At 41.5% G+C, this 125,835-nt stretch overlaps 9 protein-coding genes across 15 annotated transcripts; 3 read left to right on the top strand and 6 right to left on the bottom strand.

Annotated features, from left to right (window-relative positions):
- Nucleotides 1-11,402: 11,402 nt before the first annotated feature.
- Nucleotides 11,403-20,012, top strand: LOC103053992 (sulfotransferase 1A1-like). Of its 2 annotated transcripts, none has more exons than XM_088142779.1 (8): nt 11,403-11,555; nt 13,729-13,854; nt 14,150-14,247; nt 14,409-14,535; nt 14,998-15,092; nt 16,961-17,141; nt 18,487-18,621; nt 19,517-20,012. In XM_088142779.1, the coding sequence occupies exons 1-7, from the start codon at nt 11,408-11,410 to the stop codon at nt 18,597-18,599; spliced, it is 888 nt and encodes a 295-aa protein (XP_087998905.1). In that variant the 5' UTR covers nt 11,403-11,407; the 3' UTR covers nt 18,600-18,621; nt 19,517-20,012. The 2 variants fall into 2 exon arrangements, with proteins under 2 accessions (XP_087998905.1, XP_087998904.1); XM_088142778.1 differs by having other exon boundaries at nt 19,050-20,012.
- Nucleotides 20,013-23,721: 3,709 nt separating this feature from the next.
- Nucleotides 23,722-37,734, top strand: LOC103053758 (sulfotransferase 1A1-like). Of its 3 annotated transcripts, none has more exons than XM_088142781.1 (9): nt 23,722-23,871; nt 24,364-24,623; nt 28,475-28,600; nt 28,896-28,993; nt 29,155-29,281; nt 29,731-29,825; nt 31,715-31,895; nt 33,716-33,850; nt 37,198-37,734. In XM_088142781.1, the coding sequence occupies exons 2-8, from the start codon at nt 24,476-24,478 to the stop codon at nt 33,826-33,828; spliced, it is 888 nt and encodes a 295-aa protein (XP_087998907.1). In that variant the 5' UTR covers nt 23,722-23,871; nt 24,364-24,475; the 3' UTR covers nt 33,829-33,850; nt 37,198-37,734. The 3 variants fall into 3 exon arrangements, with proteins under 3 accessions (XP_087998907.1, XP_087998906.1, XP_087998908.1); XM_088142780.1 differs by having other exon boundaries at nt 23,736-23,871; nt 24,471-24,623; XM_088142782.1 differs by lacking the exon at nt 37,198-37,734 and adding an exon at nt 35,978-36,717 and having other exon boundaries at nt 23,736-23,871; nt 24,471-24,623.
- A 5,302-nt stretch (nt 37,735-43,036) lies between these two features.
- On the bottom strand, nt 43,037-55,007 carry SGF29 (SAGA complex associated factor 29). Of its 2 annotated transcripts, none has more exons than XM_007423992.4 (10): nt 53,759-55,007; nt 52,583-52,661; nt 52,068-52,143; nt 50,734-50,806; nt 50,583-50,647; nt 48,375-48,504; nt 48,139-48,285; nt 46,190-46,225; nt 45,662-45,824; nt 43,037-45,186 (listed from the first exon to the last, which is right to left on the bottom strand). In XM_007423992.4, exons 2-10 carry the CDS (start codon nt 52,655-52,657, stop codon nt 45,070-45,072), a joined length of 882 nt encoding a protein of 293 aa, XP_007424054.1. In that variant the 5' UTR covers nt 52,658-52,661; nt 53,759-55,007; the 3' UTR covers nt 43,037-45,069. The 2 variants fall into 2 exon arrangements, with proteins under 2 accessions (XP_007424054.1, XP_007424055.1); XM_007423993.4 differs by having other exon boundaries at nt 53,775-55,007.
- A 7,147-nt stretch (nt 55,008-62,154) lies between these two features.
- NUPR1 (nuclear protein 1, transcriptional regulator) lies at nt 62,155-65,998 on the top strand. The gene is made up of 3 exons (XM_007423991.4): nt 62,155-62,651; nt 64,883-65,035; nt 65,328-65,998. The coding sequence occupies exons 1-2, from the start codon at nt 62,549-62,551 to the stop codon at nt 65,023-65,025; spliced, it is 246 nt and encodes an 81-aa protein (XP_007424053.1). The 5' UTR covers nt 62,155-62,548; the 3' UTR covers nt 65,026-65,035; nt 65,328-65,998.
- A 147-nt stretch (nt 65,999-66,145) lies between these two features.
- Nucleotides 66,146-73,940, bottom strand: LOC103049227 (uncharacterized). Of its 3 annotated transcripts, XM_007423990.4 has the most exons (12): nt 73,768-73,937; nt 73,556-73,667; nt 72,637-72,730; nt 71,579-71,633; nt 71,085-71,225; nt 70,562-70,722; nt 70,325-70,423; nt 69,985-70,130; nt 69,173-69,347; nt 68,246-68,358; nt 68,071-68,155; nt 66,146-67,891 (listed from the first exon to the last, which is right to left on the bottom strand). In XM_007423990.4, exons 1-12 carry the CDS (start codon nt 73,889-73,891, stop codon nt 67,835-67,837), a joined length of 1,362 nt encoding a protein of 453 aa, XP_007424052.1. In that variant the 5' UTR covers nt 73,892-73,937; the 3' UTR covers nt 66,146-67,834. The 3 variants fall into 3 exon arrangements, with proteins under 3 accessions (XP_007424052.1, XP_025019731.1, XP_007424051.1); XM_025163963.2 differs by having other exon boundaries at nt 66,146-68,155; nt 68,246-68,355; nt 73,768-73,940; XM_007423989.4 differs by having other exon boundaries at nt 66,146-68,155; nt 73,768-73,938.
- Nucleotides 73,941-80,619: 6,679 nt separating this feature from the next.
- Nucleotides 80,620-87,675, bottom strand: LOC103048987 (sulfotransferase 1C2-like). Its single transcript, XM_007423988.4, has 8 exons — nt 87,572-87,675; nt 87,167-87,341; nt 86,909-87,037; nt 86,730-86,827; nt 85,203-85,329; nt 84,437-84,531; nt 81,652-81,832; nt 80,620-80,836 (listed from the first exon to the last, which is right to left on the bottom strand). Exons 2-8 carry the CDS (start codon nt 87,339-87,341, stop codon nt 80,724-80,726), a joined length of 918 nt encoding a protein of 305 aa, XP_007424050.1. The 5' UTR covers nt 87,572-87,675; the 3' UTR covers nt 80,620-80,723.
- Nucleotides 87,676-89,237: 1,562 nt separating this feature from the next.
- On the bottom strand, nt 89,238-95,845 carry LOC103065633 (sulfotransferase 1C2-like). Its single transcript, XM_088142777.1, has 7 exons — nt 95,561-95,845; nt 95,306-95,434; nt 95,126-95,223; nt 93,786-93,912; nt 93,348-93,442; nt 91,028-91,208; nt 89,238-90,672 (listed from the first exon to the last, which is right to left on the bottom strand). Exons 1-7 carry the CDS (start codon nt 95,712-95,714, stop codon nt 90,560-90,562), a joined length of 897 nt encoding a protein of 298 aa, XP_087998903.1. The 5' UTR covers nt 95,715-95,845; the 3' UTR covers nt 89,238-90,559.
- Nucleotides 95,846-105,441: 9,596 nt separating this feature from the next.
- On the bottom strand, nt 105,442-110,030 carry LOC103055970 (sulfotransferase 1C1-like). Its single transcript, XM_088142542.1, has 9 exons — nt 109,963-110,030; nt 109,370-109,497; nt 109,094-109,272; nt 108,233-108,361; nt 108,063-108,160; nt 107,563-107,689; nt 106,722-106,816; nt 106,010-106,190; nt 105,442-105,693 (listed from the first exon to the last, which is right to left on the bottom strand). The coding sequence occupies exons 3-9, from the start codon at nt 109,263-109,265 to the stop codon at nt 105,581-105,583; spliced, it is 915 nt and encodes a 304-aa protein (XP_087998668.1). The 5' UTR covers nt 109,266-109,272; nt 109,370-109,497; nt 109,963-110,030; the 3' UTR covers nt 105,442-105,580.
- Nucleotides 110,031-117,454: 7,424 nt separating this feature from the next.
- Nucleotides 117,455-122,297, bottom strand: LOC103049384 (sulfotransferase 1C2-like). Its single transcript, XM_007421425.4, has 7 exons — nt 121,929-122,297; nt 121,666-121,794; nt 121,475-121,572; nt 120,691-120,817; nt 120,172-120,266; nt 119,170-119,350; nt 117,455-117,648 (listed from the first exon to the last, which is right to left on the bottom strand). The coding sequence occupies exons 1-7, from the start codon at nt 122,098-122,100 to the stop codon at nt 117,536-117,538; spliced, it is 915 nt and encodes a 304-aa protein (XP_007421487.2). The 5' UTR covers nt 122,101-122,297; the 3' UTR covers nt 117,455-117,535.
- Between the last annotated feature and the right edge of the window lie 3,538 nt (nt 122,298-125,835).

The following is a 125,835-nucleotide window of genomic DNA, read 5'->3' as shown; positions in this document are numbered from 1 at the left end:
AGAGATTCTCCCACTGGGCCTTTTTAGATGGGGATATGTGAGTGGCTGGGGAAACTTTATATTTTGCAAACAGAAAATAACAGCATCCTTGCTGCAACTGTCAATAAAATAAGCTAAAAAGAAAAAGGAAAATTGGAGTGAAATCATCAAATGCCCTGAAAATAAGATAGCAAAATAAAATGGGGTGGGGGTGAGGGCTTGCTAAGGTATTTCATTGCAGAGTTTGCACGCAATTATCTGATGGTATTTCCCGTTCCTTTTCTGAATGATGCACACGCCCATCTAAAGCATTTGCAATTGTTTAAAATATTTAACATATAATAATTGATAAAAGTAATAATACAAAACAGATTCCACTTTGGTCGTCATCAAAGCCTCAAGCTGGTTCATCATATGTAAACCATGATGTAGTGAAGAAAGGTATTGTATTGGCATAAGTCGATAAAAGCAGAGTGAAAATCACTGCTTTAAAGATGTGAGAGAATAATATTATCCAGTGTAAGAACAGATTTAGCAAATTTCTAAGAGGAAGGTATCACCAGAAAGAGGCCCTGGTACCCTTAGTCAGTGTTTCTGATTTGCAGAGGGGCAGGCTCTAAGTCAGAACAAAAATACATGCTGGGAAGAGGAAAATTAACACCAGCTCTCTGGATGGAATTCAGAATAAGTTAACCTAATTTAAAAACAGTACAAACTTAAAATATAAAGCCTATACAAAAGAAGGCCATCGAGGTCTGGAAGACTAAACTGGGATATACCAGATACTGTATCTTTTCCACAAATTCCTATTTATTGGCAGTGGATAAAAATAGATGATCCCCACAAGGAGGATTTTAGCTTCATTTTAGGAAAAGTGTACAGTGGTAGTAAGAGAATTCTGATAGCATTTTTTTCTCCTGTCCATGTCGGCCCTGCTTTTCCTCATAACAACTCTAGGGAGAAGATAGATTGAGAGAAGAATGGCTCGTGGAAGTTCATGAAGATTTCATGACAGAATGAGGTGGTTTCCACCTTGGTCCTCATCAAACACTTAAGCTGGGTCGCCATACAAAACCATGGTTCAGTGAACATACCAAAGTGGCCTGATTTATACAAATACTTACAAAAAATCATCACTGTGTTCCTAAATCACTAACAACTTTTATTAAAGGCTATTCATGTCTCTTAATAAAATTTGTTACTTGGAAAACAGACCACAAGACTCCTGATTTTGGCTACTAGAGATTAACATGGCCTTCTTCCTACAATGTCAGTAAATCACTCTAAGCCAAATCAGATCACTAGTGAAATATGTGATCCTAGCTGTATTTATGGGCCCAAGATGGCCAAATAAAATTTGGGGGAATGTGAATTTGATGCTTTCTTTACTTGTCAGACCACACCAGTTCAGGACACCAGGGAGAATGTGTCTATATGCTGGGTCATAGGATAATAAAAGTCCCCCAATCATTTCAGTGCAACAGTCACTTGTATGGCGTGATATAACTTTAAGGTTTTTCTCAAACCATGCACATCTGTCATAATAGAACTGCTGGAACAGATCCCCAAAAGGAGATCAGCAAACTCTCGTCATCTTGTAATTTATTGGTTTATAAAACACTTCCGTGGTCCTGCATTCATCCAACATGTTTAACAAGGTCAGTTACACGTCCAGCACCTGCATTTCTATAACATGCTAAGCTTGGCTATTTTTAATTTGGATTAGGATTTTGTGTTTGGGTGTGTGTGGTTTAGCATGTTGTGGGAACACAACTAAAGCAGTAAACAATCTAAAAGAAAATAATGACAATCACATGGCATACACTTCCAGAGAAGTCACTGGGTTTGTCTACTCCAACAAAAACAACCTAGAATTTTGTAGACAAAAAGTGGGGAAAAAAGAGTAACAATGCTAGAACAAGGATCTTTGGCTTTGGCCACATGGTGCAAAGATTCCCAAAAGGCTGCTTGAAAGCGGCTGTTAAGAACAAGAAGTTCAGCCTTTTGGTGAGGAGAAAAATCATTTGAAACCTTGAGGGAGAAAGGAGTCAAGATGGAATTATGCCAAAAGTAACCAAGATAATCAGCTACATTGAAAGTCAGAATACCAAAAGAGCTTAGTTTTAGTGTGCAAAGTACAATGTTCCCATCCCCATAGCTTACTCGTAAGTAAGCATTGGGAGGGGAATGATAAATCTATATTGGGCTAGAATAGACCATAGAATCAGAATTGGAAGGGCTCTCAGTGCAGGGTCTGATAAAGCATTTTGGATGGATGGCAATCCAGCTGCTGCTTGAAGATCTCTGGTAAAGGGGAACAGACCATTTTGTGAAACCACATATTCTACTGCTTGACAGCTCTTGCTATCAGAAAAGTCCTCATATCTAACCTGAATCCATTTTCCTGTAGTTTCAGCCTGGTTCTGGTCCTGTCCTCTAGGGCAATCTCAGAGAAGTTCATTCTCTCCTCTGTATGACAATCCTTTGGATACCAGACGTTTGCTATTGTATCTTCACTCAGTTACCTCTTCTTTAGACTAAAAGTACACAGTTCCTATGCCATTCCTCACAGGACTTGGTTTCCAGTCACCTCACCATCTTGGCAGACATCCTCTGAATTCACTCATTTATTGATGTCCCTTTTAGACTGTAGTGCCCAGAATTAGATGCAATATTCTGCATGGGGCTTGACCAAGGCAGAGTAAAAGGCCCACACAGCTTTTGGTCATTTTATATCATAACATTCTCAACCATCTCCTTTGAGGCTAGTACTCTAATCCCAAATTATTATTATTATTTTTTTTTTTTTTAACAATCCTGTTTGTTTCAATAGAGTTGTTTCAATGTAAGGATGCTTGGAATGGTTATATATACAGAAGATTCTCTGACCTAGTGTCTCCCCGAAGTTCTGGACTGGAACACCCATAATTTGCAAAAAAAAGGCCACCCTAGGTGGAAATTATGGGATCACAACTTAACATTTCTGGAGGGCGCTAAGTTAACAAACAATCTAAGAAACATATTTATCTTATACAATAGTTGTCAAAAACTGCCATTAGGGGGAGCTCAAGATTTTCAAAAATCTGTAAAATTGCTTTATCCACACAATTTTAAATCTTTTTCAACTCAAAGAGGAAAACATAGTTTAATATATTACTTTTTAAATTATTCCCTGCTCTTCCTTTCAGCAGAGTGACTTTTACAACAGTGATGAGTTACAGCTGAACTTCAGGTGAAATGCTAGAAATTATATCAAGAAACATTCCATTACTATATAGCATTAAAATTACTCTGGATGCAAAGAGTTATTATGGTCCATTGAGGCAACCTGGTTCCTGGTGACTACAGGAACAAGTCCCTGCGGTTTTCTTGTTAACAGTTTTGGAAGTGGCTTCCCATTGCCTTCTTCCTAGGGCTGAGAGAGAATGACTGGCCCAAGGTCACCCAGCTGGCAGGACTAGCACTCAAGATCTCCAGGCTTCTGATGCAGCAATTTCAGCCACTACATCATACTGACTCAGGCACCATATCTAAATCCCTAGCCTAAAAAATACTGGTCTAAAAAGATATTTTACTTTAAAATACATTTTAATTGTAATAAATTAAAATTTACTTTGAATTGAATTGTAATTAAATGTTAATAAAATAGGTTTTAGTTTTAATTCTTTGGTGGGCCCAAAAGTCAGAAGATTCTGCCTCCTAGCCATATATGTTAAGCCATACAGAATAAGAACGTCCTGAAGTTGACTGAATACCAGCCAAGCCATTTCTATCATTAGTATATAGTAACTAGATTCACACATCGTGATAAATCATTTAAATCTTGGTTTATTGACTGTGCCAAAATTGGTTGGGTTTACATGTTACATTTAGCTCTGAGCCATAGTTTGTATACTGCCATAACTGGGTTCACAAAGCCTGCTCACGCAACATCTAAGAAACCACACAGCTTCATGTATGTGTCATAACAAAGATGCAAGTCCTAAGGCATCATAATATTGGTGAATGTTGATGACCCTGAAATACAATTTATTTTACAATCTTCCCAACCTGGTCCCTGTGCAAACCAGACTTCACTGCATCCTGACTGAGAATGATGGGCTTTATAATCATATATACCTCGACGTGCTGAGTTGGAGAAGGCTGTGTTATTTCATAGGACGTTGCCTGTTTTCTGGTATGTATCTCTGGTAAGTCATTGTGCATTAAATGCTGCTAAACATATTCTAAATGTACCCAATCTATAATAAAATCCAGCCAGCATCTAAGGTAACTTGAAACAGATTAGCAAAGGCTACTGATAGTCAATTGTCTACAATAACCCTAACTAAAAATCTGTCTCTCTGAGTGCTGGAATGAAAACTTGGAATAGAGAGGAGAAATCGGGGTAGGGTTCTTGTGTGGAGAGATTAATAACATACTTGGCAGCTCATGGGTATTCTTTGGTCTTCGTTAATTATAAATTATGTCAGCCACCCTGAGTCATTATATAAAGACCTGGTTTCAATTGCTAAATCTCAAGGTATTTATTCAAGCCAGAATGAATTGAGAAGACTACAGTCCTGAGTTAAAGCATGACAAGATCATGTGGCCGAAAGCTGTGAGCCTCTAGGTACTCTACACCCACCCTTCCTCCTCCTCTCACCTTCTGTACAGAAGCCAAAAACAATAATGCAACCACATCATTTTTGACCTGATTTAACAGCTTTTTCAAGCAAAGAAAGGCAAAGTGCAGGAAAAGATGGCGGGAACGGAAAGGAGGAGGGAAGAACGGCAAGCACATAATGTAGTAGCTGTTGCTCTGTGCAGCTTGGTGGGAGCAGGACGAAACAGGATGGAGAAGCAGAGGGAGGAAGGTGTGGACAAGCGAGGGGAGGTGGAGATGTTGCATCAGCCTCATGGTCTGCCATTGAAATTTGGCAAAATCTTAGTTTTGGAAACATACTTCCTGTTTAGCTGAGTTCAGTAATAACTTGGCTTTGAGGGAGGGTGGGATTTGTAGCAGATTCTCTTTTCTTTAGTTTGCATTTTGACAGAATTTTCTTCTGCAGGACTTTTTGCATCACTCAACATTTTAATCCAATTTTTTTTCTCACGATTGCTCAAATGTTGCAGTTTATCAATCAATGCGTGATTGAGGAAGCACTCAAGGCACATCGCAATCTGACTTCTGCAAGCAATATGATACCACTTTAAGTTCAAGGATTTTTCTAAAAAAAAGTGTGGGCAAAAAACAAAGCAAAGATCTGCCTGGCGGGGAATACCACATACCTCTACAATTACTGCAGAATTCAGTTAATTACTGATTTATATTTAGTAGCAATGAATTACTGAAAGTGATGATTTAACAGCTAAACAAGATGCAATGTGACATGTTCAACTAGCTTCTAACAATTTCTTCAGGGAATTTTGTTTTTTACTATCCCATGAAGCATAACTAGATAGAGGAATGTGGTACAAACACATGTGGTTGTTGAAGAAGAGTAAAGAATTTTCAACAAGATATATGGTTTTTACAGACATCAACTATTAAATTCAACCTGTGGTTGTAACAGCAAGCATAGGTAGTTTGCAGCTCATTCAATTAATGCAAAAATCTAAAACCATCTGCTTATGATATTTAATAATTCATATTCAACTGAATGCGTTGCCAAGTAAACAGTTTTAGACTGAATTCTTTTGGGATCATGGTTTGTAAGTAGTTACAAGAGTTCAAGAAAACTGATCTTGTGGTCAGTCGTGTCCTAACTTTTTCAGTGTCCATAATGAGCAACTTTTTGTTCAGAGTTCAGTGTAAGAATTTTTGCCAGAGGAGCCATGTAATTTTTTCTTTTTCTTTTCTAAGCTCCTTCGAAATATGCATAATGACTTGGGTTATATAACGTATTGCCCAACTGGGCACACATATCTTGGGCAATAGGTGAGCACTTGATGGTCCCATTGGATCCTTTTCCTAATCTCAATCATCCTTGCAAACATCATCCTTGCTAGTATTGCGTAATACCCCTGAACAAATGCTAGTTTGCTGGACTGTGATTTCAGAACTTAATAACCACCGCTCCCTGTGAAGGAGAGGTCCACAATTTGGGGGGCTCAGGCCCCTCATTAGGACTTACCCAGCTGGCATCCAGTTCCAAAAGGATCTGACTGATCTTATATATTTATTTATTTAATTAGCTTGTTTGATGCCTCAATTACAGAAGTCACTCTATGTGGCTTACAAACTTTAATTAAAAAATAAAATAATAAATGAACACAACAACAAGAACCCCAATAATAATCTTATCTACCAAATACCTAGAAATTTCCACACAACAGCTCAACAAATATTCTGTCAGATCCTTACTTAATCGCATCAGGGTCACTTTAAAAGGGGAAATATTTACATTTTGCAACTCTTATTGACACAATGCAGGTTTGAACATGAAGTCCAGGGTACACCCAGAATTTGCAGCCCATATATGGTAACCCAACACCCAGAACTGCCAGCCAGAATGGCAACCAAGCTGGCTGAGAATTCCAGAATTCCTTGATCTAACACGTTTGGAGATCACCATTGCCGAAGGCTAATTATGGTTGTGCTTTGCAGGTATAATTCCTCACAGGATCCAGCAGCCCTGCAGGCCACATCTCCCACCTGTTTAGGAAAGCTGGGATGGGGAACTTTACCTTCTCTTCAGAACAAACACTGCTGCAACCATTTTTGCCCCTTAATTTCCAGCTCAAGTATCCATTTACTCTCCCCAGCAAGGACATTTTTCACAAAATAGTTTCCGTTTATAAGCTTAGGCATCTACTAGTTGATGTTTTAAAGGTAAAACCAGGATACAACACTGTTTTTGGCCTTCTAGGATATATAGATCATCTGTGGACACCGAAGCCAAGAATCTTATCTCCAGGATCTTTATCTTTCTATCTCCAACTCCCAGTGATTCCCTCTCAGACACAGATTGGGTCAATCTGCTGCTCCAAGAAGAGAGATGAAAGCTTTGAATATGACTGAGAAGAAATACTTCACATCTTGCAGATGCTCAAGCGCAGAATCTCTTTACTGTTTATTAAAGTAGTTCATGCAACTCTTAAAGAAGCCAGGAGAAAGAGGTTGCTTTAATGCAGAACAGATGCTGTGCTGGTGTGGTCAGAAGCCCTCTTTTCAAATCATTTTTGAAGGAAACATGGCAATACACATCACGTGGTGTGAAACTCAGAGCAAAGGAAGTTTTCTGCTAATCAAAGCAATTCTTCATTTGTTTTTTCCTACTGCTAATATAAACAGAGTAAATACAGCCATAATGTTTACCATAGGTAAAAGTTTAGCCATATTATGCTGTCACTGCAAAATAAAATCCCACTAAAATCTTCAAGCATGATTTGTTTTTGCATATTTGACATCAGAAGTGCTTAAAGGGACATGCTCAGAATTACTCTCACCTTTCCTTACAACAGTTCATGTTTCCATGGTTGGGACAGAAACTGAAACAACTTATGACAGTGAACTTTGGCTCAGATTATGAACTTTTGCCTACTCAATAACTTTAGAGTAAGAGGTGAATGCATTGTATATTTGTACCTGTACCAAAGAAAGTCAGAAGTTACCTTTCTTCTTTTTTTCTTTTTTCTTTTCTGCACCTAAAATTTCATTCTTTTTCTGATCTTTCCTTTCTTCAATCCTTTTTTTCTGTTTCCTTATATTTTATCTTTTGCTGAAATTTAATAAAGTTCTTATTAAAAAAAACAACCTCACCCCAGTCACCCAAACCTTGCAATTCTCTTCCAGGGAGGAAAGTGATGAGCTAATTGGGATGTGAGATTATGGAGAGGGCGTGTGCCTCTGCCAACCCCGGAAGTGCTTTGACCCTCCTCTAGTCTTTGGGACTATTTCAATGAAATATTCAGTGAAAATTTCAATGAAAGCTACCTGTGGGCCACTATCAAGCTCATGTACCTGCTCTGCAATAAGGGTAGATCAGAAAGACTAACCTTTCTGGCTATAGAAGCATGCATAGGTAAGGTCCAACAGAGAATCCTATTCTTTCACAATCAGATCCAAGCTGATGGACGGAGGATCCACACCTTGTAGCAAAAACTTCGTTTACATTGTACTATTACAGAACCAGGGAGATCCTTGGGGAGGTCAAAAACATCCTGATGGTGGCCATCACTGTGTGATCAAAGTCCTGCCCCATTTGTATCTCTGATGTGCGTGTGATGCATGTAAAAAAGGGGCAGGGTTTCCATCATGCAGTTGTGCCTGCTGTTTTGATTTTTTTCACCTCCCATGTGGATACCATAGAGGAAAGACAAAGAGTAAACAACAATCTCTCCTTTTTCACCTTTCGCAGCAGTGAAAACAGGAGTGTATCTTCCTCTGTCTAAGTTCTTCCACTTTGGGGTAGCCAGGACAGGAAATATACAATCAGAAGAAGTTGGCATCTACTGCTTCTTGCTCATCCTCTATTTCTCTATTTTTATGCAGCGTTTATCCTATATGGTGTTTTCAGTTACCATGTCCACCAAGAGGTAGTACCTGACGGGTGTCGTCACAACTGGAACATTTCAGATGTATGTAGCCAAATGATATTCTCTAAAGTTCACACTTTCTACTGGGAATTGAACATCTGTACATCTCTTTCTCTGAGAGTTTAAGGGAAAGTGGAGTATATATGCCTTTCTGATAGATTCTAGATATCCTTCCTGCAACACCACTGAGCACCAGGACCTGGATAGTTCCTAAAGCTATATAGTTATCTAAAGTGCAATGGTCCATGAGTTTAATTCCTAGTAGAGGGTATGAGTCCCATAGAATAAGATTGTCTTCTGTATGTCTAAAGAGCCCCAAATATGTTGAAACTGATCATGTATTGCATCCTGGTGGTCAGTATAACTGGTTTTTATGTTATTTCTCATTCTTTCCCTGCTTTTTTCCTTTCCAAATGACTGCTATTTTGTCACTGTGCTGTATTTATCATTGAGATAAGATAATGTTTGTAAACTCATCTCTCTCTTAGGCATTTGCCAGTTAAGCTAATTAAATATTACCTCCAATAAAATTGCTTTTTTTTAAGTTTTAAAGTTTTATTGATGCCTCCATATACAAAAAACAAGTTAGTTCCAATCTTATATTGTGCGTTCCAGGATATAGTGAATTCAGTTGATAGTCTTGTTCCAAATCTTTTGAGAATTGTATATGTTACTTTTTTCCATTACAGTTATATCAGATACAGTAATCAGATGTATTGATTACTCGTCCTATTATCTAAGGGAAAATAGATATTTCCAAATTATTAATTTGCATTATTTTGTCTTCCAACAACAAATTAATGGTAAGACATATTACTTATGCAGCACATTTTCTTTTAAGAAAAATTGCCAATTCAGAATAGTTCTTAAAGTATTCAAGTATGAAATTGGTGATCTTCTAATGTATGGATTTTTAATATGGATTTAGGTATGGACTCCATCCCTAAGGCCTTGAAGAGGTATCTATGTAACATCAATTCTTTGAAAGTGCTCAAGATGGTATCTAGAAAATGAAAGGCCAGTTTGCTTAATGTCTGTTCCAAGGAAATTGGTAGAAAGCTGTTTTCAATGTAAAATTCTCAATCAAGTATAAAATATCCTGCTGAAAAAAGCTGGGATTTTTGCCAAACAAGATGTTAATTATACTTAATAAAATTTTAAAGTTTTTCGGACTGTTAATAAGCTTGTAGACAAACATGATTCACTGGATGGACATTATTTATTTATTAAATATATATTCTATCTTTCTTTCAGCTTGAGACAGCATACATAGTGATCCCTTCTCTATTCTTTCTGTACAACAATCCTATGAGGAAAATCGGGCTAAGAGAGAATGAATGGCCTAAAGTCCCCCAGTGGGTTTCCATAGCTAAGGGTAGACTAGAAGCTGGGTCCCCCCACACCCAGTGGCCCAATGCCTTAACCGTTACATCACACTGACTCTCAAAAAGAGTTAGGACTAAGGTGAGGATAGCACCCAACGATCCATCTCAAATCCATCACCAGGAATAACTGAATAAATTGAACATTGATGAAGTTAGACAGCTATTCTGATCCATCGAGTTAGACAACAGAAGGCGGCACATCAGAATGAATGGAGAAATATATTTATTTATTAGATATAAGGTCCCACAACATATGCATCAGAACCTTTGAACTTGTTCCTATATTACTTCAAATTAAGGTATTTACCCTCAGTGTTGCATGTAAGTGTGTTTGTGATAAGCTCAATGTGGGCTGTGTATGTTCCACTCTGAGTCACATGACCAGGAGGGAGGAGGCTTAGAATGGAGCGTTCGGCAGCATTCTGAGCCCCACCCCAATGCCCCTCCCACAGGGATTTTCTAGGGTTCTTTTCTCTGCAGCCCCCAGTCAGATCCAGCCTTTCAACTCAATCTTCATTTTTTCTGGCTTCTCTCATCACACCAAATTCTGCCCTATTTTCAGACAGACAGATGACTGGACAGACAAAGTCCTGAGCCCCCTTACATTTCTTTCCTAACATTCCTTTGGTTTCAAGAGGGTGAAACCATCTCCTCCAGCTGACAGTTCAGTCCCATGTCTAGGGGGGTAGAGTTCTGGCCAGCCCAAGCATTACAAAACATGTGTTTCAAAAGGCAAGGCCCTCCCTCCTTAGCTGAATCAGGAGGGGCTGGATTCAATTCCTCTTAAATACTCTAGGTTCCTCCCATTCCAAGCCAAAGATTCTCTGCTGCTCCACTTATTCTAATGCACTGGCTCTGCCTCTGCTCCAGTTCCCAAGCCGGAACCCACCAGCAGGCCAGCCAAATGCACCCAAGCCAAGGTAAATACTTCCAGACAGCTGAGAAGCTTCCTGCTTTGCTGCATTCTTCAAAATGAAGGAGGAATATGGGTCATATGAAACAGAGGTTGTGAGCCAGGACTTGTGGGTTCTCTGAGAAGGGGATGTTTTAAGACCCCAAAATATCTGAGGGTAGAAATTGATGAATACTGTTGTTTTCTCTGAAGGAGGGACCAAGCACTTAAAAAGTAAAGTTGCTTTGATTATCCCTTGAGCAATTTTTTTCACGTCTGCCATGGAATGAAAAATAGAGGCCAAACTAGCAGCTTCTTAGTAAAACCTCTGAAAATGGAGCAAAGTTGGACAATGAGATTAGAGGCATCTTCCATTTTTATGTTCCTTCTTCATTTCTTCCTTACTATCCATCTCCTCCGCTGACAGTTCAGTCCCATGTCTTGGGTGATAAGACTATCTCTAGATGTCAGATGTTCCCAAATGTTTGCTGGTGCTACTATGAGCTGTCACTCCTGCAGGCTCTGAATCCCGGATAGCTGCTGGGTTGGGCAGCAACCCTCTTGACTCTGGGTGAAGGGAGTTCCGTTTCCTCAGAACGCCATCCTCCCCTTTCATCGTTTCTCAGCCAGGATGAAGCCCGACCAAGAAGTGGCACGCCCTCCATTGATCTCTGTTAAGGGGGTCCCCCTGATAAAGTATTTCGCGGAAATCTATGACGAAGTGGAGGCATTCCAAGCACATCCAGATGACCTGCTGATCTCCACATACCCCAAGTGTGGTGAGTGATGCCTCTGATTGCATTTTTATAAACAGAGAGTAGAAGTTCTGGGCATTCGTGTGTGGATGATTTCCAAGTCTCTATTTCTCCTTTTTTTCTATCAACACATGAAACAATACATTCCAGGCAGCTTGAAATCGAACAATGAAAACCTTATCTGCAAATATTCATAGATTAGCGTCCAGTTTTCTTGTTAATGTTTTTCCTTTAAATTCTTACACTATAAATCTCCTTGACATTATTTACTCTTGGTCAGATCTAACTGCATTCAGCATAGGTGACCTGCAATTTAATATAAAAGTAGTATACGAATAAAACTAACATATTTTATGATATATTATGAAGGTAAGTTCATCTGTCACTTAAAACACACTGAGCAACAATTTTTGCAAAAGTGTAGCCTGAATACACATGCAAAAAAGAGGAATAACATATTTTAACATATCTTCCTGCAAAGACATGGTATATTGTGAAGGAAAGGGCATCAAAATTTTGCTCCCATTGTGCAGTTCCTTTGGAGACTCAACACCCAAATCTGGTGATGGGAAAACTCACAGGCAGAGTTTGGTACGCCAGCTTCCCTTGACTGCTAGAGTTACCGGATCTAGTACTAAAACTCTGGATGACCACTATGTGTCAGCAAAGGTTTAGAGCTTTCTGAATCTCTTTGCTGACATCTGATGGTGGCCCAGATCCAGTAACTTTAATCAGCAGAAAAGAATTCACAGCACGACTGCTGAACAACTGCCAAACTTTTGTTAACAGAACCCTCATTTGATAAGCAAACCAGGTTAAAGGCCACTGGAGGCTGCCCTTTTAAGTGTGTGTGAGGAAGGGAGGAACAGGGCGTATGCATTTCCACCCTGCCTACTTGTTCCCCTCCCTTCCAAGTTTCTTTCCTCTGCATGGCGCACGAAACACATTTCTACGAGGAGGAGAACTGCTTTTGTGCATGACTTGCACAGAAAAACAGACCGCCCTAGTCAGATGAACACTCCTCCTGTTCTCTTCCCCATCCTCAATTCCTCCACTGAAAACTGGATTTTCCAAAGGCATTTTTCATTTTGCAAACATACTCCTGTCACAGTTGGCACTTTTATGGGTCACTTTGTTTACAGCTCAGGAAACTCATCAGAAGAATATTTCCCCAGCCTTATCGGCGTTACCCCTTCTTCACCCCAAGGAAAATCTTGGTTTTTAGACTTTTCTTCTGTTCATGCATACGGCCAGAAAATTGGTAGAGCAAGCAGCCAAGGTTACGCTAGGGCAGTGTTTCTCAACCTTGGCAGCTTTCCGATGTGTGCACTCCAACTCCCAGAATTCCCTAGGCTGGCTGAGGAATTCTGGGAGTTCGAGTCCGCACATCTGAAAGATGCCAAGGTTGAGAAACACTGCCCTGGGCTGTAGTAAGGACAGATGCAAGGCGGAACAGCCAGATCTAAACACAATTGTCTAATTCGTTTAAACTACAACAGCCTCCCTAATAAGTTAAACAGGATGTTTAAAGCCATAAAACCTTTCCTCGAACATTAAATGGGGTGCACCGGTTATCTTAATGTCCTTGTCATGAGATGGAAAGTGGACACATGTTTTCTCCTTATTTAAGCTAATGGAATCTGAATATTTTCTCTTCCAGCCTCACAAAGCTGGAATATGGCAAGCTCTAGTTTTGAAGATCATAATAAGCTTTTTTTCCCCTCTGCTGACTTGAAGGGCTGTCTGCCATCCTTGACTTGAAAGAAAACTGAATCATATGAAGTTTGCTATGCCTGTTACTGATCTCTATCCTCCTCTATTCCTTTGTTTCAACTCATTTGCCTCCATGGTGGATACTGTAGGAAGAGAGCCGTGTTTGTCTGTGGTACCAAAAAAATCTATTTTGCTTCACCACTGGAAGTGAAGCCAGGTGATCACTAAAGGGTGGGATCACAGAGGCACTTATTGGCCATTTTAGGTTGATAAAAATATCCTCCTACTGCTTATTAGGCCCTAGAGCAAAATAATTTCACTCCAATATAGTTTTCTGACAATACAAGAATGAAGTGTTGAGCAGGGAAAAGACCCTCAGTAAGTACACTTATGTAGCCAAAACCCTGTTTCGTTTTAGGCAATGAGTTTTCTTCTTGTAATATGGTCTTGGTTCAACACACCCAACCTTATTATGCGCTTTCAGGAACCACTTGGGTCAGTGAGATTTTAGACATGATCTACAAAGAAGGCAATCTGGAAAAATGCAGCGTTGAACCCATCTACATGAGAGTTCCTTTCTTGGAATTTGCTGTACCTGATGTCCCTACAGGTAAAACATCATAGAGTCCTCCCCTCTAGATAACTATTTGGGAGGTGGGGGAGGGGTGGAGGAGCAAGTCTAGTTGTATTAGGTGGAATGGAAATGCCAGCTGTGGAGATGGGGGGAATGCAAACCATATAATATGGGAGATTTGCCTGCAGACATCTCTGGTAGCTTTTCCTAATGCTCGTTGAGGATTAGGGGATCTGCAGGCTAATTCATCCAGAATACATCTGGCTTGGATAGGCTAACGATGGAGGGAGAATGGGAAACTTCTCTTCAGTGATTCTTTTTCCCCTTCCAGGCATTGAACTGCTCAAGAAAGCACCCCGTCCATGTCTAATTAAAACCCACCTCCCTGTCCAAATGCTCCCCAAATCCTTTTGGGAAAAGAACTGCAAGGTGAGAAAAAAGAGAGATGTGACCAATAATGCATGAAGAAGAATTGAATGCGTGAACGTAATGGGGAAAGGCCGTCTATATGTCCTTTCACACTTTGTCTTCAGAAATGAAATAGATTATACAGATCAGCTTAATTAGCATTCTTGTTTGCCACTCAACAGATTATCTATGTGGCCAGAAATGCCAAAGATGTGGCTGTCTCATTTTATTATTTCTACAAAATGGCAAAAGTGCACCCAGAGCCTGGAACATGGGAGGAATTTCTGGAGAAGTTTATGGATGGAAATGGTAAGTGGATAGTAAACCCTTCCAAGGCATTGAGCCTGGATATTAGCCCTCCTCAGTATGATAACGTCAAGATGGGTGCACTTGATCCTGTTACCTGCAGCCAGCAGAGCAAATCATGGGGGTGGATGGGTTAAGACTTCTCAGGGCACCATTTAGGGGAAGATGCTTGAAGTCTTGTAGAAACTCTTGGAACTAGTGACATGTTTCCCAGCTTGAAGTTCTGTGAATGGGAGGGTCAGATCTGGGCCTTCTTCCTCTTGTTACCCATTCCTTTTGATGGACAGATAGATTCATGTAACATATGGCTCTTTGTATAAGGTTTGACTACCACGTTCTGCTAGAGTCTCTAGCCCTGATACATACTCCTGATGACTGAACCAAAGTAAGTAGTAAAGAAACTGTAGCTTTCTCCGTGTTGTTGCACTAAAATTCCCATCATTCACAACCATTCTGTCTCCTCAGTGTCTTTTGGATCCTGGTATGATCACGTCAAAGGCTGGTGGGACATAAGGAAGAAATACAGGATTCTGTACCTCTTCTATGAAGATATGAAAGAGGCAAGAGTCTTTCTGCTCCCTTCTTACTAATGTTGTTATTTTGTGATACACGACTGTTCACTTCTCCTCTTCAGATTAAGAATTAGATACAGGATGTAGACCTCCTCCTGTTCTGCCAATCTAAGTCTTAACCACCTAAAGTTCCATTAACCCCCAAATGGCCAACTGTCAGCTAAGAATAGGAGGGGACTTTTGTAGCATCTCCAGGACCAAAAATTCCCAGCTGCTTCAACAGATTCCTTAGTCCAGCTTTCTAATTTTACCAGGCCTGAATCAGGTGCTTCTGAAAGCCTATGAGTAGGAGATGAAGTTGACAGTAGAAAACATATATTTTCAACATTCAGTAATCAAAGATACAAGTGCAGGGTGATCACAAAATGTTGCAAACTATACCCCAGCACCTATGGCAGCCTTCCTCATGCTGATGCCTTCTAGGTATTTGGACAACAATTCCAATTATGCTCAGCTAGTTTGGAAAAAGAGCCTTGTAGGGAGAGGATTATATGAGGAAGAAAACAATACTGAATCCTTACCCCCATTTCTTCTCTTCTGGAAGAGGAGTCAGGCTTGAGTTGATTGCCATCCCCAAACCTGGGTACTTTATTGCTGAACTGTAGATCATGTCTCATTGTGGAGAATGAGAAGGGAAAAAGGCATTCCTTCTACCAGTCTCCTTCTGGGGAGAGATAGTCTGGAGCTTTGAGAACCTTTTGTGGGTGCTCGCATAAACAGATGATATGGGGGAACTTTTCCATTCACTAAGTGGCTGTTGTGGGGTGGGATAACCTAGAACTCCATCTGTCCCCTCCAGATGCCCCCACAGCTGTCCCTCCCATATCTTTGAAGATCCCAACTGTAACTATTTCCTTAATAAATTGGAGAGAAGGGTTTTTGAACCTCCTGGTATACATCCTTTTCTTCTACCCAAAGGTGGGAAAGAAAAAATACTCCTTTCCCTCAAGGATGCAAAACTGCTGTCATCCATTCAATCTCATTTTCTTTTATTTCCACTTATTTATTTTACTTAGTGTTTGTCCAGAATGGCATTTCTCAGGTCCTCTTCCTAATTACATATCTGTAGAAAGATAGGCCTGGAAGTGGATCTAGATTTAGAGATATCTCAGAGTAGACCCATGGAAATGAAGAACCATGGCTTGTTTCACTAATTTCAATAGGCCTGCTTTACCAAAATCAAAGCCATCCCAGAATTTATGTTTGTCTCTTTTCTCACTTCCTCTGTGCAAATTATCTCCTTCAAGACAATTACTTTAAGATCTTAGAGGTCCTGTCAGATTCCCCTCTCTTTCTTTCTGTGTCTCCGACTTCTCTCAGTTGATTCGTCAGAATTCTGTAGTTCCTGGAAGCTCATGGGTTCTTGTCAGGGAAGTTATGTGTGTATGTATATATTTTTTAAAATCTATATTTATATTTATATAGCCGCACAGAGTCACCCATCAAGGGAGATGGCTGGCATACAAATTTAATAATTAATTAATTAATTAATTAATTAATTAATTCTGTAAATCCAGGAAGTCAGTTGAATATGCAGAAGCCACTCCTTTATTTTGGGATAGCTCTGTTTTGTTTTCAGATTGAAATTTGGCCAGCTACATGTGGCATTAAATCATTCAGGCTCATCATGGAGATTCATGGCTAAAAATTATGTGCACATATGTGTACCTGCAAACATCATAAGGAAATAAGATGCATTCTGGACTGGATTACAGCTAGACACCAGATAGGTAATAGCCTTCAAATTGCTACAGGACAGCATATTTTAATTCATTTAAAATAACTCAATAGACCACACTGCTCTTCCTAATCCAAAATTCCTGGCTTTCAGTAGTTGATTGTTGCTTTGTACATAGGATCCACAACGGGAGATTCGGAAGATAATGGAATTCCTAGAGAGGCCAGCTGATGACAACCTTGTCCAGAAGATTGCACACCATACCTCCTTCAAAGCGATGAGTGAGAACCAGATGGCTAATTACAGAAGCATTCCCACTTCAGTTATGGATCACACCATCTCTCCTTTCATGAGAAAAGGTGAGCCTGTCAAATAATCAAACTGGAGCTGGACGAAGGGTGAGTTGTATCTCTAATGCTCACAAGAAGATAAAATACTAGTGCTGCCTTCCCCAACCTGACATGCTCAGGAACTGTTAGATTTGAATTCCCAGCCATCAGGACTATTGGCTGTGCTGTCAGGGATTATGGAATTTGAAGTGAAGCTTTCTGCTCTTAATACCACCTTGAACTACTTGAGGAAGGTGGGATAGAGGTCAACAATAATTGTAGCATGGAGATGTAATATTATTGTTGTAGGCCAGGGGTTCCCAACCTGGGGCGTCCATACCCCCAGAAGGTGCAAGATGGAATTTCAGGTGGTACGACAATTTTATGCACTGAGTTCTAAGCTTATTTTTTAAAGTTCTTTTATTCCTACAATAGTCACCACTTCATAAGGAGCTTACTCCACATCCTATTCAACTCTACTTGACTTGAATCTACTACTATTCATATAGTATAGTAGTATACTACTATACTAGTAGTAGTATACTACTGAGTCTACTACTCAGGTTAGAGGCAAAAAAGAAAGGACTGGATTGGAGAAACAGGCCTTACCGCACCTCCAGCTATGTGTAAGACAGTGGCCTTGACTGCAAAGGAGACAGAAAGAATAAATCAGAGAAAGAAGAGGGACTCCCATCGCTGTTCCAGCCATCATATTTCACAAGTTTTAGGCAGTTGTTAAGCTCAGAAATTATCAGCTTTTCCTGGTAATATGTCATTATATAATCACATAATTCCCCAGGCATACATACTATAAATACATATACACATCTGCAAAAATCTCACAAGGGTTCAACAAAAATCCCATGCAAACTTACTAAAATCCCACAAAAGCTCATGAGAGACAACCAAGAGATTTTGGTGATGCCTTGAGTAACATTTCAATCTTTTAAAATTCAGTTATTTTATTTGGGGAGGGGGGGCTTTTCAAGGTCCAGCAGATGCTTTGATATGTATGGATGCCATGTTGCTGACCCAACTCTACCTTATCCGGTTTTAAATACGTTGCAATAGAAGCGAATATCTGTAGCTCAGGGTTGAGCTGTGGAGTCCTTGGTGCTTTCTGAGTTTGGCTGTTTGCTTGCAGATGTTTCATTAGCCAACTAGGTGATATACAGTAGTTGGGTAATAAAACATCTGCAAGCAAGCAAGGACTCCGCAGTTCAACCCTGAGCTACAGATATTCTCTTCTATTGCAACATAACGATATTTAAAATGTGCCCTAGTTGGGTAACGAAATGTCTGCAAGCAAACAACCAAGGTCAGAGAGCACCAAGCACTCCATAGTTATGTTGGCTATTATTTTCCCTCAATTTAGGAGTTGCTGGTGACTGGAAGAACCATTTCACAGTGGCACAAAATGAGCGTTTCGACGAGAATTACAAGATGCAAATGAAAGGAACTACACTGCAGTTTCGAACGGAGATATGATTGCTCTTTTTCCCCTCCTTAGGTATGCATTCTTTCACTCACATTAAAATAGCCTATTTATTATATAAATGTACCATGAATATAAGTCAGTACGCTGCATATACCTCCTAGTTGATAAGATGTGTCCGACAGTGGGTGGACTGGCAAGGTAGTCTCTAGATCAGTGTTCCTCAACCTTGGCAGCGTTCAGATGTGTGGACTTCAACTCCCAGAATTCCCCAGCCAGCATGGGGAATAGTATAGTAGGGACGTGCAGTGCTTTGGATCCAAACAGAAAACATGATCTCCAAAAATGTGGTTGAGGGAGAGACACTGACAGGGTGGGGCAACTGCTTTGGAGCAGGCCACACCTATCAGCAGCTCCTAAAGAAATTGTGTCTTTAGTTGCACTATCCCAGGAAAATGCATATCTCAGATAGAGCTCCAACAGCATGTCTGTTCCTTCTCCAGAGCAATTGATCTACCCTGTCCGTGTCTCCTTTCCTCAGTCTCATTTTCTGGGGATCAGACAGCTCTGTTGCGAGCCCAAGAAATGACACTGTTTCTTTAAGGAGGCACTGACAGATACTCCTGTCTGGAAGCATGCCGGAGAAATATGGAGGGGACGTGGACCAGTTGAGAACCTTCCTTGCACGGTGCGGGTTATTCATGGACGGCAGACCTGCAGAGTTCCATACAGACCCCACAAAGGTGTCCTTTGTGTTAAGCTTGCTGAAGGGATTGGCTGCAAAATAGGCTACCCCCATGATAGAAGCCAATGACCCGGTGCTCAACAACTATCAGAATTTTGTCAGGGCCTTTAGAGGGCATTTTGGAGCTCCTATCCAGAGAGTCACAGGCAGTTGGGAGAGTCGGAAACTCAAACAGGGCAAGAGGAGAGGAAGATTATCCATGGCGGATTCTAAGCTGTTTTGCAGGAGGAGTCGCCTGAGCTGGAAGACTTGCCAGGTGCTCGGAGGGAAGCAGCACACCTGTGCTTTCATCGTTACCACTTCTACCCAGTTCCCCTGAGATCTCTGAGGGGGAGCCTGACTTTGGGGGGGGTTATAATGGAAGGCATGTGCGAGGAGGATACTGGAATGGAAGATCAAGGCTATCAGAGGGAAGGAGTGCATTCCAGGAGAGGGTACAGGGAGAGCCCGTTCTCAGCCTGCAGCAGGACCGTGAGAAGAAGAAGAAGAAGAAGAAGAAGAAGAAGAAGAAGAAGAAGAAGAAGAAGAAGAAGAAGAAGAAGAAGAAGAAGAAGAAGAAGAAGAAGAAGAAGAAGAAGAAGAAGAAGAAGAAGAAGAAGAAGAAGAAGAAGCTGGAGCTAGCCCCTCCGTAGAGGTTCGCGGGGTATATCCACTAGCTGTTTTGGCATAGGCTTAGTCTGGTGAGATTTAGGGCATAAGCTAATAAAGGAACTATACTGGACTGGACTGCCTCATCGTTCTTGGGTTGGGCCTGACACAACTCCATTGCCAGGACAACTGAATAAATTGAGCAATGATGAAGTTAGAGAGCTATTCTGATCCATCGAGTTAGACAACAGAAGGCAGCACATCAGAATGAATGGAGGAATATATTTATATATTAGATATAAGGTCTCACAACATATGCATCAGAACTTTTGAACTTGTTCCTATATTACTTCAATTTAAGGTATTTACAGCCATGATTGTGAATGGCACCCAGTGATTTATACTGGCAGTTCCAGTTTCTGGAACTCCTTTACCATCAGCAGCTATAACAGGCCTTTGCTTTTTCTTGTGTGGGGTGTGTGTGTATGTATTTTTCTTCCAGCTCTGCCTCAGTGTTGCATGTAAGTGTGTTTGTGATAAGCTCAGTGTGGGCTGTGTATGTTCCACTCTGAGTCACATGACCAGGAGGGAGGAGGCTTAGAATGGAGCGTTTGGCAGCATTCTGAGCCCCACCCCAATGCCCCTCCCATAGGGATTTTCTAGGGTTCTTTTCTCTGCAGCCCCCAGTCAGATCCAGCCTTTCAACTCAATCTTCATTTTTTCTGGCTTCTCTCATCACACCAAATTCTGCCCTATTTTCAGACAGACAGATGACTGGACAGACAAAGTCCTGAGCCCCCTTACATTTCTTTCCTAACATTCCTTTGGTTTCAAAAGAATGAAAATGAGAAGGAAGGAAGGAAGGAAGGAAGGAAGGAAGGAAGGAAGGAAGGAAGGAAGGAAGGAAGGAAGGAAGGAAGGAAGGAAGGAAGGAAAGAGAAAGAAAGAAAGAAAGAAAGAAAGAAAGAAAGAAAGAAAGAAAGAAAGAAAGAAAGAAAGAAAGAAAGAAAGAAAGAAAGAAAGAAAGAAATTCTCTATTCTTTCCATTTGGATCTCTCTGAATTGAGACGATAAGCAAACAGACGGGAAATAGGGTTGATTGTTAGGAACTACAAAGTGACACCCACTGAAGCAAACTATCTTAAATTTACATATACACAGATGAGGTTCAATCTAGTGGTGAGACCAGAAAAAGCATCTTGGTGTTACAGCAGGTAGATGGATGAATAGCCTGACATAAGAGGAAAAGGCAAATTCCATTTTGGGTTCTATAACAAGCTGGGGAAAAAGAAAAAAACCTTACACGGTATAGCACTCAAAGGATAAAAGTTGCTAATTGGGATGGGAAGTGTCCTTAATTACTCTCTCGCTTCCTGCCACATGCTTAGCAATAAAACGGGAGAATTTGGATCGTAAAAGAATTTCTACCTAGTTAATCCTGATTTGGAAGATTTTAAAACCATCTACAGACTTCAAGGAGAGGGAAAAAAAGATTTTATTAAAAAATCTTTACTCTTCAATCTGCAAGGGGAGACCCAAATTACCTTGTGAAAGGGATTATATAGGTCAGGAGTTCTCCCAAGAGTTCATGAGTGAGTCTCCCCACCTCTCTCACAGGGCTGTTGTTATGGGGGAAAATGAGAGGAGGAAGCACGAGGTGTGCCACTTTGAGTTCCTGAAGGAAAGGGGTATGTAGATCTAATAAATGAAATTACCTCCAGTATCAGGTAATACTAGGAGACGTTACATATGGTACAGTATAGTGGGAGAATGTCTCACTCTTGCTTCCCATTTGTGGGCTCCCCCCACACTTTGCTGGCCTTTGTGAGAAACAGGAGTCCGACCTGGTAGGGCTGCTGAGCTCTGGAGAAGAGGTACCATCAACAGCCCTCATATCATCCTGCTAGATGGAAGATAACTCACCTGGGTCTTTCAAAGGCTTCAGAAGGCCAGGGGTAGAAGGTTTGTGTGAGGTTTTTTCCCCTCCCCCTTTTTTTGATCAATGTCAAACTTAAAGTATAATAAATACATTCATATATAACCAAAGGCCACCTTGCTTCTAGTTTGGGGAGAAATTCCTGGAAGAAACTCATTACAGCCAGAATGCAGAGCTACAGCCTGGTCAAGGCAAAGACTTTTCAGACCTTTCTGTCTCCTTCAGCAATTTGGAAATATTTTTCTCCTTCCTACCAGTTAGCTCTGGCAAATGACAAGATTGTTTACCCATCTTTGCTCCAGGTGGGTAATCTGGGATTGTTAAGCCAAATATGAGCACGTGCCACAGAATTGTGCCACCACTCAAGAGGATTTTGAAGTGCTCATAACAACAATGCCTTCCAATCCTAGTGTGTTCTTACTTTTTTAGAAGAATGAAATTTCAGTTTAACAAACCAGTGGGCAGGAAGGGGACATCTGTGATTCTTGGTTGTTAAACTGGATGGTACATCCTTGTGGTACTTTGTGTTATGTGAGTGATGACATCATTATGCACTTATCACAAATTTCATCATCATGGTGATTTATACCATTTGCATGATGACATCATTACACATGTGATATAAATGGATGCAAATGACATCACTTCCATCATTTACATAATCATGTCCCTAAACAAATGATACAAATAACTATGGAAATGTTCCATTGCATGTATCGTCTGTTGTGTAGAGGTTCCACAGCGTGTAAAATTCTGTGTCTGAGCAACTGATGGGGAACAGAAGGGTTCAGGGCTTATATGTTCCTTAATCCATACTCCTTTTGTATGTAATTTATATGTAATGATAACCCGCCAAGTCTGACTTGATTGAAAAGATGCCTGATTCCCCCAGGGCACTTGTTCCTTGGGGACAACTCAAAGCAAAGCAACTCAAAGCAAAGAGTTGAGAAAGACCATTCAGCCCTCAAGTCCACCCTACCGCCACCTAGTACCAAATTAAAGCATGCCTTGCAGATGGCTCTGAAACCTCTACCTGAACACATTTAAATGAAGACGACCCGACAATCTCTCTAGTGAATTGGTTGTACTGTCAAATGCCTCTTAAGACATTTTAAACAGATTAATTTCCAGGATGATTTTCCACTCAGGAGTACACAAGTCCCTATGAGTCTTCTTGGAACACCTAGTTGTTCATTAATATACAAGTTGAACAGGTCTATTCAATATATCTATTAAAGAAAGACAAAAGTTAATGTTTTGCTCAGATTGACTTGTCTTTGAGTGTCTGGCAATGCCCAACAGGATCAAGTCCAAGTACCTGCCTTCACTTCTCTGAGTCCTTTCTTTGAAATATAGAAAAATTATGAAGGGAAATAAACTATATACAGGACCAAGAACCAAATCTTTATCTGAGTCCAAATTCAGCAAAGAAACTGTTCCATTTTAGTGCTAGATCTCTGCCCTCCAATGTGGTAATATGCAGTGCTTGAGCTGCTGAGCACGTGCTGTGCTTTTTCTATGCAAAGTTGCAAGTCCAAAGCTACGAAATCATAATGATGACATTCAGGTTCTGTGCAAGTTACTTAAACAAATTGCTTTATTAATCAAGGTCCCAGAGAACAGGACTTGAACACAGAACTGCAGGAGGAATGTTTTCTTCCTAGGCAAAAGGAAAGAGAGGGGTTTAGAAGACTGAGCTGGGCTTATAACTTAAAGCATTAGAAACAAAGCTGATATTAATGACAAATGTTTGAGGGAAAAAGAACTGTTGTTCAGAAAAGTTTGAATGCCAGCAACTTTTTTTTTTTTTTTTAAAGAAAGAGATTGAGTTCTGGCCAGCCCAAGCATTACAAAATGTGTTTCAAAAGGCAAGGCCCTCCCTCTGTAGCTGAATCAGGAGGGGCTGGATTCAATTCCTCTTAAATACTCTAGGTTCCTCCCATTCCAAGCCAAAGATTCTCTGCTGCTCCACTTATTCTAACGCACCGGCTCTGCCTCTGCTCCAGTTCCCAAGCCAGAACCCGCCAGCAGGCCAGCCAGATACATCCGAGCCAAGGTAAATACTTCCAGACAGCTGAGAAGCTTCCTGTTTTGCTGCATTCTTCACAATGAAGGAGGAATATGGGTCATATGAAACAGAGGTTGTGAGCCAGGTCTTGTGGGTTCTCTGGGAAGGGGATGTCTTAAGACCCCAAAATATCTGAGGGTAGAAATTGTTGGGTACTGTTGTTTTCTCTGAAGGAGGGACCAAGCATTTAAAAAGTAAAGTTGCTTTGATTATCCCTTGAGCAATTTTTTTCACGTCTGCCATGGAGTGAAAAATAGAGGCCAAACTAGCAGCTTCTTAGTAAAACATCTGAAAATGGAGCAAAGTTGGACAATGAGATTAGAGGCATCTTCCATTTTTCTGTTCCTTCTTCATTTCTTCCTTACTATCCATCTCCTCCAGCTGACAGTTCAGTCCCATGTCTTGGGTGATAAGACTATCTCTAGATGTCAGATGTTCCCAAATGTTTGCTGGTGCTACTATGAGCTGTCACTCCTGCAGGCTCTGAATCCCGGATAGCTGCTGGGTTGGGCAGCAACCCTCTTGACTCTGGGTGAAGGGAGTTCCGTTTCCTCAAAACGCCATCCTCCCCTTTCATCGTTTCTCAGCCAGGATGAAGCCCGACCAAGAAGTGGCACGCCCTCCATTGATCTCTGTTAAGGGGGTCCCCCTGATAAAGTATTTCGCGGAAATCTATGACGAAGTGGAGGCATTCCAAGCACATCCAGATGACCTGCTGATCTCCACATACCCCAAGTGTGGTGAGTGATGCCTCTGATTGCATTTTTATAAACAGAGAGTATAAGTTCTGGGCATTCATGTGTGGATGATTTCCAAGTCTCTATTTCTCCTTTTTTTCTATCAACACATGAAACAATAAATTCCAGGCAGCTTGAAAGCAATCTCTTCTTTGAGAAGCTGGCCGTATGTCTGGGAACAGACGTATCTTCTTATATTACATCTGAACTGCATCCCAATAATTTATTGCCCTTAGTTTTCCATCATCCATATATACTGATGAAGGTATTTTTCTTCCTACTATTTTTTTTTTTGCAAAAGCTTATTATATCTTGTGTCCTGAATTACAGTATATTAGTAACAGTTTGCTAAGCATTAGATTGTACGAGAAGAAATATCAATGTTCTTTGGAAGGATTCATAACTGCAGTATGGTGTAATAGATGGGTGTTATTCCAGCTTTCTGTCTTTCCTGGTTTTACTTTCGAAAGAAAAATGACAGAAAGAATGTTGAAATAATCTAAGAGGCCAACCAAAGGAGCACATTCTCAGTGAAAGTTCAGAAATCGAACAATGAAAACCTTATCTGCAAATATGCATAGATTAGCATCCAGTTTTCTTGTTAATGTTTTTTCTTTAAATTCTTACACTATAAATCTCCTTGACATTATTTACTCTTGGTCAGATCTAACTGCATTCAGCATAGGTGACCTGCAATTTAATATAAAAGTAGTATACGAATAAAACTAACATATTTTATGATATATTATGAAGGTAAGTTCATCTGTCACTTAAAACACACTGAGCAACAATTTTTGCAAAAGTGTAGCCTGAATACACATGCAAAAAAGAGGAATAACATATTTTAACATATCTTCCTGCAAAGACATGATATATTGTGAAGGAAAGGGCATCAAAATTTTGCTCCCATTGTGCAGTTCCTTTGGAGACTCAACACCCAAGTCTGCTGATGGGAAAACTCACAGGCAGAGTTTGGTACGCCAGCTTCCCTTGACTGCTAGAGTTACCGGATCTAGTACTAAAACTCTGGATGACCACTATGTGTCAGCAAAGGTTTAGAGCTTTCTGAATCTCTTTGCTGACATCTGATGGTGGCCCAGATCCAGTAACTTTAATCAGCAGAAAAGAATTCACAGCACGACTGCTGAACAACTGCCAAACTTTTGTTAACAGAACCCTCATTTGATAAGCAAACCAGGTTAAAGGCCACTGGAGGCTGCCCTTTTAAGTGTGTGTGAGGAAGGGAGGAACAGGGCGTATGCATTTCCACCCTGCCTACTTGTTCCCCTCCCTTCCAAGTTTCTTTCCTCTGCATGGCGCACGAAACACATTTCTACGAGGAGGAGAACTGCTTTTGTGCATGACTTGCACAGAAAAACAGACCGCCCTAGTCAGATGAACACTCCTCCTGTTCTCTTCCCCATCCTCAATTCCTCCACTGAAAACTGGATTTTCCAAAGGCATTTTTCATTTTGCAAACATACTCCTGTCACGGTTGGCACTTTTATGGGTCACTTTGTTTACAGCTCAGGAAACTCATCAGAAGAATATTTCCCCAGCCTTATCGGTGTTACCCCTTCTTCACCCCAAGGAAAATCTTGGTTTTTAGACTTTTCTTCTGTTCATGCATACGGCCAGAAAATTGGTAGCACAAGTTGGTATTCACAAAGCTGGAATATGGCAAGCTCTAGTTTTGAAGATCATAATAACCTTTTTTCCCCCTCTGCTGACTTGAAGGGCTGTCTGCCATCCTTGACTTGAAAGAAAACTGAATCATATGAAGTTTGCTGTGCCTGTTACTGATCTCTATCCTCCTCTATTCCTTTGTTTCAACTCATTTGCCTCCACGGTGGATATTTTAGGAGCAGAGCCATGTTTGTCTATAGTAGCAAAAACATCTATTTTGCTTCACCACTGGAAGTGAAGTCAGTGATCACTAAAGGGTGGGATCAGAGAGGCACTTATTGGTCATTTTAGGTTGATAAGAATATCCTCCTACTCCTTATTGGGACCTGGAGCAAAAAAAAATCATTCCAATATAGTTTTCTGACAATACAAGAATGAAGTGTTGAAGAATGTGGTCTCACAGCCATACATTGCTACTGGAAAAACCATAGCCTTGATTATGCGGATCTTTGTCGGCAAGGTGATGTCTCTGCTTTTCAATATGCTATCTAGGTTTGCCGTAGCTTTCCTCCCAAGGAGCAAACATCTTTTAATTTCATGGCTGCAGTCTCCATCTGCGGTGATCTTGGAGCCCAAATAAATGAAGTCTGTTACTGCTTCCATTTCTACCCCTTCTATTTGCCAGGAATTGATGGGTCCAGATGCCATGATCTTAGTTTTTTTAATGTTGAGTTTCAAGCCACAGTTTGCCACAGTTTGTTGTGATCCACACAATCGAAGGCTTTTGCATAGTCAATGAAGCAGAAGTAGATGTTTTTCTGGAACTCTCGTGCTTTCTCCATGATCCAGCAAATGTTGGCAATTTGATCTCTAGTTCCTTTGAAACCCAACTTGTACATCCGGTAGTTCTTGGTTCACATACTGCTGAAGCCTAGCTTGTAGGATTTTGAGCGTAACCTTGCTAGCATGTGAAATTCTGCGATAGTTTGAGCATTCTTTGGCATTGCCCTTCTTTGGAATTGGAACGTAAACTGACCTTTTCCAATCCGGTGGCCACTGTTGCGTTTTCCAAACTTGCTGGCATATTGAGTGCAGCACTTTAACAGCATCATCTTTTAGTATTTTAAATAACTCAGCTGGAATACTGTCATCTCCTCTAGCTTTGTTGTTAGTAATGCTTCCTAAGGCCCACTTGACTTCGCTCTCTAGGATGTCTGGCTCAAGGTTAGTGATCACACCAGCATGGACATCAGGGACATTAAGATCTTTCTTGTATAGTTCTTCTGTGTATTCTTGCCACCTCTTCTTAATCTCTTCTGCTTCTGTTAGATCCTTGCCTTTTTTGTCCTTTATCATGCCCATCTTTGCACTAAACGGTCCTTTGATATCTCCAACTTTCTTGAAGAGATCTCTAGTCTTCCCCATTCTATTGTTTTCCTCAATTTCTTTGCATTGTTCATTTAAGAAGGCCTTCTTATCCCTCCTTGCTATTCTCTCAAAATCTGCATTCAGTTGCTTATATCTTTCCCTTTCACCCTTGCTTTTCGCATTCCTTCTTTCCACAGCTATTTGTAAAGCCTCATCATACAGCCACTTTGCTTTCTTGTATTTCTTTTTCTTTGGGATGGTTTTAGTTGCTGCCTCCTGTACAATGTTACGGACCTCCGTCCATAGTTCTTCAGGCACTCTGTCTACCAAATCTAATCCTCTAAATCTATTCATCACCTTCACTGTGTACTCACAAGGAATATGATCTAAGTCATACCTGAGTGGTCTAGTGGTTTTCCCTACATTCTTCAATTTAAGCCTAAATTTTGCAGTAAGAAGCTCATGATCTGAGCCACAGTCAGCTCCTAGTCTTGTTTTTGCTGTCTGTATAGAGCTTCTCCATCTTTGGCTGCAAAGTATATAATCAATCTGGTTTCAGTATTGACCATCTGGTGATGTCCATGTGTAGAATTGTCTCTTGTGTTGTTGGAAAAGAGTGTTTGCTATGACCAGCTTGTTCTCTTGACAGAACTCTATTAGCCTTTGCCCTGCTTCATTTTGTACTCCAAGGCCAAACTTGCCGGTTACTCCAATTATTCCTTGACTTCCTACTGTAGCTTATGTATGCTTATGTATGCTTATGGTAGCCAAAATCCTATTTCGTTTTAGGCAATAACTTGAGTTTTCTTCTTGTAATATGGTCTTGGTTCAGCACACCCAACCTTATTATGCGCTTTCAGGAACCACCTGGGTCAGTGAGATTGTAGACATGATCTACAAAGAAGGCAGTCTGGAAAAATGCAGCGTTGAACCCATCTACATGAGAGTTCCTTTCTTGGAATTTGCTGTACCTGATGTCCCTACAGGTAAAACATCATAGAGTCCTCCCCTCTAGATAACTATTTGGGAGGTGGGGGAGGGGTGGAGGAGCAAGTCTAGTTGTATTAGGTGGAATGGAAATGCCAACTGTGGAGATGGGGGAAATGCAAACCATATAATATGGGAGATTTGCCTGCAGACATCTCTGGTAGCTTTTCCTAATGCTCGTTGAGGATTAGGGGATCTGCAGGCTAATTCATCCAGAATACATCTGGCTTGGATAGGCTAACGATGGAGGGAGAATGGGAAACTTCTCTTCAGTGATTCTTTTTCCCCTTCCAGGCATTGAACTGCTCAAGAAAGCACCCCGTCCATGTCTAATTAAAACCCACCTCCCTGTCCAAATGCTCCCCAAATCCTTTTGGGAAAAGAACTGCAAGGTGAGAAAAAAGAGAGATGTGACCAATAATGCATGAAGAAGAATTGAATGCGTGAACGTAATGGGGAAAGGCCGTCTATATGTCCTTTCACACTTTGTCTTCAGAAATGAAATAGATTATACAGATCAGCTTAATTAGCGTTCTTGTTTGCCACTCAACAGATTATCTATGTGGCCAGAAATGCCAAAGATGTGGCTGTCTCATATTATTATTTCTACAAAATGGCAAAAGTGCACCCAGAGCCTGGAACATGGGAGGAATTTCTGGAGAAGTTTATGGATGGAAATGGTAAGTGGATAGTAAACCCTTCCAAGGCATTGAGCCTCCTCAGTATGATAATGTCAAGATGGGTGCACTTGATCCTGTTACCTGCAGCCAGCAGAGCAAATCATGGGGGTGGATGGGTTAAGACTTCTCAGGGCACCATTTAGGGGAAGATGCTTGAAGTCTTGTAGAAACTCTTGGAACTAGTGACATGTTTCCCAGCTTGAAGTTCTGTGAATGGGAGGGTCAGATCTGGGCCTTCTTCCTCTTGTTACCCATTCCTTTTGATGGACAGATAGATTCATGTAACATATGGCTCTTTGTATAAGGTTTGACTACCACGTTCTGCTAGAGTCTCTAGCCCTGATACATACTCCTGATGACTGAACCAAAGTAAGTAGTAAAGAAACTGTAGCTTTCTCCGTGTTGTTGCACTAAAATTCCCATCATTCACAACCATTCTGTCTCCTCAGTGTCTTTTGGATCCTGGTATGATCACGTCAAAGGCTGGTGGGACATAAGGAAGAAATACAGGATTCTGTACCTCTTCTATGAAGATATGAAAGAGGCAAGAGTCTTTCTGCTCCCTTCTTACTAACGTTGTTATTTTGTGATACAAGACTGTTCACTTCTCCTCCTCAGATTAAGAATTAGATACAGGATGTAGACCTCCTCCTGTTCTGCCAATCTAAGTCTTAACCACCTAAAGTTCCATTAACCCCCAAATGGCCAACAGTCAGGTAAGAATAGGAGGGGACTTTTGTAGCATCTCCAGGGCCAAAAATTCCAAGTTGCTTGAACAGATTCCTTAGTCCAGCATTCTCATTTTACCAGGCCTGAATCAGGTGCTTCTGAAAGCCTATGAGTAGGAGATGAAGTTGACAGTAGAAAACATATATTTTCAACATTCAGTAATCAAAGATACAAGTGCAGGGTGATCACAAAATGTTGCAAACTATACCCCAGCACCTATGGCAACCTTTCTCATGCTGATGCCTTCTAGGTATTTGGACAACAGTTCCAATTATGCTCAGCTAGTTTGGAAAAAGAGCCTTGTAGGGAGAGGGTTATGTGAGGAAGAAAACAATACAGATTCCTTACCCCCATTTCTTCTCTTCTGGAAGAGGAGTCAGGCTTGAGTTGATTGCCATCCCCAAACCTGGTACTTTATTGCTGAACTGTAGATCATGTCTCATTGTGGAGAATGAGAATGGAAAAAGGCATTCCTTCTACCAGTCTCCTTCTGGGTGAGAGATAGTTTGGAGCTTTGAGAACCTGTTGTGGGTGCTCTCATAAACAGATGATATGGGGGAATTTTTCCATTCATTAAGTGGTTGCTGTGGGGTGGGAAACCTAGAACTCCGCCTGTCCCCTCCAGATGCCCCCACAGCTGTCCCTCCCATATCTTTGAAGATCCCAACTGTAACTATTTTCTTAATGGATTGGAGAGAAGGGTTTTTGAACCTCCTAGTATACACCCTTTTCTTCTTCCCAAAGGTGGGAAAGAAAAAATACAATACTCCTTTCCCTCAAGGATGCAAAACTGCTGTCATCCATTCAATCTCATTTTCTTTTATTTCCACTTATTTATTTTACTTAGTGTTTGTCCAGAATGGCATTTCTCAGATCCTCTTCCTAATTACATATCTGTAGAAAGATAGGCCTGGAAGTGGATCTAGATTTAGAGATATCTCAGAGTAGACCCATGGAAATGAAGAACCATGGCATGTTTCACTAATTTCAGTAGGCCTGCTTTACCAAAATCAAAGCCATCCCAGAATTTATGTTTGTCTCTTTTCTCACTTCCTCCGTGCAAATTATCTCCTTCAAGACAATTACTTTAAGATCTTAGAGGTCCTGTCAGATTCCCCTCTCTTTCTTTCTGTGTCTCCGACTTCTCTCAGTTGATTCGTCAGAATTCTGTAGTTCCTGGAAGCTCATGGGTTCTTGTCAGGGAAGTTATGTGTGTATGTATATATTTTTTAAAATCTATATTTATATTTATATAGCCGCACAGAGTCACCCATCAAGGGAGATGGGTGGCATACAAATTTAATAATTAATTAATTATTAAATTAATTATTAATTAATGGATTTAATTAATTCTGTAAATCCAGGAAGTCAGTTGAATATGCAGAAGCCACTCCTTTATTTTGGGATAGCTCTGTTTTGTTTTCAGATTGAAATTTGGCCAGCCACATGTGGCATTAAATCATTCAGGCTCATCATGGAGATTCATGGCTAAAAATTATGTGCACATATGTGTACCTGCAAAGCATCATAAGGAAATAAGATGCATTCTGGACTGGATTACAGCTAGACACCAGATAGGTAATAGCCTTCAAATTGCTACAGGACAGCATATTTTAATTCATTTAAAATAACTCAATAGACCACACTGCTCTTCCTAATCCAAAATTCCTGGCTTTCAGTAGTTGATTGTTGCTTTGTACATAGGATCCACAACGGGAGATTCGGAAGATAATGGAATTCCTAGAGAGGCCAGCTGATGACAACCTTGTCCAGAAGATTGCACACCATACCTCCTTCAAAGCGATGAGTGAGAACCAGATGGCTAATTACAGAAGCATTCCCACTTCAGTTATGGATCACACCATCTCTCCTTTCATGAGAAAAGGTGAGCCTGTCAAATAATCAAACTGGAGCTGGACGAAGGGTGAGTTGTATCTCTAATGCTCACAAGAAGATAAAATACTAGTGCTGCCTTCCCCAACCTGACATGCTCAGGAACTGTTAGATTTGAATTCCCAGCCATCAGGACTATTGGCTGTGCTGTCAGGGATTATGGAATTTGAAGTCAAGCTTTCTGCTCTTAATACCACCTTGAACTACTTGAGGAAGGTGGGATGGAGGTCAACAATAATTGTAGCACGGAGATGTAATATTATCGTTGTAGGCCAGGGGTTCCCAACCTGGGGCGTCCATACCCCCAGAAGGTGCAAGATGGAATTTCAGGGGGTGTGACAATTTTATGCACTGAGTTCTAAGCTTACTTTTTTAAGTTCAATTTGTTCACCCACATTAGAAATTAGACTTCTTCATCTTCAAATGTGATATTACTTTCATAGGAGGTGCAAACATTAATCAAACATTTCCTAGAGGTGTGGGACATGGAAAAGGTTGGGAACCACTGTTGTAGGCAAATAGGCTCCTCTTTGCAGAAGTGACATGTACAACAATCTTCACCAGTCTGGGCAGCCTGCAGATGTGTGGGCTTTAACTCCAAGACTGTCCAGCAAGAATGACCATGACTGACAATGCAATGCAATGGCCTGGGGTAGACTAACATGTATCATTATCAGAGAAGGCTGTGGCTGGGCTCTTGAGGGATTAATGGCTCTCTTACTTTTGATCCTCTTCCTTGAGATTTCAGTGCTTCTATGGGAATCCCAAAGTGGGAAACAGACAAGTCAGATCTTGAGGTCTGACAATCCTAATCAAGATGAAAAAAATATGGAGTGAGGAACTGAGATTGTGCCTGCCTTGTGCTTGCTTCCGTATTCTCCCAAATATACAGTATCTTGTTCATCAGCCTTCTATTTCCCTCTGCCCATTTTCCCCTAATTTTTCTGTCCAGAGAAAATATGTTATGAAAAAAAAACACAACAAGCACACCATGCTTTTTGAGAAGCATTTCTAGGAGCCTTCGGTCTGGAAGCACCTCAAGAAACAGAACTTCTTTGATTCCTACAATAGTCACCACGTCATAGGGAGCTTACTCCACATCTTATTCAAGACTTAGAGTTTACCACTCAGGTTGGAGGCAAAAGAGAAAGGACTGGCAGTTGTTAAGCTCAGAAATTATCAGCTTTTCCTGGTAATATGTCATTATATAATCACATAATTCCCCAGGCATACATACTATAAATACATATACAACTCTGCAAAAATCTCACAAGGGTTCAACAAAAATTCCATGCAAACTTACTAAAATCCCACAAAAGCTCGTGAGAGACCACCAACATTTCAAGAGATTTTGGTGATGCCTTGAGTGACATTTCAGTCTTTTAAAATTCAGTTATTTTATTTGGAGAGGGGGGGCTTTTCAAAGTCCAGCAGATGCTTTGATATGTATGGATGCCATGTTGCTGACCCAACTCTACCTTATCCGGTTTTAAATACGTTGCAATAGAAGCGAATATCTGTAGCTCAGGGTTGAGCTGTGGAGTCCTTGGTGCTCTCTGAGTTTGGCTGTTTGCTTGCAGATGTTTCATTAGCCAACTAGGTGATATACAGTAGTTGGGTAATAAAACATCTGCAAGCAAGCAAGGACTCCGCAGTTCAACCCTGAGCTACAGATATTCTCTTCTATTGCAACATAACGATATTTAAAATGTGGCCTAGTTGGGTAACGAAATGTCTGCAAGCAAACAACCAGGGTCAGAGAGCACCAAGCACTCCATAGTTATGTTGGCTATTATTTTTCCCTCAATTTAGGAGTTGCTGGTGACTGGAAGAACCATTTCACAGTGGCACAAAATGAGCGTTTCGACGAGAATTACAAGATGCAAATGAAAGGAACTACACTGCAGTTTCGAACGGAGATATGATTGCTCTTTTTCCCCTCCTTAGGTATGCATTCTTTCACTCACAGTAAAATAGCCTATTTATTATATAAATGTACCATGAATATAAGTCAGTACGCTGCATATACCTCCTAGTTGATAAGATGTGTCCAACAGTGGGTGGACTGGCAAGGTAGTCTCTAGATCAGGGTTCCTCAACCTTGGCAGCGTTCAGATGTGTGGACTTCAACTCCCAGAATTCCCCAGCCAGCCTGGCTGGCTGGGGAATTTTGGGAGTTGAAGTTCACACATCTGAACGCTGCCAAGGTTGAGGAACACTGCTCTAGATTGTAACTTGCATAAAATAGCATGCTTGGAGTAATTTTGGGTGCACATCAGGCATCCTGACCAACATGTGCCTAAACTGACCATTACTGTCCTTACCATTAGCAGGAAATGCTGCATGTGGTACAGGTACACCTGAGGCTGGTAACCCTAATATAGACTTTCTCTCTTAGTAAAAAACATTATGTGAAAGTCTTGATTGACCAAACCCATGATGGGTAGCAGAGATTAAAAAAAACTAGAGCAAGTAGATGAATTTGTGTACCTTAATAGAACGCTTACTAAAGATGGAAAACCAATGGAGAAATTTTAAGACAGATGCTGGTATAAAAGTGGTGGGTAGTTTGTGGTCTATTGTGAGCAAGGCATATTTGTTGAAAGAAGCCAAGATGGCTATGAATAAGAGGGGGCTTCTGCCTGGAAGTTAGAATTGGCAATGCAGTGGGAGTAGAGTATTTTCGAATGTGCATGGTAGAACAAGAAGTGATAGGGCCAAGAGTAATGGGTGTTGAATGAATTTGGACTGAATACAAAAGTGAATAACCAGCATGAAGGAAATACTGGACATTGAAGTATTTGGATCATATAGTATAAAGAGTAGGGGTGTGCAGTGCTTTGGATCCAGACAGAAAACATGATCTCCAAAAATATGGTTGAGGGAGAGACACTGACAGGGTGGAGCAACTGCTTTGGAGCAGGCCACACCTGTCAGCACCTCCTAAAGAAATTGTCTTTCACAATAGTTGCCCTATCCTAGGAAAATGCATATTTCAGATAGAGCTCCAGCAGCATGTCTGTTCCTTCTCCAAAGCAGTTGATCTACCATGTCCGTGTCTCCTTTCCTCAGTCTTGTGATTCCTCTTCCTCAGTGATTCCTCAGGGGATCACACAGCTCCATTGTGAGTCCAAGAAATGACACTGTTTCTTTAAGAAGGCACTAACAGATACTCTGTGTGCACACACACAAATACACACCTCACCCTCAAAGCTATACAGGTAGTTCTCATTTAATGACCACTCATTCAACTACCGTTTGAACTTATGATGGTGCTGAATGAATGGTAGTTACAACTGGACCTCATACTTATGGCCACTGCAGTGTCCCCACAGTCATGTAATTGCGATTTGTGACCTTCCCTGCCAGCTTCCTACAAGCAAAGACACCGGAGAAGCCAGCAGGAAGCTGGAAGTTGTGGTTACATGAGGTCCTCATTTAATGGCCCACGTGATCCTTGTTTAATGATGGCAACTGGGACTGCCGGAACTGCCATTGCTTAAGCGGCATGGTCATGTAATTTTTTGACTTACAACCATCTTGCTTAACAACGGAGTTTTCAGTCCCAATTAGTGCTGTTAAACGAAGACTACCGGTACTGGCCCTCTTGGTTATGGCCAAAAATGAACTCTTCCAGAGGGTGTTTTGTAATGATTTTTTAAACCATTGGTGAATTGTTTTAATTATGAATTTTATTTATTCATTGGATTGATATGGTTATTATGCTGATGGGTTTGGAGGTTAACGTTCTACCATTGATGTTTTATACCATGGTGGCCTTTGGGAATGATTTATCACTATTGGAGAACTGTTTTTATTAGCCTTATTTAGTTATTCATTTTGTGTTTTTATGATGTAGACGGAGTTTGACAATTATTTTTTCTCTTGTGAATGTTTTTTACCATATGTTGTTGTAGGCTGTCCTGAGTTGGAAGGAGTCAGCAGCATATACATTTAAATAAGAATAAGAATAACAACTACTAGTAGTACTAATACTAATACTTCTGTTTTATTAACATGTCAGTAACATAGGCTCAGCTTTTTAAAAGTGTATCTGCTTATGGGTTACTATAGGATGAACACACTATCAAGTAAGATATTGGTATGGAATTGAAAGTTCTGATTCCTGGATTCTCTTCCATGTGCAAAGCTGCTGAAAAAACTCCCTACTTTTCTTCCTTGCTGCAAAAGCTTGCTTGCTTGCATGCCCTCCTCCTTCTCTATTTTTTATAGAGCTCCTCTGCCAGAGTCAAGATATTTCTTTTTCAGTTCAAGTCCTCCCATTAAGCAAAATGCATCGATTGCTTCGGGCAACAGCTGCCGGAGAAGCTGTTCCTTTAAAGCCCTCAAAGCCGTTCTTTACTGTTGGAGGACAGAGCTCTGTAGGTCACATGGAAGGATTCTTAAACTAGCTTGTTGCTGGTAATGGACAGAATGATACTTTACCAGTATTGTCACAATTAGAACTGGTCAACTTCTGAATGGAGTCAAGATGCCATCTCTGCAAAATGGCTTGATATGAACCTGCTTCTCTGTTACTCTCAGTTGATTAAAGGTTTATTCGCTTACATGATTTCCTGCTGCCCTGTGCATAAGGAGCATATTGTCCATGCATATATGTCATGCTACCTTATCATGGCCAATGTTAAGGGCTGATATTGTTCACTTCTAGACGCTCAGCCTAGCAAAGTAGCAAGCTCTGTCCCTAAGTTACATCCTCCTCATTATTGCTATCTCTCATTTGTAAGAAGCCAGTAGCTGTATTAACACATTACCCTAAGCTGACTTTGAATGCCCAATGAGCTGAAAAACAGGATATAATTAAAATAATTATCATCACCCAAATGTGGTTTGGCTTTTTGTTTAGTTTGTTGAATAAATCCAGCTTTTGTGAATTATAAACAATGGTTTATGTCTTACAAGTAATGTTAACATTGTAGTTTATCAAACCAACCTTGGTTTCATGCAGTGTGCAGCTGAGCCAGTATCAAGAGAAGGAACAGTGGCCTTCACACATATTGCCCTTTCCCTCTAACACTAGTTGGTCCCAAGAAAGAGAACTAGCAAACTGGGAGGAATCAACTAGAATGAAATCCTGCGATTTCATTATAGTAGGAAGTTTCACTATGAGCATCTTGCCTGATGCCACCATTCCCCAAAATCTAGAGTGGTCACTTTTTCCTCTTCAGAACTCCTTCCTCGAAGTCCACCTTTGGACTTTGGTACAACCTCATAATCTTCATTCCTAAGTGTAACCTTCCACTCACTCTCTGTTTAACCTCTTTTTATTTCAGTGAGGGAAAGATCTTGTGTTGCCTGTGAGAACTTTTGAAGGTGCTGAGACGATATATAGGTGAAGCTCAAGACAAACTGCCACTGTGCCCCCATCAAAATACACCACAGCAAGAGAGACCTAGCTTCTTTCTAACATCAGATAGCACTGGGGCCAAATTTCCCAAAGTTGTTTTATCAGCTTGCATCAAGAACAAAGATGAACTCTAATCTGCAATGTTATTTATGAAATTGCCGCTTGTTAATCCTTGACCTCTTTCCCTGTGATGCAGACATTGGAAGAAGTTTAAGAACATCTAGTTGTATATTTTTTAAAGGAATGTTCCTTCCTTCCTTCCCCCCTCCCTCCCTCCTTCCTGACTAACCCCCACCCCAAAACAAGTGCAACTACTTCACTTTTAGTTTCTTGGTGGATTACTTGCAAACAAAAATGCTGGACAGTAGTGGGTAACAAGAAAAAGTTGACAACATCTGGATTTTGCATAATCATTTGTGTTCCAGGTAAACAAGTGCAGAATAAAAGTCTCATCTGAAACTGCCCTGTGACTCATTTTCTTTTGGTCTTATAGCATTTTAGTAAATAAGGCTTACAAAATAAGCTTTTAATTATAATCTTCTATTTCCACATGAAATCCGATCATGTTTCCTGAACTGTCAGGACTTTGGAACAGATAACCTTGCACATGCCTTCCTGCCTTATATTTTCTCCCTTTGTTAAATCAAATGAACTGCCCAGGATAATGCTGTAAACCATCTCAGTATGTGCCATTTCAAGGCAAATCAGGAAGGAGGAACTGCAATCTCTTCCAGAAATGTTTGCATCCTTGACCCCTAGTACTTCTGTTTTATTTGGATTAACTTCCAACTTGTTTATCTGCATCCACCCTAAATTTTGCCTCCTGGTGTAACTGTAGCATTTCATAGCCTCCTGAGACTAAGAGTTGGAGATGAAAGATTGGCTGTCACTCCCATATTTATAATGCTTCTGTGTAAACCTCTAGATCAGTGTTTCTGAACCATGACAATTTTAAGATGCATAGACTTCAACTCTCAGAATTCCCCAGTAAGCACGATGTGGAGAACAATGGTTATCAACATTGCTTTTATACTATTGTATTACCTTTCTCACAAAAGTGTACAAAGTGTTATCAAATAATCCCCTTTGGATTATTATGAACGTGGGTTTTGACAGGCAAAGGAAAGTAGATTTTGATGTTGCAACGTTTGCCTTCCCGGGTGTATGACCTTGAGTTTGCATTACACATAATCTCTCATATCTTTAGTTTAGCTGAAGCATATAATACCTACAGTGTCCCTATTTTCTTGGAAAAAATAAAGGACAAACCTGAAAAAGAGGCAAATCCAAAAGAGGTTCACAAGGATAAAAAAACATTGTTTATGATTATAACTTGGATTTACAAAGGAAACTTCAAGAGCAAACCCAAGAAAATAAATAAATAAATAAAATCTAAAGGACAGCTTTATGAAATGATGTATGGTCAATGTAATAATACCCCACAAAAATGGCAGGGGGTCTTAAAATCAGCAATTCAAAGATAATACAGGTAGTCCTTACTTAACAATGGTAGTTGGGATCAGAATTTCTGTCGCTAAGTGACACAGTTGTAAAGCATGACATCATGTGACGCCACTTAGCGATGGAAATTCCGGCACTCCCAGGTGCTGTTGTTAAGCAAATCAACATGGGTCATTAAGCAAGGATGTCATGTGGTCGCCATTTTCAACCTCCTGCTGGCTTTCCCATTGACTTTGCTTGTAGGAAGCTGGCAAAAACGGTCGCAGATGGAGATCACGTGACTGGGACGCTGCAACCTATATAAGTACAAGGATCAGTCATAATTACCACTTGTTCAGCATGGTCATAAATTCATACGGTTGCTCAGTGAGTGGTCATAAAGTGAGGACCACTTGTAGCACTGAAAGTAGCAAACCTTATAGAATTCAGAAAGATAGTTTGACTATTCAAAAGAAAAAGTGTTCACCTTAATATTATGGTGGAGCATTAAGGATCATATGAGAGCACATAACTTAGGAAAGTTCTCCTTCAATAACTTATTTCCATTTTTAAATCATGAGCCTGAAAGAATCCGGTACCTGACAGGAGGCCTTTATTCAAGTTTTAAGTTAGTCTGACTGAGGTTCAAACTGCATTATGATGCATTACTGACATTTTAAAAAATGTAATTAAAGAATCTATTTTTTTATTTTGAAGAAAAAGCACCTGGGACCCCACTCCTATCAAGAGTCTTCCACCCCACTTTTTATTTGTTCCTAAAAATGGGGCTTGCAATGAACAGCTCTGCCAAGGACCATATTGTTCTACAGTTGCTTTTCATTCCGTTTTCTTCTAAAATAGGCACTTTAAACATACTTTCAAGAAGTGGATCAGGAAATGCAGTTTGAGCCTTACAAAGACAAGTTGGAGCCTCTCAAAAGCTTGTGGCTTCATTTGGCTGGCTGCTCTTTCAATCTGCAGTTTGGATTTCTATTCCAATCTGGCTCTGGGCCATTTCTGTGGTTGGACCTCAGTGGGCAGATCTTCTCTTTTCCTTTGCTGTTACACAACTCCAGGCGATTGGCATTTGGGATCTAATGCTGTGTATTAGCTTGTCCTGTACCAAGAATGTGCTACGTGTGCCAGTTACTCCTTAGGGCCTGTGTGAGAAAAGGAAAGCTGCAAGCATCTTGCTGCAAGACTGAACATGGGACAAAGGAAAGAAAAGGGTGAGGCTGAAAGAACAAAATGGCCACATCAACTGAAGGGAAATAGGGCTGAAAACCTAGAGGGAAAGAAAATCTAGCAGTATCTAGTTTGGGGTCCACCATAGGCAATCTGACTTTCTTGCACACACACACAAAATCCAGGGAAGCAACTTTACAACCACATTGAGTAGCTGGAATTTTTAAATTATGGTTTGAAAAAGCCATGATGGTCCCATTTGCATGTAACAGTTGCCTTAATGAGCAGGTTCATACATAAATCAGAACAAGCCACATAATGGCTTTGCATAATCTGTGAATCCAGTTGAACAGCGGAAAGTCAGGGGAGCTAGGATATGTTGCAAGACCCAGATGGCTTGGTGAATCACAGATGTTCTAAGCTTATCCAAAAATAATATTAATAATGTCCCAAGAATTGAGCTTAAAGGTCTCCAGTGATATCTTCCTGAACCTGAGAATTCTAGTCCCTACCCTTAAAAAAAATGGGCCATTTTTCTGTGTTGGGTGCCATTATACCTGCCCACCCTCTCTTCAGTTATATCTAATTTATTGTGTAGGATATAAAATGGCAGAACTGCTAAGACAGGGACGATGTTGCATCTTCTGGCAGTATCATGGACAATACATTTTAAAGAAAAAACCCACTCCTGCTAGAAGAATCTCCCACCCTTCCATTTCAATGCCTGCAAATAGGAAGGAAAATTTGGCCGTTGCTTCTGCTACTCTTCAAAAATCAAAAACCTGAGATCCCACTTCCAACTACTTAAGTGTTGGGTAGTACTCATAAGCCATCAAGCCTGCTTTCTCAGCTTTAAGTGCTATAACATTCTAATTTTTTTTTTTTAAAGGTAACCATTCTCAGAATACTCAAAATTGACCTCTATCAAACTTTTGGACACTGCTATTGAAGTTGAGAATGCTATGGAGAACCAAGAAAAGAAACAAATGGATTATTGAACAAATCAATCCAGAGTTCTCACTCAAGGCACACATTGCCAAGTTTACATTATTGTATTTTGAATACATTATGCAAAGACCTAGTTCTCTAGAAAAGTCCATAATGCTGGGAAAGGTGGAAGGAAAGAGGAGGATGACCAGCAGCAGCGTAGATGGGCTTGATTACAGTGGTGATGGGTGCACTGTTGGAACAGATCATCCCGGAGAAAGTCTATTTATGTGGTTGCTAAGAGTTGATGCTGACTTGATGGCACGTAATCAATTGATCAGTTGGAGAACTGCTAACACGTTCTTGGAATGGCAAGTTATATGATACTGGGAAATATGGGAATTGTAGTCTCATCACCTCTGGAGGGCTCCAGATTAAGGAAAGGTGCTGCAGAGAGAATAAACAACCAACGTATGAAAAATATATGATCCATTTAATATATGATCCTGCTAGCTCAGTATTATCTACAGTACTCCAATTTCCTTCCTTTCCTTTCCTTTCCTTTCCTTTCCTTTCCTTTCCTTTCCTTTCCTTTCCTTTCCTTTCCTTTCCTTTCCTTTCCTTTCCTTTCCTTTCCTTTCCTTTCCTTTCCTTTCCTTTCCTTTCCTTTCCTTTCCTTTCCTTTCCTATCCTATCCTATCCTATCCTATCCTATCCATCCATCCATCCATTTATTTTCTGGGACTTCAGGCAGAAATTCTTCTCAGTTCTCCCTGGAAATAGCAGCTTTACATACAAAGGTCAAAGCTACAACATCTGATATTTAAAACACTTAAAACAAGAAAAGAAGTCACTATGAGTTTAACTGGTCTGTGGATGGGACCAATTGAATTTTAAAAAGGTCTTGGATGGAGCCTGCACAATACATATTCAACCATCTTCAGGAAAAGTCTAGTGAACCAGATGGTTGGTAACAGAAAAAGAATAGAATCATAAAATTTAGGAGTTGAGAGACTACAGACCATTTAGCCCACCCTTTGCAACATGCTGGAAAAGCAATTTAACCATCAAGGGGTGGCTATCCACCCTCTTCTTAAAAACCTCCAGAGATGAGATTCCACAACTTTCTTAAGTAGATTGTTGTACATATCTTAACATCAGGATGCTTTCCCTAATATTTAAGCAACATCTAAGTAGCTACAAATATACCCATTATTTCTGGCCCTAATTTTTGTTACAGTGGAATATAGTTCCTGACCATCTTCTCTGTGGCACCCTTTAATGTCCTCAAGTCTGTGTATCATTTTGTCACCCTCTTCTGGACCTAACCAGCCAATATACTTGTAGAAATATGGTGCCCAGAATTGTACACAATACTCCAAGTGTGGTCTCACCAGTGCAGAGTACAGGGGAATAAAGACTTCACACACATTTGATACGTTTCTTCTCATTTAGTTCAGAACTGCATTACAAGTAGTCCTTGACTTACGACCAGAATAAGGACCGGAAAAGTCATTAAGTGGTATGGTCATTAAGCAAGGCATCACATGATTGCACCCAATCTTACAACATTTTCGCAGCACTCATTAAATATATCACATGGTTGTTAAGTGAATCACGCAGTTTCCCATTGATTTTGCTTGTCAGAAGCTGGCTGAGGAGGTCACAAATGGCAATCACATGACCCCAAGATGCTGCAACCATCGTAAAAACATGCCAGTTGCCAAGCGCCCAAATTTTGATCATGCGGCTGCAGAGATGCTGCAAGGGTCTTAAGTGTGAAGACCGGTCTTAAGCCACTTTTTTCAGTACCGTCGTAACTTTGAAGGTTGCTAAACCAATGGTTGTAAGTCGAGGACTACCTGTAGTTTTAGTAGCAGCTGTTTCACACTGTCTCATCTTAATGTCAGTGACCACACTCAGGTATTTCTCTGAGATAATTCTTTCAAGCCATGAATCCCCTTTCTTGTATATTTGCTCTACATTTTTCCTCCCTAAATATAATACCTTACATTTCTCCTTGTTGAAGGATATCTTCCCCTCAGTCCAATCAAAATAACCACTGCATGTGAGACAAAATGATCAAAATGAGGGATAACATCTGATACTTAGTAAATGCTTTCTGCTCCTGTAGAAAAGTCCCTGCCCATATCTTGCTTATAACCCACTGAGTTAATCAGCAAACCACAGGAAATATTTATTGCATGGACTTTAATGAGCTTAAAAAGCCACTGGATAAAGTTCACTACCCAAAAGACAGACATGGAGCTGACATACATAACGAAAAATGAGAGAACATTCATTTCTCAATCAAGCAATGGGGATAACAAAATTAGGCTTTAAAGGAAAGCATATAAGGTTGTAGGTGTTAAATTGTTGCTAGACTATGCGGTACCAAGAGGAAAATCCCAAGGTCAGCAATAACAGCACTAGCCCTGCAAAGTGGTGGTCTGTTGATTAATTTTATTCAGGGCAACAACCTTGGGTCACTTCTTCCTTCCCAAGCATTCCTGTCCTCTCACAACCATCTGAAACAGAACGAGACTGACAGGTGGCAGCTGGCTCAAGGTTACCAGGTAAGATTGAAGAGTGTTAAATCAGTTTTATTTTTTGTGAATCCAAGCTTGATTTATTGAAGAGCATTGCACCATGCACTTTCTTTCAATTTCCTCAACCACCAATGTCACATAAAACATTTACATGACAGCTATTTATTATGTTCCTAAACAGAAAATCACTTCAGAAATTTGGTAGAAAAAAACCCATTCCTAGCCGACACCAACTAGAATTCATTTTTGAATGTTTGTATAAACACGTCTCTTTAAAAAGGAACAATATTGTCCTAACACATAAAAGCCATTTTCCCCTAAGTTTATAAATATTTTTATTAGGCCAAAACTTTTTATGAAATAGTTACAAGCTTTTCAGTTTCTAAGAACTCTTGATCAGGATAATTTCAAGTCAAATTTAAAAGAAGATTGGTGAAGTGAAAGGGAAAAAAATCTTCGACCTGAGTTAGGTGGCATTATCTGATGCAGTGAGAGAAAATCTTTGGGATGCAAGTTGAGTTTCATTAGATGGAGAGTGGTGTTGCACTGTCTAAGGTTCTCCCAAAACTGGCAGGGAAGAAGAAAGAAATCAAATATTTGTAATTTCCCCATTTCTGGAAATATAATTTCCAGCTCCATAATTCTTCCCAGTGAGAATTCTAGAGACTGAGGGCTACCACCATCTGGTTGTTGCACTTCCCAGTAACAGTTTTTTAAATGTTATAATAGATACACTCTGCTTTGACAAAGACTTCAATCAAAATTATATAATCATTACCAAATGCATTACTAACAAGTTTTTCTCATCATGTAAGTTTTTATTAGTTGTTACTTATTTACTACTTTGTTTTTGCATTTTTATTCTTGTATGGTTTAAATAAACTGTTACAATTTATGCAATAAATAAAATAAAATTATACAATCCACTGTTTTAAGAGTATTTCCAAATCATCGCCCCCAGTTTTCAAAACGTTCCAAGCCTTGAAATAAGATTCTCTTGGAATTCTAACCACACTGGAAGAGCAACACCCCTTTGATTTACAGTTTTTCTTGAAGTGGTGAAATAACTGAGTGAAGAATGCAAATGTGCAATAGAAACAATTACTAAAACTATCTTTCACAGCTGACCAGAAGGCCCAGCCATCTTTTTCACCCCACGCTAAAAAATAAAAAAATTCCCCACCCTCGTACTTTCCTTAAGAAATTCACAAATCCAGGCTGAGTCCTTGTGTTTTGATGGCTGGATTTAATTCCACATCTACTTTCCAAGGCGGGAGGTTTTGCAATCATCTTGACAAGGGGAAAAACTGGAAAAGAATCTAAAGTATACAGCACTTTATTAATTCGAAGCATGCCAATAAGGCAGCTTGAGTTGAAATAAAACAGCTGCAGGGGACAAGTTTAAAAATCCAAGTAACAGAAATCCCCAAAAGCCAAACAATGACCTCTTCTTTACTCACAGAGTTTTAGTTGACTGCTTCCAAAGGAACTATTGATTCCTGCAACGGTAGTTAACTTTGGGAAGTAATCATGTAATTATTTCCCACAAAGCAAACTGCCCGCATGCTTCTTAGGTCAATAAATGAAACTCCTCCCCTTGATGGATTTCTGTTCCTTCCTGCTTTATTCATTGTCCTGCTGTAGAAGTCCACTTGGATAGGTCTTGTTCCTCACCATGCTGCTGCTGGAGGGCAACGTCACTTCTTCTTCGTTTCCTTGCAAGCCACAACGTAGCGCTGAGCTACATTGAGGGGTGGAGAGTAGCCATCTGCATAGCTGGTATCTTCAAACAGCACTGAGTAGTCATCTTGGGGCTGAGGCCAAGAAAAAGAGTGGATTTGTTACCTCCTACAGAGGAATGGCCATTCACTCATGCTCTCCACCTATTAAGCAGCTTACTTCTCTGCTAATTCTTCTCCTTACGTCAGTGTTGTCCAAACTTGGCCACTTTAAGATGAGTGGACTTCAACTCCCAGAATTCCCCAGCCAGGAATTCTGGGAGTTGAAGTCCACTCATCTTAAAGTGGCCAAGTTTGGACAACACTGCCTTACGTCATCCTTTTCTGTCCCCCTTCTTCCTGTTCTTTCCTACACTTCTCTAACTGCTTCCCCACTTCAGTCCTGCAGTATCCTAAAAGTCCCTGGCCCAGGGCTCAATGGGCCTTTGGTCTGACTGAAGGATACAGCAGCTTTTACATCATGGACCTGCATGAGCCACTCTAACACCAGCTGGAGAAGACTACAGCTGAGACCATCTACTGAGGCAAACTCGTACAGGCTCTTCCTTACCCGCTGAGGTGGAGTGTGGATAAGGGCTCGGTAGAAGCAGGTAGTTTGGGGGTACAAGGCCAGGACCAACTGGTCTTTCTGGAACAAGGCCTCGGGGTCTGTTTCAGGATTGGCCTTCCACTGAGGCAGAGGGATGATGCGACGTCGGCTCAAGGTATGACGCCTGCGGAAAAGCAGAAGTTAAGATGGGTAGATGTAGTGTCCCAGGTTTCCCACACAAGCCCCTTAATTCAGGACCCAAACATTTGGGGGCTGAGGGACACAGCTGAATTTTGGGAAGCGGACTGGGGAACACTCCCCAAAGCAGGGATGGGTCCAAAATATAACATACATATGATTTCATTTAAATGTAAATATAATTAACATTAAATAAAGTGAATATGCATGCAGTACTGACATATATTTAATCCCCCCCCAACCACATTAGAAATTACGATAAAGATTTTGGAAATCTCTGGGAGCCTCATTCAAAGCTTCTGGGGCCTGACACGGTGCATCTCTGCCTTTAACAATCCCTTCATCACTTACTCTTTTCCTTCTTCATCAATGTCATCCACTTCATATCTGAAGAAGAGAAAATGCCACATGAGAATTTGAAGGAATCCGAATGAAATGCCCACAGAGAAAAAATAACAAGGATGAATTCTCCCATGGACCCCAAATTACATCCATGGGAAAATTAAAACCCACCTTCTTATTGTTCATTTATTTGTCCAGATTAGAGTGAGAAGTTAAGGCAGTAAACTAGTAAAACTTTGCAACCGGCCAGGAAAAATTTGGTTAGTGCAGATTAGAAAGATAACCAATAATAACAATTATCACCAAAGAATCATGTCTATTATATGTGTAAATTTTAGCATCTGTATCAGCAAAGCTCTACAGTAATTTCTAGTAATGTAGTGAAAGGAAGGAGACCTTACTTGAAGTAGATGTGACCTGCAGAATAGCTTAATACTGATTTCTTTAACATTGTAAAAATTTAGCATACAAGAACCTGCAACTTTTGTCAGCGTGGGGAGCTATGACCAATGGACCAAAAGCTATGACTAACCAGAATTAACTAGACACCCCTCCCCAAAAAACCCTGGAACCTCAATCCAGAACCTCAGTTTGCAACATTTAGATTAAGAAAATCTGGGTCCCTGACTAAAAAGGACCCCAGAAAATCAATAACTTTAACCAGTTGGCCTACTTATTGTCCGTTTTCTGCCCTCTCCCCTCTCGTCTTGTCTTAGGACCATTACATTTCAACTTCTGAAAGTGGTGGTAGTTGAAGGACAACATTGAAGGCTGCACAAGAAAAGCACTGGGATGATGTATGAACCTGTGCACTAGTAGATCTGTGATTACTTTTTTCCCGTTAAAAAAATCCTTCTGCTATGTTTTCAAAATCAATCCAACACACTACTGACTTCTCAGACAGGAAACACTTTTGGACCATATTCATGCAGCAGTTTAGGCTCAACAGACAAGAAGCACATGAATATTACATTTACATTACCTTACATTTCGGATTTATCTCTGCTCATCTCCCCCAATGGGGAACTTTGGGCAGCTCAAAAGTACACCTTAACCATTACAATTACAATTACACCTATTCTAATACAACTACAGTGCAACCCTATTCTATTGTGGCCGGCAGCGGTCGCAAGGGAGTCAGCTCATCTGGGCTTTCTTCCACCGACAATCTTTTCGCCTGTCGCATTAGTTGTGTCCAGCATTTCTTCTTTCAGCTGATCAGATCCAGCACCGGTTCCAGCTTCCCCGCACAGGTGCTGCCAGTTCCTCCCACCAAAATGGGAGTACCTATTTATCTACTCGCAGATGGGATTGCTTTTGAACTGCTAGGCTGGCAGAAGCTGGGGCGAGTGACGGGAGCTCACCCCATCATGCAGAGCAGGCTTGAACTGCTGGAGTGCTGACCATTTCTGGCCAGCAAGCTCCAGCATCGTTAAGCCCCTGTGCTACTGCGTCCCAATATACACCATGCAAATACACATTCACACAGAGTTTCGCCAGGTTTATTCTCTTTCAACTCTGGACAAGCCCTCTGGACTTTGCGTGGCACAATTTTTTTAGCTATGTTAAGTAGGACAGCCTGATTTTAAAAATTTTTACACACACACATTCAGATATGGCCTTCATATCAATCTAGACTCCAGGCGACTACACGGAAAAGTCCACTCAGTTTTCTAAGCCACATTTTTGGAAGTGGTTTGCCATTGCCTTCCTCCTAGGACAGAGAGACTGGCCCAAAGTCACTCAGTTGGCTTTTGTGCTAAGGCAGGACCAGAACTCCTGGTCCAGCACCTTAATCATTAGACCAAGCTGGCCCTCACCTACCGTATCTACATACTTCCAAATGATTGTTTTCAAGACAATCAACCGTTGTTCTTCATTAGCAAAACACTATCCATTAAAGTAAAAGGCAACCTGAAGACCCTCTATGTCGCTCTCATGGTCCCAAGTATACTCACTTGTTGGTGGCATGATTGTAGCTCACAGCCTCAGCCAAGATCCACTGCTCATCCCCGTCAACAGCCTTGACACGAGCTGCCACTTTATCCCCAGGTTTGGCCACATAATCACTAGAGGCGGGGATGGCACCACAAAGGGGAGGCGGCCTGCACGAGAAACCAGACAAAAGGGCCTAACCCATGGCTGAAGAATGACCTCACATTCTCAGAACCCACCACACCTTCCTAGCAATTACTTTTCTCCAGGCTTCCCAATCCACAACGGGAGAGTCATGGCGCTCTGCTGGAGGAGAGTCATCAGCACTCCACGGCGCATGGTTTTGCGTGGCGGCTCTGAGTCATTGTAGAGGCCAGCAATCTTGGCAGCTGTGCGAAGAGAGGGAAGCAGATCAGAAAAGTTTGGCTATATGTAACAAATCATTAGGGATGCAAGTGTCTTAACCAATGGAAGACAAAAAAAATCCAAGTCAAAACTAGCCTTATGGTTTAAGCTTAGAAAACAACAGTTCCACTGCACCAAGGGAGTAAATTTTGCAGGCAGCCTCCTGGCCTTCAGATGGACCTGTCAGCTGTATTCACTTCCATATCAAGAACACAGTAACTTTATGCTCTATGACAATAAAGAAGAGGAGGAGGGAGCACTGTGTAGGCTAACTTGAGGTCTTGAATGAAAGGAGGGATATAAACCTAATACAGAAGTAAAAAAAGAAGAGCTAAGGTAGCAAAGACTTTTCATTCCCTTGTCACAGAGAATTGTGAATGTATTTATATATCAGATTTCTCAGTTTGTCTTCATTTATGTACTGCACACTCCCGGCAGAAGCCAGCTTATGGCAGTGAATTTCTTCTAAGTATACCACAAGTGTATCCTTGATCCTCTCAGGAGTAAGTTCCAAATCCTGGGACAGAATTTCCACTTTCACTTATAAACTCTCATCTTCACTCACTGCCACTCTGATGCACAGTCCGAAACTTTCTGCCCAATTTAGGCTAGAATTTCTGGGAACTGTAGAGCATTCTTGGCCAGATCAGCAGATGCTTAACTGAATGGAAGGCAGCCCAGTGCAATTTCCTATTAGGAAATGGGATAAAAGAGCTGCAGGACGAGCCATTCAAGAAGAATGCCTTGTAATCTGAAGTCCTCAGCACCTCTCCCCAACCTAAGCAGGATCTGTTTGGGTTTACATACTGTTTGTTAAATATGCAAATATTTAGTTTGGTTTGCCGTGAATCAGGCCACTGGGGCTTGTTCCTAAAATATACTTAAGACAAACATTGGCTTAGAGTGATTTTTTTAACCCAGCAACACAAGCCTATTACTCTCATCAAAATAATGCTTCATCTTTCCCCAATTTTTCTACCTACTTCTTGGAAGGAGCAAAGGATTCTTATTCCATTTTTTTTCTGGCACAACCTGATTAGGGTTACCAGAACTGAGCTACAAAAACACAGATGACCACTAGATGGCAGCAAAGCATTAAAGTGTTCTGTATCTATTTGCTATCATCTAAAGCTTGACTGGATGTTTGCAGCCCAGATCTGGCAGCACTAGACTTAACTAGAGGTAGTCCTTGACTTACGACCATTAGTTCAGTAACTGTTCAAAGTTACGACAGCACTGAATGAATGGCGGTTACGACTGGTCCTCAGAGTTCTGGCTATCCCAGCAGCCCTGTAGTCATGTGATCGCGATCTGGGCACTTGGCAACCGGCTCACAATTACAACCAGTTGCAGTGCCCTGTGATCACGATTGCCATTTGTGACCTTCCCTGCCAGCTTCCCCAGAAATCAATGGGGAAGCCGGCAGGGAAGGTTGCAGATCGCTGAGGAAGTCTCCCCCAGCCCCTCTGCGTTTGCACCGCACCATTTGCGCACCCCCAGGCACCCGCCCTGAGCCTCACTGCACCTCCCTTGCACCCTTGTGCACCCCCTCCCCCACCTGGCAGCAACCACCCAAGCCTCTCCGTGCTTACGCTGCACCATTCCAGCCACCTGCGCACGCCTGCGTGCCTTCCCCCAGCTGGCAGTAGCTACTTACCTACCTGCCAGCCTGCTGCCTGGGACTTGCAACTTCTTGCTGGCTTCCCCACTGACTTTGGTTGTGGAAAGCCAGCAGGAAGTTGTGAGGAGGTCCTTGCCTAACGACTGCTGCAATTCAGTTAATGACAGCAAATGGAACTGCAGGATTGCTGTTGCTAAGCGATGCAGTTTTGCTTTACGACTGCATCGCTTAGCAATGGAAATTCTGATCCCAATTGTTGTTGTAACTCGAGGACCACCTGTATTAACAGAAGACAAGTTCACACAAAAAATTCATATGCATCCTTTTTTTAGGCTCCTTGAATAATTAAAACCTTTTAAATCTGGGGATAGCACCCAACTTATTTACAATAGTTCAAGCATCATATTTGCTCTTCCTTATTCAGAGCTTTGCAGCGCTCACCAATGCGTCGTTCTTCCAGAAGAGACTTAATCTCAGCAATCTTGTCCAAGTCCTTGCGCAGGATACTGAGTAAAGAGGGCAAAGAAGCAACAAGAGTAATGAAAACAAGTCACCTTCTCTTATCAGAAGCATACAATTTAGATACACTCACTTGCATTCAGCTTCTGCATCAGCCTTAGCTGTTGTATAGAGGCCACGTAATTTTGTCCGATAATACGGAGAGACTAGGTGGAAGAAAGACAGGAGGTAATATTGAATTCACATAGAAATCTAGTTTGCTCATTGTTCTAAGCCAAGGTCTGCTTAATCAAGTTTGACTGAATATATTAAAGCTGATTAGATTAACACAACACTGTGAGCCATAATCTAAAGTTTATAAGCCACAGGTCAGGCTCACCTGATACATTAAGCTAAAATCAAATATATCACATATACATATACTAGGCAAGTGTATGTAGATTAAGGGTATTTCATATAGAAGAACAGGGAAAGATCCAAGGCCTAAAGATAAGGTCACTCCTACTGGAATATAGCAACAGCCCAACTAGTTTGATTTCCTACAATGGTCAGCTAGGTGGCTGTGGGAAGCCCATTAGTTGGCTAGATGAAACACTCTACATTATGCATAATTTTGCATATATTCAACCTGTTTTCTGCTTACCCATTTTTCTCTGAATAATTTAAAAAACACACTGTTTTATCACTCAGTGCAGGGTCAAGAGAGCCATAACTGAGGTGTGGGTAGGGAATAATAACAATATATTTTAGACTAGCTATATATTTCAAGGAAGTAATAATGCATTATTAAAGGAACATTATTGTTTCAGTCTGCAAAATGTAATGTACTATATTATTTCATTCTCAAAACACTCTTTGCAGTCTAGTCGTTTGTGAGGGATAATGTAGGAATAAGTGAGAGGGAAATAAGGACTATTTGTTGCAAATTAATTTAATGTGTACAAGCAATTCGCCAGAACATTTTCCAATTCAAAATTTTCTAGAAAACTCCCATCCCTGTTTCCCTCCAAGAGGAAAACTTTAGCTTTAGCTCCAAATCTTTTCCAGCTCCAGAGTATCCTTTCTGGAGTGCAGCAACCAAATTGTTTAACAAATTTCTCTAACCTGTTGCTTTTCAGATGCAGCAAACAATGGCTCCCACTGTCTACAGCAGTGTTTCTCAAACTTGGCAACTTTAAGATGTGTGGACTTCAACTTCTAGAATTCCCCAGCCAGCATGGCTGGCTGGAGAATTCTGGGAGTTGAAGTCCACACATCTTAGAGTTGCCAAGTTTGAGAAACACTGGTCTACAGGCTTCAGAACAACCACGGCCATTGCCATTGTTGTCAGTTGTTAAAGAGTAATGGAAGTTCAATACACTGGCCCAGTTGACTTTCTCCAGCAGCTGGGGAATGGGGCCGACTCAAAATGTTGCCTCACAAAGGATTTCTAGGGAAGGTGTTAAAAGGCTGGCAGTTTCTACTCACTCTTGTTCTCTGTCTGCATCCTTTCATGTGTTTTCTGGATATTCACAAGATTATGTTCACTTCTTGATCGTTCCTCCTAGCAACAAAAGAGTTTCTAGGTATTTTTTTTGACAATGTGATTTCTATTTGAGCACACAGGATGTGCTCCTTGAAGTTGCCATACCACACCAATTTCCTGCCCTCCTGTCATCATTATTATACAGACTCTTTGGTGCATTACTAAAACAAGATGGTGGACATAAATGAAAAGATACCCTCCCTGTCCAGAAAAGCAGAAGGAAAGCCTTCTCCTTTTCTCACCATGGCCCATGACAAGCTGAGTAGGCTTCCTGTTGCATTTTTAACTCCATTTGTAGTCTTTTTAACTTTATTTTGTGCTTTTAACTGTTTTTATGCTTTTTATGTGTGAGCTGCCTACAGTCACTTGTATAGTGAGATGGGGAGCTTACGAGTTTGATTTATAAATAAATAAATAAAACACAGGCCCAAATATTCCAGAAAAGCCATCAGATTACCTGGGTCTGTTTGATAAGCTGGTGCAATTCTCCTAGGAGTTCAGCAATCCTGGAATCAGCTGATACCAAAGCCATGTTCCTGAAGGAAATGTAGGGAGGGTGAAAGGAATTTCTCTCAAATCAATGACCATTATAACATTCTAGACTGTACCGCTAAATCTTAAAACATTAATAAAGAGAGGAATACTCTTAGCATATCCTATGTTCAACACAAGTAAGTGTTCACAATGAAGTAGTAAAATAATGGTTTTTTCCTGTAGCAGGGGAAGAAACAACTTTAATCTGCAGAATAGTGAAGATGTTGAGTATAAATACAGCAAAACAAAACGTTTATTAAAGTCCATCTATAAGTACGTCTAGAATTTGAGAAAGTTTCTATCAACCTTTATTAGGCAAATTAGCTTTGGGACCAGCTTCCCGGTGTATTCCTGTGTTTATATTTATAGAGTGATCTGAACTGAATGTACTTATTTTCTGAGATATTTTTTCAGCAGATATGAGTTGTATATTTTAATTTAAAAGCAGAGTATGCTATTTTAAATCGGTCGTTTTAATTTCTGTATTTGTTTTTAGCTGAGTTTTTATTAAACTGCACCCAGAGAACTGTTGTCTACTTGGCATGAACGAAGTAGAACCGAAACACTCCTTAGCAAGCGAGCATCCCACCACGGCTGGCCTAAGAGCTCTTAAGAGAAGCAGGATTACATTCCTACAGGCCGAAAAGGCCATCCCTCTGGAATGTAAGTAATGCACGGGCCTCTTCAAACTATTCTTTGCAAACCTAATACTGACGTTTACAACGTGAGATGCGTTCAGGCAACTCTGGTTTATATACTTGTTAAAAATGTGCTACTTTGAAAGAATGTAAATGACCTTTTACTTCTTACACCCGAAGAAAACAGGAGTAGCTGGCATCCCCATTCAAATCAACTCTTTTATTCCTTTTTTTAAGATACAGATTCTCATTCTCATAATGCCTTGATCGAAAGAAGTTGCACTACAATGAACCCGATCGAGCACGCGCCGCAACACAGAGCAAATCTTTAACATGCAAAGAGAACCGGTAGGGGGCGACAACACAATTATAGACAGCTGGATGCGCATGCGCATGCAAAAGCCTCTCCACCCCTTATTCCGGTAAGTTCCCATCACCGCAACAAGCACTTTATCCCCTACCGTTTTAAGCCCGTACCGGTAGTGGCAGACCAGCGCTTGACGCAAGTTCAATAAAAGATGAATAAATAAATAAATAAATAAATAAATAAAGGCGGTACGCGCGCCTAAAAATGATGCAGAAAACCTGCAAAGTTAGCTTCCCGCAGCTAGGATCTTAGCGCGTGCGCACTGAGTAGTCGGATGCTGACGCATGCGCAATTCACGGAGTCAATTACCCGCCCCGTAAGCGCACTGGCTTTATTTTGCGCATGCGTCCTTAGACTTCGCCGCAAAAAAAAAAAACCTCTGTCCATTTCTCTTCCGGATCTTTTTTTTTTGACTGAACGTAGGACGTGGTCTTTTAAAGCCTCCTGGGAATTGTAGTTCTTGTTGATCAAGGCAGGCTGTTTGGTTTACTTCCGACCCCGCATTTGCTGTGGAGGACACCGTGGCTTGACTTCAAAAAATGAAGCTTTTGAGACGTGGTCGCGGTTCATAGTAATATTCTCTAAAAAGTTGTTATTTCGTGTGGAAATCCGGAGGAGAACGTAGAAAGAGGAAGAATATACCTATGGTGCTTACTTGGAAGTAAGTAATACTCATTTCATTGAAGTTTGCTTCCAAGTAAGTGTTACAGAACTGCGAGGACGAAGCCTAGCAGGGAATCAGTGTGAAAACAGAATCACAGTCAATAGTTGAGACACAAAACCTAAATATTTTTTCTATACTTTCTAAAAAAGGTGGAAACTAATTGCAAAAAGTGAAGTATTTCCGCGGGGAAGGAAGCTCCCCTTTTGTATCGAGCATTTGTGTAGTGGATTAATGCAACCACAAAACAAAAAGTATCAAATACCAAAACGGATTAAGACACATAACCCGTCAAACCGCAATGCTGAAGAAACTGGGTCACCAACAAATCCATGTTGCTCGTCTACGCCTTTCTCAGGATTATATTCCATGTTGGATGAAATGGACCGTGGTCCGCAAGAGTTTATGCCCAATAAAGTTGCTGACCATAATCATGTTTTTCATTCTGTTGAAGATTTGATTGAACAGCTGGAAAAAAATCTTGACAGTGTAATTAAAAGAAAACGGCACATAGAGACGCAGGAACCTTCCTCAGATTACAGCGACAATTCTGTTAGCTGCAGATTTTGTCCACTTGGCTACTGTGGCAGGCAATGCCTATCACTGGCTGCTGCGAGGCCTCCCTCCCCACATTCAGGTATTTTGCATGCTGTTGACTTCAACCATTACTCAGTTCAATCTGTTCAGGAACAAAGTGTGCCAGCCCGGCACTGTTGACCCTAGATAAGATGCTACAGCACTGGTTGAGCTGAAAGTGGTAGTCATCAGAGTCACGGGATGGCAGAGCTCACATCAAAAGTACTGTAGTTTGCTGTAGCTTTTACAGTCTGTTGCAGCAAAACCCTCTTTATTGTTGAAAATTGTCTAAACAGTGGTTCTTAATCAGAGGCCGTATGGCCCCCTGGAGGTCCTAAGATATTTCCCAAAGGGGCCACAGAAAAGCAAACTGTATTATACTGCAAATAATGTCTTGTTCACACCAGAAAATGCACCAGTTATAGTCCTATGTATCCAGTAATGGGACCCGGACAGGGGGCCACAGGAGAAAAACATGGTCAGAAGGGGGCCACAGAGGAAAAAAAAGTTGAGAAACACTGGTCTAAATGACTAACAATGCTATGAGGTGGTCTGTTTTCATAAAGGGCACTTCCATGAAGTATTATCAGTTGGTGTCTTTGTGTGTGAACTTATATATGATGTGAATGAGAACAGCAGGAAAAGTAGCGTAGAGCTGTGATGCTAAGCCTATGACCCTGTAGATGTAGCTATGCTACAACTTTCATTGAAGACTGCGAATGGGAGTTGTAAATCAGCAACATCTAGGATCTTGACATCCATGATAAAAGGGAGGGAAAAGAAATGCAAAATGGTTATCACATACTGTACACAATTACACTCTGGCAATTCTATCTGAAATGTATGTGTGCAAAAGTCCCCTTTAGTAACCATTCACAGCAGCAAAAAATGGATGATTTCCAGAGGAAGAGACATATAATTCTGTGGCAGCAAATCAATCATATGTTATTGGAACTGCTTTTGTACGTTCTTGATCACACAAGTATTTGAACATGAATTTATAAATACCAGGATCGAAGGCTTGGCAGCAAAGAGTAGAAGCTGTACACTGTAGAATACAGTGAGGAAATTAATTTATATTCATTTTATTATACTGGGGTGTGGAAGCAATCAAAGGGGGTCAGTTCTGGGGAATTTTTAGCACTTCACTATTTTTTCTCTGTTCATTATGAACTTTTTTTTTATATCTTGGAGGAATGAGAGGAAAAGTGGAGTGAGGTATCTGAAAAACATTTCTGCATGTTTCACTTTCTCCCCATACATTTCCTTTTTCAACCTACTTTTGCAGCTATAATCTTGGAGTTATTTTTCAATGTTTGCTTTTTCTGGAGGATGGAAGCCAGAAAATGTAGATTCAGAGGAGGGTTTTTGTTTGATACAGAGGTCGGACTACCTCAAACTTGCTACACACTTACGATATTCAATATACTTACACCTTTCTTCTGCCCATTGAGACCATAACTGCACCCACCTTAAGCTAAAGTTAAGTTAAATGTTACCTAAACTTCATTCCTGGTATATAACTTCCTGAGATTCTTTGCTTCTTGACTGAATTAGTTTTGGCTATTTAAGCATCATAAACCCATGCTTCCAAGGTTGCGTGAAGATACCTTAACCGTGATAATTATCACTGATTCACATGATCTTTCCAGAAGTAGAATGATACTTGTTTCCCTTAAATTTATTCCAGCATACACTTTCATGGAATAAACCAGGTGCAGGTAGAACTGAAGTATATAAATTTGTGTGATATGCAATAGATCAGCAGTTGTTTCTGACTGCCAATTGTGTAACAATATTTCCCTTTGCATGAGTTCAATTTATCTCAAATGCAGAAAATAAGTTCCTAGGTTCAAAATGTGCTCACAGGTACCCTGATCTTTAACTCAAGATCCACATTAACACACGATGTGGTTTGTTGGGTTATTTAGTACAGAATGGTGTGTAAATGCAGCCCTTGTGGTTTATAGATCATGATTTATAAACCAGAATGGTTGGTTCAGCTAAAACCAAGCAAACTACATTATAACTTAATACGATATGTGAACCCAGCCATTTGCTGTTTTAGCCAAAAGATGGCTAAACATTGGGTCAATGTGCATGCCTTTTGTACCTGATTCTGACTAGTGGATCTTGGACTTGTAGTAAAATAAAGTAAACGAAATAAATCTGTCAAGCCTGAAATCTCTTTCATCTAGTGAAATATTTCATGAATTTTATGACATAATAAATAAATTAGTCTTTATGTTGTTCTTAAGCTGTGATGACCTTGTTAAGATAATTACAATGATTATCACTAATTATGGCTGTATTAGAGGCAACATAAGTCTGTACTTTGCTTCATTAAAATAAAATGTAGAGTTAGTAAATAATGTTTTATGTTTGCATCCACAAGGATGCACAACTTTTCACTTCTATTATACCAGTCTCAAGATCAGAATTGTGCAAGCCATGGTATTCCCTGTGACACTCTATGGAAGCAAAAGCTGGACTTTGAAGAAGCAGGATTGGAAGAGAATGCATGCTTTTGAACTTTGGTGTTGGAGAAGACTCCTGAGAATGCTGTGGACAGCCAAGAAAACAAGTGTGTCCCAGAACAAATCAACCCAGAGGTCTCACACGAGGCACAAATGACCAGGCTCAATTTATCCTACTTCGGACACATTATGCTAACTCTCTGGAGAAGGCTCTAATTCTGGGAAAGGTAGAAGGAAAGAGAAGAAGAGGATGACCAGCAACAAGATGGATGGACTGAGTTACAGTGGCGATGGGCCCACCCTTGGAAGACCTGAAGGACCAGGTTATGGACAGATCGTCCTGGAGAAAATCTGTCTTTGTGGTCACTAATAGTTGATGCCAACTTGATGGCACATAAATTAATCATCAGTCACACCCTTCTCAGACTGGACCCTTATGAATACATTTAAGGTATGTGGTATCAATATTGGAAAGAGCAATGTTTTGTTCCTTAACAGGCAGGTGAGCTTGTGGAAAGCTGTGCACAAAAATATGCATTTATTACACACACTGCATGCGAAGCCAGTCATATAGAGTCTTCCCCTGTCTCCCTCTCCAGCCTGCCCCAAGGAAAACAGTTGCTGCAAGAAAGAAGAATGGGGAAATGAAACTTTAAAAATGCAATTTCATTTTATTTAGAGAAGAGAACATGTAGATTGCTAACTGTAATTATACTATTAATATACCACATAGAACCTTCTTGTGAAACAAAAGCAGAACTCGAGAGCCAGAGGAAGGGGAAGAGAGAAAAAACAATGAAAGAAGACAATTAATGTTTTCTGATTAAAAACCTCACCTGCCTGTTAAGGAACAAAACATTGCTCTTTCCAATATTGATACCACTGCAGGCACTGATTATAAAATGGAGCTTGGATTTCCCTGTATTCTGAACATTGTCAGGTGGTACAAAAGGAAACCATGTTTTATTTAGGCTAGCTTTGCCAAAGCCTCCAGATGTGTCCAAGGACAGCTTCCATCAGACTTCTGCAGAACCAACTGCTTAACAGCAATCTTCCTTCCTTCCTTCCTTCCTTCCTTCCTTCCTTCCTTCCTTCCTTCCTTCCTTCCTTCCTTCCTTCCTTTTTATTTTTATAGCATCCATTTGGAAGGCGCTGGGCAGTATACAATGCACTATTGACATAAAAGAAGCAACTCACAGAAGTACCCCTCCCCATTTTATTTATTTATTTAGGAAATTTATAAGGCTGCCCTACTTGAACAATTATGACTCTGCATGCAATCAACAAACAAAGCAAACAGGAAAAAACCCATAGGGTTAACTCAAATATACCTTACGCCCCTCCAGACAGAAACTCCAATCAATTGGGTCCTACCTTTTGAGGAAGACTAGCAATAAAAACATAACTAATACATTGGTTGCCCAATAATCATCACCTTGGTGTCAGATGCCTGTTTTTTAAAGGTTTTCCATGCTTTCCAGAGCACCTTGAATGAAGGGGCTAAGCACACCTCCGGGAGCAGCATCTTCCATCACACGTGGGACAACCACAGAAAAGCCTGTTTTCTAGACCACTCACAGAGGTAGAACCTTAAACAGGCTCTCTCAACAAACAGTCATTTTGGATAAGGTAATCCCTAACGTATTTCAATTTTTGAAGCTTTAATAGTAGAAAATCTTGCTTAAATAAGTATTAAGGATCACAGACTGTGGACCTGGACCAATTGTTCCAGGAGAGAATTTGAGGGGAACACTTTTGAATGCAACCACCACTGAAAGATTTAAGTTTTGCAGCTCACTAGCAGGAAGAACCTTCAGAGACCTGCTTTTGGAGGCTTGATATTGCCTTAAAACTATCTGGAGGTTCCCCCATCTTCTGCTTTGTCAGTAAAGAGATATTATACCATGAAAATCTTCTATAAAAGGCTCTCTAAGGCACTTTCACATATTCTGAGAAGAACAGAAAAGTTATAAACCAATGCCTTGCCAAATACCCAATGTAATTTTGTTGACTGGCTCAGTGTTTGAATTACTGTTGCCAAGCTAGAATTCTTATCTTTGTGTACTGTCTCCTGATTAAGAAGCAGTAAATGTCTGGGATCCATTATCTGATGGTATCTCTTCCCCTAATTGGGTAGAGGAAAGTATGGAGACACCTGTGCACCCCACTTCTCTTTAGATCAGTGTTTTTCAAACTTAGCAACTTTAAGATGGGTGGGCTGCAACTCCCCAAATTCCCCAGCCAGTGCAGCAGTTGCAGCCACCATCTTGACATTTTTGACCCCGCAGTCCACCCATCTTAAAGTTGCCACCCGGAGTTGCAGTCCACCCGTCTTAAAGTTGCCGAGTTTGAAAAACACTGCTTTAGATGAACTGTATTCACATGGAGATGGCACACTGAAATGTGGTCTTCACACTAAGTCAAGTGTAGACCTAAATATGGGTGAGCAGTAGCTAGATCAGCACCTAGCAACAGATCTCTGCATGATCAGCACCTATTTCTGACAACCAGTTGTTTACCAACAGTAATAACCCCCCTTCTTCAAATTATACTACTGAAGTCAAAAAAACTTTCGCTTGGGCACACAGGGTTTTATGCACAGAGCTGTATTCCATACAAAGTTGCATATATAGCTATGCAGAAACATCAGTAGTGGGTATCCACGCAGGGTCAAAAATGTCAAGATGGTGGCTGCAACTACAGTTGAAGCCTCACCTCTTTTTACATGCAGATGTGACACATGTATAAAAAGGGTAGAACTTCAATCACATGATAGTGGCCACCATTTTTCCTTTTTTGGCCTTCCTGGATGCCCAATTGAGAAGTTGTGCAAAAGGGCAGATCCTCTTCTTCTTTTGATAGAATGATATGAACTGGAGAGAAATAATCTTGAATGAGTGTAGATCTTAATGTTATTAAATGCTTGCTTCCTTCCTTTTCCATGTCTAAATGTCTTTTTTGGTACTGGAATTGTTTGTGAGAATGCCAGCAATCTGGTCTCCCACTGAAGGTGGCCATACATTGGCTGGGTCCACTTTGTATGAAATCAGCCATGTGGAACAGCAATTGCAGTTACAGATATCTAATTTGACTCCCTCTCAGCTACAAAAGAGCTGTAAGCCATCCAATACCTTTCCATTTTTTTCTATTATGTGGGCAACAGCAGCTCCGTGGAGAGATTTAGAAGAAGAAATCAGGGAATGTTTGGGTATCAGAAGTTACCATTCATTCTCCCAGGTAGATGTTCTATCTGCTAAAAATGACCCCCTTTCTTCTTTCCCTGTGCCTGATTGAACTGTTTGTTTGTTCAGATATGTAATAAAGGAATCCATGCATCATGTCTGTTTTGCACTGGGAACAAAGTAAATGTGTCCCCGGGCTCTAGATTTCTGTTGACTTCAGAAGCTAACACCTCACAAATTATCTTTTGATGGGACCATTAATGATGTCTTAAAATTACACCCAGATTTGATGGGTCCAAATGAAGACCTAGGCTACAGAAAGCAGTAATGAATATTTATTGCTGAAAAGTTCCTGATGGAGGTGGTTGAGAAAAGACGGTGTTTGAAGAGAGAGAAATACAGAGTAAGTCACCTTGGAGTTTAGCAATAACATTGACTCAGCCTGTCCTTGTGATTCCATCTGTTTGTATGTCTTGGACACAGTCCAAACCAGGGCAAATGTCTTAATAGCCAGTGGAAAATGTAAACAAAAGCAGCAGATGAGGGGGCCCTGTCCAGGGGGACTGTGAAGTACAAATGGGGCAGACACTCCTAGTGACTAGGACTGTCACAACAAAAGGCAGACAGCTCAAACAAGGATGTTGCTGTGCCAAGGAGTCTATGATGGGATCAGGGAGGCCTTCTGTTTTAGTTTAGCTTCTGTGTGGGCGTGTCTCTGTGGAAAGTTTTTAAATTTTCAGAAGATTTTTTTTTTTAAAAAGCCCAACCTATTTTTCTACAACAGCTTTTCTTCCAGATGGTTTCTCCAGATGACTTGGATTGAAAGCACCACCATTCCCATCTAGCAGTCCAGTGACAGGAAGATGGGAGTTGTAGTTCATCATAGATAGAGTGAAGTTTTCTGCATTGTTGAGCGCATAGGGCCAGGAGTATGAAAAGCACCGCTCTGGAGTACAGATTAATCACTGTAGTGGCATCCACAGTCTATAAAACATCTAAAATGCAGATTATGAACATCATTTTGCAAGAGTACTGCAATGAATGGGAATATGGTAGGCTCAAAAGCCCAAACTCGGTGCCCAGAGAGATAATCCAATGCATGCTTTTCAGTATAAGGCAACTTAAAAACTTTTATTACCTAATGAAGTTTAACCACAAAGCTTTTGTGGTTCACAACCTATTTTTCGCATGTACAGTACTTTTGAAAACAGAACAGGGAAGTGGAATAATTTTGTTAAAGGTGCCACCATATTTTTTTTAGCTGATTTTGCTTCCACAAACTAACCAAGCCACCCTTCTGGAAGGCCACCTCCTCTATTCCCAGCCCCTTCCCCTTAACAAGGGAGTAGCCCACATTAAAGAATGGTGAATACATATTGAGAAAGCGATGAGTGATTTCAATTTTCACCAAAGGCAGTTAACAGCCAAAGGAGGTTGTCTCGTTCGGTACATGCCTAAACACGGCAGCATGGGGGGGAGTTTGTCTCATTGATTTGCAAGTCAAATCCACACAACGCACAGAACCAGAAACTCTACAGTAGCGTTGTCTAACTGTTGGTGTTCCTTGTGTGGGCCTTACGGAGGGATCTTTGCTTTTTGGAAGCATGTTGTCGTTGTGTCAGTCAAGGTCTTAATGAAGCCCTAAAGACGTCTGCCGAGAATGGGCTTTATTCTCAGCCGTACGCGGAGGGCGGTGGTCTGAGCCGCGGGAAAGGCACCGGAACGACCCCGTCCCCAGCGCGCGGCTGGCCCGGCGTCTGTTTTTCAGCAATTGCATCAGCTGGGCTGTCCTGCTGCCTGCGGCTTTAAGGGGTGGGAAACGCTGACGCCATCGTGGGCGTCCTTGGAGAAAGAGAGAGGTATATACACAGAAACACAGTCCCCCCCCCCAAACAAACAAACTTGAAAAATCAGTTGGCGCTGCGAGCTCCCGATCGTCCTGGTTGTTTTCTTCTTCTCCGCCGTTTGGCAGCGAGAGACTGGCCGTCATGTCCACCTCTTTCGTCCAAGCTGAGAAGCTGCGCCCGACCCCTTTCGAGGTGGAATATTTCGACCAGTACGATTTCTACAGCCTGACCGACAGATACAGCGGTAGGTGCGCGGGCACAGCTGCCAGGCAGGGGCTCCAGAGATAGGGCCACTCCACGCTGGGGGGGCTGGGGGGGGGTGGGAATCAAAGCAGATTAGAATGAAAAAGGAAAGGTTTTAAGCGGGAGGAGAATCGAGTCTAGCAAAGGGCAAAGAAACTGGAGCAGTCTGGGCGTTCCCAGGTGGGACGTGGCATCGCCTAATGTTGAGTATGGGTACCCGCGGGGCGTGGCAAGGGGGATACGTGACGTCAGGCGCACCATTACATCATCGTGGCTTGCATCGCATGCTTATGGTTAGATCTTAATCGCTCCCACTCCCGAGGTTGCTTCTTTGCAGACTCTATTAATATGGCATGACCTATTAATCCGGAATACGTCAGATTTCACCTTCACGCATGTAATGAACATCACACCCATACCACAGAAACGGGAATCTCTGCAAAGAGTGCTTAAAACATATTACTAATCTACGTGAAAGATACTCGCAGCTCCCCTATACACCAAGAAGGTGGTTGAAAATCCTCCTATAATAATCCATATTAAACTATTTATGAAACCTTGTGGGCCAGTCACCCGTGGCTGACTTCGCTATCTGACGATTATATGGTTTGCTGAACAAACCATGGCTAAACAAAATCTGTGAACTAGGACATGCTCCAGATTCTTGGATTTGGTTACAGTAATGTGTTGTGTGAATCCGGCCATTGTGGGTTATTTAACCAAATGATTTAGTCAGTATTTCCTCTTACTCAGTTACAAACTGTTAAAAGTCCCACACTGGTCTTACACCCACAGACACGCATGCACTCTGCTGGCACTGCTTACGCGCACGTGTGTGTGTGCCTGGCACCTGATTCCCACAATGATTGGCAAGCATGCCTTTGCTAAGAATAAATACATAATTATGTTTTCGCTCTTGTGGCTGGAAAAAAAAAAAAGTAACTGGCTGAGCGTCCAAGTGGCCAAATTCCTAACCACTAGAAAAAAGATTAATCAGCCTGTTTTCTCATCCCATCAGTCCTTTTTTAAGCCATAGCTTCCTGAATTTGCTCATGCTGTTTAAAAGAAGCCAAAGAAAAATCACCTGTAGGTGTCCATCAGAAAGTGCTCCAACCAGATTTTCCACCTAGGTACAGGCCTCCATATGACCAAGAACAAGCCCTGACAACTCATCTCTAGAGGAAATTTTCTGCACAAAGCTATTATTTTCCTTCCTAAAAGGATAGCCTGGAATCAGCATTAGCTTGCAGAGTTTGGCAACCAGAGACTCTAAAAATAACTCCCTTAGAATTTGGTCTTGGCAGACACGGAGCCATATTTCTCAGCAGAGCCAAAACACTTTTTCATGAGGCCTGAAGATTATGAACCAAAGTTATTCTTTATGAAAGAATAAAGTTCTTTTTTTTTAATAAAGTTTCTTAGTTTTTACTTACTAAGACGAACTGTGAAAAGAAAAGGTTTTTTCAAGTGGTCACTGATTGCAAAGGGAATAAATGAAGTAAAGGCGACATGCAGTGCATGTAAAAAACAGTGCAGCTTTGATTGTGCTGTGATGGCTGCCATTTTGACTTTTTTGACACTGCTGTTCCCCACGGATACCCCCACGCAACAGGGTTCGCACATCACATGAAGCTCTCCTTAAAGTGATTTGTTGGGTTCTGATTCAACATGTAGTGAAAACCTAGCCGTTATTTTAAGTTATCTGTAAACCCAGAACCTTTGTGGCTTATCCAGTGAATAAGGGTTAAAACCCATCATGGCTATGCTACCTCAGCTACTACATGGAGGGCAAAGCTGAGAGACTGGAGGTTCTGCCTCGCCTGAAGAAATAAGGGGCAATTCTGCACATTTTAAAGACATCCAAAATATGCCACACCAAGAGAGCAAGATAAAATTGCTGGTTGTCTAAGTGAGACATCTGCTAGGTGTGTACCTGACTAGGAAGATGCAGATACTGCTGTAGTGACCACATCATATAGCATAAAGGCAAGAGGCTAAACCATACCGTAGATCGGGGATAGGCACCCTGTGACTCTCCAGATATTCACGTTCAACCCCTACCAGTCCTACTTTGCATGACAAATAGGGAGAGAGGCTGGAGTTGATGTTCAGCAACATCTGGTAAGCTACTGATTGTCTGTGCTGGATTATACAAGACCAAGCGTCAATGGCTTCCCCACCAGAACAACAGGCAAGCCTGCTGAGTAATTAAATGTTGTGGGGTATCCCTAGGTGGCTCTTCACGCAAAGGCCGTACCAAGAAAGAGGCTGAGGATCATACGAATCGCCCAAATCCTGGTGGCCATGAGCGCAAGATCGTCTTGAAGCTGCAACGCACAGAGCAGAAGCGGAAGGTGACAGCCTCCAAAAAATGAAAACATGCAGGTGAGAAGCCAGTGCATGGCCAGAATAAATGGCTGCCCTTATGTCAGGGGAAGTTTTATCCCAAATGGTTGTTCCTTGACACGAACTGGTAGAAAGCAGCTGAGAGCGGCTGCTTTCCTTGCAGGTGGAGGAGATGCAACCACGTTGAAAGCAACATATTTTTGATCTCCTAAACTATTTTTATCAGCCATTTGGACTTCATGTGAAAGCCTGACATATTCTTCTTTTTCCCTAGGAAGGAGTTGTGCCCACCCCACATGTTGCTCACCATTTCTCCTTCTCTTCCCCCCAGCTCTGAGTCTTGTCACGCTATTCAGGTTCTGGACACCATGGCAATGTCGATGAGGATACGGAGACTGACGGATGGGCGCCGAGTAATTTGGCGGTTCCTTGCATTACGGAAGATGGAACAAAGCCTTAGGGTCACATCAAGAGAGAGTGAAGGTGAAGGCCGTTGAGGTGGCTGCAGTCCACCCCAAAACCAATCAGGGAAAAAACAGTGCCTTCATTGTTACCCCTCACTCTGGAAAAGCAAATGGAATGATGATACACCTAGGCTTGGAAAGCAAACAGCTGTCCTAAGCTTTTTTTTCTTCAATGTTACTCCCCCTGACCTCCAGTCAGGGTATTGTGGTATCTTAAAATCATTTTGAAATTCACCCTGAGGGAGATATTGTTTCACCTATGAGTGTGGTTGTTGTTAGCCCGGTTAAATAACTTTGCTCTTTTCCTCTAGGAAAGGATGGAGATAGAAGAGGAGCAAGCTTTAGTTTTAGTATGGGAGAGACAAGTTCGTAGCAATGTCAATCTCACATTAATCAGGGAAACAGGGTGGGGGGAGGAGAGTGGATCAAGAGAAATCCTGTAATGGGATAGAGGGAATAGCATTATATTCAGTGTTTAGTTCCTTAAGCCAACGTGTGTTTGTATTTTTCCATGTTAAATAAAATATGCTTAACTGCTTTCTCACAATCTTCATTTGAGCGGAATGAAGGATAAACCTTCATGGTGAGCAGAAATGAACAGGAGGAAGAGAAAAAGCCAACATTTGGATAGAAGAGAGCTGAGGCAGATTTTACAATAAGCTTTTATTAAACACTCAAATCCCTCCCTCCACCCCCAAAAGTACCTTGGCAGCATTGACTGGTGCACACAGCATAAAAAGTGGGTCCTCTCAGGTCAGTCTGAAGCCCCAGGAAGAGATGCACACTAACAAGTGTTCAATAACTCCTAGCAAGGATCTAGCATTGGTTTGTCAGCCTTCATCTCTGCACCACCCAAGCAGCATATCATGCCAACAAGATGAGAGCTTCTGGGAAAGCAGAGATAATGCAAACCAAAGTTAATTTGGTGGGGAACAGAGAATAAAAAGGGACCGACATTACCTTAATGCAGTGTTGTCCAAACTTGGCCACTTTAAGATGAGTGGACTCAACTCCCAGAATTCCTCAGCCAGCCATGCTGGCTGGGGAATTCTGGGAGTTGAAGTCCACTCATCTTAAAGTGGCCAAGTTTGGACAACACTGCCTTAAAGGATTAGCAGAGCCATGCCAATTTAGGTCAACTATTTCCTTATCTCCAAATGGCAAATTCTTGCCCAAATTGAAGCCCGAGGTTAATGTGTTTGTTTCTTTCTGCTGCTGTTACTATAAAGGCCCTGTTACAAGAACTGTGCAGTAAGGTCTCCTTCATAACATGATTAGCTATGCTATTTCACTTAAGGCTGATGGGAGTTGAAGCCCAACTTTTGAAGGTCTTGGTACACAGCATCTCAGAACAATCAGCAAAGTGTCGTTTCTAGATACAGCCATGATAACGGTGGTATCCCAGAATTAATGAATGCAATGCAGTGAGATCAAGTGAGCTGAATTGGCCAAAATGGTGGCCTCTTTCCAGCATAACACTTCCTGGCATTGGAGGAAAAAGTGGCGTGGGGTTCCCAGCATGCTCTGGGGGATGCCGAGTAATCTATAAAGCCTAGCAGATCACAGGTCTGGGGAAATTTCACAGTGTTAGGTACTGGCATTGATTGGGCTACAGACCAAACAATAGAGAGACTCTTACCAGGCACCGTGTCCCATCTTTCCCTCCCAAGAGATGGTCACATAAAGGCACTTGCTCATGTGAAATGGAAGACAATACAGTCATCTGCATGCCCATAGCATGCCAGTACATTTGGAAGTATGAGGTATTCTACAAACAACAGATGAAATTATGCTATGTTTAGCATAATCAACTTATGTCAACTAGTCACTTCAGACCACTGAGTGACCAAGGCAATAATCCAGAAATGGTGCCTTACCAAAGGAATAGAGTCCCAGTCAAGGATATGATGACCAGCACTACATCTTGCTGCAAATACCCTTGCCCGTTATGATAGCAGCCAACAAAGCACATCACTGGTTTAAAGTGATGGGTCTGCCTATTTCAACATGGGGCAGGGCTCTACAGTCCCTGAAACCAGGAGCCTAGTTCAACTGGATGCAGAGTTGGGCTTTGTCGCTACAGTCTTCTCATGAGGTCAGAGAACATCATTCTATCAAAAGTGAGCAAACAGACTAGCAGAAAAGATAACTGGTAAATCAATCCTTTCAGATGTAGGACATCAGAGGTATGGTTAGCCACAGTCCAAAAGGGCACAGGATGCCATCCCTATCCAATTGGTGCTGCCCTATGTGAAAGAGCTGGCAACTGGATTGGAAGGCATCAGCTGGACTTAGAAGGCTTGCAGTTGCAAATGCTCTTCTCTCAGTATTGGGGGGGAAGAGGGGCACGGAATCTCTTCAGAATATGCTGGTTTCAGCTCAAGTCCTGCTCACCAATGCTTTGTCGAAGGTATTCCTCGTAGAGCTTTCTCTGCAGAGAAAGAATATTGTTTTTTATTTCCTGTGCTAATCAACCCCTTTCTCTGGTCATCACCCAGAATCCAAACAGGATCCATATCCCCTTCTCTGCCAACTAAGGTTCTGTGGAATAGGCACCAGTCCCCATGTCACAACTTCAAACCACCCCATCCACATTCCCAAGGCATCAACCTTCATAGCCAAGACTACATCCAACACATAATCCCGTTGATCTTCCAGCTGCCGCTTCTGCTTTTTGGAGAGAGTGGGCTTCATTCTAAGTGGGGCAAAAAATACAAAGAAGAAGTCAAGGAACATTACAGAAGTGTGGTGGACAGCCCTTCCTGGTAAACAGGAATGCTCTTACCTGAGAGTGTAACTGGCCAAGAGCAGGAGGAGAATCGAGAGGCAGAGAAGGCCAAAAAATACTGTTAAGGTTTGATCTTCAGGGACAAGCCTCCAGACTGATGCAACTGGCTGCTGAAAATTAGGATTAAGAGTAAATGGAATACTTGATATTAGCTGAGGAAAACATAATTTTATCCACTATGCACTCTTAAGAAAACGATATAAACCACTTTTGTGCCAAAGAAGCCTGAATTCTATGCTAATAATTTATATAAAATTACCATACATATCTTAACTATAATTAAAGTATTCAGCAAGTACCTATAACAGTAGGCATTATCTAAGTTATTGTTTTTAGAATTCCCCAACCATAATCAAAACTTGGTAAACTTAGAGAAGGGGAGGAAGAAGAGATAAAAGAGAAGTAAAGGTTGCTCAGTTGTGGTTTTGCTAGTTACGCAAAGAACCATGAAGTTATAATTTGCACTGGATTCTTATCCTATTACCCCAGGCTATCTTCTGTTGCTTGGGCTTTAGAAATTTCTGTTGGTGTAAGAATTAGAAACTTGATGAATATATATTTTTTCCTGCAAAATGAAGAGATATGGGATTCTGAATTTTGCAATAGTACATACCTTTGGTCATCAATCTCCAACATATGTTCCTTAGGTTTTGTGCTCCTTTCTATCTCTCTTGTTTTGCAGCTTTTAGAAACTGCATGTTTTAAAATCCTACCCATTCAACTTGTGTTTCTTTGTGGAGGTAAGGCTAGAAAAGCCTGTTTCCTGCACCCCCAAGGTATGAAAGCTGAGACTCTAAGGTTATGGAATCCAATGTCCTGCACCAACGTTGCTATTCAAAGCGAAACAAGGCTTAATTGAGGGGCACTGCAGAGTGAGAAAAGGGTGCTCCTGGGAGATTGAAACAGCGCACTCAAAGTACTCACTACATATAGTTCCAGGGTCTGGCTTTGCTTCTCTCCTAAGACTAAGATCCACAGTTGGCGAGCAAATGTTGTGCCAAATATCAAGGTCAGAAAGAGAAAAATGGGCAACAGGCAACCAGCTATGCCCAGAAGTATCCCCCGGAAACAAGCACGGAAGTTGCTGCTTCTGGCCTCGCTGAGTAACAGAAACAAAGAGAAAAGGCGAAGTCAGCGTATAGGACTGAGGAAGAAACTCAGCTGAATAGCACTAAACCCCACATTGACCCAGATACATCCTACTACCCTTGGCACCCTCCCAGATATTGGTTTCCTAGAACTTTTTTCCTCTAACCATAATCTTCTCACCCCTTTTTAAGTGAAGGTAAGCAGCCAGAACCTTCCTGTCCCCATCACATTTCAATAGTTGTTGAACACGTAACCAACCTTCCTTCAAAGGAATCTAGATTGCCAATCTGGGTTACAATTCAAGGCACTTAGAAAGATCCATTTTTGTGGGATTTATTTCCAAGTAAATATGCATAGGACTATGCTGTAAATTACACAACAGTCCTTTGAGATAGGTCAAGCTGAGAGACGAAAACATGCATTCCGTACTTTTTCTGCTCAGTTTTCCTTCCACTGCAATCTGATTTATTATCTCAACGGCTATCAACTCAGAATCTGCCACTCAGTTCTCTCTCCAACTTGCCTTCTTATATACAAATTCACACTCCACTTTTCTACCTGGGATCTGACGACCCATCCATTTTTGCTGTAAATGTTAGCACTTCTCAGATGTCAAGTCTCCCACTCCCACGATGCTACATTCTTACTTGTCATCCTCTAGCAAACGCTGTGTGGCCTCTTCAATGTGCCGGCAATCCCTTTCCAGGGCATTGAGTGTATGCTGCACAGTCTGGCTGATAGTCTTCTCAATTGTGCGGCAGATCTCCTCGATCTGATTAATGCACCGACTCGGCTAAGGGAGAGCGCATAACCCATATCACCATTTTGCAGAGAGTCAATCAGCGTTCTGTTTTAAGTCCCAGGGCACCGACTAACAGCTTTTCTCTTGCATCCATCCCAAGGCTTACCCATTTGTCCACAAGCCCTGATTCACCAGGGCTTCTGCTTCAGTCTTACCCCTAAAAGAATTCCAAGCTCTTCACTCACCTTATTGGAGTTGGGAATGTAAATTGTAGGCATGTCAAACCCACATTTATTGAGGCCAGGACGTTTGCAAAGTTCTTGCACAATTTGCATCAGCACCCTCTGTCAGAGAAAAAAAGCACGTACACACACACACACACCTATATAAATAATTTTTTTAAAAATTGCCATTCTTAATTTCTTCTGTTCCATGAAATCCCTGTCCCAATCTGTGCCCATTATCCATGGGAGATTTGATACCTGTCTGTCACCTTCAGTGCCTGCCTCATCAGCCTTGCTCAGATAGAAGTGCAACTTGTCCCCATGCTCTTCATTGATCTTCTCCACTATGTTTAAGGTGCGTTTGCAAAGAGCCTGCCCCATGGGATCAAAGAAGACCAGGATGAGATCACAGAGTTGGCCTGAACAAGATCACAAGGGAAGGAGTTAGGGTGCTGCATAACACAGGGAGAGAATTCATACAGAAATAATAAATGGATACACCATTTCTTTCAGGCTAAGGGCTACCAGTAGAAAATGCCCTGTGCTAAAATTTGTTCTCCCATCAATGTGCCTGCATTTTCCTCCAGATCCCAAAGTAGCTTTCTCACACATTTTTTCTAACACCAAAAAAAACATTCCTTGTATTACCTATATTAATCCATCTCCTGATTTAACTTTTATCGAGCACATCTATTTCATTTTGAGTGCTAGGTTGATTTGGAAAAACAGTTTAATAGAATGCTCTTTAGGAATGAAGGCTATTTCATGGAGCTATACTCACCAAACCAGATCAGTGCTCCTTCCACATCAAAAGGGTATTTCATGTCACCATCAACTAAGCCTGGGGTGTCAAGAAAAGTGATCAGGGGAAACTGTTTCTGCTTGGAGGTACAAATCTCAGTGCTCAGGTACTCTGGCACTCCTAAATGAAGGTAAGGAGCAGCATATTAAAATTTACTAGTAGCTTCTTGCCATTAAGAGATAATAAACACCATACTTTCCTTCTAATAATCCTAAAACTATAAATTATACAACAGTCCTTTGAGATAAGTCAAGCTGAGAGATGAACAGCATGCATCTCTCAGCTTGACCTATCTTTGAAGAACATACTCCAAATTTCATTACAAACATGAATTATCACAGGCAAGCTGCCAACGATCAATTACACCAACTTTTAAATATCACCTTCCTGATCAAAACAATACTCATTCAGTCCACACAACACTATTTTGAATTAAAAGCCAGCCCTTGATTTATTTTCAGTTTGCAACTAACCTTTGAAGTTCTGCAAGACCTGAAAATGAGGGTATAGATGGAGTGTAGCATTACCCTGCAGAAAAGGAGTAGAAAAACAGAAGGTCTTAGAATATGTACTATGGCTATAGCAGATGGGTTTTAAAATCATTAGATAAGTTATATTTAGCAAGTGTGCACAACTATTTCAAGGCTGAAGGCTGCTCTTGACCTTTATGTGGGGTGCCAGGGTGTATGCTCAAAAACTGGATGGGGCCAGGACAAAAATGAAATGCAACTTATTACAACTGAATTAATTAATTAAATATTAATTCTATTGTGTCTCATGAATTTTCCCCTTTGGACACATAAAATATGCCCATCTGACAGGATGGAAGGCCAAACATATGAAGGACATGTGACCCTGGGACCTAAGTTACATGCTTGCCCTAAACTCCCAGCAAACACATTGCTTAGTCTAGGTGGTGGGAAATCTGTGGCCCTCCAGAGGTTGCTGAACCACAACTCCCAGCATTTTTCATCACTGCTTATTTTGATCAAGACTGCTAGATTTATAGCCCCCAACCAAATCTGCACCACCCATGCATAAGAGGAAAACATCAGCAGGTTGGGAGAAGCCTAAGCCTAGCAGAAGTACACCATCTTTGCGGGGGAGGGAAACGAAGGGGAGGGAGGAATTCTTAAGTATCTTATTGAATAACCCTATTCAATAGTTACATAATGCTGACTGGCTGCTGAAGGGAAAAGAAAAACAAAGCAAAACAAAACTGGAGGAGAGGAAGAATTGACTGTCTGGAAGAAAGGACAGTGGCTGGCATATTGAAGAAGAGGAAGTCTTACTGGTTAAGTAGCAGTAGCCATAACAGTCATACGTAGAAAGCTATATTAAAAATGAGTGTCTCTATGCTGAGGTTAACTAACAACAATTTTCCCCATCTTGTCCTTGTGAACTTCTCTTACATACTCAGCAATTAGAAAGCATGACACACTGTCTGAATCAACAAAGCATGAACATGTCCTACAATCTCAGAGCAGCCAATTTCTCTAGGAACATGAGAGTCAAAGGAGGAAATTCTCACCGTGAGAGATTCTCGCTTCTTTCCGCTGGTGATGAAGGTGAAGCCCTGGGTCTCAATAGCAACCCCAGTACGTTGGATGTGTTCCTCCACATACCTGCACAAAAACATTAAGAAAACCAAGACTGAATCTTTCTCTTTTTGTGTGTACAAAATATGGCTGAAGGTGGGAAATACAGTATTAGCACACATTCACAACCAATTTCCTGAAATGTCCTGGGTTGGCAAGTTGCTACAAGTATCTGAACACCCATTTGTTCTTCCATTACAGCAGTATCATTTGGGTCAATAACACAATGACTTAGGTGTCTATGACTTACAATCCTTCTCTGTGCTTTAAAACCAGTCAGTAGAAATAAGAACTTCTCCCTGAAACCCAGATCTTACCCAGTATAATCAACAAACTGCATTCATTCAGGATTTTATGCATCTTTCCCCAGTAGCCTTTAATCACTTCTTTTGACATAAAATTGGCCGGAAGTATAAGAGTGGAGAGTTTCTTCTCAGAGGAGCTATCAAGAGGCCCAGCTTCTCACACTGCCATCTTAAATGGAAGTCTTTTCCCAATATAATACACCCACTTTATAAATCACTGATGGAAACAAATAAATGATAACTTCACCTTTTTTACCAGATGTTACACTTAAGAGAGCACTCCAGACACAAAAACCTTGCATTTAGATGCAGTGCCTTCCACAAACTCCCCCAAACACCCTGACCTACAGGTTGCCTGCAATTTCTTATACTGTGGATAACTTTCTAGAATTTTCCCAGAATGCCTTGAGCCATACCACCCTCTCCATTAGGATTTGCCCAGAATGCCTTGCGTTCATACCAACACCCCTTGGTTCAATACCCTAATGGTGCCATTGCCAGTTTTGACTCCCCTTGATTTATTTTCTGGCAGTCCCCTTCAGCTCACCAGTTGATAAAGCTGCTCTTCCCAGCACTGTGGTTGCCCATCACCATGACAGTCACTCTACGGCGAGGGGGAAGCAGGGTCAGGCCCAGGCGCTCCCCTATTGACACCAAACCTGGGAGCAGAGCGGGAAAGTTATGGCTGACACTTGGCATGTTGCTTCACCCCTAAAGGGAAAAGGGCCCCCTTTTTTCATCCTATCCCCAAACTCTCACCATGCCCCGGGTGCACATAAAGCGAGTGGGCTTCCCGGAGGACCCGTTCTGTCACCAGCTCCGTCCCCCCGCCTACAGCGGGGTTGGCGGCTTCTCGGGACTTCCCACCCCGGCTCCCGGGCATAGTTGCTAGCGGGCAAACCGGCAACGGAAACAGCCAGGGCGGCTGGGAAGAGGGAGGGAAGGAACTACAACTCCCAAAAGGCATTTCGTGGAAAGGACGAGCGGGACACGGTCTCCTAAGCGTGCTTTTCGAGAGGCGTCTGCGGGCACTACACCCCAGAACTACAACTCCCATGAACCCTCGCAGCCGTAGGACGCGTGTCATGGGTCTCTGCAGAAACTTCTGGTTCCCGATTATACAGTACTTGCTCGTGGCCGCTTTGTGCAAATAAATGATGCAAATGTGAAAACACAAATGAAGTCGTCGGGACCGGTGCTTTTTCGTTATCGCGCTTTTAAATTGGCCCTTGCTCCTCTGGTGCGATGCGGACGCGTTGGAGTAGAAATCCCATCGCTCCCAGTCACAAGGGCTATGGGGTCAACCAACTGTGAATAATAGTCCAATATATTGGGAGGGTGTTTCAGGCTGTGAAAGCCTGTTTAAAATTATGGCATCTGCTCTAAAAACTAGAAAACGTTCAAGATAAAATATTGTTCCTGTTTTTTGGTCGTTAGAAGTTGTCTGAATAGTTTTTAATGCAGGTAGTTGCAGTTATCTGAATATTATTTTTTATAGTGCAAGTAGTTCCAGGTTTCATATTTTAGCATCTAAAGAAATACTAAAGAGAGCCACTTCGGTGTAGTGGTTATCAGGCTAGAAACCAGGAGACGGTGAATTCTGCCCCTGCCTTAGGTAAAAAGCCAGCTGGGTGACTTTGGGCCAGTCACTCTCTCTCAGCCCTAGGAAGGAATCAATGGCAAACCACTTCTAAAATCATGCCAAGAAAACTGCAGGGACTAGTCCTGGCAGTTGTCAGAAGTCAACACTGACTCGAAGGCACCAAAAAAATAAATAAAAAAATCCTGGTTCCCTTTAAAGCAACCTACTCTGACTTGATATGCTGGAATACATAAGATTGGGATGGGGGTAGGGGAAGAGCTATGTTAGTCTGTGCCAACAAAATAGAACTGGTATAAATTCTATAAATTGGACTGACAAATTGTAGCCTTGATCCTGTGTCCACAGCACTTACTTAACCAAACACTTTGTCCTCACAGGCCAGATCCTAGTGTTTTAGGCCAGTGAATATATTTGGGCAATGAAATCCCAAGAGGGGGGAAGTCACACCTCCTGAAATGCTTAGGACACATTTCTAGTCAGTGGGGTGGTGTGTGGCTTCCATCTTTGGCCCCCTCCCAAGGATGCCCCCAGGCAATAGTCATCTGATTTCATTTCTCTGAAAGGGAGAGGTGAAAGCCTCTCCATTCAAGCATGAAAAAACTAGATTTTGCCAGAATAGAAAGGCTATTTAAATTCTAGGCTAGGAACGAGATAAGGGCAGTGTCACATGAGGAAAAGGTTTGCCAGGTACTCTGGTGCCGGTAAAAATTGCAGATGAGGGAAGGGCTTGAGTATCCAACCTTTTTCCTTCCTCCATTCTAATATGAACGGGTAGGATTTGTACCGGTATAATCCAACAGCAGCCCACTCACTTTAACAGGCATCTGGGGTTGGAGCTACAGAACCTCAGATTACCAATCCAGTCAGCGAGAACACAAGTGCAATTTGCCAAGAAACATAATTCACGAGGGTTTAGCAGAGGCAAAATGTGGATGGGAGTCCAAACATCCAAGATAGTTAGTATAAAGCCATCTAGAGCAAGGAGCAAGAAGGGTAAAAATAAATATATACTGCACACAGTTCTATTTGCTTGTCCCCTTTGTTTAATTTTAGGGTTAGTGTTATTTAAATCAGATTCCGTATGTCAGGAACAGTGAATGAAGTGCTTATCCTTCTACACAAAGCATAAAGACTATATTCCTCTTCTGTCTTCTAATGATGCAATGTTTCTCTGCTTTAAGGAAATGCAGAAGATCCACAAAGAAAAAGTGTTATTGTTACAGAACAATGGTGATGTGTACACATAGTGCATGGCACATTTGTGCCAAATGTCTTCTCTCTTTTTCAGTGAAAATGAGACCAAAAACTATTAAACACCTTCATAAAAGTTTGAAGAAGTACAGAAGCGTAGCTTGTGTGCAGAAAGTCAGGCCGCTGCCTTCTGGATCCCAGACATAGATGTCATCTAGTTTTTCACTTTAAGCCACTATGAAATGTTCTTTCCAGTTTCCTGCAATGCTTGCAGTCCAAAAACAAGCCTCACCCATTCTGTTTCCCATCTTCTTTTTCTTGTTAATCTAATTCACTAGATTTCCAACATTCCGCCTAGAAAGAAAATTTTTCCAACTCATTTTATCTAGTAAGAAGCCCTTGACAAGCATCATAAAATCCTATACTGTGTCCAGAATAAAAGTTCCTGGGGCTACCAGTTAAAGACATTGGACAATTATTAAGGTATTTCCCATAAGTCTTCTTGCATATTTTCTAAGGAAAAAAAAGTTGAGGAAAAATGCAGGAAACATACAAAGGAAAGGTAGTAATGTCTGGAACCCCTGTAAAATTATCTGCTTGATGCAGAGGTGACTGTAGAATGCAAACCTTGTCTAGAAGCATTTCCATTTGCTTTGGAAAGGACCTTGGGGAATGTTCAAGGACAAATGCTCAAACTGTGGCAGGGTTTGACCTTGTCTTTTAACTCTTTCTGGCTGGAAAACAAGTTTAGCATTCCTGGAGTTGAAAAATTGGATATGGGAAAGATAGTATCTGATGTTGTTGTTTTTAATTGAGGAACTCTTGTAAGCTTCAAACCAAACTGGCATTCTGTGAAAAAGAGTTGAAAAAATTAGTATTCAAATCTAATCCGGGCCAATACAACCAGGTGGTTCAGATCTTGCCTTAGAGGTCAGCTGAATGGTGGTTAATGAGTTTTCCACCCTAGTTCCATAAATGTACAACAGGGCTGAGATATCGACAAACCAAGATGGTGTGAAGGCAAATCTAAGCAAATGAATAATAAACACTAGTGAGAATATCTGGAAACAGAAACCGAGGCCCCTTATCTAATCTCAGACCTACTCCCAGGCCTTTCTCTGATTGCTCATTCAAGGAACACTTACCCCACTTCTTCCTATAGTGCAGGGTTCCTCAACCTCAGCAACTTTAAGATGGGTGGACTTCAACTCCCAGAATTCCCCAGCCAGCATGGCTGGCTGGGGAATTCTGGGAGTTGAAGTCCACCCATCTTAAAGTTGCCGAGGTTGAAGAACACTGCTATTGTGGATTCAGCAAGCCCAAAGATTTTTCCTTTTTGATTAATGGTATAATCCTACCTTTCCTCATGGTAGGATCCTACCTTTCCTCTTTCCACAATATGGTGGTATAATTAGCCATTGGGTTTGTTTTCATGACTCATCTTCTCCAAGACAATATATTGTGCAGACTGGGTCATCATAAAGTTTTGGAAGATTGTTCCCACTTCCCTTTTTCGCACCTTTCTCTTCGACAAAAAAAAAGATGGAGTGAGTTTATAAGGCGCATTAGGTATGGTTGCCACTTTGAGTTATTTATAAAAAATAATAAAGGTGGGATAAAAATCTAATCATAAACCAAAAAAAAAGAGGTAAACTTATTGCAAGGACCCTAGTAAATAGATGTGATTCTTTGTTAAGAGTTCCTTTACATGTGAAGCCTTTTTCCCCCCTTTATTCAAATCAACAGAGCAATTTAGGAAAATCAACTGCACGTTTTTCTTTCTCCCCTTTTCCCTTGGTAGGTGATGAGGTGACTTTGCTTCTGCTGTCATCAATGCTATGAATGCAAACACTGTCATTTTGAAACTTCTTTTTGACATTTCTGAGGTCTCAAGTCTCATTTCTTACACCACTAAACTAACCGAACTGGGCCAATATCTTCAGGCCAGTCACAAAGGGCCTTTTGGCTTTTGTTCAAATGCTTGTTATCTGTTTGGAGTGGAAAAAAAATCCACTCAGTCAAGGTGATACTTTACAGCTGAACGGAGTCCTTTTCCTCACAAGCTGGTTCTCCTGTTTCCATTTTTAACAAGTGTCCAAAAGGGAGAAAGTCTCACTGAGGAGAAAAACTATCTAGGATAAAATATCAGAAATATAGCAATGTAACACCCATGGGCATTTAAAACACTTACTTCTGCACTACTGGATTTCATTGTTTAAGATTCTTTTAGTTAAAAAGATATTATATGGGAAGCAAAGCATTTTATTTATAAAAATATCTCACACCTGATACCATAGGCCAGGGTTTCTCAACCTTAACTGTTGCAAGCTTTTGTTATAACCAAGTTCCTGAATACAGGATGAAGTGTCTGGAGATCATTGAATCAAGAGCTGGCTTCTCAAAACTGGGCTTTTGAGAGACGATGTGCTTTTTGGTGGATTCTGTAGCCAAGCAGTTGTCTGGCACAATGGCTAGGAGTTGTGTGTACTCCTATGCCTGCAGCCTGTGCCTGGCTCTTCCCATTGGGAGGGGGGAAGAAAGGTGGCCGAGGAGACAGGCATGCCCCCACTTGTCTAAAGTGGCCAATATGTGCAGAAGAGCCCCGCCAAGACCTTCCCTCTCTCTGATGTGGCCAATTCACACATTTCAAAATTAGATCTGCAGTTTCACGCATGAGTGTGTGAAAAACAAACCATACCTCTGCGCAGAAAAGTACAAAAGAGGTACACAGTTTGGGGAGAGGATTGTAAATCCTTTCTCCGTTTGCCTTCTTTTTCTCTACCATTCCATTAACTGGTGCTTTTCTCCTTGTACGGTACTTCCCTTTTACTCTGGGCATCCAGTTAAGAGGAACCAGTTGACAAATACATGAATCTTTGTGGAGCAAGACTCTTACTCATGTTGGCGTGCAGGTCAGTGGACACTCTGCTTTAGCGCTGAGAAGAAGTCCCAAGCAGAAACAAGGGTCATGAGTAGAGGCATCCAACTTCTAAGAGGTTCATCCAAATTTATAGGGGAACCTGGCTATACATTACATAGTCTCTCTGCAGGAGCCAACCAGACTCTGCCCATAGAGAATTTTGACGTTTCCCCCTGGAGAGGAAGAGGGAAGGGAGGCAAGGCACGACATCAGAAACAGGAGTAGCTGGATGTCTTTTTTCACTAAGGGCTTTTCTCCTATTTTCTTTCCTCAACTTTACAGTGAGAAATCCCCTAATTGTCTGTAGGGAAAGAGATGGAAAGCAAAAAAAATATTTAGCACTAAGGAGAGATCAGCAGGCAAAGATGAACAGCAGCTTAAAACCCAAAGTTACTCTTTTGCTCTGTCAGAAGGAGTTTGGTAACACCTTTTCTAACTAGCAAATGTGATTAAAAGGCATAAGTGTTTGTGAGCTCCTGTACAGCTCACTTCATCAGATGCACTGACAGAGTCCCCCCTAACCTGAATTTCATGAAGCCTTTCTTGGCATGATATGCATTTTTTACAAATGAAATCCATTAGGAGTATGCACATTCAGATAAAATGTGCATGTATGTCATTTGTAAGAGACTAAGGGGAAAAAAAAAGTTTTCTTGAATGCAGCCAGTTTTCTATCACTAGAGCTTGGCCTCTTGATCAGGATCTCCAATTATTATTTTTTTAACTAGCAGGTTCTGCAGCCTGAAAAAGTTTGAAAGCTCCTGATCTTGGCCTGGAGTTCACAGATCTGAGGGGACCATGAGTGTGGATGGGAAAAACCAATTAAAACTTCATTTTTGCTAACCTCTACCTGAAATTTAGCTTTTCGTCCAACAGTATATGTAAGCGACAAAGTAATTTATGACCTCTACACTCCAAAAATGTTTAACTTCAATAAATCTCATGAGCTAAAATTATTATACCCCCAAAAAGGTCTTGTTCGTGACAATATGTTACATAGTCATTTTTAATATTTTGATAACTGTTTTGTTTTGTTTTTTTTTTGTCTGCGCTCAGTCATTGCTGACCCTGCAGTGACTGCTTGGACGAGTCCTTGCAGTTTTCAAGGCAACTGTTTTTCGGAAGTGGTTTGCCAGAGCCTCCTTCCTAGGGCAGAGCCCAGCTGGCGAGCGCAGGAGGCGGGGTTTCCGTTGCTTCGCGCCCTTTTCGGGCGCGTGTGGTTTTTCGCGCTTACCGGCAACTGCTCCCAACTCCTTTTTGCAAGGCGCCGCCAGCGTTTTTCCTCCCACCAGAGTGAGAGTACCCATTTATCTACTCACGTGAGTTTTCGACCTGTTGGGTTGACAGGAACTGGGGAGGAAACAGGAGCTCACCCTGTTTAATGCGAAGGCTGGACTCGAACCGCTGAAGCGTCGACCATTTCTGGCCAGCAACTTTCAGCGTCATTAAGCCGCTGCGCCACCGCGTCCCCCTTTGATAACTGTATTTGAGCATAATTTGGTGCCCTTCGTAGTACTATAACTGTGTATTTTATTTTATGCATTTAAGTATGTTTTTCTGAGAAAGGGTCTGTAGGTTTCACCAGACTCTCAAAGGGGTCCTTGGCACAAAAAGTTTAAGAACTCCTAATCTAACAGATGTAGGCCCACCTTCCTCACTGTGGGGCACTCCAGATGTTTTGGAATTGCCATGCATTCAGAGAGCACCAGGTGGGGAAAAGTGCAGTGCAAATGCTCCACCTGATTGATCCTGAGTTTGCAAACTTGTCAGTTAAACCCCACTGTTCAGGTTATGCGGTGGGTTCTTTTTCTTACAATCTAAACAGGGATGATAGAAGGAGGAGAGGAACTGAAATAAATTCATTTCCATTCCATGTATTTGTTAACGCCAAGACCATTAAAAGAAAAGGCTTGCACATAGTTTGGTCTGCTCTTGCTTGCAAAGGTCTATTTTATTAAATACAGGTAAAAGCAAACATTCCAAGTGGTGAGAGGCACAGATTTATAACTGGGTGTGGAATGTCAAGCCATTGCCTGCTAGCAAGCGGGCACAGAGATCGTCTAGCTGTTCGCTTTGAGCCACCGTGAAATGTTCTTTCCAATCACCAACGGTGCCTGCAGGCAAGGAAACAATCCAGAATATAAGATGCAGTAATAATAGTTAATTGATTAGATCAGTGTTTCTCAGCCTTGGCAACTTGAAGATGTGTGGACTTCAACTCCCAGAATTCCCCAGCCAGCCATGCTGGCTGAGAAATTCTGGGAGTTGAAGTCCACATATCTTCAAGTTGCCAAGGTTGAGAAACACTGGATTAGAGTGATTAGCATTTTTAATTGGCTAAACAATGGTCCTGCAACAGAGAGTGCATAAACACACACACACACACACACACACACACACAGTCACACTGTCTGTCTTCCAGTTGTTAACCCAATAGCCTTTTGCAGAGTCTTGTAATTCCTCTTTTACTATGGATTCGCTGCTTGGGAAATTCACTGTCCTTCAGCCCCCATGCCTTCACCGTGAACTATCTACTAGCAAATCATTCAGGAGACTATTAAAAAGTCACTGATTTCCTTGACCTTCTGCCCCTCGTCTGGTCTTCCAAGTATTTTTCAAACTGCAATTCCACCTGTCCACATTAACCACACCTAGTTAGTATTCCCTCCTTCCATCTTAGGGCATGTCTCTTCTGTAAAGGAAAGACACTTGGAATTATATATAAGAAAGGAAGGCACATCTGAGCATGTACAGAGTCTTATGCTCACTCTGAAGCAGCAGCCACCAGTAAGGATGCATTTAAGATTGGTGATGGTGCCTCTGCAGGTTTAAATGGCCCTTTTCTAAATATAATCATAAAGTCATTAGCTTTCATTACCGCACTCAACAGAATGTATGGCCAGAATGAAATTCAGCCTTTTAATACTACCTTTTCTCATGAATTGAGTGATGTCTTGGTCTAAGAGGAAACTAGGCATGGTGGTGTAATTAGTCATTGGGTTTGTCTTCATGGTCTCAAACTTGGTGTGTTGCACAATGTCACCCAGAACTGCTTCTGAGAGCTCTAATCCCAGGAACTGGGCAACCTTCTGGATTTCTCGGGCTGGATCCTGTGAAGTTAGAGAGAAAAATAAGACTGTGAGGATTCTTCCATTTGTATGGGATTCAGAGGCTGACTTTAAAATGTCATTACACTTTTTTTTGACTCATGTTTGGTGGAATACTGCTTGGAATACTCCTATGTATTGTTGCTTCATAGGTACGACCACCAAGTCTGGGCTGCACACATCCAGATGGCTACCAGATGATAACGGATAGCTCCTTTCTGTGTCTCTACCATCTAGATTTTTGCTTTCTAAATATGGTAGTTCTAGTAATAACATCCTTATTGAGTTTGGCCATTCATTAATTTAAATTGTATGCTAAAAAGCCACACCAGAGGTTCTGGGCAATTGACAAATACCGATACAGAATAAAAGTATTAAAATCCATCTAAACATTATAAAACTGTCCTTTTAGAACTAGTAAAAATGAATGTTTGAAGCCCCTTCCTAAGTCGTAAGTCTCATCTCAGTAGCAGGTTCTGTAGTTTAGGCCTTACTGTGAGAAAGATTGAATTAGCTGTTGAGGTGGCCCATATCCATTATGGGGCCTGCAAACAGTGCCCCACTGAAAATTTAAGAGGGCTGGGAAGACTGTCCAGGGTAGATATTGTAGGAGGGGAGCCATGTTAGTCTATGATGGCAAAAAATCATTGAGAAAGTCCAGTATAGGCTGTAGCTTATTTATAATGTGTGTGAATGGTTGGAGATGTAAGCTGTAGGTGATAACTAGTGGTATTTTGTTCTATTTCTGTGGCCTGTCTTTTAATAAGTCCTCCCTGGGAATTGATGTGCCCATTTTGATTTGGTTTACCCTCACATCTACACCAACAGAATCTGCATATCCAAGTTGCCTTCCCCTCCCTCTCCTCCTGCCTCACCCTAACCTAAATCCCACATCAGCCAACCCCAGTGTTTCTCAGCCTCAGCAACTTTAAGATGTGTAGACTTCAACTCCCAGAATTCCCCAGCCAGCATCCCCCATGTGAACTCCACACATCTTAAAGTTCCTAAGGGTGAGAAACACTGGTCTAGCCACTCAATGCATCTGACAAAGTGAGCTGTAGCTCACAAAAGCATATGCTTTTAAATAAAATGTCTTACTCAGAAGAGTTGCTGCCAAAGTCCTGCTGATTTTTCTGGCCAAGTTAGGTGATCCTCCCAGTAATCTGGAACTAAGCCATGTAAAGTTGTCTACATCATGGAGATCACTTGAATTTACCCTGGAAAGCATCTGCCATTCACCACACTGTTTCAACACCAGAATGATGTGGCACCTCCTTTTGCCACCCCATTCTGGGCCAATTACAATTTCCAGGCTGTCTTTAGGGACCACCCAACAAAGAATGAACAGTATTTCAGTCATCTAGATGTCAGGTAAGCAGTGTATATGTTATTGATTGCCCAATCTCAAACCTCTAAGAATGGGCACCACTGGTTTATAAGCTAATGCTGATCAATGGACCTCCTCACCATCAGTGTACTGTGACCATCTACAATCAGTAGATCAGTAGATCCAGGAGCTACCCCAGCCTTTCCTTAATGGGAAGTGTAGACTCATCTGGATCAAGCATTTGAATTTCAGCTCCTAGAATCGGCACCACTTGTCTAAGTGTGTGTGTGTGTGTGCGCGTGCGCGCGCATGCGGAAGCCAAACATTAAGAAAGAGTATATTATACCGGGGCCTAGAGATCCAGGAGACCTCGTCTAGGTTAGAACCTCATTATCATAAAGAAGAAGAAAAAATAGGCTAAATTCAGGCTTCAGGATATTGATGAATATTTCTTTCACTCTATGCATCGTACCATGGGCAGATTTGTAATATTACAGTAGTAATATTAATAGTGATTAGCCGAGTATTATAATCAGTATCAGCACAGAATAACCACATTCTGAACAGTTGCAATGAGACTAGGTCCTTCTTATAAAAAGAGAGAAAGCACCCACAAAGTTAAACTAGAATTTGTAGTTGAAGAAGGAAAGAGCTCTGAGTTTACTTGCATGACACACCCACATGAACAACTGCTCTCAGTGTCCCCTGTGCCCCAGCAAGAAAGAGTAATAAAATAATTAGAGACACCAATACCAGGGATAATGAGAATCAGTGCTGCTGGTAGGATTTATAGCTCTAAAATATATGAGAGTAAGATTATAATTTTATGGTTCCTGGGATAGCATTCAAGAGGCCATAAAATACATTATACCTCCCCTTAGGATATATGGGAATCTGTCATTGAAAGAGACCCAACTTTGGTGTCTTTCCACTCAATCTCCTTAGAAAGTTCTTAAGCACTTAATTTTCTGATTTGGAGCTCCAGTGATGGGAGACAAGAAGGACAGATTAGGTGCATAGCTGGGGCAATTCAAATAGGGCTGGGAGGGTGGTGGTCTGCCATCAGTAATTCCCTGGACCGCTACCATGGGCCTGCCAGGGCTTTATATGTGTCAAGAGATCTGATTTTAGAACTTTCTAAAGGGATTGATGAATTTCTTGTCATGGCCGGCTGTAAAGAATAAAGGTAAATCCTGAGATGATACATATGAGATGGAATTGTGGTATGTTTATGTCTATGTGTGCTGCATGTATATAGAGTCCAGAAACAAGTCACCTACCTTCTTTATGTCTTCATAGAAGACATACAGAATTGGGTGATGATTTTTAGCCTCCCACCAACCTCGAACATGATCAAACCAGGACCCCCAGGCAACTGCAAAACATAAAAAGAAAAGGAGAATTAAAGGTGGCGTTCCCATTTATCATACATTTCCCTCTGTCTCTTAATAGAAGTCCATTAATCTGGTGCCCTCTAGAGGAGTTGGACTTTCATGATCCGCCCATGATCCAGCCAGCATCGGCTGTTATTCTTCCCTTTAACTTTTAAAAGAATTGGATATGTTGCCAAACCAAGCAAAGCTGTAGTCACTTCTGAACTTCTTCATTTCTCTAGGGCCTCTAGGAGAGAGAGGAAGATGTGGAAGGGAAAAGGACATGACCTCTGATTATTCTGTAATACGCACACACATGTGCAAATATATGTATTCTGAATTGGAGGCCCTCTGAACTGGTGGGGAATCGTGGACTCCAAAACATTTGGAGGGCACCTGCCTGGGGAAGCTGATGATTGATAGACAGACAGACAGACAGATAGGTGCTTAATTTCAGAGTTGGAAGAAAAACACTGAAGGATTTGCAAGCTCACACAGAGTAGAATTAGTTGCTATCTCACTGGCATTCTAATAGGGCCTTCTTCTTCCATAAAGGTGGTCCAAAGTCAAAAACTAGACCAAAGTTTCAGGCTCATTCCTCAACATAATCAGATATCCTGAACCTGTTGTGGTGCACCTACTTTACCATTTTCCACCTCTAATATCCACTCACCCTTTCCAGCAATAAAATTCTCCAGAAACTCATCCCAGTTTCCAGCCTCTGGCATCAGTTTGCTCATATGATGGAAGTGGAAATAGGAAACTGCATTGTCCTTGATGTTTCTGGCCACGTAAATGATCTGGGGAAATAAAGCATTGAGGACGGAGAACCCAGGAATTCTAGCTTCTAGCCTTTCACTCTCCATTGAAGAGGCACAATTTTTTGTTCAGCTGCAAATCTACCAGATGGTACAAACTTGTAGCCTGCATTTGTCACTTTGGTGGTCAAAATATCTTGCGGGATTTTGTCCAATACTTTGCTGAAGGTAAACTATGATGACAGCATTCCTATGTGCTATAAGGGAAGGAAACAGAATTGGGCCTAACAAGCTTCCTTCACCCATTCCACCTGTATGGGCCAAATGATCTTGGGGTTGGGGACAAAACTTACTCTGCCATCATATCATCCAGTTTCAGAAGGAAAGCAACAGGAGAACTGTGAAATATCTCTACCCAAGGAAGACTGCATTGGCAAGCATTCCAGCTGGGCATATTATAGTGCTTGGCCTGATCTCAGCCACCTTGCACCACCCCCCTTTGGAAAAGGTGCAGTAGTTGCCCCTCCTGAAGCACCTGCAAATGTTGGTGTCAGTGTAGTTGGGAGGAGGAAGAGGCTTAAACAAGAAGGTTTACTTGAGACCTGGCAGAAAGGATGGAGCAGCTTCTTGGTCAGCCAGATTAGGCCTGTAGGCTAGAGGTTTCCCATCCCTGACCTCCTAAACTAATCATTAAAGAAATAATATCAGTTTACTCATGATAGAGCAGTGTTTCTCAACTTTGCAACTTTAAGATGGGTGGACTTCAACTCCCAGAATTCCCCAGCCAGCCATGCTGGCTGGGCAATTCTGGGAGTTGAAGTCCACCCATCTTAAAGTTGCAAAGTTGAGAAACACTGTGATAGATCTATATTGGCATCTATTGATTGCTTCAGGCTTACAAGCTGATTCATGGGCAGACTGTTCCCCTAACTGGACCCATTCCAGGCATTGCAAACTTTGTTTAAAGGGCTGCACTTTGAACAAAGTTACTGTACATGCCCAGCTAGATATGACGGGGTTTTTTTTCAACCACACTGAGAAAACCAGGCCTCTGATGCAGAGCACATTACCAGCACTCCTACGTAGCGACTGTGATGGTGATGGAAAATGTCAAAAATTCCAACTGCTCAGGAACTTCCGTGAATGGGGATTTTCCTTCTCCCTATGCCATGTCTCTGCTTCCAAAGGAAAGGGCATTCATGCACATGTTTTCCTTGAGAAGCTGACTCCCTTGCCCCCAGCCCCAAAGATCTCTGCTCTTCCAACTTACAGTTCATAAACAACTTGAGGAGCAAGTGTGCCAAAACAAACTGGGTTTATTCTCTTGGGATGGCTTGCAATCCCAAAGGATTAAAGTGAGGTAGAACCCAATATATCTCCCAAAGTTTGTCCAAGTCCTTTTCCTACCATCAGGTCTGAACACATCACCCAGGAGTCCTGACCTTGCAATTCTGCTCCCAGAAGGAAGATGGTAGGAGATGAACTGGCAGGTGAGTTTTGAGTGTGCGTGGGGAGGGCATTGCCTCTGCTTCTTCAAAACCTGGAAAGTGATCGTGATATCTTCAGCTTTCTGCACTTCCCATTTGCTCACAATCTCTCCAAAGCCAAACTTTCTCCTTACCTGTGCGGATGGGTTTGGGGGGACACATCTCTATGAATGGAATCCGTTCATAGATGGGAGCCCGAGCACATTTCTGAGGGTCCCCTCCGTGGTGGATCATGTCTACTATTTCCTGCATCCATGTTGTCCCTACCAAGGAAAGGGGCAAGAGATGCAAGTCATGGAGGCAGCCCAGTGGCTCTCACTCTCCCTGGCTGTCCTTCCCATTTCTACACCCTTCTATACCTATATCCCCATTTCTCCTTTAATCATATTTACCTGCTTTGGGATATGTGGAAATGAGAAGGTCATCAGGCCGAGCTTTAAAGCCAGATATAGCATCCCATTGCTCCACGATGGTATCAGGCAAAGAAACCCCTTCAATCTCCACCAACTCTAAGCGTTTGAGAGATGCAGGATCTATAGTATCTAATCGCTGCTGAACTTCCATCATCTGATGGGACAAGGGAACATAGTAACTGCTTCACCCCCACCACCAGCCCCTTGAGTGCCATCAGTTGGCACTAGAATAATAGATTATTATTATTAATAATAATTAATCAATGAAATCAATTAATTCTAAATTAATTAGTTTAATTGATTAAATTAGATTCGATTGATTAAATTAAAAATAAAGATATTAATTAATAAGATTGTTATTAATAATAATAGAATAAGACCTACCAGCTCTTCACTTATCTCTCAGCCAGTCTGATGTCGTTCCTTGCTTGCTCTGCCACTTGCCCTGAAGTGATCTGTGGGTGGTGCCTGCAAGAATGCAGGGCGTGGGTCTCTTCCCACACAAGAACTGGGCTTTAAGCCAGGATTTTCCATTGAGGTCACTGACTCTGAAGGAGTTAAACCTGGCATGGATCTGACTGGGGTTCTCCTGGGCCTCTTCTGTGTAGCAGTTTTAAACATACATCTAAAATATTCTCTTTCGTTCTCTCTAGGATACCAACATTTGCAGATCAATAGAATTGCTATAATAATAGCAATAATAATAATATTAAAACAGCACCTAACTTGGACCAGGAGGATAGTCCTAGGCGTTTTATTCTGAAATAAACAGCATGATTTCCAGAGTTGTAGATGTGATGTTTTCTGAAGCAAGCTCTGTTTGGGGCTGAAGTCCAGGGCTCTGCCCTTCCCTCCCCTGCCCCAAATGCCATAGAGCTGCTGTCTATAGAGTTGTCAACTGGGTTGCACAGCTACAGATGGCCACTAGATGGCAGCAGAGCAATATAGAAAATGCTAACTCTTTCGTGCCACCTAGCAGCTATCTGGATTTTTGCAGCCCAGATCTGGTAGCTCCAGCAGAAATGATTAGTCCAGGCTAGTAAAAAAGAAAGAAAAGAAAAGTGTTTATTCCCAGGAAAGTGGTCACAGCAGCAGGACCAGGAGCAGACTCCCTAGTTATGATGGTTGTAAGGTATGAATGTGTTTAAAAAGTGGAACTGCACATGTCCTGAGAATTGCTTTTGGGGGTTGGTGAATAGATTTGTTCATGTGTGGGACAGGAGATGCAGATTGCTGTAAAGCAAGAGTGCAGAACTTTTGGGGAGGAAAAACATTTTCCCTGTGAGTGGAAGACCAAGGAGTCTGCTTTCCAAAATGGGGTGGGGCTGTGGAACTAGGCTGAAGCTGCCATAACTGACCATGAAGCAGGCACATAAGCAGAGAGGACAAAAAAACAGGAATCTTGTTTAAAAGATCCTTTCAGGGAGGCAGATAAGAAGGAAACAGGTTGTTAAGGAAACAAAGGAAAAAATGTCACCTGAGCCGGACAAAGGAAGTTGGGCCTGAGCACATGGAACACCCCCACCACAATCCCATCAACAGCTACCAGACTTGTAAAATAATAAGGCAAGAGCAGCTGCCAGTCTTGTGAATCAACAAAGCAAGGACTTTTGGGGATAAAAGGGGTTCCTGAAGCCCTCCCACTCCTTGAGTCATCTTTAGGTCCAGACTTGGCGGCTTCCATCCCTCTAGCTAGTGCCTGGCAGCCTAGTTGAGAAGCGTGCAGATAAGTGTGGGTTAGTGTGTGTGTGTGAGAAAGAGCATGTACACTGTAACCAGTAAAGTTTTGCTGTGGCTTTAAATTCATTGGGTCTCTCCATATTCCAAGGAACCCGATGTGCCTCAGTGTTCGGATGAAAGCGATTTGTGTGTGTCCCTAATTATTTCCCAGCTATTGACCAGGGCTGTGTGTCTGTCTGCTCCAGCTGCACTATCAGGAAAACCCAGGTAGAAAGCAAGAGGGGCTTACAAGATCCGCGTGTCTCAACAGGCTGTGAGGGTGTGAGTGAGTGACCATAAGCCAGACCTTGGAGTGCGTGTAACAGGACCAGGAACAAAGCAAAATTTGTTTTTGATTCATTTCTTTTATTAAATGTATAGCCAAGCTTTCTGTCCATATAATTCTCAAAGTGGCTTATGGTGAATGGAAAGGCACCCAAGAAAACAAACAAATGGTTCATTGAAAAAATCAACCCAGAGATCTGGCGCAAATAACCAGGCTGAAATGATCCTACTTTGGACACATTACGTGAAGACTTAGCTCTCTGCAGACACTCTGTCGCTAAGTGATGAAGTCATAAAGTGCAACATCATGTGACCACATCGCTTAGCAGAGGCAATCCTGGCACTCCCTATTGCCGTCATTAAGCGTCGTAAAGTGAGTCCCAGCTGCCTCACAAGCAGGCCAGCAGGCAAGTAAGGCGTGGTGCGGGCATAGTGGAGCCAGGGGTGGCTGCTGTCAGGCAGGGGAGGGTGTGTGGGTGGTCTATGAGGTGTGGTGCAAGCATAGTGGGGCTGGGGCTGGCTGCTGCCAGGTGGGGGAGAGTGTGAGCGACTTACCGGTGTGACTTGTGACTTTCCCTGCAGGCTTCCCCATTGACTTTGCCTGTGGGAAGCCGGCAGGGAAGGTCACAAATGATGATCATGTGACCATGCGATGCTGCAGCTGTCGTAAGTATGAGCTGGTTGCCAAGTGCTCAAATCATGATCATGTGACCGCAGGGGCACTGCAACTGCTAGAACTTCGAGGACCGGTCATAAATACCACTCATTCAGTGCCATCGTAACTTTGAAAGGTCGCTGAATGAGTGGTCGTTAAATGAGGACTCCCTGTATAGTTAACAGGGCCCATAGTGAGGAATAATTGGAGTTCAGTTCAGCAAGATGTGAAGAAATTGGCCATTTGCTGCAAGCCTTTCTCCCAATAGAGATCTGATTAGGGCAAGGAGGGAAGGATCTGCTACATTTGGCTATAATTTAGCCCTCTGGCCCTTTTTACTCTCTAACTCTCTTTTCCTTGCACAATTCACAAGCTGATTTCATGTGAAGATAAAATGTGAATTACATATGCCTCTCTGAGGTGTTTGGGAAAGGGACAAGGAGCAAAGGTTATGCCAATAAAATATGAACTCATTCTTTATCTCATCTTCAGAGAGTGAGAGAGTGATTATGGGGCTAACCCTTTCAATCCATCCCAGGGCAATTCCTTTTCAAAAGGAAAGGCTTATAAAATGGCAAGTCAAGTTCTTTTTAAAAAGCCCGCCCATCACAAAAGGGCTTTCTGCCATTACTTGCAAGTCTGTGGTTATTTCTTTTACTCAAGTGGAAATCAGCCGGTGAAAAAGCCTTGCTTGAAGGCACAGAGAAGTGTGTTTAAAGCTGTGTGCGGAACTTCAAGCCGCTGTTCCCTAGTCGTTGGGTGCAGATTTCATCGAGCTGTTGGCTTTGAGCCACTGTGAAGTGTTCCTTCCAGTCCCCTACGGTGCCTAGAAATGGGTAAAACAATTTAGAGAAAGACAGGAAAAAAACTCAACAGTCTGGATTTCCATCCTCCTTTCTTCTAACCCGGTGTTTCTCAACCTTGGCCATGTTAAGATGTGTGGACTTCTGGGAGTTGAAGCCCGCACATCTTAACATGGCCAAGGTTGAGAAACACTGTTCTGCCCCAACTCTTTCTCACATTAGTTTGGCTGCTAAGAAGTCCTTCTGCTTTTGCCAGTTACTTTGAAAAATATTCTGGGCAGCCATATAATAGTTCCTCTTTTCTTTTCCCACTGCTGGACATAATCCCACATGGCCCCCTTCCCTTCAGATGTAGCTAGGACATGTCAGTCTGCCCACCTTTTCTCATAAAGGGTGACACAGTTTGGTCCATGATAGATGAAGGCATGGTGCTGTAATTAGCCATGGGGTTGTCTTTCATGCTCTCAAACGTGGTGTGCTGTACAATCTGATCCAGGACTGATTCTGAAAGCTCCATACATAGGAATTGAGCTATTTTCTGGATTTCTCGAGCTGGGTTCTATGGAGAGAAAGAAGGATTACAACGAGAAGTGTAGTGAATTAAGTTGTGAGAATCCCGTTTCATCCGGAGATATATACCATATTTTTCCGACAATAAGACGCCCCCATGTACAAGACGACCCCCACTTTTCCAACCCAAAATTAAGAAATCAATATTTTAAAGGTAGTGCAGAACACATTTTTATTTAGTAATTAGTTAACATTTACCTGATACACTCGGTGGGAGGAGGTCCAAACCGTCTCTCTGCAGCTCTATTTCCAGGCTCTTTTGCATAACTGATTACATTCAAGCACGAGTGAAACTGCTTGTCTCTGCAAACAGCCTTCCTCCAATTGGTTTGTTCAGCATCAGCTGACATCAGTTACATCAGGCTCGTGATTGGAGGAAGTCTGTTTGGGAGACAAGCTATTTCACTCGTGATTGGAGGCTAGCAATAGGAGGAAGCCTCTCTGCAGAAACAAAGTATGGGCAGTTTTGCAACCGTGCGATTCTCGGCTGACTTCCTTGAATAAGACGCCCTTCAATTTTTAGGGTAAGGATTTTAGAAAAAATATCGCCTTATAGTCGGAAAAATACAGTAGTCTCATTGAGGAGAACATGTTTCTGTGTGCTCTTCACATCCTATTTTTAAAAACTGTGTTCTGTTAACTAATTAGGAGCTTTGAGTTAAATAACTCTGCTCATTTAGCTTTCCCCAGAGTAACTGATATATATCATCTTCACATTGACCAAGTAATAAGGCATTCAGATTTTCTATCACTTGTGATAGACCAGGGTTTCTGAACTATATATATACAGTATATATAACACTATATAAAACAGTATAATATTTGAAATATTAAAGGAGATCTTTGAAGAATGGGGCCAGAATATCTGCTTCTATGGATAGACTATATTTAAAGGATGTTAATGAAGGAATGACAGATGTGGAACAAATCTTGCTTGATGCAGAAATAGTGGAATCAGAAATATTGGATTAAAAAAAAAGTGTGGATTACAAGATAGAGAAGGTATTCAAAGTGGAAATACAAGTGACAGGCCAAGAGAATGACCCAGATAAGAACTTTTTACTGGATATACTATACGAAAGAAGCTGGGTTAAGTTTTAAAAATTAAAGGGGAAATGCAAACGATAAACCAAGGAATGACTTGGATAACGTCTTTTTATTGGATTTACAAAAGAGGCTTGTTAGAGCCTCGAAGAAGCCTATGTGATGGGACAAAGAAGAATTGAAGAGAGATCATATCCTACAACAATATTTTAATGAATTAAAGATTAAGGTTTTAAGAAGTAAAAGGAAGGAATATAAAGTTGGTTTATTTGATCAAGGTTTAAATAAGACATTTATTTGCAAAGTTCTGGCAACCCTTTATGGACTTTTTGCTGACACCAGGAATGAAAAGTTGATGTTTTATGCATTTGCTTATAGATAAGGGATGAGTTATAGGAAGAAGAGATATCTGTTTGTAACCTTATAGGGGGTGAAGAGCTACCAAACCTGTTTATATCTGTTTTGATGAAGATTGGAAGTCACTTCTTTATATATTTCTTTTCTCTTACCTGTTTCTTTTCCTCTTTTTTCTCTTTCTTTCTTTTCACTTTTTACTCTCTCTCTTTACTTTCCTTTCTCTCTCTGAGTTTAGTTTGTATTAGTTTTTATTACTGTAATTAAAGTCTTTAATAAAACATATATGTAAAAATAATTAGGTTGGTGAGGATGGTGGTATGTAACCGTATGTCCCCTAACAATAAGGATGGTTCTTTCTGGCTGGTTATGACATGAAGGCTGTTATAAAAGGAAATACACTTAATTTATTTTTTTGGCCTATTGGAGCATTAGCTGTCAGAAATTCATAGCACTGATATCTTGTTCAGAGCAGCTGTCCCTAAAGCTATGTTACAAGATCCATCATTCCAGGAAATATAACCAAAATCCCTGCTGATGTAGATGACAGCCATTGTAGTCCAGTTCATTTCTAGAGATAAGGAAGGCTAAATGTTACTACTAGAAATAGTAGTAGAAAAAATGTGAACCTTATTTGGTGAACATTAGTAGTAAGAAGACGTAAGGTTCTCTTTAGTGGAAAATATAACCTGAGTACGTCTGTCCATGTAAATGCATGAGAGATGCTTACCTCTTTTATATCTTCATAAAAGAGATACAAAATTGAATGATGGTCTTTAGCCTCCCACCAACCACGAACATGGTCAAACCATGAGCCATAAGTAACTGCAAAGAGATACTCAAATTAGAAATTAGAGAGTGATATATAGTATCCAAATCTGCTTTAGCCACTTCCCTAAATTGTAAATCTAGAAAAAAAATAGCACAGGATTTTCCAGGTACACATTTTTAATCTTCGTTTCACAAGATTCTGTTCACTCCTAACCACGTATGTTGTTAACCAGAAATATCCACTTGTCTCTTGTACTACGAAACTCAGTGAAAAGGTTGTATAGTAAGATGGGCAGCATATATAAATTTGAAAAATAAATACATAAACCTTCTTCCTAAAACATGCAGATATGCAGATAAGATGTTTTGTTCTTTATCCCATCTAGCTTCTACTTACCTTTCCCAGCAATGAAATTCTCCAGAAAGTCTTCCCATGTTCCTGGATCTGGAATAATTTTATTCATGCGCTGGAAATGGAAGTAGGAAACAGCATTGTCCTTGGCATTTCTGGCCACATAAATGATCTGTGAAAATAAAAGTAACAGTTCTTATGAGGGGAGCTCAATTTATGGGGACTACTTGACATGTCCATGCTATTTCCTTGGGAATAATACAGAAACAATTTGTTACTGCTTTCTTCTGGAAAGCCCTTAATTTAATTAAATGAACAGCCTTGGATTTTCTGGTGGACTCCCACCCAAGTAGTAATCAAGTCCAACTCTGCTTAATTTTTCAAGATCAGCCAAAATTGCGTAGGTGTTGCAACCTGACCTAAATCTGATCAAACGGAAAAGAAAATTTAGTGTAGAAGTTTCAGACTTTCCATTCTTTACTGCTGCTCTGCAGCTTTTCTTTGCTATATTTAATTCTCTTATACCAAATAATTGCACGTCTACTTAGGAATTAGTCATACTGAATTTAATGATATTTATTTCCAAGTAAATAATGTAGGGTTGCAGCAACCTTGGGTGGAGAGGGCAGTGCGAGTTCCCAGATTTCTGATGCTTGTTATGAAATGCAAGTATTATGATGATCACTGAAAAAAGGAAAAAAGCACTTATTCATGTCATGTGTTCTAGAACAGAACCCTGACAATGTAAATTGATTCCAAGATCAAGCAAGCATCATATTAAGTGCTGAGTCTGCTTAGGCTCAGAGGCATTATCTTCTCCAAGTGAAATGTTTATGACAGAAGCAGAACATTTAGAAATCTTGGCCTATACAAACATAGTTAATTCTTGATTCCATAGGGATGATGAATGCTGTAGCCCCATAAGTATCAGATTGGAAAACACAGATCTAGTTCACCCCGAAACAAATGCTAGATTGATTGGAAAGCAAAGGGGATTCTGAAGCAAGGACCAGTAGAGCAGGGTTCCTCAACCCTGGCAACTTTAAGATGGGTGGACTCAACTCCCAGAATTCCCCAGCCAGCAAGGCCTGGAATGGGTCCAGTTAGGGGAACAGTCTGCCCATGAATCAGCTTGTAAGCCTGAAGCAATCAATAGATGCCAATATAGATCTCTCTCAGTGTTTCTCAACTTTGCCACTTTAAGATGAGTGGACTTCAACTCCCAGAATTCCCCAGCCAGCTCAAAAGTTGAGGAACCCTGCAATAGAGTACCTGTGGCTGTATGTTAGTAAAGAGTTCCGGAATGAAACTCTCTACATTAGTGAAGATTGATACGCTGAGTCAAGAGCTTCAGATCTTTGAATACCACCCCCAATAGTTCTAACCTTGCAATTTTGTTCCAAGAAGGAAGTTGGCAAGAGATGAACTAGGAGATGAGATTTGAGGGTGCGTGGGGAAGGCATTGCCTCTGCCAATTCCAAGCCTGCAATATCAGGGGAGACATTCAGCTTCACACTGCAAAGTATTTAATTTTACCCTTCTACCTCTGTGCCTGTGTGACTCACCTGAAGGGATGGGTTTTGGAGGGAAAATTTCTATGTAGGGGCTCCGCTGATAAATGGGTGCCCGGGCACATTTCTGTGCATCTCCTCTATGCTGGACCATGTCCACGATTTCCTGTAACCAAGTGGTCCCTACCAGAAAAGAATGAGAAAAAGTACAGGGAATACAGAATTCAGCCAGTTCTCCTGGCTATCCACATTTCACTGTTCTCCCTCTCCCCATAGCTCTGCCAACAATTCTCCTTGACCCCTCTTTACCTGCTTTGGGATAAGTGCAGAGAAGAAGGTCATCAGGCCGAGCTTGAAAGCCACTTATTAGATTCCAATTCTCTACCATTTCGCTGAGCATTGGGATTCCCTTAAATTCCACCAATTTGGGGCGCTTGATAGACTTGGCATCCAAGCTTTCCATTCCTGATTTGAGGCCGATCCTCTACAACACAGCAAAAGAGATATTACTGTATGGTGCTTCTTGGTCACCTCTGCCAGGGCTCTGTTCTCTCAGCCACAGATGGCAGAATGTACAATGTCGGATCCAATTGCTTTTTCACTCCTCTTTCAGGACTTTGAGCTTTCCTTCTGCTCCTCCCTCTTAACAAACTGCCTAAACCAGAATCTGGGTAGAATGTACAGTCGTGTGAAAAAGAAAGTACACCCTCTTTGAGTTCTATGGTTTTATGTATCAGGACATAATAAAAATCAGCTGGTCCTCAGCAGTTCTCAAAAGTAGGTAAATACAACCTCAGATGAACAACAACACATGACATATTACACCATGTTATCATTTATTTTACAAAAAGAAAGTCAAAATGGAGAAGCCATGTGTGAAAAACTAAGTATACCTTATGATTCAGTAGCTTGTAGAACCACCTTTAGCAGCAATAACTTGAAGTAATTGTTTCCTGTAAGACTTTATCAGTCTCTCACATCGTTGTGGAGGAATTTTGGCCCACTCTTCTTTACAACATTGCTTCAGTTCATTGAGGTTTGCGGGCATTTGTTTATGCACAGCTCTCTTGAGGTCTGGCCACAGCATTTCAATCAGGTTGAGGTCTGGACTTTGACTGGGCCATTGCAAGACCTTGACTCTTTTCTTTTTCAGCCATTCTGTTGTAGATTTGCTGGTGTGCCTGGAACCATTGTCCTGTTGCATGACCCAGTGTCGGCTAAGCTTTAGCTGTTGGACAGATGGCCTCACATTTGACTCTAGAATACTTTGGTATACAGAGGAGTTCATGATTGACTCAATGACGGCAAAGTGCCCAGGTCCTGTGGCTGCAAAACAAGCCCACATCATCACTCCTCCACCACTAAGCTTGACGATTGGTATGAGATGTTCATGCTGATATGCTGTGTTTGGTTTTCACCAAACATGGTGCTGTGCATTATGGCCAAACATTTCCACTTTGGTCTCATCTATCCAAAGGACAGTGTTCCAGAAGTCTTATAATTTGTTCAGATGCAACTTTGCAAAGCTAAGCCATGCTGCCATGTTCTTTTTAGAGAGAAGAGGCTTTCTCCTGGCAACCCTTCCAAACAAACCATACTTGTTCAGTCTTTTTCTAATTGTACTGTCATGAACGTGAACATTTCACATGCTGAGGCCCGTAGAGTCTGAGATGTAACTCTTGGATTTTTTGCAATTTCTCTGAGCATTGTATGGCCTGACCTTGGGGTGAATCTGCTGGGATGTCCACTCCTGGGAAGATTGGCAACTGTCTTGAATGTTTTCCATTTGTGAATAATCTTCCTCACTGTAGAATGAGGGACTTTAAATTGTTTGGAAATGGCCTTATAACCCTTCCCAGATTGATGGGCAGCAACAATGGCTTCTCTGAGATTATTGCTGATGTCTTTACTCTTTGGCATTGTGTTAACACACACCTCAGTGCTCAAGACCAGAAAACTCCTAAAACTTTGGCTTTTACAGAGGTAGACACACTTGCTGATGATCAATTGATCAAGGGCATTTGATTACCAGCACTTGGCTGCTACTTAGTCTCTTCATACCTATGGAATCAGTAAGGGTGAACTTAGTTTTTCATGCATGGCTTCTCCATTTTGGCTTTCTTTTTGTAAAATAAATGATAACATGGTGTAATATGTCATGTGTTGTTGTTCATCTGAGGTGGTATTTACCTACTTTTGAGAACTGCTGAGGACCAGCTGATTTTTATTATGTCCTGATACATAAAACCATAGAACTCAAAGAGGGTGTACTTTCTTTTTCACATGATTGTATCTGTTAAGGCAGAATTGGAAATACTTGTAGGTTTCAGGTAGATATTTCTCATATGCGAAAGCATCCAGCTTCTACCTCCTTTTCAGCTGAATGGATAGACTGTACATATAAAACAATTTTGTGTAAAAGTTGCTGACAAAGACCTCTGATTTCCACACCATATCTGTTAACTATACAAAGCAAAAGTAAGGCATCCAGAAGTTCTTGCCACATTAATTTTTCGTTTGACAAAAACATTATGAAAGACATAATCACATAAACTGTATTTAATCTGAACATAAGAACATAAGCAGTACCCTCCTGGATCAGATCCCTGGCCCATCTAGTCTAGTGGTCCTCATAGCGGCCAACCAGCTGCACAAGGAAGCCCGATACTCTCCCAGCAGATGCTCTTCAGAGACAGTCACACTGTCATCAGGGCTAATAGCCATTGATCCCCCATCTGAATGAAACTTGCAGGATATAAAATGAAATTTAATTTTGTTTCTGATCTCATTCCATTACTTTTTGGAGTATAGCCACTGACATGCCGTTCAGACGTTCAGATTTTTAGGCCAGAAATGGCTCTAGGGCCTAAAAATAACCTAACGTTGACATTAATTTATCTGTTGCATATCTGTCCACCTTATTTATTTGAAGATCTTATTTTATTCCTATAATGGCAACAACCGTGTGATGTAGCTGGGCTGACAGAGTATCCAATGAACTGAATGGCTGAGTGAGGAGAAGGTGGGCTGCCCCAGCTCCAGTCCAACATATTAACAATTATTGTTTACAGTTTGTTGTTATAAAGTAGATCTTTTTCCTAAGGAAATCTGCCACGGACCTCATGTTGAAAGTAGGTATAGTTAATGACAAAAATGGTGGTGCTGTGTGAGAACAAGTTCTCACAAGTTCAGAAGCAAACAGCCTGAAACCATACTACTCCATTACCAAAACAATGGACAGGTAGAAACTGTCCTTTCTGCCAAAAAAAGACTGGCTTCAAGCCTATGGCATCTTGCAGACAGGAGAAAAAGATGCAAAATTTTAAATCTGGATTTCACTACAAATAGGGCTTGCGTTTGATACATAGCAGTCACTGGAATTCTGTTATAATGACTTCAGAAGGGGTGGGTCTTTTGCTTTGTTTTTCACAAATAAATCTGAGATTTAGATTCTTGAATGTTTGCTTGTGTTGCTTGTAATTCTGCCTCTTCTCTTGTTATCTTTCTGCTAACCCTCATTCTCTTTGCATAAGTGACCTTTTGAGGGAGGGACAGAACACATTAGCCAGAAATTCAGCAGACTATTTGCAGGGTCTTTGAAAATTATGTTGAATAGAATCACATTTCAACCATCCATAATTTTCAGTATTGATTTAATGTATTGTGTACAGCATATAGTTTTGCTAGTACGTTGTACTATGTTATGCAAACACTATATTAAATTTAAGTTCAATAGGAATAACTATCTGTATCTAAGAGTTAGAAACCAGGAGAGTGTGAGTTCTAGTTTCACCTTCGGCATGAAGCCAGCTGGGTCGCCTTGGGCTAGTCACTCTCTCTCATCCTTGGGAAGGAGGCAAGGGCAAACCACTTCTGAGAATCTTGCCAAGAAAACTGCAGGGACTAGTCCAGGCAGTAGCCAGGAGTCAACACTGACTCAAAGACACACGCACATGCACGCACCCAAAGGAAGATGCTGGGGAAGTGGGGTGGGTATTGTATGTGAGTGTGTATATGTGCACATGCGTGTGTGCATGAAATGTTGTGCCAGAACAAAGAAACTAAATAAAATCTGCATGTGGTGCTTATTTGTTATTGCACATGATGAACTTATTAAAGTTCTGCAAACTTTATCTTTAAATTAGCAAGGCAAGCACACTTGCAAATATGTTTTTCTGCTTCCACTGCTTGCTTGAAGAATAAGGAAAGAAGAATATTGAATTTCTGTTTCCTCATTCTGAGTGCTAATCTGACACACATATTAATAGAAGAACATGAATGTCTACTTATCCTTCTCTTTACTTGCTCAAACAAAGGGATCTAAAAATTACCTTGGTGTTCTGGATAATTATGGAATTGCACCTGCTCTGAAGAAATTTATTTTGGAATGGACTGCTCCAGGAAGGTAATTTGTCAGCTGATTGGAACTTGAGCACAAATCTGTAGTTCTACATACTGGATCTTGTCTATAGTTTCTTATATCCAGGAAATCCATGGCAGAATGGAGTAAGAAAACAGATATGTGCATTCCTTAATTAGACCAGTGGCCCTCAGATTCCATATAATTTCTCCCATTTCTGTCTCCTCACTGCCTTGTTAGTTAATCTTTTTCCTCTTCCATACTACTGCTATTTATTCCCCTTGAGGTAAGTGCAAATAAGAACGTCAGCAGGTGAAATGTAAAATTCCTCATGAATGCCAGGTTCTTCACGCTACCATTGGGAGAGGAGACTTCCAGCCTCTATCATCTTGGGGTGCTTAATGGTTTCATACTGTCTCTAGCTTGGCTGGCTGGGGAATTCTGGGAGTTGAAGTCCACACATCTTCAAGCTGCCAAGGTTGACAAACACTATGCTAAATTATAGTCTCTTTACTTGGTTTCTTGAAATTAATTCATGTTGATCCAACCAGCTAGAAACTCTTGATATGAGAGCAAAGGGTGTGACTGACATCTTTGAGAACCAGAGCCAGGAATTCGATGCTGCTGCTTTCCAGTGTTATGACGTGGATTTCATCATGGCTTTACTCTGAGTGGACATGTGCATGGATTTCTGTAGTGACATGGTCTATCATATGCTATTAAAGAACAGTGAGGTTTCCTCTTGCTTAAAGTCCCTAAATCATAATTATTTTTAAGAGAACTCCTGTGTCCCACTAGCCCATGCTAAAGCATTAATCTTCAATCCACGTTATAGCACAATAACAAGACAGAATTGTTTGATATCCTTCAAGGTTTAAATCTAAGGGACCATGGAGGGTTTTTATCACTAGAATACATATATTCATTGATTTCTTGTTCTTTTTTTAGGGGGAAAAAAAGCTTTGAATGAGTGAATATAAAATGGACTTACTGTCTGCATTTGGACATAACAACAAGCCATGGTTTATCATGTGAATACACCTCAGGGTTGCCAGATATTCCTTCTATCTTCTCCTCCAGCATAACTTTAAGGAGAGTGGAAGCTTTTCATTCCATTTCTAAGCCAGTTTAGCATTTGGTCCAAACCTAGACAAAATGTGGTTAACATAACAATGGTTTATTGAAATAAACCAATATCAAATATTTTATGAAGCTGATTTGTTTCCATAAACCATAGTTAGAATTGGCTATAGTTGGGGTATAATACTAATCTGTGGTTACCTGAAATGGATTGAAAACTGCCAGATTCTTTGCAGCTTTGCTGGGAAAGCTCAGAAGGGTTGAAGTTGATTCCTGTCATTTCATGAGACACTCATATATCTTCCTTCCTTCCTTCCTTCCTTTCTTCCTTCCTTCCTTCCTCTACAACAATATTAACTGCATTCTTCTGAGATATTTTTGGGATTTCCCAGTCTAGCTTACTACTGGTATTCTCATCCACTTGATCCAAGGACTGACCATGTTAGTATTTTTGAAATTAACCAAGGTTGGCTAAGAAGGGTTAATATATCCTTGAGTCATTTCAGTTGCATCCAGAAGCTGCTAATGAGTTAGCCAAGGTTCAGCCAGACCCATATTGGCCCACTATTAAGCAGAATGAGTTCTCCATTCAGATAGCAGATGCTATGGGAAGGGTGGCAGTTTCCTACAATTTCCCCTGATCCTCTAAACCAGTGTTTCTCAACCTTGGCAACTTTAAGATGTGTGGACTTCAACTCCCAGAATTCCCTGGCCAGCCAGCTGTGAAGTCCACACATCTTAAAGTTGCCAAGGTTGAGAAACACTGCTCTAAACTGTGTTTACCTTAAGTTACTTTGTGAAAACTTAAGAACAGAAAAAGTCTCTCATAATTTACTAATCCAACTGGAACCCATGGATGGAGAGGGACCATCTATGGTCCTAACAATAATAAATTACAATGTATTGTTATGCATTACACATACAGGAGAAAATGTTGGATTTGAATGTTAAGGTGTATCTACCTAATTTGTTTTCCTGCACAAATCAAGTGGTGACCTTGGCATTCCATCTGTATGAATTTTTCAATGTATTCTGTGCACAAAATATGTAACTGTCTAAAATAATGACACTAATAATACTAATAATTTATTAACTTTATATGCTGCTTAACTCCCAGCAACTCCTAGCAACTAAAATGTGCATATTAGAGGAAAGAGGTATGCATTATTTTAGGAAAAATTCTTTGCAAATATGCATACATTAAGAAGAATGCATGTTAGGAAAATACTGACAAATCTTTGTGGAGTTTTTCTTAGAAATGTATGAAATGTTGAACTTAAAAGTGGAAAAACGAAAATCGGAAATTGGCCCAAATGGAAAAACATGCCCTCCTTGTTCCAGTTGCAAGTGATTATGAGGTCTTGACCAGACAGGCTACTGGGGCCTTCAGAAGTGCTCCAGGAAGAACAGAGGTTTGGAGAGAAGAAAAAAAAGAAAGAACCCTCTGTCTACGATTCCCAGGTACCTTCATTTCAAATCTAGCTGGAGGGTTAAAATAGGGGCTTTTTGATTTGTTGATAATACAGTGTCATCAGGGGTGTCTCCAGGCATGGTAAAAAAAGTCAAGATAGTGGACACCATAAAATAGGCAGAACTTGTTTCTGGCTGCCATCTTGATTTTTTTTTTAACCATACCCTGTGGATTTTTTTAACCATACCCTGCGATATTTTATTGCAGACCCATCCTTCCGCTGTGTAAAGTAGAAAGCATGTCTATGTGTAATTTAAAGCATGAAATGTTAACCATAGCTAAGTTGAAAACACTTGTGGCCTCATTTTTTTCCCCCATCTGTAACCCTACACCTAGGTAACTTTATCCCAACCAGGATTAACTTCTTAGAGCCCATATTGATGGAACCACCCTAAAAGTGGCTTTACAAGATATTTTATCGGAAAACAAGGAACAAAAAAAGTAAAGTACCTTAACTGACAAAGGATAGAGAACTGCATATTTCCAGCCCCTATCAGGTAACTGATTGGGTTCACGCATTATACCATTCTGGTTTATAAAATGTGGTTTGTTGAATTAGTCAGAATGACTGAAATCAGAAAGTGCACCAAACCACAGTTTACAAAACATAATTGGTGGATTCCCACAATAAATAAACTAAGTTGAATACAAATTACATATAGTGATTTGATTTTGAAACAATGTTTAATATTTTCTGATGCACACATATTTTGAACTACAGCTGGACCACAGAAATGGATTCTGTTGCTAAGAGATTGGTTCTTCAGTATTATAAAGACAAATATATGGCCCCAGTTACCCACATTGAAGACCTGATAACATTTGTCTCCCATAGATACTGCGTCCCATAGTTGCGTATAGACATTGATTATGCATGGACAATTACAATAAAGTATGACTACGTTTTATTGAAACTGTTACATAGAAAAATTCATATCTCTATATCTATATACGCGTAAGATTTTATATATACAATTTGCCTTATAATTTCATTGTTTCTCTTTTTCGTTATTTTTAATATATAATTTATCTTTCTTTCTGTTCTGTTTTATTAAATGAATAAAACCAAACCCTCAAAAAATGGTCTGGCTGCAGTGCTGCAATTTCCATGAACACTGTGTTTTCCACAGTGAAGACTCTTGAACGTTACAACCTTCTTCCCTCACTTAAAAATACTTCTGGTGAAAAATCCCTATTTTTGGTGTAGTACAAAACTCTGCTTTTTACTGTCAAGTCAGGCAACCATAGCTGGGCTGCAGAAACTTAAAAGCAGGTAGCCGAGAGATAAGAAATTCTGAATCACTGTTGTCAGCTAGGAGTCATCTAGTTGTTTCATCATCTAAAGCAGTGTTTGTCAACCTTGGCAGCTCAAAGATGTGTGGACTGTAACTCCCAGAATTCCCCAGATAGCATGGCTGTCTGGGGAATTCTGGGAGTTGAAGTCCACACATCTTCGAGCTGCCAAGGTTGACAAACACTGATCTAAAGTTTCTGGTAAATTGATCCCGTGCTGAAAAACCTGCATAGATGAAGTTCAACTTTTATTTTCCCTAATTTGGGGCAAAGCAACAGTCAGTTACCCCAAAGAGACTGACTTTCAGTCAAAGTCAGTATAAAAACGAGGTTAAGTGTTTAGAAGAGAGGTGGGACAGGGACCAGGAGGGCCTATCCAGGAACATCCAAGGAAGATGGCCATCTGCAATATTGCATATGAGTACATGCTGATCCCCAAGAATTTTATTCGAGGGCATAGTAAATACTGCAATTAGTTGAGCTAAGCCAACGTACTGATTTTATCTGGAATTCTTTGTGTGTAGTGCATTTCCATGTTTTTCCTAGACTTTTCTTTTCCCAGTAAAGTTGATAGAAGATAGACATTCTATCTAGAGATTCACTGGCTTCAGGGAGGTCACACATTAAAACACATGGAGCACCAATCTCATCATCGTGGCTACTGTCTTGACTTTTTTGACCATATGCTTCAGACATTCCTGACTGGCTTTATCAGGGAGTTTCTCCTTCAAACCTTCCCCATGTGAAAGCCTGTGTGATTCTACAGCCGTCCCTTGTATTTCAGGATCAGCTCAGGTTTGTTAAGTTCTGCTTTTCTGGGGTTTTGGTAGGAAGACCCAAAACACCTTCTGTTCCATTTTTCCTAGGGCTGGACTGAAGGGAGGAAAGTTCCTCAGATGGACAGTTGCAGGGCGATGATGATGGAATACATTCACGAGGAAAATGTGGACCCAGGGTGTGTCTGCTGGGAAGGGGTCAAGAAAATCAAAATGGCTGCCAAGACCTTGGGATCAAAGCCCTGCCCTTCTTTTATGTACATCACAGCTTTTGTTTTTAACCCCCTCCCAGCAGATACCCCTGGGTGGTGGTGGGGACTCATCCAGAAAGCAGTTCCTTTGCATTCCTATTCAATGTTTAAATAGTATTTCCTCTCACTCAAGCGTCTGTTGCTCTCTTGCATTTTAGATGGGCTTCAAGGGGCAGATGCTTGTCAGAAAAAAAATGATGACTTATATTCAAGGTCATGTTTCACTGACCACGATGAGGAAATCCCAGTTTTAATAAAACAATTTTCTTCCCAACTGGGGGAAGTGAGAAAATAGGATATCCCTTTTCCACTCCTGCTGGGATTCATCCAATTCACCATCATCCAAGGTGATTCAACAGTCTATTAATATGTGCACGCAGGGGTGTTGTGGGGGGGAGAGTGTCAGGATAGTGGCTGCAACAATTTGCCTTTTTTTACATGCTGCTCATGCACCGCAATTAAAAAGGGGTGGGGCTACAGTCACACTGTCATAGCTGTCATTTGGACCCTGCCCCCTGGGGGTACCCCATGCGTGTGTGTGCAAAACATCCTTCACATCAAGGTCAATTCCTGGTGACATCCTGGACATGCCTGTGCAGTTTTCCTGGCAACAATACAGAAGCAGGTTCTACTGCCTCTTTCTGGAATGTGTTTTGGCTTCCTGGTTTTGCAAAGTATTTAAATATTACTAGAATTTGGCCCACAGGTCCTTTTAAAAATTTGTCCGCATCTTGAGCATAACACCTGGTGTTAGCAGCTTGGACATAGCTGTCTCCAGTTTATTCCATCTGGCATTCTATGGAGAAAGAATGGGAGATAAATATTCAAGAATAATTAAAAACTATTGCCCTCCTTTTTCCATCATCATATAGGCAATAAGAGGGACAGCAAGCAATCCATTAACAGAATTTCAGCAAAGGGAAATTTAATTGGCAATGATAAATGCCTTTGGGCAAGAACTCGTTTTTTAAAGAGATGTAAGCAATGCTTGGATTATCATTTGTTGTGGATCCATGGCTTATTTTATTAAATGCAGGGAAGGTTAATAATCTAGGCAGGCTTGACTGGGAAGGCTCTGCAAAGGAGGCAGAGATGCCTTCACAGCTCAGTGCGGAAGGTCAGGCCACTGCCTGCCAGTGACTGGCTACAGATGCCATCCAGATGTTCACTTTGAGACACGGTGAAGTGCGCCTTCCAGTCCCCAACAATACCTGCAAGGGGAGGGGAGAAACAAAACTCAGCCAACAGGTTTCCTTTGCTGCTTTTCTGCTCTTTCAAGCCAACAGAATTTAGTTGTCTTCTGCAGCAGCCAGCCTCTCCTCCCGTTTCCCACTCCCCTCACCTGCATTTCAACATTGCAAGGATCACCTGTCCAAAACTGACACCCTCCAGGTGTTTGGGACTAAAACCTCCCCAGGTCCTGCCAAGCGTGGCAAGGCTCTTCCTTTAGAATGAGCCAGATGTGATTGCTCTGCTCAGTCTCCTCATCTGCCCCCTTGTGGGATGCAACTGAGTTTCCATCCTTACCTTTTCTGAGGAAGGGTGACACCGTGTGGTCCATGAGACAGGGAGACACGTTAGTGTAATTAGCCATTGCGTTTCCTTTCATGGTCTCAAACTTGGTGTGCTCCAAAATCTGGTTCAGAACCGGTTCTTGAAGCTGCAAGCCCAGGAACTGGGCTATTTTTCTCATTTCCCGAATTGGATCCTAGGAAGAGGGATGAAATGGTTAACAGGAAGGGAAAATGTGATAAGGTTACTGACAGGAAATTTGTTGTGTTTGTTCCTTGTTTAAATTGCACATCTCAGTCCAAAGCCTTTGTCAGCCTTTCTCAACCTTCTTGTCCTTACTATACAATTCACAGTCCATTTATCACATAGATACGACAATAGCAAAGTGGCAGGCTGGTAGCTGAGTTGTGGTATGTAAACATTCCCACTCCTGTGAGTGGTTGCATTGCACAGCCTGCAAGGTTCAAGAAACAAGGTTTATTTTTTTTCAATCATAATCTCTTGCGGAACCCCAGTTGAGAAAGATTCACCTATATCAGTGTTGTCCAAACTTGGCCACTTAAGATGAGTGGACTTCAACTCCCAGAATTCCCCAGCCAGCATGTCCACTCATCTTAAAGTGGCCAAGTTTGGACAACACTGACCTATATCACTGAATTCCCTCCCTGGAATATTTTAGCATCAATTTTTTTTTTTTTTTTTTTTGGCAGAAAGGAAAGATTCTCACCTCTTTCATGTCTTCATAAAAGAGATAGAGTATCGGGTGACGCTCCTTGGCCTCCCACCAGCCACGAACATGGTCGAACCATGACCCACAGATAACTAGAAACAGACATCAGAAAACACTGGAAATTTTACTTCTGTCCCTTTTTCTCAAGGAGAAAGAAAGAAAATAGGAAAGGAGTCATCCCATTCACAGCAACACTTCACAGATAATCCCTTCCTATGGCTAATGAACCATCACCACAGACCATGAGGATCAGCACGCTGACTAAAAATTGCAAACAAATATCTGCTCAGGGAGTCCTTTTGTCTGCAATAAACTCATTGCGCACCTTCGAATGCTAATTTGCCACCTAGCTATGGCAACGGTGTACTTTGCAAATGAGGGGAATTATGTTCATTTTTATCTTAACAAATGTAAAATATAATTTTCGTAGTTTCCAAAGTTAGGACCGACAATTATTTGCTTGTTTCTTCTTCCCAGCAAGTTATTGGGAAATAACTGCTATAAGCTAATATATCTCTGTATATCAGAGTACTAAATGTGCACGTCTGAAGAATCTCCCTTCACTGTCAACTTTTTCAGTCATGGCCTAAACATCCGCTACATTTCCACCCTTTTTTTTTCTGGATATTTCACTGTCTTGTCTGATAAGAGTTTTTTTTTTGCAAACTTGAACTCTGCTATCTACCCTACACTGAAAAATAATATAATTCCACTAATGGCCATACATTTGGGAGACTTTGGCAAACCATTCTACAACATGGTTTTCAGTCACAGGATGTGGCATGGTTCAGAGGAGATCGTTCTTTAAACTGATTTTATCTCTCCAACTTTTACTCACCCTTCCCAGCAAGGAACTTATCCAGAAATTCTTCCCAATTCCCTGACTGTGGCAATGTTTTATTCATGTGGTGGAAGTGGAAATAGGAAACCACAGTGTCTTTGATATTCCTGGCAATATAGATTACCTGAACAAAAAGGGCAAAACAAGGGAGAATGCTCAAACAAATTTTAAGCCATTCCCTCTATGTGCTCTCTCTACGGTGCTTAGTTCATAAAGGGGAAAAAAGAGCATGCCAAGTTACAAACATTGTTAAAGAACTCCTAACCACATAAATACTCTGAGAGTTGAATGAGGAGCCAATGTTCCATAAACTCTTGATCAAATAACAGATACCAAAACTGAACCCCACATCCAATTACATTCTCACTCTGCACTTCCTGGGGACCATCCTCTCCTTGACCCATGATCAAGCCAGGAAATAGAAGGAGGTGCTGAGATGGGATCTTGATTTGGATTAAGCCCTGTTTTCCCAGATACTTCCTCCCAATTGTCCTGACCTTGCACTTTTGTTCCCAAAAGGATGGAGGCAGGAGATGAACTGGGAGGTGACTTTTGAGTGAGCGCGGAGAAGGCACTGCCTCTGCATAATCCAAGTCTGAAACAATGGGGAACAACATTCAGGCAGGTTCTGACAAAGATTTTCATCATTCTCACCCCAAGTGCTCACCTGAAGGAAAGGTGATTGGAGGAAACATATCCAGAAAGGGCATCCGCTTATAGATGGGGGCTCGAGCACATTTCTGCAGATTGCCTGCATTTTGGATCATGTCCACAGTCTCCTGCAACCAGGTGCTCCCTGGCAAGAAGAAAAGTAGGGAGTACAACATGGAGAGTGCATAGCAAGTGTAAAAACCTTGAGGATCTACTCTCCCGGGGCATCCATAGCAGGGTCAATGAAGTCAAGGTGGCAGTCAAGACCATGAATTGAAGCCCCACTCCCACACTTTTTTAAAAGGGGTGCAGCTTCAATCATGTAGTCATGACTGCCATCTTGGCTCCTCTGATCCCCTTTCCATCCTCCCTCCACCAGCCAGACGTTCATAATTGCTGCACAAAGGGCTTCTGAGAAATCATCTTACCCTAAGGAAGGAAGAAGTAGATTAAGGTTAAATCCAATAACAGAAAAAAAGAAAGAAAGATGAATGGAAAGAAATACATCAGCAAAGAACTCGTCAGCCCAGGAAGATAATAGATCCAGGGAAAAGCAGAATACAGTTGACTAGAATCCTTATATTTCCATCAGCCTGGTCAACTGAATCATCTACCATCAAAATGATTTTTTCTCTCTTCCTTCCTCAACCCTTTTCTTTTGCTCTAATATCAGTTGTTTTATAAGCCCAAGAGCAGGAACAGTCCAGTTGCAATTTTTGTGAGCACTTTTACTAATGAAATCCTTAAATATCATTAAAAACACACACACACAAGCAACACAGCCTGTAGACTATTTCCAGGACCTTTTTTTTTTTTTTTGGATACCCTCTTCCCACTTTGATGTCAGCGTCCCCCTGTTTATTTCCTTGATGTTTACCTGCTTTGGGGTAAGAGCAGATGAGAAGATCATCTGGCCGTGCCTGGAAGTTTTTTACTTGATCCCAGTATTCTGCAGTTGTGGTGGGCAAAGAAACTCCCACAATCTCTATCAATGAGCAGCGCTTGACAAATTTGGGGTCCAAATCTTCAAGGTTAGAAGGTAGCTCCATGGTCTGGCTATGCAGAAAAAGATAATATCAATATATTGTGCTCCCCCGACTTTATCGCAATCATCAGTGCCTTTCTCCTGCTTCACTCAATTTTCTAACCTTACCAGTGTGAAAAGAATATGCTGGTCTGCCAATTTCCCTGTCCTTCTGGGCAACTAGCATTTCTTCTTTATATTTCTTCTTTTCATCTGTCTCAGTGTTTGTCTTTCTTCTTTCTGCAGACCCCAGGAACCTGGGGAGATAAGTCTGAAACTGAGAAAAACATTTGCTTACTAATCCTAGGTTTAGACTTTGAGCCTGGACCTTCACCTACGTTAACTGAATGGAATTCTTAAATTGGTGTCAGAAAAATTGTATGTGATATTGAAATGGGGTGAAAGGTGTCAACAGGGAACCCCAATTTCTATCCTGCATTCTTCAGAGTCTGGAAACCCTTCATGAATGATAAAGCCCCTCAACCTTTGAGTCCCCGACTCCATTTAATGTCAGTTGCTGTATCAGCTGAGAAGTGATTCCAGATGTGCCGCTCTCAGCTGGGCTCTTCCTTGATAAACTCAGGCAGAATTGGTGCTGTATTTTCATCTTTAGATTAGCACAGCTTATTTTGTACTTACACCCTTATTTTGTACTTACACCATGCCAAATTCTGTTCACTCTAGACATCCTAGTTAAATGGGTAGTCAAGAATCCTATTCACCTCAGCCATGTTAGCTACCAGAGTTGCACAGAACAATGTTTGCACCCAGGATGAGAGGCATATGGAAGCTTTCCTGAATGACCCAAAAGAAAAAGTATATCTATTCACTATCACATACGTCAATGCATAAGGGACTGTTGTTTTCAATAACTATTTTATTAAACAACAACAACATTTTAACAACTGGCGATAACAACAGCTGATGTGTCGCCTTTCCTTCCATATTCAGCTTTTTTCTGACATTCTGACATTTTTTCTGACACTGAACATGATTTCAAGAATTCCTCTGGGACAAAAAGGTTGAGAAAGGCTGACAAAGGCTTTGGACTGAGATGCACAATTTAAACAAGGAACAAACACAACAAATTTCCTGTCAGTAACCTTATCACATTTTCCCTCCCTGTTAACCATTTCATCCCTCTCCCTAGGATCCAATTCGGGAAATGAGAAAAATAGCCCAGTTCCTGGGCTTGCAGCTTCAAGAACCGGTTCTGAACCAGATTTTGGAGCACACCAAGTTTGAGACCATGAAAGGAAACGCAATGGCTAATTACACTAACGTGTCTCCCTGTCTCATGGACCACACGGTGTCACCCTTCCTCAGAAAAGGTGAGGATGGAAACTCGGTTGCATCTCACAAGGGGGCAGATGAGGAGACTGAGCAGAGCAATCACATCTGGCTCATTCTAAAGGAAGAGCCTTGCCACGCTTGGCAGGACCTGGGGAGGTTTTAGTCCCAAACACCTGGAGGGTGTCAGTTTTGGACAGGTGATCCTTGCAATGTTGAAATGCAGGTGAGGGGAGTGGGAAACGGGAGGAGAGGCTGGCTGCTGCAGAAGACAACTAAATTCTGTTGGCTTGAAAGAGCAGAAAAGCAGCAAAGGAAACTTGTTGGCTGAGTTTTGTTTCTCCCCTCCCCTTGCAGGTATTGTTGGGGACTGGAAGGCGCACTTCACCGTGTCTCAAAGTGAACATCTGGATGGCATCTGTAGCCAGTCACTGGCAGGCAGTGGCCTGACCTTCCGCACTGAGCTGTGAAGGCATCTCTGCCTCCTTTGCAGAGCCTTCCCAGTCAAGCCTGCCTAGATTATTAACCTTCCCTGCATTTAATAAAATAAGCCATGGATCCACAACAAATGATAATCCAAGCATTGCTTACATCTCTTTAAAAAACGAGTTCTTGCCCAAAGGCATTTATCATTGCCAATTAAATTTCCCTTTGCTGAAATTCTGTTAATGGGTTGCTTGCTGTCCCTCTTATTGCCTATATGATGATGGAAAAAGGAGGGGAATAGTTTTTAATTATTCTTGAATATTTATCTCCCACTCTTTCTCCATAGAATGCCAGATGGAATAAACTGGAGACAGCTATGTCCAAGCTGCTAACACCAGGTGTTATGCTCAAGATGCGGACAAATTTTTAAAAGGACCCGTGGGCCAAATTCTAGGGCAATACATTTTTAATTTAAATAAATACTGTTTAAATTTAACTAAATTTTCTTTCTAGTTGCTTATAATGCCTGTTAGCAGGAAAAGCATTACAAAAGGAAAAAGGAGGAGAGAGAAAGAGAAAAAAAAACACTTTAAAAATCCAGCCACTTTTCTGAGATCTTTTCATGATATTCCATCCCAGTGGGTTTCAAACATCAGGAATCATTCTTCACATCACTATTACTTTTCTGGAGTCCATCATAAACCAGATATTGCAGACTACTGCAGGAAATATATCTAAGCAGAAGTCCTTCCAGTGGTTGTGATTCCAGCCTATTAGCCTTAGTTTTGTTCTCTTCAACACAAGCTCCCCACCTATACAGAACAATGGATTAACCTCTCCATTTGTTCTCTTAGCACCAGTGAGGCTCTGCTTTTCTACCATCAACCCAAAAGTGGCTTTTGTCTTGCTGTGTTTCGGTGAAGGTAAGAGACTGGAGAAGCACACAGTAGATCCAAATGATATTTGTCTGATGTCATGCCTTTAAATCCTTTTGCTTATTATTTTACACTCCCTTTTTCCACTTTGCATAACATAGCTCACTCCAAAAGGAAAAAGCATGATGGCTTCACATTGTCCACCAGTTGTACCCCTTCCTGGATCACGAGGCTCTACTCACAGTTACTCACACGCTGGTCACCTCCAGAATGGACTACTGTAACGGGGCTGTCCTTGAAGAATGTCCAAAAGCTTCAACTGTCGCAAATTGTGGTGGTGTGGGTAGTTATGTGTGCCCCAAGGAGGGCACATGTTGCACTTGGCTCAGCTTCCTCCATGTAAGCTGGGGTGGAAATTGGGGAAGAATTCCATGGGAAATTAAGTTCTCTCCCCCCTGCTCCCCCATATCCAGCAAAGAAACAAATCAAATATGTTTGCACCATTTTGCAAGCGCAAGGGAACTTCTGCGGGCTTAAAAAGGTAAAGATGAGCATGAATAGAGTGTCATTCGTGGTGGCTACAGCTATGTGGTTCTCTTAGTATTTTTCCTAGTTATCATTGTCTGTGGATCCACAGTCCTAATTAGAAGGTGAGCCATCATAAAGAGGAGAGACTGTCTATCACACATCCTCACGTATGATGGGTGGAAAGAAGAAGCCATGGCTAGTGTGCTCCTTCTGTCCTGGTTAAAACTGCAACAGCTGCTTCTCTTCCCTGCTTCTTCTTTTGCCCTTCCCACACCTTCCTGTGTCCTTACTTTCAGCAGCTGCTTCCTCTATTATTGTATTCTCAGCAGAACTAAGTGCTTTTCCCCTAACCACAGCTCAGAGGTGTTCTCAGGGAAGGTCAAAAAAGTCAAGATGATGGCTACAACTATGTAGTCAAAGCCTCTTTTTATGTGCATTGAGATGTAATTGATGTAATTATGTTGTGACGCATATAAAAAAGGGATAGGGGTTTAACTGCATGTTGTGGAAGTGGCTGGGCATCTTGACTTTTTTGAAAAAAACCCATCCTCATCATGGTCTGGCAGACTCTTTCTTCTACCATGTCCTCATGATGTTATTTAGACTAAGGTTTTGCCCAGGTAGCAAAGGGGCTTTTGAAAGTATTAAATACATTTTATTACATTGACTGTTTCATGCTGGCACACTGTCAGCATTGACAACCCCACATTTAAGCAAATTTCCTGGTTGTTCCAATCGATTTTCCTTACAACTTTTACTCTCAGATGTCCATGACTCTGTTATTCTAAATCAGTGTTTTTCAAACTTGGCAACTTTAAAATGTGTGGACTTCTACTCCCTGAATTGGCTGGGGAATTCTGGGAGTAGAAGTCCACACATCTTAAAGCTGCCAAGTTTGAAAAACATAGCTCTAAATATAGCTAAGTTTGGCTATGTCATATGCAAAATGCACAGCCAACCGACTGATAAGCCCAGTTAATGTTATGATTTGTTCTTTTTTATCTGTAGCCTGTTTTTTACTATTGAGTTTTACTTTGTACTGGCATTTGACTGCAATAAAGATACTTGACTCCCCATAATGTTGACTTCATCTCATCCACAGCCCATGTACGTGTTGGAAGAAAAAGTTATCTTACCAAGTCCGTTTCTGAGCCGGGAGTAAAGACACTGACAAATTGCATGAAGTTAGGAGACTTTAAAGTAATATTTTATGCCTTAAACCAGAATGGATCTGTGAGAATTTCAAACGTGGGAAAAATTCTAATTTCCCTTTCCGAAAAAAACAATCACTATAATTTGATTTCAAATTTTCTTTTAATGTAAAATTTAAAAGCATTGTACCTGCTTTTCATAAATTGGCTGGTATTCATTCCCTGTCTGCTATGAATATTTAAATATTCTCAATGCAATGAATGTTTAAATATTCTCAATGAGAAGGTGTTATATCATCTTGCCCTTTCCATCTTGCTGTTTGAGATATAATTCCATGCTGGCTGGGGAATTCTGGGAGCTAAAGTCTACACATCTTAAAGTTGTCAGGTTTGAAAAAAACTGCTTTAAAGCCTTACTGGCAGAGCTCCTCTTTCAAAGGTGCCCCCTTAAAATAATTACAACAGGCTGCCATGAATCAGGCTGAATTTCTTGATGCACCCAAGACTGTCCAGAGGCAGGGTGAGAGTTTTGAACCCTTTTTCCAGTCAGCCCAGCCCTAGTAACAACAGAAGGGAAAGTGCTTTGGGTCTTCCTACCGAAAGCCCAGAAATGCAGAACTTAAACCTTTTGCCAATCCTGAAATTCAAGGGGTGGCTGTTGAATGTTGAGTAAGAGGAAGGTTTGAAAGATACATTTCTTGATGGAACCAACAAAGCCAAATCTCTAGACATAAAAAGGAGTTGATTGGGGAAATGGAGGGAAAACAAAGGAAGGTAAAAACTGCACATAAAGAATTCCCAGTAAAATCATTAGAGTCAGCTGAACTAGTTTCTTATTTCCCAGTAAAGTCATTAGAGTTAGCTGAACTAGTTACTTATTACTAACTTGAACAGGCTCTTGGGGTTCAGCACATTTTGGGATATTCCTCCCCCTTCCTTCTTCTCTTTCAAACATTCATCCTTTCAACCCTATGGAGGAGGACTGAAAACCTGCCTCTTTGAAGGAAACTAGGTATTGCGGCACTGAATCACAGAACATGCTCTATGTACAATGTCCTGGGTCTAGCAATCAAATCAGGGATTATCTAGGTGCTGAAACCAGCTTCCTAACAATCCTTGGTCCAATTGTGAAGGCATGATCTGGTTTTCACCAGCTGTGCTTTTTGTAGGCCAACCATTTGCAGGCAGCAAAAATCCAGATGTCCAGTGGATGGCAGCAGCCTTTGTACCGTATAAGTGGGTTTACGCAGCAACAGCTTGCTTTTTTGCAAAAGAAAAAGTGAATCCTGTCTATTCAGGCAGTCAGCATGAGGTCGATTGACGAGATGATTTAGGTGGCACTCTTGTGCCATACCCAAGTGAGGACTTTCCCATACTTCGACATGCTCTCTATATAAACACAGGTAGGCAGTGTCAGAATACTCGCAAAGGTTAATTGTAGACTTTATTGTCTACAATAAAGAGTGAGTCAGGGACATTTAAAAACTTTAAAACAATAATAATGCAACCTAAACTAAGGAAAATATAAGAAAAATAAAATAACTTTACAGTGAGAAAATGGCCAATTTGGAAAGGGATAAAGCTCTAAGCTGATCAAAAACTAAACCTCCAGTTTTGAAAACCTAACTTTGGGACAACTAGCCATGATTGGTGTGAATAATGAAAAAGAGTTCACAAGAAGAAGAATTTGTTCTAAAAGAAGGCAAAAGCAAACTGTGATCCAAAAGGCCCACACACAGGCAAAAACCTGCTTAAAAATTGGGATAAAGCAAAAGTTCTTGACCACAGAATTGTTATGGACAAGGTGAGGACATGATTCTGTTTTTCTGACCTTATTTTTCACTGCTACTCTCCCCAACACAAGCCAGAGATGCTGCATTGTATGATCAGTAAGATTATTAAATAATCTGACACTCAGTTTATCACACAGGTTGATTTTATTAAAGAGATTTGTTATTTATTAATACTCCTGGTTGATATGCACCATCACTTATCCTGCGGAGGATGTCTTCCTTCAGAGTATAGTGGATTCACCAATCAAAGCATTGGTGGTGCACCGACAAACTCAAAAGTCTCTCCCGATATTGGTCAACTTAAGTTTCTTGAGACTTATCTGATGATGCTTATATCACAAGTTTTTTGTAACTTCAGTGAATCCTTTAGCTAACACAATAAGCCATTCTCCTAAAACGGTCAGGGTTCCAGTTGTCTCCTTGGCAGCCTCAGCATTCCTTATCAGTCTTCATGTTCTCCTTATCAGTCTTCATGTTCAGTTTTCCACCCAATTCCATTTCCTCACACAGCTCCCTTCTTTGCATATCTAGATCCTTGCCTATTCTCTGCCTTGGGCAAATTTTCTGTCAGCTTCAGTTGATGCTCTAAAGTGTATTTAAGTTGCACCAGAAATAATCAATGCATGTATACTTGATGAATATATATGCTATGCTAATTAAGATCAATGACTATCTGTGGTTACAGAAATTGGAATGAAGGAAACAGCTACAGAAACATCAATCAGTATTGCAGGGGTGATTCACTCCAAACTCTTGCCTCATTCTTTCTTCTAGCTTCTGGTCTCAAATGGGTATTTGCTCTCTCACCTCACATTTCTGGGGGTGCCTGTTCCTGAAGGTTAGGTTAAACTTGTCTACAGTTTTTTTTTTTTTAAGTTGGAAGCAAAAGCATAAGGAGTTCTGTGGTTCACAAAATCTCCCACCCCCTCCCCCAGGGATTCCAATTTTTAGGTGGCATTCCCCCTCCCAAACTGCTAGTGATGGAACATGGAGGTCCTGATTCCCTATCCTAAGCAGAACCACACTTTTACAGCCTCCTCGCCCTCTTTCCTGTAAGAGACTCTCCAGAGTCTGGTCCCATTTTCCTAACTCATACATGAGATATCCCCCTGCTTCTTTCTTTCCCACCCAGATCTCTTGCCTCTTACAAGTTGCCGAGGTTGAGAAACACTGCTCTAGAGGAACGAGCAAGTTGCAAAGTAACATTCATTATGTAAGACCTCCTCTGCCGGAGTACACAGATACCCTGTTAAGTAATAGTGAACCCACCATCAGAGTGAGTAAGCATTTTTTTCCCTCCTGGGATCCAGAGTTTTGGTGCTGCTTATCTACAGTTTTACAAGAATGAGGAAGAAGGGTTAAAACAGCTCCACCCTCTCCTTAATTGGAGAGTTTGTTTTATCCTGTAAAAGGGAACCCAAAGCAAGCACGTGCGTGGGTGTGTCAAGACAGGAGTCAAGCCAGGAAGGCAGCAGAGATGTGGGATAGAGAAACCTCTGACCCAAAGGCAAGTAGTCATCTTCAGACACTGAGAGAAAACTGCAATTCTTGGAGCTGCAAGACCGGCTGAGAAGCAGAGCTGAGAGATTGTGGAGGGGAGGAAAAGAGCCCAACCAGAGCTCCACACACCAGCTCCGGACTGTGAGACACAGGCATCCAGCTTGTCATCTTGCTAGCTGGCAGAGGCAGGCTGCTCCCAGAGGAACCATCTTCCCATAGTACAGTCGCCCACCCATGGTTTTGGCCCTGCTGTTCTGAAGCGGTGGAGGGGGGCAGAGAATGGGATATTGTGAGCATATGTTCAGCGCTGCACCAGTGTATTGCTGGGGCATCAAAGTAGCACGTGTCAAGCAATCTTTTGGAAGACCGCTAAATATATGTTGAAAAACCTGTAGCTTCAACACTGCAACATGTAAGTTGTGGGGTGAGGGGTGAATCTAATTCATGGGTGGCAGGAGGAAAGAGAAGGAAGCAGAGGAGAACAAGAAGTTTGCTGCTGGTCATGGAGGTCAGAGAACTGACAATAAAAGACCTGCTCCCTCCCTGACTTCTTCCTTCTGTGGGAGGAAGTGGGACTTTTCAGGGCTAGGAGGAAAGGCATCCCAAAGTACGAAGACAGTATGGGGTACAAAAAGGTATATGGACTTAAGCTGTATTTCAATAGCCTTTTTTACTGAACGCAGGCAAGTGATACAGACAGGTGTTAATAACATTCTTCTCAAGGATGAACACTTACAGCTCCATGCGGAAGTCCAGGCCACTGCCTGCTAGTAACTGAGAACAGAGATCATCTATCTTTTCACTTTGAGCCACAGTGAGATGCTCTTTCCAGTCTCCTACAGTACCTATAGGCGGGAAACAATCAAGAAAAATAAAAACCAGCCATTTCTGTTTCCTGAGCTCTTTTCCAACTATTTTAATAATCCAGCAGTGGGTTTCATCCTTCCTTTTTTTCAGAGTTAGGGTTAACATCTCCATATTAAATGCTCTACCATTTTCCTGCTCCATAGAATCCCACTTGCACTGCAGATAATGAGCATATGTTACACCTGTGCAACTGAATTTGAAAGCAAAAATAGGCTCTTTAAAGCAGCTGTATCATTGCCTGGGATTATTCAGCTGCCCTCTGGAGCTCCTGCTGAAAGACACATTTAACAGAAAGTTCTGCACAGCCCTGTATCGCTCTGTGACTGGGCCAGCTGAGCCTGCAATCCCAAACAGTCATTCCAGGAGACACCTGGAACCTCTGGATCAGGTAGTGCTGCTGGACCAACCCACCCCCAAAGAGATTAAAGTGAGCGTATGTGGGGAGGGAGATTACAATTAGAATATTGGATCTGCGTGTCAGTACAGATTGTCAAAGAAATACTGAGTTGGTTCAGGGCTAAGCCATTCTGGATTCTGCCTCTAAAACTTCTTCCCATGTTAGTGAATTAAGCATGAAAAGGCTCAAACATTTTCTCTGCTGAGAGGGATTTCTCTTTCTTTTTCCCTTATTGGTAATCAACACTGCTATTATCTAAGAATTAATGTGAGGAGAGCAGCAAATCAAGACCTCATCATTGGGAAATGAGTACCAACTAACTGTCAACGGAAAGACCAATTTACTGATATCACATCTCCACTGGAAATCTCTAAATAAAGTAGTGAAGGAGCTTGTCTTCTATGAGGACAGAAGATTTCCTCTTACAAGCACAGGAGAACAGGCTAGTGCCGGCAGTCTTGGATATGATGCTTCTGTACTCACATCCTAGCTACTGTCTCAGAACAAAAGATGTAACTTTCTACCTTCTTTTCTGAAAAAGAAATCACGAACTGTGACTGCCATCTAATGGACCAATTAGGAAAAAACCTCTTGCAGGCCCAATAGATTTCTGTCTTGAAACTCTGATGCTTTAAATGATCCACATCCATTCTTCCCATCTATTTAGCACCCTTTCCTCCTCTCTATGGCTGCATCCTCCTGTTGCTGAAACAACACGTATGGTGAAATGTGTAAGAAGGAAAGGCCCTGCCAAGCATGTACAGAGAGCTGTTCCCTCTCATCTCTGCAAATTCATCCTGTCCATGTATGCTGATAAGTTTAAAAAGTAAAAACAAAGACATACCCTACGAGGTACCTCTAGAGGCATTTTTAATACACCACACTAAAGCACTACAGCCAATCCCTATTCTGGATCTTTCCAGTCTGAAATAACCACAAACATCCAAATTGTACAAATTGCAGTGTTCCTGTAGAACGCTTCTGAAGTTGATGCTAGTGTTAGTGATGCTTCTTAGTTTGTTTTTCTACCACCATTCCTGAGAACTTCATCAGCCCCTTCTATCAGATTTAATTAAAATTCAACCTCAGTTCTGATCCTCACCTTTTCTCATGAAGGGTGACAAGTTGTGGTCCATTATGAAGGCAGGCAACGTGCAATAATTGGCCATGGGGTTGTCTTTCATAGTCTCAAACTTTGTATGCTCGATGATCTCCTTCAGAAGTGGGTTTGGAAGTTCCAAACCAAGGAATTGAGCAATTTTTTTGATTTCTCTGGCTGGATCCTAGGACAAATATGGAGAGGATTCTGGCTTTCTTGATTGAAATGGTTAGAAGATGGAGCTTGTTCTTTTCTCCAGAAGCAATCCAGAACAACTCTCTCTTGAGCCCTGAGCCCCAACAAAACAAGTATTTTGTATCCCGCCTGGAGCATCTTGTATAAATTTCCTCTTGTAATCATTAGTATTTTATCTATATTTGCCCATATTATACCACTGCACTGTCTTCCAGTTTCTTTCTGGGTGCAGTTCAGGGTGCTGGTTATCATTTCTAAAACTCTGCATGGTACAGGAGTAGCTTAACTGTGGGACCACCTGTCCCTGAGGATATCTGCCTATCCACCATGTCTGATAGGCTGGGTGCACTCCAGATCCTTTCTAGTGGGACGTAGGAAACATGCCTTGTACATAGTAGCCCCTGCCCTGTGGAACACCCTCCCCCTGAGATCTGGCAGGTCCCCCACCCTCCTAGCCTTCTGGAAGGCTTAAAAAGCTGGTGTCCCCCCCTCGCCCCCAGGTGTGAGTCTGGTTGTGGTTTCTTATATATTGGGGAGTGTTGGTTTAGGGCACCAGGAATTTGGGGGGGGGGGGTTGTTGTTTTAATGTTCTTGTTACTGTTGCTGTGAGCTGCCCAGAGTTATGGCTCATAAGATGGGTGGCCATATAACTCTCTTAAAATAAATAAATTAAAATAAGCTTTCGGTGTAGAATGAGCTTTCCTTAGTCCTTAGAGCTTGATATAGTGTATTTGTGATCCACCATCTCATGTTTGAGATTTGCTTGGTGCGTATGGGCTCTCTGTGTGTGCGCGCGCAGAAGCAGCTTACCTCTTTCATGTCTTCATAAAAGAGATACAGAATCGGGTGACGGTCCTTAGCCTCCCACCAGCCTCGGACATGGTCAAACCAAGAGCCCCAAGTGACTGCAAAAAATGACAAGAAGAGCAGCCTAATTTACCTCACTACTCTTTCTGCTTCTTAACTCTAGCCTTTACCAGCTTTCCCCAAAGAATGGTTTTCATGGGTATTGAACTATCCTGGCTGGGAATGATGGGAACTATAGTTCTTGGGGGAAGGTTGATCTACAGCTTCTCAGATTTACGGGGAAAATCATTAATGAGTTTTTTTCAGATTCACAAAATTATCCTCTACATAGAGTGATCCATACTTCTTTTAGATGGGGTTGGTCAATAGTTTGTTGGCTATACTTCATGTTTTCTGTAGCCTTGATGGTCACAGAAAATGAAATGATGGCGATGGCATGACGACATATTTTTGCTAGGAAACCAGCAAACAATCAGCTCCCATTTGCTTTCCATTCCTGTTATTTCTCCACCATCCACTTACTTCTTCCTATAAGGAAATTCTCTAAAAATTGGTCCCAGTTCCCTGGCTCTGGCATCCCCTGGTTCATGCGGTGAAAATGGAAGTAGGAGACCATGTTGTCCTTAACATTCCTAGCTACATAAATGATCTGCAGAAAGGACAGAGAACCATAAAGACTTTAGGACAAGCTTTTTATACACACACACACTGTACACACATCTATCTATGTGGTTTCTAAGAGTTGACACTGACTTGATGGTACATAATTAAATCATACACACACACACCTTGCTCTGCCTTACATAATTCCTATCACTGCCTCTTTTCCAGCACATAAATTATCCTAATCTGTCCAAGCTCCAAATTCTCATCTGCCAAGTTCAACCTACTTTCATTCTTTATGCTCCTACACACTCTCTTCCTATACTATGACCATATAAGCTCTAGGTTTAATTTAGGAAGCTGAAAAGGGTACCAAGGTTGAATTCAAGTGAGAATTAAGCTTTGCCTTCCCATGTAATGGGGAGAAGGAATAACCTTGAGGAGCAGGAGGAAGACTCTTTATGAAGACAGTGGTCAGATAAAAGAAATCTGAGAACTATAACCTGAAAAAACATCTCAGATGAGATCCTCTCTAGTTCTCACAAAGGTAAAGGGAGGGAGAGGGGAAGCACATTCAGACTTGCAAGATTCGATTACCATAACCTTATAATAAAAGTAGTATTGGCCTGCATGACCTTGGCTTCCTTGTCTGGTCTACCTTGAAGGGCTGACACTCCATCAACCATATTGTAGTTGTTCTAACCTTGCAATTCTGTTCCCAGAAGGAGGGTGGCAAAAGCTGGACTGGGAGGTGAGATTTCAGGGTCCGTGGGGAGGGCATTGCCTCTGCCATTTCCAAACCTGCAACACCGGTGGGGGGAAGGACATAATTCAGGCTCATGGTGAGGAAAAACATTCCACATCACCCCCATGAAGCAGTACCCTGCTACTCACCTGAAGGTATGGGTTTTATAGGAAACAAGTCTATGAAGGGAATCCGTTCATACATGGGAGCCCTTGCACATTTCTGTTTGTCTCCTCTATGCTGGAGCATGTCCACTATTTCTTGCACCCAGGTAGTCCCTGGTATGAGGAGTGTAGAGAAGAGATAGGGAGATCCTGAAATTTGGTACCTGTTCCTTGGTCTGCTACTTCAAGCTTTGTACCTCCTTCCCCATAACTTCCAACATGGTCTTCCACATCTCCTCCCCACTTACCTGCTTTGGGATAAGTGCAAATGAGAAGGTCATCAGGCTGGGCTTTAAAACTCCTTAAGAGCTCCTGGTTGGCAGCAGTTGTATCAAGTAAAGGGACTCCTTCAACTTCCACCAGCTCTGAGCGTTTGAGTGACCCAGGATCAAACTCCTCCAGTCCAGCTATAAGATTCATGACTGGGTAGAAAAGGCAGGAGAAGGGAGTGGACCTGCAACAGATGTGATCTTGAATCTTTTTGTTTGGGATCCCAGCTTTTTAAAGATCCTGCCTCATTCTCTTCCTGCCCTATGTAAATTCTTTTCTTTCTCCACCTACTTTCTCTCTTGCTCTCTGAGATTTCGGCAAGGGCTGGAAATTTGCTAGGCTGTGCATGTTCCCAGGCAGTAGAGACTCAGGGAAAGTATTCCTAAATAAACTTACTTCACAGCTCTGTGAGGTGGGTTGGACTGAGAGATGTCCTGAGAGATGGACCTGAGAGACTGAGGGTGACTGGTCCAAAGAAACTAACCAACTTTTACGCCTAAAGGAGACCAGAATTCATGGTCTCCCGGTTTCTAGTCCGGCGCTTTAACCACTACACCACACTATCTGTACTTTTAAAGCTAACTCTGTGTCTATTTCTTATTTTCTTACTGCCCATCTTAAGGTAGGATTCTCTTACCACTATAAGTCTATGCTTCTTAAAACAACTATGTTAATATTAAATTAAATTATAATTATATATTATTAATTATTATTAATTAATTAATATAATTATATATTATTAATATTAAATTATATGTTAATATTAAATTAAATGTGTTAATATTAAACAAATATTAATATTAAATATTAATGTATTTAATGTATGAATTTTTATCCCTAATGCCCTATATCCTGATTCTATAGTTCCCGTTTTTTGCTGTTTAGCAGCTGTCTGGAGTTTTTCTGTTTTCCCCGTCTTCAGCTCTTGTAGCCAAACCTAGCACATTTATATCTGAAGGCCCTTTTTGTTTCTTCTCTAAGGACACGTATGGTAGTCTAGGAGCATGTCTTCTTCCACCCCTCAGCCCTCCCACTCCTCTCTTTCTGGAGTTGATTTGTCGAATTTCCTCTGGCTATTGCGTGCCGTTGGCCAGCCCTGCGCAAGTTGTTCAGGCCCTGCCTGTCCTTTGGCTCTGCCCCAGCTTATCTTCCCATGAGGAACCTGCTTCACAATTGCAGTTCCCTTTTGATTGCCCTCTGAGTTTGCTTGGCACGGTCTTTGCACTTGGAGGCTTTTCTCCTGCTTCCCCGCAGCCTTTCTGGCTCAACCCCTTCGTCGCGGCACATATGCTGGTTTCTAGTCCATTTTAGGGCCCACGCACTCCAATTAAGGAGAAGGTGCAGCTGATTTAAACCTTCTTGTCCAGATGTGGCAACACTGAACATCTAGATCTCTGGAGGAAAGGAGAAACACCCGCTCATTCTGGCCCTGCTTTCCACAGGACACCTTCACATAGCGTCATTTGTACTTCCCAGTCCCCCCCCCCTCCCCAAATGCGTTGAAGTCAGTTGTGTGATAGTCTTCATTTCTGCTGATGCCAGAACACTGAGAAGAGGCTGGGAACACCATGAGATGCTCAGGGCTGCCTACAGCTGACTAGTAGGAAATGACAAATATTATTTAGTTCAGTGCTTCCCTCCCTGAGCTAAAGCAGTTCTTGGAGTATGGTAAATAAAATACCCTTTGCTTCTTTTGCACCCTGAAAAGGGGAGGGGGAGATTGCTATCTCCAATATATGCTGTGTGCATTTGGCTGACTTTCTTGCAGAAACCTCAATTGGCGGTACTAAGAGAAGGCTGGCTCCCTGTCAAAACTTCTCTCCCTACACACTCTTAGTGAAATGGCATGTGATAATGGCATACCACTGGAGTTTTACAGCCAGTTTCCCAACAGTTGCAACCCAAGCTATATATGGTGGGGTGGAAGAGAGAGGAGAAACATTCTTGAGGAATGAAAAAGTCTGTTGCAGGCTGCTTAAATAAGCAAGAGGGAAGGAAACCAGTAGAAAATGACTAGTGTTTCTCAACCTTGGCAACTTTAAGACATGTGGACTTCAATTCCCAGAATTGCCTGGCTGGGGAATTCTGGGAGTTGAAGTCCCCATATCTTAAAATTGCCAAGGTTGAGAAACACTAGACTAGACACTGGGTTAAGAATAGATACCCTGGTAAGGTGACCTGTGAAATTTACAAGGGAATTCCAGAAGGAGAAGATGGAGGAAGGCAAGAAATTCTCACAAATATGGACCTGGGAAAGTTTCAGAGTCCCAGATTGCAGTACAAATGCAAAGGGAGTGAATGGTCTAGAGGAAAAAGAAATACAGAGACCCAGCAAGGAAAAGTGCAAATATAAAAGCACAACATGGAAAGTTGCAAGTACTCTACATCAGGGTTCCTCAACCTTGGCAACTTTAAGATGGGTGGACTTCAACTCCCAGAATTGCTGGCTGGGGAATTCTGGGAGTTGAAGTCCACCCGTCTTAAAGTTGCCAAGGTTGAGGAACCCTGCTCTACATGCTGGCCAGTAACAGAGAAGAAAAAAGCAGAAGAAAATCCAGAGGGAGGAATTAAGGCACAGCAGCGTTTGTAAGAAGAAAACTGTGATGGAATGGACTTATGAAGCCCAGGCTCAGGGAGATAAGCGTGTTCTTAGCCCCCAACAGGAGTGTGGGAAGTTCAAGAAGATGAGGCTGGCACCTCCCTAAGGAATTCACAGTGTTGTGCCTGGCTGGCTGGCTTGGGAACTAGGGTCCAGTCTGGGGAGATTTCTGTCTGGAGGTTGAAGCTAATAAACGCAACAGAACTGTATTTGCATTGTCTCTTGGAGTTCTTTGGGCTGAACTTGACAAAAACATTGTTATATAATAGTTTTGCTACAGAGTGTAGTATAGTAATAGTAAAGAGGAATTGTTGTACTAATAATAGAACAGTTATACAATTGAGTACAGTATAGAGGAAATATTGTAATAGTAATTAAATAGTAATAGAGTATAGTAATTGTAACTGTTACAGTAATAGGGATTAGTGTAGTAATATAGAAATAATAGCAATTGAATAGAATAGAGGCAATAGAAAACACTCACATATACACTTGTAACTTCTCTTTTATCTGATCATTCCCTAGGTGACATCTCTTCCTCCCTGCCCCGTCTTCCAAGGTCACCCTCACATTGCATCACACCATCTCACAAGAGAGTGACTCTGGGCAGCATACAACACTCAATTAAAAAAACTCAATAAATACATATAAAACAATCATTAAAACCATAACAACTACAAAGAACACACAAAACAGAAGAGGATAATGTTAACCGTAGTAAGGGAGCCATTGCAAAATCTCCCCGGTCCCCTGGGACCCCCAGGCCTGATCCCATAGCCAGGTCTTGAGGGACTTGCGGAATGTTAAGAGGGACGGAGCTAATCTCACTGCCGGGGGAAGTGAGAAGATTCCACAAGGCAGGCACCACGGCAGAGAAGGCCCACCTCCTGGGACCCACCAAATGAAATTCCCTGGCAGGTGGGACCCGCAGCAAAACCTCTCTGCCAGACCTGATGGGACAGGCAGATGTAATCAGGGAGAGGCGGTCCCTCAAACAACCCGGCCCCATGCCATGAAGGACTTGAAAGGTCAAAAACACCACCTTGAATTGGACCTGGAAGCAAACTGGCGACCAATGGAGCTCGCAGAGCAGAGGTGTAACATGTACCCTTCGAGGGGCACACATAACTTTCCACGCTGCTGCATTTTGCACCAGCTAAAGCTTCCAGATACTCTTCTTGCCCATTAGGCTATTGCTGATCCAGGTTCTTAGTGGTTAAATGTTTTATTGATTCTTGGATCCTACCTGGAGTGCAGATAATTTTGTGAACCATTGACAGGATCAG

This window comes from Python bivittatus, unplaced genomic scaffold (genome assembly GCF_059951505.1).
Source record: "Python bivittatus isolate LINGU-HERP-01145 unplaced genomic scaffold, Pbiv_v1 ctg000440_np1212, whole genome shotgun sequence".
Taxonomy (NCBI): Eukaryota; Metazoa; Chordata; class Lepidosauria; order Squamata; family Pythonidae; genus Python; species Python bivittatus.
Note: the sequence above shows the minus strand (reverse complement) of the source record. Positions and strands in the feature narration are given on the sequence as shown.

Excerpts from the sequence above, each read along its gene's own strand:
- LOC103053992 (XM_088142779.1), top strand. The coding sequence starts at position 11,408 with ATGAAGCCCGACCAAGAAGTGGCACGCCCTCCATTGATCTCTGTTAAG. Across the intron at positions 11,556-13,728 it reads CTCCACATACCCCAAGTGTG|GAACCACTTGGGTCAGTGAG; the intron begins GTGAGTGATGCC and ends ATGCGCTTTCAG. Across the intron at positions 14,536-14,997 it reads GAAGTTTATGGATGGAAATG|TGTCTTTTGGATCCTGGTAT; the intron begins GTAAGTGGATAG and ends CTGTCTCCTCAG.
- LOC103053758 (XM_088142781.1), top strand. The coding sequence starts at position 24,476 with ATGAAGCCCGACCAAGAAGTGGCACGCCCTCCATTGATCTCTGTTAAG. Across the intron at positions 29,282-29,730 it reads GAAGTTTATGGATGGAAATG|TGTCTTTTGGATCCTGGTAT; the intron begins GTAAGTGGATAG and ends CTGTCTCCTCAG. Across the intron at positions 31,896-33,715 it reads CTCTCCTTTCATGAGAAAAG|GAGTTGCTGGTGACTGGAAG; the intron begins GTGAGCCTGTCA and ends CCCTCAATTTAG.
- SGF29 (XM_007423992.4), bottom strand. The coding sequence starts at position 52,657 with ATGGCTTTGGTATCAGCTGATTCCAGGATTGCTGAACTCCTAGGAGAA. Across the intron at positions 48,505-50,582 it reads TCTGGAAGAACGACGCATTG|CTGCCAAGATTGCTGGCCTC; the intron begins GTGAGCGCTGCA and ends CTCTTCGCACAG. Across the intron at positions 45,825-46,189 it reads ATTGATGAAGAAGGAAAAGA|GCGTCATACCTTGAGCCGAC; the intron begins GTAAGTGATGAA and ends GCTTTTCCGCAG.
- NUPR1 (XM_007423991.4), top strand. The coding sequence starts at position 62,549 with ATGTCCACCTCTTTCGTCCAAGCTGAGAAGCTGCGCCCGACCCCTTTC. Across the intron at positions 62,652-64,882 it reads CCTGACCGACAGATACAGCG|GTGGCTCTTCACGCAAAGGC; the intron begins GTAGGTGCGCGG and ends GGGTATCCCTAG.
- LOC103049227 (XM_007423989.4), bottom strand. The coding sequence starts at position 73,891 with ATGCCCGGGAGCCGGGGTGGGAAGTCCCGAGAAGCCGCCAACCCCGCT. Across the intron at positions 71,634-72,636 it reads AGAAGCGAGAATCTCTCACG|GGTAATGCTACACTCCATCT; the intron begins GTGAGAATTTCC and ends CCTTTTCTGCAG. Across the intron at positions 70,131-70,324 it reads ACATTCCCAACTCCAATAAG|CCGAGTCGGTGCATTAATCA; the intron begins GTGAGTGAAGAG and ends GCTCTCCCTTAG.
- LOC103048987 (XM_007423988.4), bottom strand. The coding sequence starts at position 87,341 with ATGATGGAAGTTCAGCAGCGATTAGATACTATAGATCCTGCATCTCTC. Across the intron at positions 85,330-86,729 it reads TCTGGGAGCAGAATTGCAAG|ATCATTTACGTGGCCAGAAA; the intron begins GTCAGGACTCCT and ends TTATTTCCCCAG. Across the intron at positions 80,837-81,651 it reads CACTCAATTCATGAGAAAAG|GCACCGTTGGTGATTGGAAA; the intron begins GTAGTATTAAAA and ends CCTTGCCTGCAG.
- LOC103065633 (XM_088142777.1), bottom strand. The coding sequence starts at position 95,714 with ATGGAAAGCTTGGATGCCAAGTCTATCAAGCGCCCCAAATTGGTGGAA. Across the intron at positions 95,435-95,560 it reads CTGCACTTATCCCAAAGCAG|GGACCACTTGGTTACAGGAA; the intron begins GTAAAGAGGGGT and ends CTTTTCTGGTAG. Across the intron at positions 95,224-95,305 it reads TCCAAAACCCATCCCTTCAG|GCTTGGAATTGGCAGAGGCA; the intron begins GTGAGTCACACA and ends CTGATATTGCAG.
- LOC103055970 (XM_088142542.1), bottom strand. The coding sequence starts at position 109,265 with ATGGAGCTACCTTCTAACCTTGAAGATTTGGACCCCAAATTTGTCAAG. Across the intron at positions 108,161-108,232 it reads TCCAATCACCTTTCCTTCAG|ACTTGGATTATGCAGAGGCA; the intron begins GTGAGCACTTGG and ends CCATTGTTTCAG. Across the intron at positions 106,817-107,562 it reads TAAGTTCCTTGCTGGGAAGG|TTATCTGTGGGTCATGGTTC; the intron begins GTGAGTAAAAGT and ends GTCTGTTTCTAG.
- LOC103049384 (XM_007421425.4), bottom strand. The coding sequence starts at position 122,100 with ATGAATCTTATAGCTGGACTGGAGGAGTTTGATCCTGGGTCACTCAAA. Across the intron at positions 121,573-121,665 it reads TATAAAACCCATACCTTCAG|GTTTGGAAATGGCAGAGGCA; the intron begins GTGAGTAGCAGG and ends CCGGTGTTGCAG. Across the intron at positions 117,649-119,169 it reads GTCACCCTTCATGAGAAAAG|GTACTGTAGGAGACTGGAAA; the intron begins GTGAGGATCAGA and ends TCCCGCCTATAG.